Source organism: Salvelinus fontinalis, chromosome 13 (genome assembly GCF_029448725.1).
Source record: "Salvelinus fontinalis isolate EN_2023a chromosome 13, ASM2944872v1, whole genome shotgun sequence".
NCBI classification, from domain to species: domain Eukaryota; kingdom Metazoa; phylum Chordata; class Actinopteri; order Salmoniformes; family Salmonidae; genus Salvelinus; species Salvelinus fontinalis.
In genome coordinates, this window is record NC_074677.1 from 41,652,651 (window position 1) to 41,796,829 (window position 144,179).

Here is a 144,179-nt window from a genome sequence, read left to right on the forward strand (position 1 = left end):
CTCATGGCTATAACCCATTTTAGCATGGACATTGGGCTTGTTTGACATTGCAGCCACCGGAGAGCAACCTCTGTCAGGTAAAGTCCACAAAGCATATTGAATGTAACAAACAGTTACATGACCTACAGCATGGTCAATCAAGTTAATGTTTCTGACATTTTCTGACTACTAAATAACTATTGATTAGAACCAGGAGAGTTACCGCAAGTCACAAAGAAAACAGGAGCTGCATGCTCTATTCCAGCACTATTTCACCAGCCTAATACAATGACAACAAAATATATCAAAAACAATTTAGTCCAAACAATGTAAGCGAAATATGATGTGGCTGTCCATGGTTCTGATTTCTGTGTGTGTGTGTGCGTGCAAGTAGAAAAAACATGTTGACTCACCCTATTGGGTAGAAACACCAATGCAATCACCAATGCAACACCTCTTCTTTTTTATGTTGAAGAAGCAGTCTAAGACTCTGTCATACAGTACACACTTTAATTTTTTGTTGTTCTAGGCTACCTGGCTAAAATGCTTGCTCGCTAGCCTAACTTCCTGTCATGGGTAACATTAGCTAGTTAACATTAGCCTTCTACATCTAACTACATATTGAACGTTCCTCCTTTCAGGCCAGGGGCACAGTGTATGCATTTATGTTCGGATCAGAATCGCCATTATAACCATTAGCCAGTACAGAGAATTAAGTAAAACCATTAGTCCAAATCCCATCTCTATCCATGGCTAATTTAGGAAAGGGACAATTTTGGCTAGGACAACAACACAACGAGATGCAACAATTCAAGTTGTTCCTATGCTCTCAATGTGATGTGATAGGAGTGAAGCCAAATCCAAACTGGCTTCCCTTGACACTTATTTTTGGTGCACCAGGACCATTCACAGTTGAGCTCACTCAGTTTAGCGCAACACTGATTGGCTATTATTTTTGACTTTTTTTTATCAAGGGAGGCCAAATGCTCACTGACTTCCCCTGCATTCAAAGCTATGGGCGGGAACAATGTCATACTCTTTTTAACCAGACAGCATCAGATAGACTACACTTACAGAGACAGAGGGGCGCTGTTTCGCACGCTCTGAAACTTTCTCCGGTGAGATACATTCAGCCTCTTGAGAATTGAAGGAAAATTATGAAAACACGGAGAGATGAAAGATAAATATATATTTTTTTCCTCCTCAACTATTTGGGGAAGCCTGGCTTCCCTTGGCATTCGTGAATAAACTCCACTGAAAAATAAGCAGGTTTCGACTCATACCCTGACCTTGAGAAGGGATTGCGTGATGCTGCATGCTGGGTGGGGCGTTGTACGTTCCTTCATTCATTGTCCAATGGAATTTCTTCTTCTTCTTATTGTGAATTTCCGCCAGACTAGACACTTTTTGGTGTATTACTGCCTTTCTCAGTTCGGAATGTGCATTCCACATTATGACAAAACCAAAAAATAAAGGGAAAAGGGAATGGGAAAAACCTAAATTGCACTAACCCTGCACCTATACACTATCCCCAAAAACCCACCACCCCATCCCACTACCTGGCCCTAAATTATCCTACACCAGACCGTCGACCTGGAAGGATGGAACCCCTTCTCTCAAAACTTCCTGTAGATCTTCTAGACTAGAATCTCTCACACACAAATGTTTCTCTGCTGCAGCAACTACCACATCTATCTTCTGTGATTTCCACTCTATCAGTGCAGTGCAGTTGATTACCATGGCTGTAAACGCAATAAATCCAACCTTACTAAAACGCATCCTCTCTAGCTCTCTCTCTTCAGGCCTACTCACTTGGGGGCTCCCAGTCGACTCACTCACCCTTGGCTCTCCTCTACTCTCTTCACTGCCTCAAAATAGGAAACTTTCTGCCCCTCTCGAACTCTGGCAATCTCAACCTGTCTCTCTCACACAGGGCACTTCGGATACCCAGCTTGTATGGGCACCCCCATCGTTGACACACAGTGCTTTCTCTATCCCAACTGTACACTCCCTCTGACTATTCCCCCCTACACATTTCTCACATGGTGGGATCTCCCTTCTACACACTGCTGCAACATGTCCGAATCCTTGGCACCTAAAGCACTGAAGCGGGTTCAGAACATAGGCCCTCACAGAATAGCAATTATAACCCAAACTTACCTTATTAGGAAGAAACTCTGTGTCAAAGCTCAACAAGACAGACAGGGTATTCTGTCTCGCCATTGTCTCATCAAACGGCAGGCGTCACAAACACTAGGAATTTTCCTTTAATTTGATCCACCTCTACACTCAACGCTACCCCCCTGATCACCACTTTTTGAGGCGCCCTGCTACAGAAAGCAAAGCACACCACAGGTTGAGCCCCAAGCTGCGTGATTCGAAGCGTCCACTTCCTCTGGGAGGCGGATACACAAAAAAAAATCGAAACAATTCCACTCCTAGAAACTTTCACAGATGTAATCATTCCAGGTTTGTCCTTTACCCAGCCCAACACAATATATGGGTCGGCCACAATGGAGGAATCCACTCTTTCCATCTCTGGTAGGATTCTCAGGGCAAACGTTGGAAGTCTCCATTACACGGAACCCAAACCGGCTGCGCGCGTGCGCCATCGTGCATAAATGTATTTTGTCCCCCTACACCAAACGCGATCACGACACGCAGGTTAAAATATCAAAACAAACTCTGAACCAATGACATTCATTTAGGGACAGGTCGAAAAGCATTAAACATGTATGGCAATTTAGCTAGTTAACTTGCACTTGCTAGCTAATTTGTCCTATTTAGCTAGCTTGCTGTTGCTAGCTAATTTGTCCTGGGATATAAACATTGAGTTGTTATTTTACCTGAGCTGCACAAGGTCCTCTACTCCGACAAATTAATCCACACATAAAACGGCCAACCGAATCGTTTCTAGTCATCTCTCCTCCTTCCAGGCTTTTTCATTGTTGAACTTATATGGTGATCGCATCTAAACTTTCCTAGTATTACCCCGACTACTGGCAAAACAGTTCGTCTTTCAATCACCCACATGGGTATAACCAATGAGGAGATGGCACGTGGGTACCTGCTTCTATAAACCAATGAGGAGATGGGAGAGGCAGGACTTTCAGCGTGATCTGTGTCAGAAATAGGAATGACTTCTATTTTAGCCCTTGGTATCGCAGACGCTCGTTGGCGGGCCCGCGAGCAGTGTGGGTGCAATAATTGAATAACATAGATTTCTAAATTTCTTTTGCGACGCTCGCGCACGCGACGTGTCCGGTCTGGTCAGCATGTAAGCGTCATCGCACCTCCTCCGTCCAAAAACTGCCAAGGTCGGAGTCATTGGGATTTTCTAAATGAGATTTTCTCAACTCCTGCATCATCTCTCCTCCACCCTCTCTTGCCTACTTTTGAAAAAGGGCAAAGGTAATGGAGGAGAGTTAACGTGGATGAAAATGCGCTTGCATGAAATTAGAAGCTCCTCACGTGTCTTCCACTCACGCGGCATCAAGCAAATTACTTTTACAGGGGGTAGATCCCAAAATAAATGTATAAAGTGATCAAAACAAATTAAGTTAGTTGCGCAATACATTTTATAGATAAAATGATAAGTAAATGTGTGCATGCTTTTCTCCTCCGACATGGGGTGCGGCAGATATAAAAAATATTCAGGTAGGATACGCATGTGTTTCCTCGCCAAAGGGAGGCTATTGAGGATGACTACTAACAAATTTACACAATTTAATAAAAATCCGAAATGGATGATGTTGGAAGATAGATGGGAAAGGTTGAGTGGAGCTGAAGGGTGGGACTAATAACAAGATAAACAATGTAGGGCATACGGGATCTGTGAAATGTGTATAGGTGCGGAGCTATTGTGAAATAGCACAGTTACAAGTGGAAATCAAACTGGATGGACAACAGAAATAGAGGAAGGACTAAGAACAAACAAGAGAGAACTATTATAAAGTAGACTGTGTCTGTAAAATGTGTATAAGATGTATAAATTGAAGGTAAAAACAGAAATGTTTATCAGTTTACTCCAATTGGGGGATCGGTGGTAGGGTTTGCGGGGAATAATAATAAAGGTATACTCTTTAAAAAAGTATGTATGTCTATGTAGGTATGTGTATGTATATATGTGTATATGTATGCATACGTGAATGGATATATATATTTACCCCAAAAAATATGGGGGATTGGAAATGATGCAGACAATTACATTGGAAGCAACATTCTTTCCGCAATATTAAGCTGATCCACCCCCCCCCCCCAAAAAAAATAATAAAATAATAAAAAATAAATAAATAAAATAAACTAACAAATTTACACACTTCTCAACTGCAAAAGGCTATAAGGGCACACCTGACACCCAAACCGATATTTAATTTCAGCATTTATAAACAATGTAGTTTCCGTTAGGCTTTTGTCCGATAGTTTTTTTTTGTTGAAAAGCAGATAAATAAATTTGGCCGGGGGAAATTTGCCAGAAGAAAAAATCCCATTGCGAAATAATGCTTTTTAGCCTATTCATTGATGGAAATACATTTGACTGGTCATGCTTATCGGTTAAATTGCATAATTTAGTCAAATTAAATTGCTTTATGTGTACAGTATATTCATTATGCATCTTATTTATCATAAGCATACAGAGCCCTTGAGGGGAAAATCTGACAGACAGAGCAAGTGTTGCTGCTACTACAGTTTCTTGTGGTGCTTTCAAGACAACTGGGAACGCGAAAATATATAGGTCAAATCATGACGTCAGTGATCTTCAGGTCGGAAAGTCGGAGCTCTAGAAAGAGGCTCGAGTTCCCGAGTTGTAATTCCGAGTTGGATGACGGTTCAAAACGAAGCCAGGCTGTTTCTTTCTCGACAAGTTGACCAATATAATAGGTAGCCTAAACTGTTATACTGTAGGGTGGGGCAGGGTAGCCTAGTGGTTAGAGCGTTGGACTAATATGTTATACTATAGGGTGCAAGTTCAAATCTGTTGTTCTTCCCCTGAACAGGCAGTTAACCCACTGTTCCTAGGCCGTCATTGAAAATAAGAATTTGTTCTTAATAACTGACTTGCCTAGTTAAATAAAGGTTACACACACTGACCAAAAAGTTATTGTGTTGGTATTTACGTATGTTCCCATTACCAGTAAAACATAATCAAAACCTATTTCTTTCACTAACTTGCTGTGCTGTTTCGTTGTTCATTTGTTCAGTCATTTCATTCTCAACCAGGATGTCTATGGAACACCGTTTGGGTCTTTGCGTGTCAAATAAGCTTGTTGACCAATCAGGACCTGAATATGACTACATGTCACAATAATTTAACACGTTCATACATTTTTTATGTAATTATTACACATTGATTACACTATCACTCATATTTCATATGTCACAACGATTCATCGATACGTATGCTATGATGCATAATAAATAGTAGATTGACATAGACTAGTGATTTTGCTGATTGTTACACGTCTTGTTGGCTGAGGAAAAGTAAAAGTCCACATCAGAATTCGGTAAGAAAGACCGCACGTCTTTGCATTCTCTACTTCTTCATCACTGGAACCACTCATCAAAGAAGCTAACACAGCCCTTGCACCCATGTCGAGCGGAAACATTTAAACATTTGTTTCACTACGGACAGTTTGATCGTCGCACAAGGAGGAAACGTGTATGGACGACATTGTAGACGTTTGTGAAGAGCAATCATGTATAGAATATTACTATTGTCAGTCTGTCCGGTTAGAAATCGTGCATTACATGTGTACATCCGTGAAGCATGTTTAAGGTCGTCGAAATGTGATATAGTTTCACTCCCCATTTGCAGGTAAGTTCTCATATCACCCTCTACAAGGTTGTCTGATGACAACTGCACAATCAAGTTACAGTAGCTAACGTTAGCTAACTAACCAACCTTAGAGAGCCATAAAGCTAACTAGGCTACACACTAGTGATGGGAAACTGAGGCTTTCTGAAGGCGTTGGCGCTTTTTTCCCCGGCAAATTGTGCCGAAAAACTGTTATTCGGACCTTCATTATCTGTTGACAATGGACATTATTGACATCTGCTGGTCAATAAATAGTAAGGCGTGATGAGATGGAGTCCCCCCCCCCCCCTCCACTGTTTTCGTCAAACGTTGATTTTGTTAACCTAACTATAATCCGTTGCAATACCAGGTTTGCATTTGTTAACCTCATGCTTCCCTTTTTTTGCCTTCAATTTGACTATTTTTCAAAAACGGAATCTATGGCATTATTTATGCTAAAGACAAGCTTGTACTATACAAAATAAAACGAATTATTTGAAAAACAGTGCAGAAAGTGTGGTTTCACAAAATAATTATCAAAATGCTGCGTCTTAAACGGGATTTGACCTCGTAGCCTCACATCCCTGAATGTGCCTTAGACTACCTGCTAAGCGACAGGTCAGGTGGAACTTGATGTACCAAACCCGAAACTGTATGGGTGGTGTCCAGTAGAGGTCGGTGTTTGAAAGCAGCTTGGAATCGAAGAAAGCACCCAAACCAGCAGTGCAATTTTACAAAATGCGAGATAAGTTTTGAAAAAGCTTGTGATCAAACAACGCTTCTGACATCACTGCTGACATTTCTGATAAAGTGAAACACACTGCTTTGAAGTTAGCTGCTTAGTGATGAATGAGCTCTGGTATCAAAGGTAACATCACTATAACAAACTATGCCTACTATGGCAATGACCAACACCGGCTGGTCCTGGTTGTTCTGCCGCCCTAGGCTAGACAAAAAATTGCCGTCCTACAAGAATAGACCCAGTAAGCAATATGATACCAAAAATATATCTTTTCCACATGTTGAAGTTAGGTTCAATTTAGGTTCTGAATGAAAGTTAAAAGATGTAATTAATAGACGTCTATGTTTGTGCCAAATCAAGGCTGGTCCAGACCGGACAAAGTCTGAACCAAAAACCAACGTCCGTGGATGTAGAAATCAAGGCTGGTCTGGACTGAAACAAAAAAGCATCAGTGGCAGTCCGTGCTTACTGAGTTATAGCCTACAGCAGGGATTCGCTAATTCAATTTCAGGCAACGCTGTAGGCCAGGGATGGGCAACTCCAGCCCTCAGGGACGGCGTGGTGTCACTTTTTCCCCATCCCTAGTCAACACAGCTGATGAAACTAATTGCATTCTAAACGGAAGTTTATGATTGGTTGATTATTGGAGTCAGATGCGTTAGCTGGGGCAAAAGTGCGACACCAATCAGGCCACAGAGGACTGGAGTTGCCCATCCCTGGCCTCCAGTGTCACCTGAAATGTAATTTTAGGAATGCCCATCTATGTGGTACACCTACCGTTTTGTAACCCCCCCTCCAAAAAAAAGACGGCTGATCCGGACAGGACCCAAAAAACGACGTTGGGTCAGTCTGTGTTTACTGGGATGTAGCTTGCCATGTCTGCTCGCAATGGGATTGTATGAATGACCATTGGCTTTATTAGTCCTGATTGCTGTGGCTATTTAAGCTCAGAATATCAGATACACAACTTTATCAGGAGGAGTTATCCTGAGCCTATTTGCTAAGTGTTTACACAGCGGGAAATGCAGAAGTGATCAGCATGTAAAACATGTACTGATAGAAACTTGAAACCACTGATCATGACAATTTAGCCCACGGGATGGAACTCCTGGACATCAGTTGTGAGTAGCCTGATTGTCCATTCCATATTGTATATTTTACTTTGACCTGTCCTGTTTTTAGGATGTTTGTTAACATGTCAGCACATTTTGTATTTGATTGAGTGCCAATCAAATAAAAAATGCGCTAATTTGAGAAACCTGCATGATGTATAAAGTTTCTGTCTCGTTACATTGTCATACATTTGATCTCCAGTCTATAGGCTGCCGAAAAGGCCATATACTTTTCTACCATTTGCTAGATCTGCTACAGGACGTATGTAAAATGTTTTGCCGGAATGTTGGAGCACAGCAGCGATGCGTCTTGCCAGCAGCACCCCGGAGAAGCGCTGGGAATGGACATGATCAATATTTTGCGTCCCTACCTTTGACAAAGTGGGCACTGCTATGGTTGCGAGAAATTGTAATTGTTTTTGGGAAGAATTCGGTGAGATTTTATGTGTTGTTGGTGGCCTTGGCCAGTTTACCTCTGAAAATGACGCAGTCGCAAATCTGCCGCATAAGCCTGCCTAATGAGCCCTGGAACAACATCTTATCTTTATCTACAATAAAGATCTAATCCATTCTCACTTTGCAGCCATGTCGCAAACTATCGTAAGTCTACATGGTTTCAGTACTAGTGCAGCACAATGTCTCTGAGGGCCACTGTGTCTTGCAAGTTAGAGTATTTAGCTTTGAATGTTTCTTGTGCTTACCACGGTCTCTCTCCCTCACCCAGAGCTACGAATGGAGGGGTCTTCAATGCGTTTGGCACAAGCTCTGTCATCTACTGTGAAAAGAAAGAGGGGCCACTCCCTCCCAAGGAAGAAAATAGTGCATTGAAGGATGGTGAGCAGAAGGGAGCAGTAAAGATGGTTGGAGAGAAGGTCATAGAGCTACAGGATTATGTAAAGATGGTAGCAGAACAGAGTGAGCAGAGAGTAGGGGTGAAGATGGAGGGAGTAACAGAGAGGGTCAAAATGGAAGAAATTCGTACACAAACAGAAGAGGTTGAGAAAAAACTAGAATCAAAGGTGGAGGCAGCAAAGGCGAGTGAGAAAATGGACGAAATAATCCAGATTAAAACAGAGGTGGAGCCAATTCTCGAGGTAAGGATGGAGGCTGTAAAGGAGAGCAAAATAGAGGAAATTCCAGTTAAGATGGATAGCGAGAAAATGGAAGAAATCCAGACTAAAACCGAACTTTTTCCCATTCCAGAAGTAAAGATGGAGGATGTAAAGGAGAGTGAGGAAATGAAAGAAATCACGTTGGCCAGTAAAACAGAGGTTAAACAAAAGCTAGGAGTAACAATGGAGGTAGTGAAGGAGGGTGAAACAATCGTTGAGAGCCAGGTTAAAACAGAAGGGGTTGTAGACGTAAAGAAAGAGGGAGACAAAGTTGTAGAGGAGCAGATGTTAGAGGCCAATAAGGAGGAACAACAGTCAGAAGCCCCCCCCAAGGAGGAAATCCAGCCCGTGAAGAGTGGGAAGGAGAGTCTGCTGGACCTCCTAGGGGCCATGAAGGTAGAGGTGACCAACAAAAGGAAGTTTAAGGCCTTAAAGGTGCAGAGGACCTCTCAGACTGCTGCCAGGCCCATGCCAGCATCTATGGAGAGCACCACCAGTATGTTCCAGGAGGCCACTGGCATGGCTGACGTACCAGCACCTGCCCCAAGGTGAGGAGACTTGTGCCGTGGTCGACTCGTACTTTAGTTTTTTCTATCTTCTGCTGAGATCCAACTGCTTCTATTGATACATCTGTTTTCACAATAGGTGGCCATATATCTAGTCTCACCCTTCTACCAAATTCACCCTTTTGTGTGTGCAGTGAGACACTGAGCCCTGAGCTGGTTGCTGCTGTCTCTGCTGCCGCAGCTACTTTACCTAACCAAAGCCAGGCTGAGTCAGAGCTGCTGAAGAAGCTGAGGCAACATGAAGCTATCGGAGAGGCACAGAAGAACGGGGACGTCAACAACATTGGGCAAGTGTCTTCTCATTTACTCTTACTCGTACTGATTTGGCACCTGGCAGCTATTTTTGAAGGTTTTAACTTGCAGTGATTATGTGGTTGTTTTACTTACTTTAGTTGAATGCACTGATTGCAGGTTGCTTTAGAAGTAAAGTTTAAATGTACTTTGAGTCTTACTCCCTGGCTGTAGCGGTCCATAGTGTAATCTAACAGCTGTGAAACAAGCAGATATGCAATCTAATGAAGATGGCATTGTTTCAGGGTTATCATTGCTGACATGAAGGTGGGGAAGAAGCCCAACGGCAGACAGACCGCACGGCCGGCCAATCAGATCCGCTTTGATGAAGATGGGAGGGGCTACACCCATGACAGAGGCATCACTGCAGAGCTGGATGGTGGATTACGGAGGAGGTACGGATAATGCCCTGGACATAGCGAGGACTAAAGTACTGAAGTAAAAATGTCCTGTCTTCAGTCATAATTAAATGTCTTCAATAAAGAACAAGGAGCACTCTGTTTCTGCATATAGATTATTATTTATTGATGAGACATTGATGAGGCAGGCTTATGTTTCGGCGTAATCGCCTTCATCAGAGCCTTGTGTAATGCTTGCATGTGTTATCCTATGGCTTCTGCATTTTTAAAATTGTACAATAACCCCAAATAAATAAAAATCAGTCAAACTATTCCAATAATATTCTGGCACATCCAGGAAGTCTTTTAGTGTGGGTGGTCTTTGTCTAGACTTTTTTTAATAGTGCTTGATTGAACTTGACCCTTGTCCTTTGACCCTGTGGTTGTCAGGAGAAGTCTATTTTCAGGGAAAAGGCTGAACATCTTCACCCCGAGCACTGAACCGGAGGCAGACACAGACATAGCTGCTCCGACCCTATGGGACATGGAGTTAGCCAATCAAGTGGCCCTGTCAACCAATCAAATGCCTCGTAATGGCTTTGAGGAGATGATCCAGTGGACCAAAGAGGGCAGGCTGTGGCAGTATCCAATTAACAATGAGGCTGGTGAGTTCCTAATGAGAGTTTTTCCTCGCCACTGTACTTTTGCTCGCTCTTTGGAGTCTAGGCTGGGTTACTGGCCGGTGAAGGGCGTCATTGTAAATAAGAATTTGTTCTTAACTGACTTGCCTAGTTAAATAAATGTTAAGTTTATAAGAAATTATTTTTAAAAAATACTGTAAAGCACAGATGACTGTTGATATAAAGAAAGACTTTATGAATGTGATCGATTTGACTGAGAAAAAGACAGTTGGGGCATGATTCGACAAGTGTTTTGTTTTTCTCCTCTGATCGCAAACCACTTTTCTCCCACCTGTGTCTCAGGTCTTGAGGCGGAGGCCCAGGTGCCCTTCCACGAGCACGTGTTCCTGGAGAACCACCTGGAGGAAGGCTTCCCACGCCAGGGACCTGTCAGACACTTCATGGAGCTGGTGGTCTCGGGCCTGGCTAAAAATCCCTACTACACAGTACAGCAGAAGAGAGAACACATAGCCTGGTTCAGGGACTACTTTCAGCAGAAAGAGGAGGTCCTCAAGGAGGCAGAGGTTTACCTCAACTGAACTGTGATGTCAAAATTTAAGAGAAACACAATCTTTGTAAGTAATTTATGATCACACAAATGCTAACATGGGATTTAAGGGTTGTAGACTCCTATGGCGAGACAGCCTCGTCTCAGGGCTAGGCTGATCAGTATACTAAAACAATAATGACAGACACACCCTCCTGAAAACTGTCACTCAGAGATTGGATGGTATTTTCCCATGAGAGAACCAATGGAGATGGTTAACAGAGAACCTAGTATAGCCCTTAATCGGATACACTATGTATTGCTTTGGTTGTTCAGAGACTCTTAACTATACACACCGTGCCGTTTCTCTACCTTGACAATTCCACTGTTGGTGTCTGATCAAGGAGAAGTGTATAGCAAACATGTTGTGTGCTTCAGATGGATCTGTCCTCGTGCTGTGCAATTTTAAAGAGTAACTATTACCTACATTTAATTGACACATTGAACTCGGCACTGCAAGATTTAGCTTCAAAATAGCTATCGTTATTGAGATGTTATTGAAATAAACACTGTTTTCAAAGTCTTGTTTGCTGCTAGGATTTCTTTAAGACAGGTGAGACTCTTAAGTGTTTTTGTGATCCTGTGAAATTCTCAGGAAACATTATTGCCCGGTCAATAAGAAATTATTAAAAAAGGGCTTGATCGGTTTTGGCCTTAGTAACGTCACTGTAAGCCAAACAGGATAGAGGGAGAGTGTTTTGTAGAATGTTTTTAATAGAAAGGTCTTAAGGTTAAGAGAATAAAAACATTCTCCTTACAATTGTTGTGAAATGTTCCTATAAACAATTTCACAGCGTTAGTTTCCTATCCTGGGATCATGATGGATGTTGTTTTTCCACAGGTCAGCAGTGAAATCAGTGTTCATGTGTCCCAAATGGCAACCGTTTCCCTATATGGTGCACTACATTTGACCAGGGCCTCTATGGGCTATGGTAAAAAATAGTACACTATATATGAAATATTTGAGACGCATCCTAAATTTACACAGGACTTCTAAGTTTCCCGATGCCAAATTGCTTTTAGTCGTATACATTTACTCAGTCATTGCGACATTACGTTCACCCGTAAAAAGTTTTTACAGGAAAGGGGGGTTAGGAGGGTGAAAAAACAATGAAAGCAAATACCTACTAATTACGGTCTTGTTCTGAAAACACTTAGCAGTTCCATTGTGTGACACGATTGGAAGAATGATAGCACTTGGCACATGATTCAATGAAAGGGAGTTGCTTTGCGTTCTAAAGTAAGTTCATCCCCCAATGTTACTCATACCACACTTGCTTGTTAAGGGTGAAACAACATATTATAATACCTTAGGAGGCTGAATAATTTGTAAGATGTCTATTTGACTTCTAAAAGACTGCAAACAAATGTCGCATCGCTTGTCTTAGGGAGTAATGTTATTTACCATGGTTGGGGTCAATTCCATGTCAATTCAGAATGTAAACTTACTTCAAATTGGGTAAATTCATTAGAATTGAATCACTTTTTGACAGCATCACTTTTGATTTAAATAAAACTTCACGTAGATGTTTTCCTATGGAAGAAGTGGTCAAAAAGTGGCTTTTTGGATTGAATGCCAAAACATTCAGGACATAAAAGTGCTTGTCTTCATTACTGGAAAATATAAAAGGTTGAGTTTGATATAATTTATAAGCTTATCAAGTGTTGTCAAATGATTTATGTATTGAAGACATTGTCTTATTTTTATAAAATGTCTAAAATGTAAACTTTTTAATGTCAATTAACTAAAAATGCATACTCAAGATTTGTTTTCTTCTCATATTCGCATATGTTGTAGCTTAGAACCTATTTCACATCTGAAGTTTTTGCGTTGTGCCCACCATTGGTTGAGTCAACTTGTTCTTGAATACAGGGTGTCATTTAACTCATAGAAATATAATTAATAGAAGGGACCTATCCTTTCAGATCAGGTACACCCGCTAAATTCTTTGTGGTAGTAATTAGTAACTTCTAATTACTACCACAAAGATTATCACGCACTGTTGAATGTCAACTTAAATGGTCATGTTTATTCTGTTATCTATATTTCAATAGGTTTCCTAGGGAGGATTGTCAGTATAATTTTAAACAAATATTCCCATTCAAGTCAACATTCTCTGTGTGAACCTAAAACCAGCTTTGTGGTACCATTTGAAAGTTTACATTTGAATTGTATTCCCGTTTTAGTACATCGAATCAGCCAAAACATGACACCCACCCTGTATTCAAGAGCATGTTGTCTCAACACAATCTTAGATGTAAAATAGGGTCTAAGTAACAACCTACGTGAATATCATAAAAAAAAAAAAAGTTAAATATGAATTGACTTGGCTCATCGCGCTCTAGTGACTCCTTGTGCCGTGCCGGGCGCCTGCAGGCTGACTTCAGTCGTCAGTTGAACGATGTTTACTCCCACACACTGGTGCAGTTGGCTTCCGGGGTAAGCGGGCAGGTGTTAAGAAGCGTGGCTTGGCGGGTCATGTTTTGAAGGATGCATATTTTGACCTTCGCCTCTCCCGAGCCTGTTGGGGAGTTGGGAGAAAAAGGGTTTGAAAATTACTCAGAGATAGAGGTAGAGACACCATATTTTATGACTAACAGCTTATATATGTCCTCTACCATTACCAACTGTAATTTCAGGGTTAAGGGAAATGAGTTGAAATTAAATAGACCAACAACATAACTACCGCAACATTACTTTTGTACCTGCCGGCAGGGTGGGAGTAACACAGCCTGGGGACAGAAGTAACAGCTGGTGAGAAGTGCACAATGTCTCATCTTAGTCTTTCCGGTATGTATTGCTTGTTCTTTTAAACAAATGCTGCACCATTAGCCATCATTTCATGTTTGTTTCCATTTGAATAATTCACGCTATAGGTTAAACATTTTAATAAAATGAGCTGTGTCAACATCACAATGTGGCGAAACCACAATATTTTGCCTACAATATTAACCGGACTAAAATGTATCACATAGCTATATTAAACCATTTTCTCCTCACTTTAATGGGAATGTAGTAGCTGTTTTTCACTATTTTTAATTACTATTCATGCTTAGCCCTACCAATCAGGTGCGCTCTAGCGGTCCTTGTCATGTGCGCTCCTCGCGTCTTGATAGAATAAACGTCTTTATTCTCTTCACAAATGGCAAACCCATCATGCTTATCACATGTCCATGGCTTGACATAAGCTAACTGACCCTCAAAATCATGAAGATATATTTTTTTAACCACTAACCTGTCGATTTAAAACGTATGTTGGAAGCTGATCCATTAAGTCAATTAAGGCATAATTCATGTCATTTTCAAACAGTCACTTGTTGATATTTTGCTAAGTAAAATTATAAAAGCCACATGAACTAGAGACACAATGGCCTCTGCTTAAACTTGTATTCCATTTTACATTGTTACTTTCGTACCACTCGTCTCTCCTGTAACTTCTCCCAGGCTAGCACCCAATACTAGCTAGCATGATACTTGAAACCTGTGCTGTCATTTAGTCACTAGATGGGTTAAGAAAATAAACTAAACTCAACTCTACAACTGAAAAACACTTCTGGGGGTGTTTTTTTACTTACATTGATCAAAACCACTTTCTGTTTACTCGATGAAACATGGTCAGACTTGGCAGTGTTTTTGCAGTGAGGTCGTCTTCCACATTAGGAACGTTAACACAAGATAGAATGATGTAGTGAAGTTATGAGAAAATGGGCTTCTTTCTTTTGCCCCGTGTTACTTTTGTCCTGGCTCTGCGGAGAAACATTTCAAGTTTTGAAGTTAATTTCCTGTAATTCTACACATACTTCCATGAGGTGTTAGAATTTTTGTTTGCTGTTTTAAACAAATTTTTCTCGAATTCTACAAATTTTCCCATGGGGCGGAGAGAAAGTGTTGCAATTTTAGAGCGAATTTCCTTAAATTCTCCACATTTTGCCATGATTTATTCCATGTTAATATAATATCTGAGTTAGTGACTAACAAAATCAATGGGGGCCCCCTCGAGGTCAGGGCACCTGGGCATGTGCCCTTCCTTCCCCGTCGGTAATTCGGCCATGATTACGACAAGTTTAAATAGCTGGCTAGACTAATTACCTATCTAAAACATGTTAGCTGATATGGGCTAAATGAGTGACCCTTAGTGACTGACATAAGTGAAAAACTTGCGCAAACCAGATGGGATGGCGTATCGCTGCAGAATGCTGTGCTATTGTAACAGTATAACTTTAAACCGTCCCCAAATGTACTATTCTAACTCTCAAAAGTAACTGCAGGTTATGAGTCAACCACCACTACATAGTAGGTTCAAAAATGTAATGTGGGAAATTCCCACAAGGTGGCACTATTGTGACTTGAAGTGACTGGTCTGCCTTCTGTCACCTGCTGCGCAATCACTAGAGCACATGTTCCAGCTTATTCTTGTGCTTGATTGAAGATGACAAATACTGTGTGCACAAGTTTAAGGACCAGACACAAATACAGGTACAGATGTCAAGCACAGGGTTACTATTTTAGCCAATGGTGTAATTGCCTGTGTGAGGGCAGTAGAGGTGACGGGGATAGACAGGTACCACTTGAAGGTAGTTTGAGTCCCAAAATGACTGATACGTATTCCCTACATAGTGCCCCACTTTTGACGAGAGCTCTATGAGCCCTGGTCAAAAGTAGTGCAGTAAATGGGGAATAGGGTGCCATTTGGGATGAAGACTGAGTCTAGGCAGGGTTATGTGGTCAGACAGTGTGCTCAGGTAAGTGGTAATGCAGTGGTAATGTCAGGCCCTAATGAAAGATGTTATACTTCTGAATTCTCTGAGTCAGTCACTTGCATTCTAGCCTGTGGCAGTCTGTTTATGCTATCATGCAAACTCATTGTCATGCCAAACCATTGAGCTCTTGCCAACTCCATTGCTTAAAAACAGATCTGGGACCAGGCTACCTGTATTCCTATCATTTAGTGTTTTTACTCACCTGTCCTCCCTCTTGCTGTCTTGCAGAAGACACCTTGCCACCAGACTACTATGAAAGGAATAATCACTGACCTATGTTCTTTGGCGACAGGTGTGACAGTAGGTGGGGGCTCATGCATGTGATGCGATGTGAATATGCAAAACCGCACCATTAACTTAAACACAACTATTTTAGAGATTTGCGTGCGGAGCAACTAACAAGGTGGTTTTCGGTCATTAGTATAATATTAATATCAGTGTCTAGTGCAATCACATCTAAGTGCAATATTTTGCAACAAATACAATTTCAACCAATGTTTTAACTGTTTATTACATCTAACATTTTAACATATTTTTTACATTTGTAAAGGATACACAAACAAAGTAACAATGAATAGTATTTAGGGTGGCTTGGGGTTACTTAAGTTTGAGGATCCCCATTACTTACTGCACATGCAGCAGCTACTTTTCCTGGGGTCCACATAAAATGTACAGAACAGTAATAGACAAGAACAACATAAGATATTACATTCAATTCAAAGGAAAGACACCAAGAGACAAAATATTTACACACTTCCTATATGTGACTAATTTCAGGAAACTAGGCGTATGTCGCGGTCAGGTCATCTGATGCAGCCCTCCATCACTCTTACACAGCCTGGAGGTGTGTTAGGTCATTGTCCTGTTGTATAACAAATGATAGTGCCGCTAAGCCCAAACCAGATGCGATGGCGTATCGCTGCAGAATGCTGTGCTATGCTGGTTAAGTGTGCCTTGAATTCTAATTAAATCACAAGTGTCATCAGTAATGAACCCCCACATTATCACACCTCCTCCGTTCACCTACTCTGCGTCTCACAAAGACACGGCGGTTGGAACCAAAAATCTCAAATTCGGACTCATCAGACCAAAAGACAGATTTCTACCGGTCTAATGTCCATTGCTGGTGTTTCTTTGCCCAAGGAAGTCTCTTCTTATTGGTGTCCTTTAGTAGTGGTTTCTTTGCAGCAATTTGACCATGAAGGCCTGATTCATGCAGTCTCCTCTGAATAGTTGATATTGATGTGTCTGTCACTTTTATTTGGGCTGCAATTGCTGAGGCTGGTAGCTCTAAGGAACTTATCCTCTGCAGCAGAGGTAATTTTGCGACAGCACTTGAAGAAACTTTCAAAGTTCTTCATTTTCTGGATTGACTGCTGTTTCTCTTAACTTATTTGAGCTGTTCTTGCCAAAATATGGACTTGGTCTTTTACCAAATAGGGCTATCTTCTGAATACCACCATTACCTTGTTACAACACAACTGATGGCTCAAATGCTTTAAGAAGGAAAGACATTCCACAAATGTAGTTTAACAAGGCACACCTGTTAATTTAAACGCATTCCAGGTGACTACCTCATGAAGCTGGTTGAGAGAATGCCAAGAGTGTGCAAAGAGTGGCTACTTTGAAGAATCTCAAATATAAGATATTTTGATTTGTCATACACTTTTGGTTACTACATGATTCCATAAGTGTTATTTCATAGTTTTGTCATCTTCACTATTATTCTACAATGTAGAAAATACTAAAAATAAAGAAACCCTTGAATGAGTGGGTGAGTCCAAACTTTTGACTGGTACTGTATGTCTGTTTGAAGTGTATGCAATATATTATACAAGTGGTTAGGCATTTAAAAAGATGAGGAAAAATGTACTACTTCTCTTCTAAACCATGAAAGACTATCATGCATGCTGTTGATGTTAGTTCTTTGTGTGCAGTTAAGAGCAAGGTGTGCTACTTTGTGTTGAGCCAGCTGCAGCTTTGCTAGGTATTTCTTTGCTGCACCTGACCATATTACCAGACAGTAATCAAGATGGGACAAGACCAGAGCCTGAACAACTAGTACAGTTGATCTTTGTGTCAAAAATGCACAACATTTTTTTATAAGACATACCTCTCCCGATCTTCACTAACTTTTTCAATATGATTTTGACTATGATAATTGACCATCTAGTATATAACTATGAGTTTAGCTTCCTCAACTTGTTCAATGGTCACACCTTATATGCACAACTCCAGTTGAGGTTTAGGTCTAAGGGAATACTTTGAACAAAATACAGTGCTTTTGGTTTTAGATGTATTTAAGACCAGTTTATTTTTAATTACCCATTCTGACACTGACTTAATCATTTTTATGTCTTGGTGAGCTCACTGGCTGTAGGTGCTGATGTATAGAGTGCGCAATCATCAGCATACATCGTCATTTGAGCTTCTTGTAAGACAAGTGGCAAATAATTTGTAAAAATAAAGAGTAATGTCCCAAGACAACTTCCCTGAGGGATACCGCACTGTACATATCTGTTATAAGCTTCCATTGAAGAATACTCTATTCTATTTGATAAGTAATTATCCAACCATGTGATGGCTAACAGTCACAGTAAAGCCATAACAAGTTAGTTTTTTTCAAATAACAAATTATCAATAAAAAGGTTGCACTGAAATCTAACAATACAGATCCAACTATCTTATCCATTTATTTGAGTCAATCATCAGTTATCTGTGTCTGTTTAGTACAAGTTAAGTGCCCTTCCCTATATGCATGCTGAAAGTCTAGTTAACTTGTTCCTTAAAAAACAGCATTGTATTTGTTCAAACACAATTATCTCCTTCAGTTTACTAAGAACAGGCAGTAAACTGATTGGGTAGCTGTTAGAGCCAGCAAAGAGTGCTTTATTATTTTTAGGTAGTGGAATTGGTTTACCTTCCTTCAACACCTGTGGACACATTCTTTTAGGTTTTGGTTAAAGCTATTGCAAATAGGGGTGGCAATACAGGCTGCTACCATTCTCAATAGTTTCCCATATAGGTTGTCTATACTTGGTGGCTTACCATTATTGATGGATAACAACTTTTTCCACCCATTTCGCACAAACTTGACCAAATTCAAAATGGCGATCCTTCCTCTTTCATTATTAGATCTTCAATACATAAATATGATGGTTCACTGTTCAATGTTGTCATTTCACTTGTCAGTTTGTCCACTTCACCAGTGAAATGGTCATTGAAATGATAAGCTATATCAAAAGGTTTTGTTATAAATGACCCATGAACTTCAATAAACAATAGAGATTAATAGTTTTTTTTGCCCATAATATAACTCACAGTGTTAAAGTCTTCTCCCATAGTTTTTTATGTAATTTATCTTGTTTTGGTAATAAAAAAATTTTTTTGTTAGGTTATGTCACAACATTTCTTTATTAAAAGTACGTCAACCAATCAGCTGAGCAGCCTGACTTGTTTGACACTTTTTTTCTGTCGCATCATTTCTTTGAACAAAACACTTTTTTTATTCATCATCGACACAGGGGGCTCTAACAGTTTGCACAGTTAGTGAGGTGCATGTTTGTCAACAATGGGCAAGAATAATTTTACAAATACTCCCAAGTGTTGCATCTGTATTCTCCTCATACAAATCAGACCAACATACTTTATTTTTTTACATCTTCAACAAAAGAGTCATGAGAGAACATTTTGTATGATCTCTTATAAATAGCTTTAGGCCCTGCCTTTGGTTTTCCTTGTTATGGTCACTACAGCCAATGGGAACTGATATTGCTATGGTGCAAAGTTCTGCAGTATTGGTGAATATATGATCCATACAAGTGGATGTCACCGCTCCAACACTATTGGTATACACTAGTTGGTTGAGTGGGTCATGTTACAGGCATTAGTCACAGTAAGAAGCTTCCTCTTGAGAGGACTAGATGATAACCAGTCATTGTTCAGGTCACCAAGAAAATGTCTCTGTTAGCATTAGAGACCTTATCTAACATCACACACACATTCTCCAGATACTGACAGTTTGCACTTGCTGGCCTATAGCAGCACCCTAAAAGAAGAGTGATTAAATGCCATCCTCCTGTAATTCTCACAAAGTTATTTCTGTCACTTTTTTAAAACTTTCCCTGGATACCAATAGTCTTGCTCAATTAAAAATGGCATCGGTCTCATCTCAACTTTATAAGTTACTCCAACAAACCATTTGAGGTACATTGATCTAATATTTTGTCATTTAGAAAAAGTTTTATAATCTAATGAAGTTAGATTCTTAAACTTTGTTTACATACCATTAGGGGCCCTAAAGAGAAATAATCCACTTGGTTAGAGAGAGACATTTGAATCAGTTTTTAATGAAATAGTAACATTTTAAAGTGAGCATGTTTGGGGGAAAAATGTCTGGCCTTCAGTGGGGCAAAATACCCCAAGGCAATCCAAAGCAAGTCAAAGGTACCTATATTAGCATTTTCCAAAATCATATCTACATCATCTATAAGTAACTTCATTGAATTACACAATCAATTTTGAGATACTTTAGGGTGATTTGGGTAGGGAGTGCGAAACTAAAAAGGGGATATTAATAGTGTGCAATAGTATATAGTGCAATACCATTTTGTTTTGATATTTTATTTATTTAATTAAAATAAGATACCTATACTTTAGGTTTTAAGAGTCAAGTACTCAAAATGTATCAAATGGTTTTTAACATACTAATCTTCAGGGGGCACCCTTTATAAAGTTTCTGTTTTTATTGAATAACAACCCAAAAATATAAATTCTGCCCACTTATTTCCCTTCAAAAATGTGTTTGCTTAGCTTTTTTTCTGTCAGAAAATACTACACTTTCCCTTAGACTTTGTATATACTTTATAAGTCCAAGACTTGTCCAACATTTTATAAAGTAGTCCAATACTTAATAACATTGACACCCCAGACAACGTTCCCTTAAGACATGGGCTAAAAAATAGACATAACTCAAAAACACATTGTTCTAACCGCTTGCACTTCCTTCAATATTTTCCATGTTTAAACTCACTGCCCTGGCCCCTGTTTTCAGAGTGGGAAATATTGTTCTCGATAGAATAAGATCAGAAACAAGCATTAGGCAATGTAAAAGCCATGTCCTGTTTACTTTAGAGACACAGGCCTAAGGGTTATCATTGGTGGCCACTCACTGTCACTCAAGGACCTAGTGGGTGTTACCCAATGTCTGTTACCAGTTTACTTCGTAGGATTTACAAAGGTAATTTAGTATAACCGTGATTGACACTGACAGTAGACATCGACAAGCGTGATATACATGCTACGAACAGAACACGGATACACTTTAACTGTAACCGCGCAGTTTTAGATAAAGGAGCTAAAAAAAAATAGAAATTGTATTACTTCATCGTAAACCACCGGCCGTTATCAACCAGTGCCTTCTATCAGGGAGTTCGTGAAGAAGTGACGACGGTTTCTACACTTTTACATTTGGTGCCTGGACTGGTCGAGTCATTGAGTGTCTTTATGTGACAGTTGCGCTATTTGCCCGTTTGCTTTCGAGATGGCAGAATTACCACCGACGCAACAGTTGGTTGATATTGACCCGGATTTCGAGCCGCTCTCCCGCCCCCGGTCATGCACCTGGCCTCTGCCTCGACCGGAGTTCATCGAAGCCGCCAGCTCGAACACATCTTCACCGGCGCCTTCAGTCAAGCAGGAGCCTGTCGAATACATTAGTAACCTCAGTTTGTTAGAGGAGTCAGAGGACTACCCGGAGGATGAGAAACGGCTCGTTTTGTGCAATGATTTTCAATGCCAGGAGAAATGCATACACCAGCAACAGCAGCAACAACATCATCCACAGCAGTTACAGAAACACCCGGGTACTCTGCTGCCACACCAGCAACAGGTGCCCCCGCTCTCGTCCCCCGTCGGGTCGAATTCGGTGGCGGCTGCCGCTGCTGCGCAGAGGAAAAGCAGCTCGTCGCGTCGGAACGCGTGGGGGAATATGTCCTACGCGGACCTCATCACCAAGGCGATAGAGAGCGCACCCGAGAAGCGACTCACCTTGTCTCAGATCTATGACTGGATGGTGAAGAGCGTGCCATATTTTAAGGATAAAGGAGACAGTAATAGCTCTGCAGGTTGGAAGGTAAGCAAGCAATAAGCATCCATTCGCGCTTAATATCTAATAGGACATTACGTAGGCCTAGTTTACAACCATCACGTTATGAATTATCCCCTGAATTATAGGCTACCCTGTGTCAAGTCAATTAAATTGTGGCCCACGTCATTAATTCACTATGTGCCACAATGTCCCGCAGTGCAGAATCACGGATAGGTGGGGTTATTTGGAAATCACGGGGAAGTGATTTAAAAATGTGTATCTTAGATCGATTGTCTGGGGCCAACTTTACTTTCCCTCATGTAACAAAGATGCTCATTTTATAGGCCTACTTGACCAATTCCAGTCCACTTGCTTAGTGGGTCCGTGGTCCTCTCTGTATTATCAGATTTGCTATTAGCAATAAGCATTATCATCTGTAGCCCAATTGATGCATTTACCCTATTGGACGCAACATCCTGATTGTTATTACATCGTTATTTTTTTTATTATAAATACATCATTATTAATTATTATTCACTCAAAATATATATTTTGGGTTTCTATTGCAAAGTACACCGAGTATACAAAACATAAAGAAAACCATTTTCCAGGACATACGCTGCCCAGGTGAAAGCTATGACCCATTATTGATGTCACTTGTTAAATCCACATAAATCAGTGTAGATGAGGGGGCGGGGGAGAGACAGGTTAAGTATTTTTAAGCCTTGAGACAATTGAGACAGACATTGATTGTGTACGTGTCTCATTCAAGTGAATGGCCAAGACAAAAGATTTAAGTGCCTCTGAACGGGTTTGGCAGTCGGTGCCAGTGGCACCAGTTTGTGTCAAGAACTGCAACACTGCTGGGTTTTTCACTCTCAACAGTTTCCCGTGTGTATCAAGAATGGTCCACCACCCAAAGGACATCCACCCAACTTGACACAACTGTGCGACGCATTGGAGTCAACATCCCTGTAGAATGCTATCGACACCATGTGAAGCCCATGCCCTAATGAAGTGAGGCTGTTCTGAGAGAAAAAGGGGGTCCCTGATTTGATTGATGCAAATCAGGGAGCCAGATTATGTGATTTGGTTCCCGACGTTCACCAAAAAGTACACTATGCTTGAAACTCTGGTTTAAATAAAGTGGTAGCAATGGAAAACTTGGATCCCCCTCTTTTTTGTTTAACCAAAAGCCAAAACTGTTTTCAAAATACATTAGCCAAAACTGATTTGAAGTGTTTTCCCGGTGATTGCATTAAGAATTGCGCATTGACTGCTTGTCATGTTGCCCTACCTATGGCTCTCGCAACTTGAATGCACCTCGAGGAATGCTTCTCTCACATTGAACACACAACAAGCCGACTAGGTAAATAAGTAAACTACTCTACTATGGGGTTGTCTGATTTTGTTTTAATAACAACCTTACATGGCAAAAATATTAGCACTGGAAAGTTGCACCTGAGTGATATAGGCTTTGAATTACTTTGCCAGCAGCTACAGTAGGCTACACACCTCTGTCTGAGTTGAGCGCTGCTGTGGTGCGCATTATAGACCATTTCCCTTTGTCTGAACATTGGAGTGTTAGCAACAATCATACAAACTTGTTCTCAACTGGCCTACCTGGTCGATTTTAAATGCAGATCTACACTGACCTCAAAAACGACATCTCCATAATCCATATGATGGAAATCCGTTGCAGTGACGGAGGGCATTAATCCCTCTGACAACTTCAGAGAAGTTGACTTGTTTCTCAAAGCTGGAGTGTTAATTCTGTCTACACAGAGTGATGACCTTTTCCAGTGAAGAGCACATCTCTCAATTAAAAGGTGGACAATCTTGCTTATCATAAATGCTTTCTAGAGCATTCATAAACTATTCATAAGTACTACACAGATGCTTCACAAATCATCTAAAAAGACTTAAGCTATGGTAATACAATTTAAAATAAGGCATTTATAAATGTTTTTTTTTAATGTTGCATCTAAGGACACGAATAGGGGCCTTCTCACAGGCACAGATAACTGTGTAATTGTAACTGCCTTTATAACCGCGTTGCTTAGGGATGCACGATATATCGGTGAACATATTGGAATCGGACAATATTAGCTAAAAATGCCAACATCGGTATCGGACGATGTCTAGTTTAACGCCGATGTGCAAAACCAATGCCAAAGCTGACGTGCATACCTATATAACGTAGGTACATGACGTAATGACGGCACGTAAGATTTTGCCCTACACGTGCAACACAGCATTCCTAACCTAGACCACAATGTCTGTTGTGTGGATCGAGCAGTCAACAAGTCCAGCAGTCATTTGAAAGAGTAAGAACATTTCAGCGAGACAACTCAAAGGTGAAAGCCATTAAAGCCAAGATAATGGAATTCATTGCCCTTGACAATCAACTGTTCTGTCTTGGGTGATGTTGGCTTTCGCCGACTGGTCGAGCACCGGTACACACTACCAAGTGCGATATTTTTCAGATGTTGCCCTACCGGAGTTACACAGTGATAGCGTCACTGCAATTAGCTTCACGACATAGATACTATGCAACACCATTTGGGTCTTTGTGTGTCAAAAAAGATACCGTGGCACTGTCAAAGCCGTACAAAAAAGTCTGCAAACAAGCAAACACCGGCCACGAACGATGTTTTTACAATACCGCGTTGGTAATAAAGCAATTTGTTCGACCGCAACTTCTGGGGTAGCTAACTTTAGCTTGGTACCTAGCTAGCACCAATACAACCAACCTGAAAACATTGACCAGTAGAAACTGCAGTCATTTTCATTATTCTTAGCAATGATTTAGGAATCCTTGTGAGTAAGTATTAGCTAGGTTGCCACTTGTTGTTCGCCTGAACTTCAGTTCATGAAAATAAATAACTAGCCAGCTACTTAACCCTGTTGCCCAAAGCTAACCTTATAATCAGCCAGCTAGCGTCATCTGGCTAGTGATGCTCGACCGGACCGGGTTTTGTGTTGTGAAGCTAGCCACAATAAGGATTAGGCACAATAGTGGAATTTGCACTTTGCCTTCAAAATAAAAGTATGTTATTGACAGTGATGCAAATGAATACAAATAGTAGAATTATGCCCTACTTTTATTTTGAAGGCTAACCACAAAGTCCACTATTGTGGCTAATCCTTATTGTGGCTAGCTTCACATAGATGGGTCCGACCACCATTAATCAAATAAGAACTGTCTTATAAATTAGGGTTATTTTAGAAGACACCTAGCTATATAGGTAGCTAGCTAACTATAGCTACTGAAACAGATTGGCGTTTTGCTATGTTTTTGGGGAACATTGTTTGCATCCATGAGCTAGCTAGCTTTTTTTTATGACCAGAACTGTAGGAGACAACTTTACCAGCATCATAGCATACGTATCGATGAATCGTTGTGACATATGAAATACGAGTGATAGTGTAATCAATGTGTAATAACTACGTAAAAAATGTATGAACGCGTTAAATTATTGTGACATGTAGTCATATTCAGGTCCTGATTGGTCAACAAGCTTATTTGACACGCAAAGACCCAAACGGTGTTCCATAGACATCCTGGTTGAGAATGAAATGACTGAACAAATGAACAACGAAACAGCACAGCAAGTTAGTGAAAGAAATAGGTTTTGATGATGTTTTACTGGTAATGGGAACATACGTAAATGCCAACACAATAACTTTTTGGTCAGTGTGTGTGTGTAACTTTTATTTAACTAGGCAAGTCAGTTAAGAACAAATTCTTATTTACAATGACGGCCTACCCCGGATGACGCCGGGATTGTGCGCCGCCCTATGGGACTCCCAATCAGGGCCGGATGTGATACAGTCTGGATTCGAACCAGGGACTGTAGTGACGCCTCTTGCACTGAGATGCAGTGCCTTAGACCGCTGCGTCTGTGTGTGTGTTAACTATTTAACTGTACTAGAATGCTTAAAAGGCCGCTAAAATGTTAAATATCGGTTATCGGTATCGTTTTTTTTGGCAAGGAAAATATTGGGTATCGGCCAAAAATGTCATATCGGTGCATCACTAGTGTCGCTTATTCAACCCACTATATAGCTGAAGTTTTAGCATAGCAGTCTTGCGATTGTTATGTTACTCTAATGGACGTCAGGGGCCCCTCCATTCTTCAGGATAAAAATAGATGTGGAGAGTTACCTGTATTTAGCTACTCCAGAGGTGTGTTCCAAGACGTAACAGTCATGGTCTGCCTATGCGTGCCGCAACAAAACGTCTGCCCTCATTCCCCTTGAGACAGCGCCTTGTCAACATTCCATGAGGATGTTTCTGTGGATCCACTTTTAAGCTGTAGCTATGGGCATATGTATCAGAGATCAAATTTGATTTGTCACACGCGCTCGAATATACTCTACTGCGAAATGCTTGCTCACAAGCCCTTCCCAATGAAGCAGCGAGACAAAGAGAGAAAGCGAGCGAGAGAAGGAATAAAGAGCAAGACAGACAGAGAGAAAGAGAAGGAATAGAGAGAGACAGAGAGAGTAGAATTGTTATTGATTCAGGAAAGCTAACCTGCTGCTCACACAGTTCGTGCTACTGCTGTTGTGGTTCACTTTGAAGTTCCCCTCTAGTATAGGAAGACTATAGTATTATAGTCTTCTTTTCAGGCCAGCGTACAGTTATGATGGGCTCAGCCCAGCAAAGCTTTGGCGGTCTGTCTCCACTCCCGGGTGTAAATCATTGACTGTGAAACAGTTAAGTGTCTCTCAGCAGGCCCCTGGGAAAGAAAGAAAGGAGGAGAGAAAGGGAAGAAGGAGAGCAGCAGGTTCCAGAGATCAGGTACAAAAAAACACCTAGGGGCAGTGTGATTTAAATCTCTGTATCAAAGTCAAGTCATCATTTATTTGATTTAACCTTTATTTAACTAGGCAAGTCAGTTAAGAACAAATTCTTATTTTACAATAACGGCCTACACCGGCCAAACCCTCCCCTAACCCGGACGACGCTGGGCTAATTGTGTGCCGTCCTATGGGACATTTGATCACGGCCGGTTGTGATACAGCCCGGGATTGAACCAGGGTCTGTAGTGACGCCTCTATGACTGAGATGCAGTGCTTTAGACCACGCGCCACTCAGGAGCCCCATGCTGTGCTGGTTCATTGGTTTTAGATTACGTTTTAGATTTATATATTGACAAATAACTGAATGTGTAACAACTTCCGTTCCACCTGAATTGTGTGTATGTGTCTGTCTGTGTGTGTGTCTGTCACTGTAGTTTAAGGAATGCGACTGGCAAACCCCCTGTCCATATCATCTTATCCATTGTGATCTTAAAGGTAAACCTATCCTAAATCAGCACTCTGAGACGCTTGATAGGCTACATACAGCCCCTGACTAGGGTGAGTGACGGCTCTAAGTGCGAGGTTGGTAGAGGAGAGGGGGAGAGAGAGAGAGTCTGTCACTGGAGTGTAAGGAATGTGACTGGCAAACCCGCTCAGTGACTTTATAGGCACAGTGCCCATTTGGGGTGGCACCGCACTCCTATTGGCCGTACCCCACCCCATTAGAATTAATGCTGGTCGTGTTTAGTTTCTGTACAAGACGTGTTGGCAAAGAACGAAAGCTAGGAGGAGTGGGCAGACAGGCCTGTAAGGAGAACAGTGAGGGAGAAATATATCTGTTATATCAGAGTATCTGTAGCTACACTATACCAGTATTAAAGGACTGAAGAATGGTTTGTCTTCCATCATATAGACTTGCTAAAGAAATGTCCCCAAAAATAATTTACACTGCCTATAATGATCATTTCAGCACATTGTATTTACTGTCCTTCTAAACCAGGTTAAATGCAATGTTTTCTTACAGATTCCTTTTTGACCCAGTTTAACTAGACCTATAGGCAGTGTCCATGATGCTATGGTCTGTTTGTGTCAATCTTGAACATTTTGTTCCTTTGAAACTCTTAACACACACACCCTTGTTTATATAAGTAGCGGAGTACTCTGTGTCCTTGTCCATATTCTTCAACAGCACTGTGTATGTAGCAAAGGACCCTGCTGCTGGTGGCTGTGCAAATGTTTATCAGTCAGCCTTGATATGGCTGGTCGCTGGATGAACCTAGGTACCCCAGTAACCTTTGAAGTCCAGAGGAGTGAGGGGAGAGATTCTCCCCTCTCCAGTGATGCACCACGTGCTTTGTCCTCCCTTCTGTCACTCATTTGACGGACTTCTTCTCTCGAAAACAAACAAGTTATAGGACATCTGTTGGAATACTGGAGAGAGAGAGCCCCGTTGCAGGCTTATCTAAAACAAAACAGAAACACACTATCCGTCGGTGCGCATTATGATATTCTAGGACAAGAGCACAACAAACAGGGAGTGTGTTCAGAGTTGGTCATGGAAAGATTTGGCAGACAGGTTATTGGCACCCAAACGCACTGTTGTCAATTCTACCAGGCTTTTGAGTTTGTTGTGGTGCCTTACAGACAGACAGTCAATCAGAGAAATCTTTACTCAGCTCTATTCCTCCACCGGCTGATTTGGTGAGCAGCAGACGCTGCACTAGACGAGACAGTTGTAGAAACACCTTAAGAAACATAAGCCTCTGTGGAGGTGGTCTGGCACTAGGCCAGTTCAATAAGAGCTATCATAACGCTGGCACGGGAAGTTCTCTCGTTTACTCCAGCACGGTGAGCTTCGAGCAGGCTGGGGTGTATCACAAGCATTTCAGGGTAGGACTTGGGAGTGCTGATCTATAATCCTTAACAGCTTGTTTGTGCTTGTTAAATAAAAAAGGCCCACATACTGTATTTTGTCACTCAAAACATTCCTCAGTGCGAAAGGAATGAAACAAAAATATATACATATTCTGTACGGAAGGTGATATTCTTTATCAGTCGAAACACTTATTTTTTCCCCCCCCGACGACGCTATCTTTTGCAGCACCGACCGAGGCACCACCGTGGGTAGGCTAAGTGTGAGTATGGATGTGTGAGTTCAGATGGGGTGACTCGTCTTATAAGAGACATTACGCAAACAAAACCATTTACTGGAATTGGAATGCCCCGGGCCAAAGTCTGCTGCCGTGCGTAGGTAGTTAGTCAGCTCAGCGGTGATGATAGGATAGGGAGAGCCGGGGAGAACCGTCTGGTGAGGCGAAGAGGATCACATGAGAGTGAGCCACACTACTACTTAGACCAGATACAGATGGAATTACAAGCAGAAGAGGAGATGCAGACATTTAGACAGACAGAATGACAGGTTGCTCCAGACTGACACACACAACTAGACAGACAAACATAAAACATGGACTCAGAAATGAAGGCTAACTCATCTCCCACAGCATTTTGTGCTTTACTATTCTGTGTTCAATCTGCTTTTTTGCAGTATATGCCTAGCAGCCTAAGTGTTTAGGAGTTTAATAGTGAGTCAGGAAATGCCTGCAGAGCTATGTGTGACTGAAGGGGCTGAACAAAATCAGTTTCCATTGTGTGAAACAAAACAACTTGGTCACTGCATGGCCGCTTTATGAATTACTGCCCTAACTACAAGACAGCCTTTTCCTCCTTTTCATTCTAAACCTGTCTGAAATTATTCATCTATAGCCTTTCTTCTTTTTGAACACGGGGGTGAGTCGTGGGTTAGGGGCGCTTGGCGCTGCTAGTAGCAACAGAGCTTATTTTGACTCAATTAAATGTTCTTCTTTTTCTTAGTCCTCAGTCTTAACAATAACAGGAGGCAACACAAACACCTCAATCAATGTAGGGGGGAGGGGGCATCAAACATCCTTGAATTCCAGAGTTGTGTGCTCATATCCCTGCGTCGTCCATGTCCTCTCGTTTCCTGTGCGGACTCAGCTTGGCCTTTCAGGTCTGTGTCCCAAATGGCTAGTGCTGAGCGATTTAACTGACATCGGTTCAATTATTTGAATACCATTTGGTTCAGGGGGTTTTCTGTGAGGGCAATGCGCAGTTTCTCTAAAGATAAATCAGATCAAGCCCGAGCTATGTGATTTGTAGTAGGGAGTTGTATTTTCCAACAGGCCAATATTCTATATAGTTTAGCGCAGAAAACGTGTTAATTAACTATAATGGCCATAATCCATTGCGCGCCTACTTGTCTGGTCTGAGACGGAGAGAAGAGAAGAGACAGAAGAACGTGCGATCGAGAGGTATAGAGAGCGGTTGCTTCGTGAGGTATCGATACTCGATCTAAGATTGATAGTTGGGTTTCAGCAGTCGTAAAAGTATGCCTTATTTACTTTGAAGACCTACTAAAATAGTGATTTTTTTGTCAGGCAGCAGCTCTATATAGAGGATATGTTGACTTGGAATGAATTAATAAAGTCATCAAATAGGCCTAAAATAAATGTAATATGCTGTGCCTTCAGAAAGTATTCACACCCCTTGACTAATGTGAAAGTGGAATGATGTTTACAAATGAATTAAAATTGAAAAGCTGAAATGAGTAAGTGTTCAACCCCTTTTGTTATGGCAAGCCTAAATATATTCAGGAGTAAAAATGTGCTTAACAAGTCACATAAGTAGCATGGACTGACTGTGTGCAATAATAGTGTTTAACGTGATTTTTTAATGACTACCTCATCTCTGTACCCCACACATACAATTATCTGTAAGGTCCCTCAGTCGAGCAGTGAATTTCAAACAGAGATTCAACCACAAAGACCAGGGAGGTTTTCCAAATGACTCGCAAAGAAGGGTTTCTATTGGCAGAAGGGATGAAGGACCAAAAAAATGAAGAAAAAAAAGACACTGAATATCCCGTTCAGCATGTTGAAGTTATTCATTACACTTTGTAGTGATTGTATGGTGTATCAATACACCCAAAGATACGGGCGTCCTTCTTCACTCAGCCGAGGAGAGGAAGGAAATCACAGGGGTTTCACCATGAGGGCAATGGCGAATTTAAAACAGTTACCGAGTGCAATGCCTTTGATAGGGGAAAGCTAAGGATGGATAAACAACATTGTAGTTACTCCACAATTCTAACCTAATTGAGAGAGTGAAAAGAAGGAAGCCTGTACAGAATGAAAATATTACAAAACATGCATCCTGTTTGCAGCAAGGCACTACAGTAATACTGCAAAAAATGTGGCGAAGCAATTAACCTTTTTCCCCCGAATACAAAATGTTCTGTTTGGGGCAAATCCAATACACACATTACTGAGTACCACTATCAATATTTTCAAGCATAGTGGTGACTGTATCATGTTATGGGTAAAAACAAAACACAAAAACGGAATGAAGCTAAGCACATGGTTGTCTGATTTCCAACAGACACTGGGAGATATATTCACTTTTCAGCAGGACAATAACCTAAAACACAAGGCCAAATCTACACTGGAGTTGCTTACCAAGGAGACAGTGAATGTTCCTGAGTGGCCGAGGTACAGTTTTGACTTAAATCTACTTGAAAATCTACGGCAAGGCATGAAAATGGTTGTTTTTTTAAACAATTAATCTATTTTGAATTCAGGCTGTAACACAATAAGTAAAGGGTCGGAATACATTTGGAAGGCACTGTATATAAGCACATCATGCCTGTATGTCTATGAATGCGTCCACCTGTCTGTGTAGTGTGTAAGCTGCTATTGACCAAAAGTCAGTACAAGCCATTGCATCATGTGACTCAGTTTAGCCGTGGAACATTCGTGGGTGGCGGGGTGACGTAGTGTTTGTGCGTGCATGCGTGTTGTTGGCCATGGCGTGACGGAGTTGGAGTGTGAAGGGTCGGGTCGTGCGACATTGCATGTAGTCACCATGAACTCTAAGGATTGGAATCAAGCGCCTTAATAACCGTTCATGACCACAGTCTCCTGTTCGAGCCCTGTCCTGCAGTAAAGGCCCACTCATTGGAGACACAGGGAGAGCTGCAGCCTGGACGTTTGTGTGGGTAAGTCAGTCTGCTGAGAAGTCCTTGGCATGAACTGAGGTCATGTCTTTGGTACTACAATGTTGTCAACCAACAATAAAACACAAGAATACTGTTATGACAAAACCGCATAGGCATGGCATAGTGGTTGAAAATGATATTTCAGGTGATTATAACCTGTTAATAACAAAATAACTACAGTACTTTGACCAAAGATCCGGGAACACAACCTCAAAGAGCATCCTTGCTTGTTGTGTGCAAATTGCTGTTTTCCTTTTATCTAAAAACAAACAAACAAACATAACAGGAGTTTTTCATGTTATGCCGGCCCAACCCCCGGCCCCGGCCCTAAGTCCCGGATGGTGGAACCTTTGTCGATTGGTTATTTTTACCCCTTCCTGTAAAAACAGGAGCAGCTTGGTCGGTGCCTTGGTTCGTCCCCCACAATGAACTATGATGCACATCCTGCTGACTGGCTGGAAAATAGCACCGGCCTGCCGTGTGTTCGTATCTCCTCCGCCCTGAAAAACATAAGGGCCAGGCAGGGTGGGAGGGAAGAGGGACGGGTAGGGAGGTAGGGGTAGCAAGAGGAGGGAGGGAGATAGGGAGTAGGTAGGGAGGCAGAAGGGAAGGAAGAGTTAAGGAGAGAGGGAGGCAGGGAGGGAGAGAGGAGTTAAGTCGCTAGAAGGCAGTGTGGGGTGGCCCATTTATTTTCAATGAAGCCTAGGTGAGGGGGCAAAATTCTATCCAGGCGGCGCTGTCAGCGGTGCTCATGCCTGTGATATAGAAATCTATTCTATTTCTGAAGCGGTGCTGCCGTTGTTGACCAATAACAGAAAACGTACATCCAACAGAAGGACCAGCTAACATGCCCACTCTAGCTAGCTGGCTAAAACCTTTCAGTTTACGGAGTCATGTTTAGCAATAAAAATCATTGTTTTCTAATCGTTTTTTGGGGGGGTTAATAATTTCTGTTGCATGTAAATACATTTTTATGCGTGCTTATGGTGTTATAGAAATTCACTTTTGGCATGTCAATAATGTGTGCTTATTTCGTGCTATGGTCGCCCAGTGTGTGAAGGCACTAGACGCTATTTTTCAGTGAGAATCGCTATTGGCTCCTTGATTTGTTCTAGAAGTTGCTAGATAACATCTTGCCATTGCCACGGCGATGTCACAGCACCAATTTGCCTTGCTGCGGCACAGCTGCGGTCCCCAATGTAGCATTTTCGCCCCCTCTCCCACCACAGCTTTCGCCCCCTCTCCCGGAGCACCAGACAGGATAGTTCCTGGCTCAGGGTAATAGTGTGTGTGTGTGTGTGTGTGTGTGTGTGTGTGTGTGTGTGTGTGTGTGTGTGTGTGTGTGTGTGTGTAAAGTGAGGTGTTTTCTCTATTCTCCACAACTGTCCCTCCCTGTGCTCTCCCTATGCTGTCTGTCACCTTATCAAGTTGTTCTCACTGCACTAGGAGTGATCATATCTATAAAAAGGTCCCAGATCAGATCTATATATTTGGTATGTACAGTATTCACACTACCATAATACGGAAACAATATAGGGTGGGGTAAATGATTCCCAAATGCCACCCCCAGTGATGCTGATAGTAATAATAATGATGATAATGGTGATAGTAGATCACCAGGGAGGAGGGTGTTATTTTACTCTTTGTGATAACACCACTCCCCACCACTCTAGTGGGTAGGGGGTATTTTCTGAACTCCACCCTATCGGAGGTGGAAGGTGTTAGAGGTGGATGCTGCTCTCCACTCTGTGTGTGTGTGGTTGGGGGGAGGGCGGAGGTTACTAGAGGTGGGTGGAGCTTCCTGTGTTCCCCACGCTATGCTTATTTATTGCCCATCAGTGTTTGTGTGTCTGTGTGTGCCAGCTGGGCGTTCCAGCCGTTTGCCCTGCCAGAGCAGCCAGCCCTGTCTCGCCGCTTGCCTACCCGCCAGCCTGCCCGCCGGGGCCTCTCTCTCTCCCCTGGGGTAGCCTGGAGGCTGGGGCTAGGCGCCAAAGGGAGGGAGGGGGAGGGAGAGAGAGTGCACCACGCCATGAACGGCATCTTCCTGGAACTCAGTGTTTTTCTCAATGAGCTGTGATCTGAGCCGTCGCCAGCCACACGTGTAGCAGCTCTGTAACGGTGTGTGTGTGAGACTAACTTCCTGTTAATGTTTATTTTGTATTTTTTGGGGGGCGGGGTTTGGGTTCCTAAGAGATCCCTGAAGACCATGTCTGAAATTAGTTTTTGATACATGTACGAAAATGTATGCACTCACTACTGTAAGTCACTCTGGACAAGAGTGTCTGCTAAATTACTCAAATGTAAACATTACAACGCCACAGGGGTATACTACAAAGCAGGATCAATGAGTTAGCCAGCTAACTTCAAGTTTTAATGTCACGTGCACAAGTATAGTGAAATGCCATAATTGCAAGCTCTAAACCCAACAAGGTAGTAAACAATATCAATGTAGTACTAAAAACAATGTAAGGTAGAATAAAAACAATAAAATAAGAACATGAGAAAGTAAGAAGCTATATACAGGGTTGGCTTGGGTGGTATACCGTATACCGGAGTATTTGGAAATAGCCACGGGATGGTTTTTCAATACCGTCAATACTGTTAACTATTTCTTTGAAGTTTTCTAATACATTTTTATATTTGTGGCAATTTTTTTAATTAAGTAAACACCTGCAGTTGACTGGTGCAATGCGTTAGGACAGTGGTTCTCAAACCTGGTCCTGGGGACCCAAAGGGGTGCACGTTTTTGTTTTTTCCCTAGCACTACACACCTGATTCAAATCATCAAAGCCATTTTGATTTGCTGTGTAGTGCTAGGGCAAAAACAAAAATGTGCACCCCTTTGGGTCCCCAGGACCAGGATTGAGAACCAGTGCATTAGGAGATAAAGCAGATCACGTTCTTATTTCACCGGTCACATTATTTTACATTGTGAAGCTTACTTAGTTCCCCAGAACAGTGTGGCCAGTCATGTGTTTGTTTGTAAATAGCACAACAGGAGAAAGTGGGAGCAGGTGGTCCCAGCTGTGTATTGACAGTTTTTTTTTGCTTCAATAGAGTGATCAGGGACGTGCAACTATAGTTTTTCTTCACAGAAAATACATTAGTGCAACACATTCAACATAAAATAGATTAATTTATCATCAGATAACAATTTGGCTGGCAGCCACAGAAGTAAATGAGATTACAATATAAAAGCAAGGTCTTTTTTTTGCAAAAACGATGCATGGCCATCATATGTATAAGGTTTAGGCCTGTCATAGAAATAATGTAGCCAGCTACATGTCCTAATGTTTCTTAAAGTTAATCTTGCATTTTACCTGAGAAAAATAGGTCAACCGAGAAAGTATCTGAGAAAAGAAGCTACATATCAGTCGGAGCGCTGTCTGCTGACAGAAAGCCCAGTCGTGAATTCTCTTCCGAGTTTAGGAGTGCAACTGAAGCACAACATTGGTCTGATGCTGAGCAGAAATGACAATAAGAAGCATTTTAGATCTCGGTTTACAAAACCACAAAGCGTTGATCTTTTTTCCTGCGTGAAAAACATGCATTTTGTGTTAGCAAGTTACTCTAGGGGTCGTGTTATCTAAGTAAGTGGCTGAATTAATAAGGTGACGGGGGCATCATAGTGTGTTGGCTTACTGCCGTGTTTGAGAAGGCAAAGCCCTTTGGATGAGTTATTTGTACAGCTGCCACTGTTATCTCGATTTCCTTGCGTTTTTTCTCCTCTCCGTTCTCACCCCCTCTGCTCCTCCCCCCTCTTCTCTGAGCAGAGCAGGCGGGCCTGTTGCCCTAGCGACTCCAGACTCCACACAGACACAGCATGTAGACATGCTGCTGGAGAGACAGTACTGCATGCGTCAAAACTTTGTTAATTTGCACGTCTCTCATTCACATTCGCATGTAAAATGTCCAAACTCATCAAAAATGACATTCGGTAGCTCCTACTTATATATGTATAACTTTATGAGCTGGATTGCCTGTCTTTGCAATTTGTTTATTTTCATTTGCGCTCATTAGCATATTTAGCTAGCAGCCTATTTGCAAATTCGCTATTACTTGTGCAAATGTTGTTATCATTCTGGTAATAAATGCCCAATGGGCTTTTTTTGTGTTTTTTTTTGGCAGCCACTTGTGTACAAAACCGGTATTAACATAAATCCTGGGGTGAGAGAAGGATGGGATGATGATATGAAATTCTGGATACCACCCAACCCTAATACAGGGTCAGTTCCAATACCATATTTACAATGTGCAGGGATACAGGAGTGATTGCGGTATAGGGGTAAGGTGAATAGCTATCAGGATGTATGATATACAGCATCAATTAAAATTGTACTGTATGTGTGTGTGTGTGTGTGTGTGTGTATAGAGTCAGTGCCTCTGGAAACTATTCAGACCCCTTAACTTTTTCCACATTTTGTTAGGCTGTTTCCCTCATCAATATACACACAATACCCCATAATGACAAAGCAAAAACAGGTTTTTAGAAATAACTGAAATATTACATTTAGATAAGTATTCAGACCCTATTTTGTACATTGTAGAATAATAGTGAAGACATCAACACTATGAAATAACCCATATGGAATCATGTAGTAAAAAAAGTGTTAAACAAATCAAACTATATATTATATTTGAGATTCTTCAAAGTAGCCACACTTTGCCTTGATGACAGCTTTGCACAGTCTTGGCATTCTCTCAACCAGCTTCATGAGGTAGTCACCTGGAATACATTTCAATTAACAGGTGTGCCTTTGTAATGGATGTGAAATGGCTAGCTAGTTAGCGGGTACGCGCTAGTAGCATTTCAATCAGTTACGTCACTTGCTGAGACTTAAGTAGGGTTGCCCCTTGCTCTGCAAGGGCCGAGGCTTTTGTGGCGCGATGGGTAATGACGCTTCGTGGGTGACTGTTGTTGATGTGTGCAGAGGGTCCCTGGTTCGCGCCCGTTTCGGGGCGAGGGGACGGTTTAAAGTTATACTGTTACATTGATGCTGTTGACCCGGATCACTGGTTGCTGCGGAAAAGGAGGAGGTTGAAAGGGGGGTGAGTGTAACGGATGTGAAATGGCTAGCTAGTTAGTGGGTACGCGCTAGTAGCATTTCAATCAGTTACGTCACTTGCTCTGAGACTTAAGTATGGTTGCCCCTTGCTCTGCAAGGGCCGCGGCTTTTGTGGAGCGATGGGTAACGACGCTTTGTGGGTGTCAGTTGTTGATGTGTGCAGAGGGTCCCTGGTTCGCGCCCGTGTCGGGGCGAGGGGACGCCGTAAAGTTACATCTGTTACACCTTGTTAAAAGTTAATTTGTGGAATTTCTGTCCTCCCTTATGCGTTTGAGCCAATCAGTTGTTGTGACAAGGTAGGCGTGGTTTACAGAAGATAGCCCTGTTTGGTAAAAAAAACAAGTCTATATTATGGCAAGAACAGATCAAATAAGCAAAGAAAAACCAAAGTCCATCATTACTTTTATAAGGCATGAAGATCAGTCAATCCGGAAAATGTCAAGAACTTTGAAAGTTTCTTCAAGTGCAGTTGCAAAAACCATCAAGCACTATGATGAAACTAGCTCTCACGAGGACCGCCACAGGAAAGGAAGACCCAGAGTTACCTCTGCTGCAAAGGGTAAGTTCATTAGAGTTACCAGCCTCAGAAATCGGCAATTAACTGCACCTCAAATTGCACCTCAGAGAGTTCAAGTAACAGACACATCTCAACATCAACTGTTCAGAGGAGACTGTGAATCAGGCCTTCATGGTCGAATTGAAGAAAAACGCTATTAGAAACCACTACTAAAGGCAAATAAGATACGTGCTTGGGCCAAGAAACACGAGCAATGGACATTAGACCAGTGGGAATCTGTGGTCTGTTGAGTCCAAATTTGAGATTGCTGGTTCCAACCGCCGTGCTTTTGTGAGACTCAGAGTAGGTGATCGTACAATCTCGGCATGTGTGGTTCCCACCGTGAACCATTGAGGAGGAGGTGTGATGGTGCTTTGCTGGTGACACTGTCAGTGATTTATTTAGAATACAAGGCACACTTAACCAGCATGGCTACCACAGCATTCTGCAGCGATACACCATCTCATCTGGTTTGTGCTTAGTGGGACTATCATTTGTTTTTCAAAAGGACAATGACCCAACACACCTCCAGGCTGTTTAAGGGCTATTTGACCAAGAAGGAGAGTGATGGAGGGCTGCATCAGGTGACCTGGCCTCCACAATCACCCGACCTCAACCCAATTGAGATGGTTTGGGATGAGTTGGACCGCAGAGTGAAGGAAAAGCAGCCAACAAGTGCTCAGCATATGTGGGAACTCCTTCAAGACTGTTGGAAAATAATTCCAACTGAAGCTGGTTGAGAGAATGCCAAGAGTGTGCAAAGCTTTCATCAAGGCAAAGGATGGCTACTTTGAAGAATCTAAAATCTAAAATATATTTTGATTTGTTAAACACTTTTTTGGTTACTACATGATTCCATATGGTGTTATTTAATAGTTTTGATGTCTTCACTATTATTCTACAATGTAGAAAATATATATATTTTTTTTACTGGAATTGGTAGGCGTGTCCAAACTTTTGACTGGTTCTGTAGATATAGAGAAACAACAAAAACAATAGTTGTATCCAACTAGTTAATCCGTCCTACTACTCAGTCAAGACCCCCATCATAATGTCTGCTATAGAAACCACCCCATGTTGCTCCAGTCTGTCTGCCCTCTCACAGCCCACTGAAACACAGAAACCCCAGCCAGATTAATGGACTGAGCTGTGGGCCCCCAGCCAGCCCGATGAATCCCTGTTCCTCATAATTACTTGCAGTGCTGCGATGTGTGTTGTATTGTTAGTGGTGGCCTAGAGGCCCCCTAGGGCCCCGAATATATGGGGTTGATAGGGAGGTGATTATCCTGTCGCTTGCTGGCTGGAACTGGAGGACAATGCAGCGGCCCCGCGTTCCACACATTCCACAGCCTCACACAGCCTGCCTCATAGACCATAGACGCTGCACTGTATTACTGCTGTACAGCCTCTTTCAGACATCAGCCTCACACACATAGATACAGGCAGGAATGCAAGCAGGCAGACTAACACACACACACTCACTCACTCACAGGCGTTTACATGCCTTTACCCTCCACTACATCACTGCTGTCCATATAGAAAGTAGTGTTGCACGGTATACCAAAACTTCTGTACTTTTTCAATACAAACAAAATTACGTTTCAGTACTAGAATTTTTGTTACGTTCGGTACTTCTGTCAAATGTGTCTCATTTGATTGAGAGGATCAAGTCTGTCTATCGGCGCAGCCCCTTTGTAGCGCGAAGAGCAAAGTGCCTGCTGCACTTCCTCATTCATTGCTAGAGCTTTCTGGGCTGCATTGTTAGCTACCCACTCAGGCTGCATTGAAATGAACACACTTGAATAATGGAACACGGCATGTAGACATTTTTTAACTGTTCATTACTGTTCGCAAAACAATGTCTAGCTTACAGCTGAAGCAACATCAATTCACTAACCTAGCATATAACAAAATATGCTGATTTCAAAGCTGATTGTCACCAAAAACTTGATTTCACTTCTTCGTCTCTTCCTCATTCACCTGTCTCGTGAATCAATGTATGCTACATTTTGATTTACCCAGTTTATCACAGCTCAATGCTATATATAGATGTCAACACCGTTGACCACAACAGTCCTAGATAGAAACCACCTAGTACACAAGGTCATTATTATCTCTGTACTATATTTTATGGACCCTATTCTCAGGGTTTCCAGGAGATTAAAACATCCTTATTTGTTGCTCTAGTCTAGAAGGAAGCACGTTTGGATTCATGTGCTCAACAAACCAATTCACGAGTGTATATATTTATACTCAAAATGCATGTTGAATGGTGTTTTGGTCTGTTCTCTTAGTGGAATATACAGAGGACTATACTACAAAGCAGGATCAATGATTTAGCTAGCTAATTATTGATAAGCAACCAGAAATAAACTAGAGATTTTCTGGTTCATTAAAAATAGCTAAACTTTGATATGTTTTTTCGTTTGTTGAATCAATTAGACCATGCCCAGAAAAACAGGGCTGCAGTGGAGCAGGTCGAGAGCTTTAAGTTCCTCAAGATCCAAATCACTAAGGACTTCAAATGGTCCACACACACACTTATAAAGAAGGCGCAACAGTGACTCTTCCCCCTCAGGAGGTTGAAAAAGTCCCGGTGCATCAAGTCGGCTTGCTAGAGACGTCACTACTGACCCGGGTTCGATCCCAGGCTGTGTCGTATCCGGCAGCGACCGGGAGACCCATGAGGCGGCGCACAATTGGCCCAGTGTCGTTTCGGTTAGAGTAGGGTTTGGCCGGCCGGCATGTCCATGTCCCATTGTGCTCTAGCGACTCCTTGTGGCAGGCCGGGCGCATGCATGCTGACATCAGTCGCCAGCTGTATGGTGTTTCCTCTGACACATTGGTGTGGCTGGCTTCCGGGTTAAGCAAGCAGTGTCTCAAGAAGCAGTGTGGTTTGGCGGGGTCGTGTTTCGGGGGAAGACGTATGGCTCTTGACCGTCGCCTCTCCCGAGTCCGTATGGGAGTTGCAGAGATGGGACAAGACTAACTACCACTTGGATATCACAAAATTAGGGGAAAAAGAGGTAAAAAAATATAAAAACTAAAATGCTGGCACCAACAGGCTCCTGAACAGCTTATATCCCCAATAAACAAGCCTGCTAAATAATTAACAAAATGGCCTTTGTATTTACTTTTATTTTTGCACTGTCTGTATGCACGATCACAGAGTTGTACACACCCACACACACACTGATACTCCAAAACACACACAACATGCACATACAGTAACAGTCACAAGTTTAAAGAGTTGTGGGAATTTGAACTGAGAACATTGAAGATTGCCAATCCTTCTCACCCAGCAGGAAAACTGAGAACTTCCCTGCATTTTTATTTCCGCTTGCCTTTGTTTCACCTCAAATGCACCCGGCAGACAGGCACACTGACTGAGTTCAATGTGAGTTTCTAAAGTGTGTTTTTGCCTTGTCTAAAACAATGTCTAACTCCAACATATTGCTACCAACACATGCAGTACCAGTCAAAAGTTTGGACACACCTATTCATTCAAGGGATTTTCTTAAATTTGAACTATTTTCTACATTGTAGAATAATAGTGAAGACATCAAAACTATGAAGTAACACATATGGAATCATGTAGTCACCAAAGAAGTGTTAAACAAATCAAAATGTATTTTGTATTTGAGTTTCTTCAAAGTAGCCACCCTTAGCCTTGATGACAGCTCTGCATTCTCTCAACCAGCTTCACCTGAAATGCTTTTCCAACAGTCTTGAAGGCGTTCCCATATATGCTGAGCACTTGTAGGCTGCTTTTCCTTCACTCTGCAGTCCAACTCATCCCAAACCATCTCAATTGGGTTAACCTCACTAGGGTATGTGGAACGGTAGCGTCCCACCTCGTCAACAGCCAGTGAAACTGCAGGGCGCAAAATTCAAAACAGAAATACCATAATTAAAATTCCTCAAACATACAAGTATTTTACACCATCTTAAAGATACACTTCTTGTTAATCTCACCACAGTGTCCGATTTCAAAAAGGCTTTACAGCGAAAGCAAACCAAACGATTGTTAGGTCAGAGCCAAGTCACAGAAAAACACAGCCATTTTTCCAGCCAAAGAGAGGAGTCACAAAAAGCAGAAATATAGATCAAATTAATCACTAACCTTTGATGATCTTCATCAGATGACACTCATAGGACTTCATGTTACACAATACATGTATGTTTTGTTCGATAAAGTTCATATTTATATAAAAAAATCTCAGTTTACATTGGCGCGTTACGTTCCGTAGTTCCAAAACATCCGGTGATTTTGCAGAGAGCCACATCAATTTACAGAAATACTCATAATAAACATTACTAAAAGATACAACTTATGCATTGAATATTAGATCCACTTCTCCTTAATGCAACCGCTGTGTCAGATTTTTTTTTAAATGTACGGAAAAAGAAAACCATGCAATAATCTGAGTACGGTTCTCAGACCACAAATCAAGCCAAAGAGATATCCGCCATGTTGGAGTCAACAGAAGTCAGAAATAGCATTATAAATATTCACTTACCTTTGAAGATCTTCATCAGAATGCACTCCCAGTTCCACAATAAATGTTTGTTTTGTTCGGTAATGTCCTTCATTTATGTCCAAATACCTCCTTGTTGTTCGCGCGGTCAGTAAACAATCCAAACTCACGACGTGCAAGTCCAGCGGAAAGTACGGATGGAAAGTCCAAAAAGTTATATTACAGTCCGTAGAAACATGTCAAACGAAGTATAGAATCAATCTTTAGGATGTTTTTAACATAAATCTTCAATAATGTTCCAACCGGAGAATTCCTTTGTCTGTAGAATTGCAATGGAACAGAGCTCGCTCTCACGTGAACGCGCGAGACTGAGCTCGTGGCTCTCTGGCAGACCTCTGACTCCCCTCTCATTCGCCCCCACTTCACAGTAGAAGCATCAAACAAGGTTCTAAAGACTGTTGACATCTAGTGGAAGCCGTAGGAAGTGCAATATGACCCCATAGACACTGTGTATTCGATAGGCCAAGAGTTGAAAAACTACAAACCTCAGATTTCCCACTTCCTGATTGGATTATTTCTCAGGTTTTCACCTGCCATATGAGTTCTGTTATACTCACAGACATCATTCAAACAGTTTTAGAAACGTCAGAGTGTTTTCTATCCAAATCTACTAATTAGATACATAATTCTAATTTATGGCTGAGTAGCAGGCAGTTTAATTTGGGCATGCTTTTCATGCAAAATTCCCAATGCTGCCCCCTACCCTAGTGAAGTTAAGGTCAGGTGATTGTGTAGGCCAGGTCATCTGATACAGTACTCAATCCCTCTCCTTCTTAATCAAATAGCCCTTACACAGGCTGGAGGTGAGTTTTGGGTTAGTGTCCTGTTGAAAAACAAATAGTATTCCCACGAAGCTCAATGCTGTGGCAAAATGCTGTGGTGTCCATGCTGGTTAAGTGTACCTTGAATTCTAAATAAATAACTGACAGTGTCACCAGCAAAGCACCCCCACACCATCACACCTCTTCCTTCATGCTTCACGGTGGGAACCACACATGCGTAGATCGTCCGTTCAGCTACTCTGCATCTCACAAACACACAGCGGTTGGAACCAAAAATATCAAATTTGGACTCATCAGACCAAAGGACAGAGTTCCACCGGTCTAATGTCCATTGCTCATGTTTCTTGGCCCAAGCAAGTCTCTTCTTCTTATTGGTGTCCTTTAGTAGTGGTTGCTTTGCAGCAATTTGACCATGAAGGCCTGATTCACGCAGGCTCATCTGAACAGTTGATGTTGAGATGTGTCTGTTACTTGAACTCTGTGAAGCATTTATTTATGCTGCAATTTCTGAGGCTGGTAACTCTAATGAACTTATTCTCTGCAGAAGAGTTAACTCTGGATCTTCCTTTCCTGTGGTGATCCTCATGAGAGCCAGTTTTATCATAGTGCTTGATGGTTTTTGCGACTCCACTTGAAGAACCTTTCAAAGTTCTTGAAGTGCTCTGCGTTGACCAACCTTCATGTCTTAAAGTAATGATGGACTGTGGTTTCTCTTATCTTAGTTGATCTGTTCTTGCCATAATATTGACTTGTTCATTTACCAAATAGGGCTATCTTCTGTATACCACCCCTTCCTTGTCACAACACAACTGATTGGCTCAAACACATTAAAAAGGAAAGAAATTCCACAAATTAACAAGGCAAAGCTGTCGTCAAGGCTAAGGGTGGCTACTTTGAAAAAACTCAAATACAAAATACATTTTGATTTGTTTAACAAAAACACATGACTACATGATTCCAAATGTGTTATTTCATAGTTTTGATGTCTTCACTATTATTCTACAATGTAGAAAATAGTTCAAATTAAGAAAAACCCTTGAATGAATAGGTGTGTCCAAACTTTTGACTGGTACTGCATGTGTTGGTACTTGGTAGCAATATGTTGAAGTTAGACATTGTTTTAGACAAGGCAAAAACACACTATAGAAACTCACATTGAACTCAGTCAGTGTGCCTGTCTGCCCGGGTGCATTTGAGGTGAAACGAAGGCAAGCGGAAATAAAAATGCAGGGAAGTTCTGAGTTTTCCTGCTTCCTACCTCTCCCTCTGCCAACCCTCCTCACACATTCTTCACTGTTCTCAGCTCAAATTCCCACAGCTCTTCAAACTTGAAGTGGGCATCAGCACTGCCAACTGAGATGTGTCATAATAATAAGATGTTGGACATCATATAGACATCTGCAGATGTTGAGATGGCCATTTGCACGTTTCTCTCTGGAGAGGTTTGGTTTTAAGAGCCTGTGTTGGATGTAGACCCAGGCATTCTCTAAGACCATTAAATATGGCTGCCATCTTTAAAGGTCAGTAGAGGTCCCTTCTTCCTGACTCAGACTTTTAGACGTTTCCCTCTAACTTCACTGGTACACACAACGCACACACGCGAGCGCGCAAGTGTGCGCCGCCCAGTCTGTCCATTGTGCCCTTTAGGGGGCCACTGTCTCCTGTGTTTGGCAGTCAGAAGGGCCATATCAGCACCTACCAGCACTTCCTGAGCGGATATGATGGAGAAGGGAGTGCAGTGCCCTGACTGACCTGCCCACTAACAAGCCCAATGGGAAGCTAAAGTCTCTCGCTCTCTCTCTTTGGCTCTCTCTCTCTCTCTTTTTTTCTTTTTCTGGCATAACACTGCTCTGGCACACAGAGTATTGCAGGCTATCACAGCACACACACACTTAGTCATGTACCCATGTCCAACACACGCACACACAAAATCTGGTCTTCTAAAGTCTATTATATAAACCACAAAGAAAGAGGGAGAGAGAAAAAGAAAGAAATGGTAAGAGAGTGAAAGAGAGAGAGAGAAAGGGAGGGAGAACGATAGACAGAAAAAGAGAAAGAGAGGCAGGGAATGGTGACAAAGAGTATGACGTGGTGTGAAGAAAAAAAACAAATAATCAAAAGTGACTGAGATTAGAGCTCAATCCTGTTAAAACTATTTGGCCTTTTTACTCTGGAAGTAGACACACGAATGTGAGTCATTCATTTTCTAAATTATGCCCAGTCAGAGATTACAGATCGGAATATCTCTGCCTAGAAGTTATGCCTTAGCTTCAGACTAGAACTTTTACAAGTCTGACTATCTCTGTCTAGGCCTTAGCTTCCGCCTGTGGAGCTAAGGCTGAAGTCTTATTATCGTGCAAATAGACCTAATAATAATATAATAAGATATGCCATTTAGCAGTCGCTTTTATCCAAAGTGATTTTCAGTCATGCGTGCATACATTTTACGTACGGGTGGTCCCGGAAATTTAACCCACTACGGGGGGTTGCTGAGGATTATTTCTGTCTGTAATAAAGAACTTTTGTGAGGGGAAACTAATTCTGATTGGATGGGCCTGGCTCCCCAGTGTGTGGGCCTATGCCCCCCCAGGCCCACCCATGGCTGTGCCCCTGCCCAGTCATGTGAAATCTATAGATTCGGGCCCAATTTATTTATTTCAAATGATTGATTTCCTTATATGATCTGTAACTCTGTAAAATATTTGAAATTGTTGCATGTTGCGTTTTATATTTTTGTTCAGTATCGATATGAGCAGCAGCATTTACTCTTAAAGGGTATTTATACCCTAAGGAGATGGAAGATTCAGAGTGTAGTGCAGTGTTGCAATGTCGTTTCTTGTACTACGCGCCAACATTCGACGTACTCCTATCCCACATAAAAATTGGCATGCGCCGTATCATCCCTTGCGCAGCCGTGGGGGCAGTGTTGTGTAGGCAATGAAGCTGTATTTCACTACCAACTCGCTTGGTTCCTTGATCTGATCTATATAGGCTATGCATCAAAGTAGCCTATTTTGCATCGATAACCAAATATAATTTCGGCGACTGTTCAAACAGGGCCCTATAAAATCTGTGATGTGGAGAACGGCGACGGAATCACGGAAACCAGACATTAAAACGGAATTCGACAATAATCAGAAATGTATTGACATTTCCCGGGTCTTGTCAATGAATTTTTCGGGAAATATGAATAAAGTTCCCGGGAAGTCCCGGAATCCTGGTTATCCATGTTAATCTCTAGTCTACACTTTGTGTAGCCGTTAACAATGATGCTAATGATAACCTTCTTCTGTTAGAAATGAAGGCTTATTTGCATAATTTCAGTGTCCATTTGTTTTGCAAACTCTGAAATCACATGAGCGCCACAGAAACAGCTTCAACCAAACAATTGACTTGCATTAAAAGGTAACTACACCCAAAAATCCAGATTTCTTACATTTTTCCCCAGACGTCAAAAGTGGTCACCTGATGTGGTTTAAGCATTGTTGTGGACTTAGAACATCCAATTTTGTTGTTTTTTCATTTAAAAAGTGTGTATTTGAGAGCAAAAAACAAAAGAATGGGAAAAACAGACTTGGAAAAACTAAATGGAGAAAGAAAACAAAACGGAATCTGGTACAAAAATCAAACAGGTTTCATTTGGGCCCTAATTGTAGCCTTATTAGAATCCCCCCAAAAGGTATTTGTTTAGAAGTGATTACTATGTGATTCTAGGGTACTTTAAAAATGTCAAAACAGCTGTAGCCATGTTTTAAAAAAAAATCGGTAACAAAAAATTATGATATTCTATTTTTAGCTGATGGGAGCGAATACGTTAAAGCAGCATATGAAATTGGGATAATGTAGGTTACAATGGCAAGTATAAGAATATTAGCCAGGGCATATTATATTTAACTATAAATTGGATTATTTCACATGGATATGTGGGAAGCTAAAAATGCTAGCTAGATTGCTATGCTTTTAGCCACGCTAAAGCCAGCTAGCTACTACTAGCAAGGGAAGCTGACTCTTCCTTGCTTTCACCACACAAAAAAAACAAAAAAACTATTGTATCGCCCCCTTGTGAATGGGAGTCAATGAAACACGGATTGGTGAGGGTATCATGTTAAAAGGTGTCTGCTGCTCAAAAAAATAAAATAAAAATAGGACTCCACCCCATGCTCACGCCCGTGCATAGATCAACGGAGTAAAGCTTGTATCAGCCTTTAGACTCTCTAGGCTTGTAAAACGAGACTTTAGGTTCATTATGGGAAGTGACCGTACTAATGGTGCCCGATAAAGCCTTGCTGTTTTCAATCTGACTATGCTCTCTCTCTATGAGACTATGATTCTCCTCCCTGGCTGTTTTCACCAAGCCAATTTGCAGGCCTTGCAGAAATAGGTCACTCATCATGTTGCTTAGTGTTCACTGAGGAGAGGAGGCATCCCAAATGGCACTGACCCTATTCACTACTCAGTGCACTAGTTGTGCACTGTATAGGGAATAGGGTGCCATGTGGGACAAGGCCATCATGTTGCTTAGTGTTCACAGAGGAGAGGAGCAGGCTGCATTATACTAGGACCATTAGAGTTTGCGTCCCAAATGGCACCCTATTCCCTTTGTAGTGCACTACTTTTCACCAGGGCCGGTAGGGCTCTGTTTAAAAGTAGTGCACTATATAGGGAATAGGGTGCCATTTGGGACTATCAGAGGTGACATTCAGCTCTTTCTCTCTCCAGATTGTGCAAGAGTGCTTTTCATCAGCACCCACCGTGCACACGCCTCACTGCTGGCCTCTTTGCAGCCCCTTAACACAAACCAAGCCCGCCCTCTCTTTCTCTGTTTCTCTTTCTCTCTGCTCAACTCTCTGTTTCAGTCATTTTCAGCTTGCTCCTGGGTTATCTAATGTGTGCATAGAGAGAGAAAAAAGAGGGGGGAGAAACAGAGAGCAAGACAAAGCGAAATAGAGAAAAGAGAGGTACGTACAGGAATAGCACATCAGGATGTGGTTAGCCCATTCAGCCTGTCATTGTGAACTTATCTATGTGAGCTCTGACTGCGTCCTCTCTTTCTCGCTCTCCATTTGTTCTCTTATCTCCACAAGACTCCAGTCCTCTAACCTCTTAACCCAAATCTCAGCCATGTGAACCCCATTCCAATCCCCCGGGTAGAGAGGGATATCATCAGGGCCTCAGAAATTTCAGCAAAGATTGTGGAGACAGATAAGAAAACTAGAGTCCACCATTAGACTGCATCCCTATCTGAACCTGTTGTTTCCACAAAGCCTACAGTACACACATCTTTGCAAACCCCATTTTCAGAAGTCAATTAGTGATTTATTACATTTTAGCATTTTTACTTGTATTTATTGAATCTTTATTTAAATCAGGAAAGTCCCATTGGGGGAGGCATCAGTTGGCATGGCATCAAGCATGCTGTTTCTATAATCTCCCTAAAACAACCTGATCTTGCAAGCTCACAAACTGTTTCACTGCAAGTGAAGTGAAGTGAAACCAGTGTGAGCACATTGGTCAATCTGGTTTCACAAGTCTATTCTATTCAACATTAATGTGGAGTATAATCTTTCATATTTGCATCAGGTTTGGACATACTGACCCATCTGCTTGTGGGATGCCTTCCTCAGGATCTCAGTCTGTCTGACAGCCAGACCTCTCACACGACCCAGCTCCTCTGTCAGCTCAGTGTAGGCCAACGCCAGGTTCATCCTTCACAGGAGGAACAATAGTTTATCATCTTTTAATGCTGCGTTCCAAATAGTACCCTATTCCCTAGACGGTTGTCAGTGTAGACATATTTGAAAGTTACCTTTACTGGTGGCTATGTCCGCAATGGTTCACACTACCAGGACTGCCACAACCGAAAACAATTTCGGTCCCCTACGATGCATAACCGCTTCCCCTCACGTTCAGCTGCTACACAAACAAACTATGTCCTATTGTCCTTTCTATCATTCCTGTAACAAAGCCAACAATTTCTAGAGTAGACCTCCAGTACATTGAAGTTTCACTCTTTCTGCTCTATTAGCCAAATGTTAGCGTGGTCTTCCATCAGATTGTGCCATATATCCAACTCCTATGTATATCCAACTCCTATGTATATCCAACTCCTATGTATATCCAACTCCTATGTATATCCAACTCCTATGTATATCCAACTCCTATGTATATCCAACTCCTATGTATATCCAACTCCTATGGTAACATGGCATGACAACAATCATAGAACAGCATAAACAGATTCTCTACCAGTCAATGTTCACCTGCCTGTCCTGTGTGTTAGTGTGTGTCCTGTTACCCTGGCTTATCGTATTGTGCTCACCTAGGCTGGGAGGGTGTGATTGTCCATCAGCCCTTTTTGCATGTTGTCCAGTCTCTCCAGTCCCTGCCTTTCCTGCTCTCAGACCTCACGAGGGTCTGAGAGCCGACCACACTGTCCTACAGAGAGAGAGGGAGAATATTTGAGAAAATAAAGACCTAATATATATATTTATATATAGGCCTAATAGTGCATAGTAATAATAATAATAAAATGCTTTGGAAAATCAGCCAATGCCTTCATGGTCCTCTTCCTCAACATCCTAATCTGCTATGAGCCTGACCTCATCAGAGCAGTCAGCGGCCTCCTCTTCTGTAGGGACTGCAGTAGGCAATAGTTACCTGCCTATTACTCCTTCCATCTCTACCTGTACAAAATGTGTCACGTGCCTTGTCTCATAAATCCATAACACATACTATTAAAACTTTGAGTCACTAAAGGGCTGTAGACTAACAAGAATGACGTTATCTGACTTCCACACATTCACACTTTGCTTGTGTCTCGATAGAATCATCCATCATATGGATGTGTGGTGGATGATCATGATCTGAATAAGGCATCAGCTGATCAGGGACAGTGATAGTAGACCAAACACAAAATATGACATCCTATCTAGCTAAATGAAATTTGAGCCATTTTTGGAATCTAGCCAGCTAACTACCTTGGGGTACAGTAACAGTACAATAGTAGAAATAGATATGACAGGCATGAAAACCATGTCAGAAAACCTGATACATGGTAGCTATATTCCGAGATAATTTTTCTACAATATTCACAATACATTGACACAATCTTTACAGAATAAAAATCTAATTTCATCAATTATGTGGAAAAACTAAGGTTACTATATAACTACAGTTATGTGAGCTATTGGATCGCTCCAATATGGTATCCTTCCGCACGACAGGATACATTCTGAGTAATTTACATTCTGACAAATTTTCAGATTAGTCCCGTGTATCGGGTAGTGCTTCGGCTGCGGCTGACCCCCTTAAATAGCTGCCACCGCACTACTTCCACCGCGTGTCACACCGAGAAAGAGGATTGGAGTGATTCAATAGCTCACATAACGGTTGTTACATACGTAACCGTCATTATGAATCACTATTGGATCACTCCAATATGCTATCACAATACCAGATAAAATCAGTGAACTCGGTCTGGGCCAGACAGAGAGTAAAGTCCCGTAGGATTGAGTTTAAGGCCGTCACAGTTGCTGTGTCCCTCCGTCCCAACTCAGGGAAGCAGAGGCAACACCCAGCAAAGCTATACCGACTTCATTGGCGGGGTCAACATTGACTCGATAGTACCTAGATCATGCTCAATTGGCCGAGGCGCAAATGTCATTGAGGGGAACTCCTCGGAGCAGGGCCCACGATTTAGCTACTCCCCTAGTAGAATGCGCCATTACAGCAGATGACAGAGGCCGTCTGGCCAGCTGATTTCCTGTCGTAATAGTGTCCACAATCCAATGTGAGAGTCTTTGTATCGATAGGCTCTGGCCCAGAACTCTCTCACCATAGCAAACAAAATTTCCGATCAGACGGTCGTATTGCCTGTGTCTGCGTAACGTAAGTGTACAAGGCTCTGACTGGTCACAGCACACTTGAAGAAAAACAACCAGTTCACCGGCAGCCGTGGGAGGGGCGTATGAGGGCAAATGTAAGGGCCCGTTCACGTCTGTCAGACAGGACCGTCGGCAAGAATGAGGGTTTAACACAGAGGGTGACACTCCTCTTGTCTGGACACATTCGGAAACATTCACTGGTCACTGAAAAAAACGTGAAGTTCACTCACATTCTTAGTGGAGGTACAGTAATAGCCAACTCTAGGGGCTCGAGGGTGGCTTTTCAAGCGCTGACAGCACTACGTCAAGGTTCCAGCTTGGCACCGATCGGGCCATTGCCTTCATAAACTTGTAGAGCAATGGGTTGCCACCCATGGGTCCTTCCTGGCCTTCCTCATTGCATGCAGAGATAGCAGCTAGATACACTCTCAATGTGGATGCCACTCGGCCCGCATCGTGCAGTGACAGTGAAAACCGCCAAACTGTTTCCAAATATGATTGTCAGAATATGCCCCACCGCATTTGCTATGACGCGTTGGTGAAGGAAGCCCTGGCACACCGCAACGTGTTCACCACATTGTCTTGAAGGCCTAGACTGGTCCACTAACGCCTCTCAGAGGCCAAACCCAAAGCTGGAGGCGGTGCGGATCTGGATGACATAGTGTCGAGCCTGAGAGAGCAGGTCAGGCCTCAGTGGCAGCAGCAATGGGGTTCCCAAGAGGAGAGACAACAGGAGGCCATGGTGGTCTTGGTCAGTATGGAGCTATCAAGAGCAGCTGGTGGCCCATCAAGCTGACCCCGTCTAAAGTAGCTGTGATGAGGGAAGGAAAATGGTGGGAATGCAGAAAGCGTTGTTGCCGGTCAATCGTGAGCGAGAGCATCGAGATCCAGCTTGGACAATGAGTGTTTTCCTGAGACGCAAACAGGTCCACCTACGCTCTCCCAAAGCTGTAGTACCACCTGAGGGTGTAGACTCTTGTCCCCCTCCGGCGGGCTGTCTCTCAAGAGCATGTCCGCTGCATTGTTCAGGACCCCGGGGATATGTGCTGGTCGCAGCGATGCCAAGCGGGTCTGAGCCCACGGAAAGAGCTTCCGCGCTGCGATCGCAGTCCTCCCTGGTGATTGACCTACGTCACCACTGTGGTGCTTTCCGATCGGGCCAGGACATGCTGTCCTACCAGGTAGGGCTGGGACTGTTGGGAGTGCTAGGCGAACCGCATTGAGCTCTAGGACATTGATGTGTTGACCACTCCATGGGGGGCTCTAGCGGTCACTGGCCTCCATGCCTCTGAACACTTCACCCCAACCTGTCAGAGAGGAGTCGGTGCCCACCAGCTCTCTGCATTGGACTCTGCTTACGCTCACTCCCTTTAACAGGAAGGAGTGCCATAGCCACTTCGATATGGTCCGAAAATGCACTCGTCACCAACAGCTGACAGTGTCTGTGTTGTTTTGGCTGGGAGTTGAACCATGGCCTTAGGCGGAGAATGCCCAGCGGAATCAGCAGCGAAGCCACCGTCAGTAGCTGTTGGCACTCTAACACTGACACGGCTCGTCTGAGACGGATTATGTTGAGGTAGGATAGAATTTGTATTACTCTCACCTGAGGGAGATGTGCCCTCATGAGAGTCGAGTCTATTGACATCCAAGATAAATCACTCACTGTGAAGGGGTCAGTTGACTCTTCTCCTTTTTCAGGGTGAGGCCCAGACTTTAAATGTGGTTTGAGAGGGTCCTGAGGCGCAGACTAGCCAATCGTCCAGGTAAGGCAGTTACTCCTCCAGTAGAATGTGTCACCACAGCAAAAAGGCAAAGGTCGGCCGTCCAGCCGAAATGCTGCAGTTAGTGTCCACCTTGCAATGTGAGAGTCTGTTCGGATAGGTTCTGGTCCAGAACTCTCTCACCATAGTAAAATTAAAACTGATAAAGCTTTCATATTGCCTGTGTCTGTGAAAAGTAAGTGTCCATTGCCCTAGCTGGGCACAACACACTGGGGGAAGCCCCTAGTTCACCTGTAACAATGGGAGGGGTGTATGTGGACTGTAATGGCTGGTTAACATGTCTGTCAGACAGAACCGTTGGCCAGAATGAGGGGTTAGGATGGAGGACAACACTCCTTTCATCTGAACTCATTAGGAAACATTCAATCAACCAGGACACTAGAAGACCCTGAGACATTAGAGGCGCCAGAACTATAGTGGTGGCCGGCATCAGAATTGGAGTTCGGAGCCTTCCATCACTGTATTTAGTACCCATGGGGACCACACTTGCCTCTGAGTTTGGCCTCTGGGCCTGTGAGAAGCTGCCAATGCCAGCGCCAAGCAAATCAGGATGACTGCTGCGACCCTTCTTAAAACGCAGTCCGCTGCCTGTGGGCAGGGACACCTTGCATTTCTCAAGGCGAAACAATACTGGATATGGTAGTTTCTTTCTGTGGAAAGAAGAGAAGGGTAGTGTATATCCTGCAGTGTAACAGAAAAAAACAGCAAACCCCAGCTACACTGTGTAAGACCAGCAGTGTAATCGAGCTGTTATGGGAGTTTTTGAAGGGAAACTAGGATAGTTAGTGTCTGTACTGTAAAGGAGTATAACAGAAAACGATCACAACCCAGCTACCCACTGTGAAAAAGTGTAATTTCACTATGGTGGGGCTAGCATATACCCAGCCTAATACTGGAAAATGAAGCCGACAGTGTAATATGACGGTGTCTATAGTATACACTGCACAATACTGTATGATAAAGATCACTACGGACTTACACTATTAGCCTTTGTGTCATACACTATCTGAAGGAGAGGAGATGTGAAAGGCTGTATCTTTTCCTTGTGGAAAAAAAATATTTATTGGAATATACTTGTGGGTCGGCTGTAACTCACGCCACGTTTACAGCTTATTTTCCTGCTTTATACGTTGGGGTTCAGGTTGGCTGGACTTAAGGGAAAGTGTGCTTATAACTTTGTGCTTAGTCCTGCAATGGTCACCTCTCGTTGAACTAGCTTAAACCAGGAGGGTTACGGTGGACAGTGTTGATAATTCGTTTTACTGGAGACAGGAGAACAAGAGGAGACATATGACAAGGTGTATAATTTTAGAATAAGGCAGATTTATTCAAGTGTAAAAATATTAGGCAAAGCGTGCGGCACGGCTCTTTCTGTCTGATTCGTATGAAATCGTCCGGAAAGAGGTAGTTTCAACAGTTGTACAGTTTTATATAGACAACAAGCAAAGTAGGTTGATCTGGAAGTCTGGCCTTCCGATTGGTCGATCTGGGTCTTGGGTAGTCCTGAACAGGCCTGGTGTCAACGTTCCATTGGTTCCTGAGATAGTTCTTTGTCTTGAGCTCCAACCTTGAGTTGTGTGTGTCTGTGGTTATCATGGGGGAGGGGAATTGTGTGTGTCTGTAGTTGGTGTCTTAATAAGTCCAGCATATGTCCAAGAGAAATGAGGAGTATGTGTATTTTGTATAAAAGATGGCTTATGTTGAAATGTTGTTATTACTAGTTTCCCGTCTCTATTACAATTTCTTACAACAGACAAGTTACACAGACAACTAGGATAACCCCTCAGCGCCGCAATACTGGTCGACCAAACCGAGACCCGCCCAGGTTGGTGAACTGTCACAAGTAATTAAAATAAAGAGAAACACCAAATGAGATGGCACAAGCCAAGCTATTGAATAGCAGCGGGTATAATTCTGCGTTCATACACGCTAACATAGAGCTCTTACCAAGCGAATCTTCTTTGGAATGAGCCGAGAAAAGGAAGAAGTAGAAGTAGTGCAGCGGCAGCTATTTAAGGAGGTCAGCCGCAGCACTACCCGGTACAAGGTACACGGAACTAATCTGAAAATCCTTACTCGGAATGTATCCTGCCGCACAGAAGGATACCATATTGGAGTGATCCAACAAAGTGCTACATAACGTATTTGAGGGAACATTAGCAAGCTAGCAGCAAATTAAAAAGGAAAGGAATTCTCTCCTCTCCTTCCCTCTCCCTTGTTTTTGCTTGCAACTATCACTGTCTAGCTGGCTAGGTTTATGGTATTTACTACGACAAACGTAGTTATGTTATCGACATATGGCAGGACACAAAGAAAATGTAGCACGCTTATTTTGCCAGCTGGAAAGAAATAAGCACAAATTATTTCAGAAACGGGGGGAGAGGATAGCTAACGCAGGCTTCTGCCTCTTTTAGTAGCGTTGCAACCAACATTATTCAGCGCTGCAAATACAGACTTTTTAACAAAATCCTTTTGTCTTTCAAGTGACATTATTGATACATAGCCAATGTCAATTTAACAACGTTCTTACCTCAACTGATCCACCTGGTTTCCATTTTGAATCTCTTGACAGTCATCTAGGACAGGGGTGTCACTCAATCAGCGCAAGTGCCACATTGAAAAAACAACGAATTTGTGGGCCAGACATAGCCTATTATGTTTGTTTGTACCAAAAGTCGTGCATACAACTGCGACCCAAACTGGCCATTGTTTTATTAGAAAAAATATGGCCCTTTATAATGTCCACTTATGTACATAGGATGCTGTATATAGCGTTTTAACATACTAAAACAAAAGAGGTAACGTTAAATAATATTTGTCTAGCCTTTGGTGCTATGCATGTAAATGTGCCTAATCCAAAAATATTTAATAACTCTAAATATCAAAAACGCAGCTAGGTTGTAACATTTAAACTTAAAACACGTTTTTCATTTTTTTGCACTGCATGGATCACCGGTGCGGTTGAATACAGCATTGCTGTATGGTGCACTCAAAGACATAGACATTTAGCCTACAACACCTTTAAACTTTCGGTCCGGTAGAAGATTCAGTCAGCGTCATTAGTGATGATATGATACAGCACACTGGCTGGCTCGAGTATGGGTGTGTGTGTGTGTGCTGTGTGGCAATGCACTGCTGTTTTGCGTGCAGCACATTGGTAGTGCTTGCTGTGACTTGTAGGGCAGCACATGGCGGGCTGTATGGAAGCGGGCCAAAGGGAACTGACAACCCAAATCATTGAGCGGGCCGGATAGAAATGTGTCACAGGCCTGATTCGTCCCGCGAGCCTTGTGTTTGACACGTGATCTAGGAGGATTTGCTTCGTTACTGTTCATTGAAGTAAAAAATAAGTTACTGCCCATGAAACCCTAAACCAATATGTATCTACAGTACCAGTCAAAAGTTTGGACACACCTACTCATTCCAGAGTTTTATTTTATTTTTACTATTTTCTGCATTGTAGAATAATAGTGAAGACATCCAAAACTATGAAATAACACATATGGAATCATGTAGTAACCAAAAAAGTGTTAAACAAATCAAAATATATTTTATATTTGAGATTCTTCAAAGGAGCCACCGTTTTCCTTGATGACAGTTTTGCACACTCTTGGCATTCTCTCAACCAGCTTTATGGAATGCATTTAAATTAATAGGTGTGACTTGTTAAACGTTCATTTGTGGAATTATTATCTTAATGTGTTTGAGCCAATCTGTTGTGACAAGGTAGGGGTGGTATATATGCTTGCTGTTTGGGGTTTTAGGCTGGGTTTCTGTATAGCACTTTGTGACATCAGCTGATGTAAAAAGGGATTTATACATACATTTGATTGGTTGATTCATTGATTGTATACAGAAGAATGCCCTATTTGGTAAAAGAACAAGTCAATATTATGGCAAGAACAAATCAAATAAGCAAAGAGAAACGACAGTCCATCATTACTTTAAGACATGAAGGTCAGTCAATCTGGAAAATGTAAAGAACTTTGAAAGTTTCTTCAAGTGGAGTCGCAAAAACCATCAAGAGCTATGATGAAACTGGCTCTCATGAGAACCACTACAGGAAAGGAAGACCCAGAGTTCTCTGCTGAAGAGGATACATTCATTAGAGTTAACTGCACCTCAGATTGCAGCCCAAATAAATGCTTCACAGAGTTCAAGTAACAGACATCTCAACATCAACTGTTCAGATGAGACTGTGTGAATCAGGCCTTCATGGTTGAATTGCTGCAAAGAAACCACTACTAAAGGACACCAATAAGAAGAGACTTGCTTTGGCCAAGAAACATGAGAAATGGACAATAGACTGTTGGAAATCTGTCCTTTGGTCTGGAGTCCAAATGTGAGATTTTTGGTTCCAACCGGCGTATCTTTATGATACGCAGAGTAGGTGAACGGATGATCTCCACATTTGTGTTTCCCACCATGAAGCATGGAGGAGGAGGTGTGATTGTGTGGGGGTGCTTTGCTGGTGACACTGTCTGTGATTTATTTAGAATTCCAGGCACACTTAACCAGCATGGCTACCACAGCAATCTGCAGCAATACACCATCCAATTTGGTTTGTGCTTAGTGATACTATAATTTGTTTTTCAATAGGATAATAACCCAACACACCTCCAGGCTGTGCAAGAGCTATTTGACCAAGAAGGAGAGTGACGGAGTGCTACATCAGATGACCTGGCCTCCACAATCACCCGACCTCAACCCAATTATTACTTTTAATTTTTTTATTTAACCTTTGTTTAAGTAAGCAAGTCAGTTAAGAACAAATTCTTATTTACAATGACTGCCTACCCCCGACCAAACCTAATGGACTCCCAATCACAGCCGGATGTGATGCAGCCTGGATTCGAACCAGCGACTGTAGTGACACCTCTTGCACTGAGATGCAGTGCCTTAGACCGCTGCACCACTCTGGAGCCCAATTGAGATGGTTTGGGATGAGTTGGACCACAGAGTGGAGGAAAAGCAGCCAACAAGTGCTCAGCATATGTGGGAACTCCTTCAAGACTGTTTGAAAAGCATTCCAGGTGAAGTTGGTTGAGAGAATGCCAAGGCTGTGCAAAGCTATCATCAAGGCAAAGGGTGGCTACTTTGAAGAATCTCAAATTGAAATATATTTTGATTTGTTTAACACTTGTTCTGGTTACTAGATGATTCCATATGTGTTATTTAAGAGTTTTGATGTCTTCACTATTATTGTTTGATGTAGAAAATAGTTCATATTAAGAAAAACCCTGAATGAGTAGATGTGTCCAAACCTTGGACTGGTACTGTATTTTTAGCTCATATTGTCATGTGTAAATAGCAATTTCCAGAAATGAAATTGGTGATTGGACGGCAGTGTTATTTAGGCTTTTAACCATCATAACTATTATTTGAAATTAGAACGCTCCTGCTGGAAAGGGTTAAATAGCAGAAATGGTCCCAGATTTATTTGTTCTGTTTTGCCAACACTCTTATGGTTGTTGGGCCATGCTAAATCTTATAGTCAATGTGACAATATAATGTGATGTTTGTTGATGTGTTGGTTTGTCTCCTTGAATGACTGAATCTCCTGGGGATGCTTTGGCAGTTGCAGTTAGTGTGGTTGTGATGCATCTTTCAGTTAGTATTCTCTCCGTGGACTGGCTGTCAGTCAATTCAGTCTCTGTGGATTGGTTGTTCTCTCATCCAGGGTGCACCTGGCAGTCTCTGGGTCTTGTTTTTTGTTGACTTGACCTGTGACCGTTACTGTGATCCTCCTCACGCCTCACTAATCTTACTGCAGCCAGCCTCAACAGCTGGGACCATCAACTTGTTTTTCAGTTTAGTAAGATATCCCCAGTGAGCAAAATTGGTTGAAAGCCGAACTTTCAACATCTTTTTAACGTCTTTGCAACCAGGAAGACATATTTTCAATGTCTTGTGCTCATAGATATGATGCTATTGTTGTTGGAGAACAGTTCAGTTCATGAAGACTTCAATCTGTTGGACCACCTTCGGAGCATGATCTTTTTTGTCCCGAAATAAAAGAAAATGGCCTGTAACACCATGTGCCTAAAAGGTGACTGAAAATGATGTTGTATGATGCAAGGAACCACCTCACAAAACAACATTCATTATTATCACTGGTATTGACAATGGAAGGCTGCTGGTCCCTGGTACCATGTATTATATCTCCTGCCGTTGTGGCCTTGAGCAAGGCACTTAACCCCCTACAAAGTAAAATACTGCACTGATAGGCTACTGTATAAAACACATGTCCGTCAACCCTCTATCTGGAGAGCTTCTGGGTGTGCAGGCTTTTGGTCCAACCCTGCTCAAACACATCAGAGTCAGCTTATTAAGGTCCTGTTTAGCAGCCGATTTTTTACAATGTGGTGTGTTTGAGCAGGGCTGAAGAAAAAGTCTGCACACCCCGTAGCTCTCCTGGAGGATGGTTGGCTAACCCGCAACATTACAATTGCCCCCCCCCCCTCAAAAAAAACTCTTTCAATGAACCAGGGATCAAATGGTTAAGGTGGGCTGGGGTAGCTAACTAAGGCTAAAATATTCAGTGTACAGGGGAGATCTTGACAACAGAGGAGTTACTTGTCAATTAGGTTATTCTAAGAATATATTTTTACTTTGTCAGAATTGCATGACCAGTATTGAATAGAGGAGAATCCTAGCCAATTTTGAGTGCTTGAGAGACAGTTTTACAACCAGAGTATGCAGACAGTAGCGGTGTGTGTTGTGATGGCGACCGATGGTTAGGGCTGCCGTCTTATTGGCCCTCAACCAATCATGCTATTTTGTTTGTTTTTTCGCGTTGTTCGTAACATGTTTTGTACATAATGTTGCTGCTTCCGTCTCTTATGACCGAAAATAGCTTCTAAACATCAGAACTGGGATTGCTCACCTCAAACTGGACGAAGAGTTGTTCTTCAATGAGTCGGACGCGAGGGATATACTGTTGACACCCGACCAGGCCCCGATCCCCGTGATTCGCTGGAGAAGGAAACAGAGATTTTAAGGCAAATGATCAGGGTGCCTTGTGAGGACCAGGCGACGAGTTGCTAATCTGCCCTTGCCCTCCGTTCTGCTAGCTAACGTTCAATCGCTAGAAAATAAATGGGACAAACTGAAAGCACATATATCCTACCAACGGGACATTTAAAAACTGTAATATTTTATGCTTCACCGAGTCGTGGCTGAACGACGACATTAAGAACATAGAGCTGGCGGGTTACACACTCTATCGGCAAGACAGAAAAGCAGCCTCTGGTAAGACACGGGGCGGGGGCCTATGCATTTATGTAAACAACAGCTGGTGCACAATATCTAAGGACGTCTCAAAGTTTTGCTCGCCTGAGGTTGAGTATCTTATGATAAGCTGTAGACCACACTATTTACCCAGAGAGTTTTCATCTGTATTGTTCGTAGCTGTCTACATACCACCACAGAGCAGGGTTGGAACTAAAACCGCACTAAATGAGCTCTATTCCGCCATAAGCAAACAGGAAAACGCTCATCCAGAGGCGTGTACTGTAAAATACACTGCTAGTTCACTCATACTCCCTGCTATTCTCCTACTCTCTGCTCAATAAAATCACAGAAAGTACTTACTTGAAAGACAGAAATCATGGCAAAGATATCAACTATATTAGTACATGTAAAATGATTAAGGGAATTTTTAACTTGAGGTTAACACTTATGCTCAGGCAGTATTTAAAATACATTTTAAAAAGACAATAAAAAGCTTATTCAGATTCAGGTTTAAAAAAAAATATATACATTTAAACTTTATTTAACTAGGTTCTATGTAGAACCCTTCTTGACTTTCAAAGAATACTTCTTGCCTTCCAAAGAATCATCAAAGAACCCTTTCTTCCAAAAACGGTTCTTAGGATGTTAAAGGTTTGCCTTACAAAGAACGCTCATCTTCTAAAAAGAGTTCCTCAGATGAAAATGTTTTTTTATTTTTTTATTTTTTTATTCGCCTCTGTGGAAGGACAAATAAGTCATTTTTTTTTACAGCTCTTTTGCTACATATACATACATTTTACATATACATTTTAAATACATGGTCCTTTTATATAAAGCAGTCACATAATAATACATTACCAAACATAAACTCTTTAATCCCAACCCTCAGTAAATTTGGATTGAGCAGATATTCCCATATATTTTCGATAACTGTAAATGTGACATAACTCCTCCATTTCTATTCATAATATCATTAATAAATATATATATTTTTTAAATTCTCCGATAAATAATATTTTTCTATTGATCAGTATATTTGAGTATATTTGAGTAACCATAACATTTGTTGTAATATTTGCTCTATCTTTTCTGGAGGATAAAACACATTTTTAACCAGCTTTGTATGGCTTGTTTAAGAAAGGGCGATACTTTAAACAACATTTCATATTCAATTAGTTGAAAATTAGAAATTGTAATCTGTATGAAGGCAAAAAGCATTTTTTTTTGTTTCCCATGCTTGTTCAATGAACCATAAACAATTAATGAACATGCACCCGTGGAATGGTTGTTAAGACACTAACAGCTTACAGACGGTAGGAAATTAAGGTCACAGTTATGAAAACTTAGGACACTAAAGAGGCCTTTCTACTGACTCTGAAAAACACAAAAAGAAAGATGCCCTGCTCACCTGCGTGAACATGCCTTAGGCATGCTGTAAGGAGGCATGAGGACTGCAGATGTGGCCAGGGCAATAAATTGCAATGTCCATACTGTGAAACGCCTAAGACAGCGCTACAGGGAGACAGGATGGACAGCTGATCGTCCTCGCAATGGCAGACCACGTGTAACAAAACCTGCACAGGATCGGTACATCCGGACATTACACCTGTGGGACAGGTACAGGATGGCAACAACAACTGCACGAGTTATACCAGGAACGCACAATCCCTCCATCAGTGCTCAGACTGTCCAACATAGGCTGAGAGAGGCTGGACTGAGGGCTTGTAGGCCTGTTGTAAGGCAGGTCCTCACCAGACATCACCGGCAACAACGTCGCCTAAGGGCACAAACCCACCGTCAACTGTACACTACCGGTCAAAGGTTTTAGAACACCTACTCATTCAAGTGTTTTTCTTTATTTTTACTACTTTCTACATTGTAGAATAATAGTGAAGACATCAAAACTATGAAAGAACACATATGGAATCATGAAGTAACAGAAAAAGTGTTAAACAGATTATTCAAATAGCCACCTTTTGCCTTGATGACAGCTTGGCACAGTCTTGGCATTCTCTCAACCAGCTTCACCTGGAATGCTTTTCCAACAGTTTTGAAGTATTTCCCACATATGCTGAGCACTTGTTGGCTGCTTTTGGTTCCAACCGGCGTATCTTTATGAGACGCAGAGTAGGTGAACGGATGATCTCCACATTTGTGTTTCATCCCAAACCATCTCAATTTGATTGAGGTTGGGAGATTGTGGAGGCCAGGTCATCTGATGCATCACTCTCCTTCTTGGTAAAATAGCCCTTACACAGCCTGGATGTGTGTTGGGTTATTGTCCTGTTGAAAACAAATGATAGTCCCACTAAGCCCAAACCAGATGAGATGGCGTATCGCTGCAGAATGCTGTGGTAGCCATGCTGGTTAAGTGTGCCTTGAATTCTAAATAAATCACAGACAGTGTCACCAGCAAAGCACCCCCACACCATAACACCACCTCCTACATGCTTTACGGTGGGAAATACACATGTGGAGATCATCCCTTCACCCAGACTGTATCACATAGACACGGCGGTTTGAACCAAAAATCTCCAGTTTGGACTCATCAGACCAAAGGACAAATTTCCACCGGTCTAATGTCCATTTCTCATGTTTCTTGGCCCAAGCAAGTCTCTTCTTCTTATTGGTGTCCTTTAAGAGTGGTTTCTTTGCAGCAATTTGACCATGAAGGCCTGATTCACACAATCTCCTCTGAACAGTTGATGTTGAGATGTGTCTGTTACTTGAACTCTGTGAAGCATTCAGTTGGGCTGCAATTTCTAAGGCTGGTAACTCTAATGAACATCCTCTGCAGCAGAGGTAACTCTGGGTCTTCCTTTCCTGTGGCGGTCCTCATGAAAGCCAGTTTCATCATAGCGCTTGATGGTTTTTGCGACTGCACTTGAAGAAACTTTGAAAGTTCTTGAAATGTTCCATATTGACTGACTTTCATGTCTTAAAGTAATGATGGACTGTCATTTCTCTTTGCTTATTTGAGCTGTTCTTGCCATAATATGGACTTTGTCTTTTACCAAATAGGGCTATCTTCTGTATACCCCCTACCTTGTCACAACACAACTGATTGGCTCAAACGCATTAAGAAGGAAAGAAATTCCACAAATTAATTTAAACAAGGCACACCTGTTAATTGAAATGCATTCCAGGTGACTACCTCATGAAGCTGGTTGAGAGATTGCAAAGAGTGTGCAAAGCTGTCATCAAGGCAAACGGTGGCTATTTGAAGAATCTCAAATATAGCATTTATTTAGATTTTTTTACACTTTTTTTGCTTACTACATGATTCCATATGTGTTATTTCATAGTTTTGATGTCTTCACTATTATTCTACAATGTAGAAAATAATAAAAATAAAGAAAAACCCTTGAATATGTAGGTGTTTTAAAACCTTTGACCGGTAGTGTATGTTGTACAAAAAAAAGTACATTATTAATTATTTGTCTTAGTTAAGAACAAATTGTCATCCAATAGGCTTTGATTACATTTCCAATATCCCCGTCCATGTGGAAATTGTGTAAGAGTTATATGGAGGCCAATTAGATGGTGGTCCGATCGCATTCAGTCTCCTAATAATACTTTTTAAAACTTTTGATGCCGGCAAGAATGAGACTAGGAAACAATCAAGACGGCTAGCATGATTAAGCCTCCTCCATGTATATCTCACTAGGTCAGGGTTTTCAACCCCCATATATCCACTTGTTCTAATATATCCATGATCTGTGCGATCTCCTTAAGTGCTTGAGGTTAGGTTAGTTTATTTAAAATAATCCAACTTCCTTGCGAATCTGTTTCCACAATCAGATCAAAATTTGTATTAATTAGTAGAATCACCCCTTTTGAGTTTCTTTGCCCATGACAAAAATATATTTCTCCCTCCCAGTCCTTTTCCCACCCAACCTCATCTATACAGTGAGGCAAAAAAGTATTTAGTCAGCCACCAATTGTGCAAGTTCCCCCACTTAAAAAGATGAGAGAGGCCTGTAATTTCCATCCTAGGTACACTTCAACTATGACAGACAAAATGAGAAAAAAAAATCCAGAAAATCACATTGTAGGATTTTTAATGAACTTATTTGCAAATTATGGTGGAAAATAAGTATTCGGTCACCTACAAACAAGCAAGATTTCTGGCTCTCACAGACCTCTAACTTCTTCTTTAAGAGGCTCCTCTGTCCTCCACTCGTAAATTCATAACACAACAAAATGTGGAAAAAGTAAAGAGTGTGAATACTTGTTGAAGGCCCTGTAGATACAGAAGAACAGATCCTCTCATACCCAGAAAACACCAGAAGGTTCTGTCCGTAGGTGAAAACAGATCTAAAGGATTGGAGTTCACGCTATCATTTATCTAATCTCCCATATCTACCTCTCAGCCCTGTGACGTTGGCTCTAGTTTTGTTTTGAACATAGGTTGCCTCAAATGACTCACAGGGTATTTTTTGGGGGAGGGTTGACATTTCAGGGTATTGTGTCTGAAGAGGACGGGACAACCCCAGCCCAGAGTCAATGATGTAGTGAAGGCCTCCTCTGCTATGTCCTGTGGAGTGAGGCGAGACCTGTCTCAGTTTAGGGGTTAGCCCCCAAGAGGAATGGCCATCACTCCTTGGATCCCCCATGGCTGCCACATTCACCATGGACCCTTTAATGCTAAGGGCATTCATACTTAGTCATACACACACACACACACACACACACACACACACACACACACACACACACACACACACACACACACACACACACACACACACACACACACACACACACACACACACACACACACACACACACACGCACGCACGCAATAAGTAACGCACGCACACACCTGCACAATGTAGCACACATGCTTTCATGCACGCAGGCAAAGACCGGATAACATTGTGTTTGGGTTTTTCTCTGTGATTTGGATGATTAGAAGATATAACTGCCAACTCTTTCTCTCAATTCTCAGGCCTTTTCAAATGACTCACGTCCTGTGTTTCATGTTTTACTGTGTGTATGAGTGAAAGAGGGAGAGAAAGAGAGAGATAGAGAGAGAGGAAGGAAGAGAGAGTGGAAGAGATACAGTACTCACTTGGTAGGCACCAGGCCAGGGTGTTGAAGGAAGTTCTAGCACAAGTAAACACAGACACAGTCGGTGTGACAAGACCCTCATCTATACAGTATAATGTAGTAACAATAATACACTAGTATTACACTAGTCGTAGTGTTTCTTGTTGTGCAGTTTCATCCTGTTTGTTTACTACAAACCCTACTCCTGTGGTCCTCTCTCATTCTTTCTCTTATCTTACTTTCTCCCCCCCCCCCCCCCCTCTCTCTCTCTCACACTCTCTCTTTTTCTCTCGTGTTGTGGTGCTGACTGGGCCGGGCAGGCTGCCCAGCACTACAGTAGGCCTGCTTGGACGTGCTTCAGCTCTGGGAGTCTTTTCTTAATGGAGCCCCAGCCCACAGCTAGCCGTGGAGCATAGCAGAGCACACGCACACACACACAAGTAGGAATCAGGCTCAGAAAGGGGGTTAAGTTTTAGTGTTTCAGTGAGTCACGCAGACGCCAGACGGCCCGAGCCAGTCGAACTAGCAAGTCATGTCTGAGGCCTCCCCTCACCGCTCCTCCCATCCCCCGCTCTCCTCCTTCTCCTGTTCCAGCCTGTTTGTTGTCTGTCAGCGCCCGCCGAGGAGCTCTGCTCTGCTCTGTTCTCAGCTCACTCTGAACTCATGGACCCCGGCCCTCTCACCGGCAAACCATTCCCCTCCGCCTCTCTCCCTCCCCGTCCGTGCCTCGAACCCTGCAACATCCCTCTCCCTCTCCCTTACACACTGTCTCTCTAACACACACACGCCCCCAGCCCCCTGTCTTCATCCTAGATCCGGGCTTTTCTACCTACGGTGCCTCTCGAAAGTATTCATACCCCTTGAATTATTCCAAATGTTGTTGTGACAACCTGAATTCAAAATCAATTCAATAGTTTTTCTCACCCATCTACAAACAATACCTCATAATGACGAAGTGAAAACATTTTAGGAGGTATTTTTGCAAATTTATTGAAAATTAAATACAGAAATATCTAAGTTACTTAGGTGTTCATACCCCTGAGTCAATACTTTGTATTAGCACATTTGGGGGCGATTACAGCTTTGAGTATGGTTATGTCTGTATGAATCAGTCAATCAAATGTATTTATAAAGCCTTTTTTACATCAGCCGATGTCACAAAGTGCTATATAGAAACCCAAACTAAAACCCCAGACAGCAAGCAATGTAGATGCACTGCAGAAGCACGGTGGCTAGGAAAAAATAACTAGAAAGGAAGGAACCTAGGAAGAAACCTAGATCGAAACCGGGCTCTGAGGGGTGGCCAGTCCTTTTCTGGCTGTGCCGGGTTGAGACTACAGACAGTACATGGCAAAGATGTTCAAACGTTCATAGATGACCAGCAGGGTCAAATAATAATAATAATCCCAGTGGTTGTAGAGGGTGCAACAGGTCAGCAGCTCAGGAGTAAATGTCAGTTTTCATAGCCGAGCATTCCGAGGTAGAGACAGCAGGTGCGGTAGAGAGAGAGCGAGTCGAAAACAGCAGATCCGGGACAAGGTAGCACGTCCGGTGAACATGTTAGGGTTCCATAGCCGCAGGCAGAACAGCTGAAACTGGAGCAGCAGCACGACCAGGTGGACTGGGGACAGCAAGGAGTCATCAGGCCAGGTAGTCCTGAGGCAAGGTCCCAGGGCTCAGGTTCTCCGGGAGGGGAGTGGAGGGAGAGGGAGAGAGAGAAAGAGAGAGAATTAGAGAGAGCATACTTAAATTCACACAGGACAGCGGATAAGACAGGAGAAATACAGCAGAGATAACAGACTGACCCTAGCCCTCCAACACATAAACTATTTCAGCGTCTGGATTTGGGGATGTTCTTCCATTACTCAAGCTATGTTAAGTTAGATGGGGAGTGGCAATGAACAGCAATCTTCAAGTCTTTCCGAAGATTTTCAATGGGATTCTATTTTGGGTTTTGGCTGGGCTACTCAAGGACTTTCACATTCTTGTTCTGAAGCCATTCCAGCGTTGTTTTGTCTATGTTTGGGGTCATTGTCCTGTTGGACTGTAAATCTTCGCCCCAGTCTAAGGTAATTTGCACTCTGAAGCAGGTTCTCATCAAGGATTTGTTTGTATTTGGCTCCATTCATTGTTACCTCTATCCTTACCAGTCTCCCAGTCCCTGCCGCTGAAAATCATCCCCATATTATGATGCTGCCACCCCCATTCTTCACGATAGGGATGGTGTTATACGGGTGATGAGCTGTGCCTTGTTTTCTTTGCATTCAGGCCAAAGAGTTACATTTTTGCTTCATCAGACCACAGAAACATTTGTCTTATGCGCTCAAAGTCTTTCACGTGCCTTTTTGCAAACTCCAGGGGTGCTGTCATGTGTCTTTTTCTCAGGAGTGGCTTCCATCTTGCCACTCTCCCATAAAGCCCAGATTGGTGAAATGCTGTAAAGACTGTTATCCTTCTGGCAGGTTCTCCCATCTCAGCCAAGGAACTCTGTAGTTCTGTCAGAGTGGTCATTGGATTCTTGGTCACCTCCCTGACCAAGGTCCTTTTTGTCTGGTTGCTATGTTTGGTTGGACGGACAGCTCTAGGTAGTTTTTTCCATTTCCAAATGATGGAGACCACTGTGCTCTTGGAAACTTTCAACACTCTATAAATTGTTTTATACCTTTCCCCAGATATATGCCTCATCACAATGCTATCTCAGAGACCTATTGACAGTTCCTTGGACGTCATGGTATAGTTTCTGCTCTGACATGCACTGTCAACTGTTGGACCTTATCTCCCACTCATAGGGGTGGCAGGTAGCCTAGTGGTTAGCGCGTTGGACCAGTAATCGAGAAGTTGCTAGATCGAATCCCCGAGCAGACAAGGTAAAAATCTGTTGTTCTACCCCTGAACAAGGCAGTTAACCCACTGTTCTGAGGCCTTCATTGTAAATAAGAATTTGTTCTTAACTGACTTGCCTAGTTAAATATAAAATATATACAGTTGAAGTCGGAAGTTTACATACACTTAGGTTGGAGTCATTAAAACTCATTTTTCAACCACTCCACAAATTTCTTGTTAACAAACTATAGTTTTGGCAAGTCGGTTAGGACATCTACTTTGTGCATGACAGAAGTAATTTTTCCAACAATTGTTTGCAGACAGATTATATCACTGTATCACAATTCCAGTGGGTCAGAAGTTTACATACACTAAGATGACTGTGCCTTTAAACAGCTTGGAAATTCCAGAAAATTATGTCATGGCTTTAGAAGCTTCTGATAGGCTAATTGACATCATTTGAGGAAATTGGAGGGGTCCCTGTGGATGTATTTCAAGGCCTACCTTCAAAATCAGTGCCTCTTTGCTTGACATCATGGGAAAATCAAAAGAAATCAGCCAAGACCTCAGACAAAAATTGTAGACCTCAACAAGTCTGGTTCATCCTTGGGAGCAATTTCCAAACGCCTGAAGGTACCACGTTCATCTGTACAAACAATAGTACGCAAGTATAAACACCATGGGACAACGCAGCTGTCATACCGCTCAGGAAGGAGGCGCATTCTGTCTCCTAGAGATGAACGTACTTTGGTGCGAATGTGCAAATCAATCCCAGAACAACAGCAAAGGACCTTGTGAAGATGCTGGAGGAAACAGGTACAAAAGTATCTATATCCACAGTAACCTGATAGGCCGCTCAGCAGGAAGAAGCCACTGCTCCAAAACCGCCATAAAAAGCCAGACTACGGTTTGCTACTGCACATGGGGACAAAGATCATACTTTTTGGAGAAATGTCCTCTGGTCGGATGAAACAAAAATATAACTTTTTGGCATAATGACCATCGTCATCTTTGGAGGAAAAAGAGGGAGGCTTGCAAGCCGAAGAACACCATCCCAACCGTGAAGCACGGGTTTAGCAGCATCATGTTGTGGGGGTGGTGCACTTCACAAAATGGAAGGCTTCACGAGGAAGGAAAATTATGTGGATGTATTGAAGAAACATCTCAAGACATCAGTCAGGAAGTTAAAGCTTGGTCGCAAATGGGTCTTCCAAATGGACAATGACCCCAAGCATACTTCCAAAGTTGTGGCAAAATGGCTTAAGGACAACAAAGTCAAGGTATTGGAGTGGCCATCACAAAGCCCTGACCTCAATCCTATCAAATTTGTGGGTAGAACTGAAAAAGCGTGTGCGAGCAAGGAGGTCTACAAACCTGACTCAGTTACACCAGCTCTGTCAGGAGGAATGGGCCAAAATTCACCCAACTGCTTGTGGAATGCTACCCGAAACGTTTGACCCAAGTTAAACAATTTAAAGGCAATGCTACCAAATACTAATTGAGTGTATGTACACTTCTGACCCACTGGGAATGTGATGAAAGATATAAAAGCTGAAATAAATCATTCTCTCTACTATTATTCTGACATTTCACATTCTTAAAATAAAGTGCTGATCCTAACTGACCTAAAACAGGGAATTTTTCCTTGGATTAAATGTCAGGAATTGTGGAAAAACTGAGTTTAAATTTATTTGGCTAAGGTGAATGTAAACTTCTGACTTCAACTGTATATATTGACAGGTGTGTTTCTTTCTAAATCATGCCCGAACAATTGGCCATTGGTGGCCTGCAATCAACATGTAGTGGCATCTCAAGGATGATCCAAATCATTTGGATGCTCCTGGGGGGGTGCAACTCAATATTAGGAAGGTGTTCCTAATTATTTGTCCTTTCAGTGAATAGTGTAGAGAATTATTGTACCATCCTAAACCGCTGTGAAATATATTTTCCATAACCAAAAATATTGTTTTTCCAGCTGTTTGAAGCTGGTGTACCTTAAGTAAAAGACGCAAAAACTTAAGATCGGGAAGCATAGATATAGCTCAAAAATAACATATCCCCAGTTTTTTAGACTTGCTTTCATTGAGAATTACAGATCTATAACTTACATTTCTATGTGCATTTGGTATGATTGCCTGAAAAGTTGCATATTACAGCTTTAAAGGAAAGAATTCAACAACCATGTTTTTGTCGCTAACAAATACAGTCGTGGGTGTTAACTCTACAATTTACTCCAAAAGAAAAGGAACACCGAGAAATATGCAAGTTATACTTTACACCAAACAACACCCAAAAATTATTTACTGTAAAACTACAGGTTTTCATTTATTAGGCTGACAAGTGTAACAGAGTCAGTACGAAGCAAAGTGAGTCCAGTTTACTCTAAATCAAGTGTTATGTTTTAGACTGTAGGTGTTGCGTATTACTTTACAGTAGAGCTTTGCAAACACCACGATCGAGGTTCTTTGAACACTGTAAGATTACAATGGGGAACACTGCAACAGAGTTAAATATTGAACAATTTCGAAAGTGTTATTTTAACACCAGTACAGTGGGACTCATATGTTCACAGAAAATAGTATACATTTTACTTTCAGAGTTAAATATACACTATTGATTTAGCTGTGTGTGAATACCTCCTTTGCTGTGTGAATGTGTCTTAGGGGGCAGCAGTCTTTACAGTCATGACCCTGCTGGCTTCTCTCCTTGTTCCACTTCTTTCCCTTTCTCCTCCCTTATCCCTTTGCTTTCCCCTCCTCCACCCTCAACCCTTTGACAAGCCTTCCTGCCTGAAGTGGCACACATGAAAGTTAGGGGCTAACTTCCTGTCTGACTGGATGGGATGTTACAAGGACAATCACAGAGGAGCTTCTTTGGTTGGTTAAAACTTCTCTAGGATAGGGGGCAGCATTTTCACTTTTGGATAAATAGTGTGCCCAATTTCAACTTCCTTCTACTCATCCCCAGAATATAAAATATGCATATTATTAGTAGATTTGGATAGAAAACACTCTGAAGTTTCTAAAACTGTTTGAATCATGTCTGTGAGTATAACAGAACTTATGTAGCTGGCAAAACCCTGAGGACTAACATTCAGATTTTTATTTTTTGAGGTCACTGTCTGTTCAATGAGTTTTCATTGGGATACTAGATTTCTAAGGGACTTGTTTGCAGTTCCTACCGCTTCCACTGGATGTCACCAGTCTTTGGATATTAGTTGAGGTTATTCCTTTGTGCAATGAAGAAGTACGAGCTTGAATCAGTGTAACGTTATGTGTACTGTTTGAGAGTTGCGCAAGACTAGAAAAGTAGCGTTAGTTTGTTGTCCTCCTGTATTGAAAACAGATAGACCCGTCTTCAATTTGATCGATTATTAACGTTTAAAAATACCTAAAGTTGTATTACAAAAGTAGTTTGAAATGTTTTGGCAAAGTCTAAATTTAACTTTTGAGATATTTTGTAGTGACGTTGTGCAAATCGGAAGCTGTTTTTTTCTGGATCAAACGCGCCAAATAAATGGACATTTTTGATATATATGGACGGAATTAATTGAACAAAAGGACCATTTGTGATGTTTATGGGACATATTGGAGTGCCAACAAAAGAAGCTCGTCAAAGTTAAGGCATGATTTATATTTTATTTCTGCGTTTTGTGTTGCGCCTGCAGGGTTGAAATATGCTACACTCTTTGTTTACTGTTGTGCTATCATCAGATAATAGCATTTTATGCTTTCGCCGAAAAGCCTTTTTGAAATCTGACATGTTGGCTGGATTCACAACGAGTGTAGCTTTAATTTGGTATCTTACATGTGTGATTTAAGGAAAGTATCTTACATGTGTGATTTTTATATAATTTTATTTTGAATTTGGCGCTCTGCATTTTCCCTGGCTTTTGGCCAAGTGGGACGCAAGTGTCCCCCCTATCCCAGAGAGGTTTTAAAGAGTAATATATCTTCTTTGTTCAACTTGATTGTTGCTAATATTAGATGTAGTTTAGATGCTGTGATTTCATTTTCAAGCACGGCGTGCAATAATGTTGTTGCAAAGATGTTTTGAGAATATAAAGCTCGCAAGCAAGTTATGTTAAGTTTATGCATTCATTTTTTATTGTTATTTATTTGTTATTTTTTTCAATTCAGAGGATTTATACAATATATTTATAGATATATTAAAAAAAAATATATATATATATATGATAAAAGCAAATAAATTAAGATTACATAGTAAATCTACTGAACAATACATCATAAAGGCTCAGAAATAGTTACAAATTATTAATACACATTCATGGATGTAAAGGCCCGCTGGTTAAGAGTTCAGAAATGTCCGCTGCTGCTTTTTTCCATGTGTCCAGAGTGAACACCTTGGCCCTGTGTATCCTGGCCGTGGAGAGTTAAATGTGAGCAGCCATTATTGCAATGGTAACTGATGAGGTGGAATCCACCTTTACACAATCATTTTCTTAGCAGCTGTGGATCCTGCCAACCACACTCTCTGTTGGCGCTCTGACAAGTGCAAATCAGAGTCGTCACAAAGCAACCTCACTATTGGATCTAATGACATTATTTTATCTATAACTACAGTACAACTCCTTTTGAGGGGCGTCTGTCTGTTAGAAGTTTGACCAATGGGTGTACTGCTAATTCTGCTCCCGTGTGGATAGGCGGAGGTGAAGGTAAAGACTAAATGATGAACCTGGGACATTAAAACAGTGGCAGATTTACTGGAAACTGAGGAGTCCATTCACATTGAATATGTCTTTGAAAGTACAGATACCCTTCTTAGACTACGAATCTGATATAAATGGTTTTCTTACACGCTAAGAAACACTTCTTTATTACGCCATATTGGAGAGTACGAATGCCTTTTAAGATTAGATCTCATATACTTCTCTGTAGCTTTCCACACATGTTTTAACTAGTTGACATGACCACCATTGTCATTTAATAATTGTCACCATGGATGTAGCTCCAAATATAAACATACACTCTATCTGCAAAAGTATGTGTACAGTGGACACCCCTTCATATTAGTGGATTCGGATATTTCAGCCACACCTGTTGCTGAATCGAGCACACAGCCATGTAATCTCCATAGACAAACATTGGCAGTAGAATGGTCTTACTGAAGAGCTCAGTGACTTTCAACGTAGCACTGTCATAGGATGCCACCTTTCCAACAAGTCAGTTCGTAGAATTTCTGCCCTGCTAGAGCTGCCCTGATCAACTATATAAGGGCTGTAAGTGGAAATGTATAGGAGCAACAACGGCTCAGCCGCAAAGTGGTAGGCCGCACAAGCTCACAAAACGGGACTGCCGAGTGCTGAAGCGCGTAGTGCGTAACAATTGTCTGTCCTTGGTTGCAACACTCACTACCAAGTTCCAAACTGCCTCTGGGCGCAACATCAGCACAATAAGTGTTCTTCGGGAGCTTCATGAAATTGGTTTCCATGGCCAAGCAGCCGCACACAAGCCTAAGATCACCATGTGTAATGCCAAGCGTCAGCTGGAGTGGTGTACCGCCATTGGACTCTGGAGAAGTGGAAATGCGTTCTTTGGCGTGATCACGCTTCCCCATCTGGCAGTCCGACGGACGAATCTGGGTTTGGCAGATGCCAGGAGAACTCTACCTGCCCCAATGCATAGGGGCAACTGTAAAGTTTTGTGGAGGAGGAATAATGGTCAGGGGCTGTTTTTCATGGTTCGGGCTAGGCCCTTTAGTTCCAGTGAAGGGAAACGCTTAAGCATACAATGGCATTCTAGATAATTCGTATTTGTAGTCAACTCCCCCCACTCTTGAGCACATCTTCATGCGTGTGACACGATTGAACATGGGTCAAAAGGCAAACAAAAGTATTATCTTAGTTTTTTCACTGGTAGACAGTGTCCTTTGCCGGTAGACAGTGTCCTGAACACCTTTAATAGAACTGCAGGAAAACAGTGCCCGACAGGCGGGGGTGAAGGACACTGTGTACCGGTGTACGGCTAGCTAGCTAGCTGATCATTTAAAGAGCTGATCATATCTGGCCCTGTGCCCTCTCTGAATCGTGGCATTGAACGCTTTAGCAGGATTCCTTCTCTTCACAACTGGCTACATGATTATTGCAGCTCAATGGGTGTATCTTTTGTTGACAATTTCGATATCTTTTGGAAACAAAACCCATTTTATAAGGAGGATGGGATCCACCCAAATCATTTGTGTTCCTGGACCCTTACACAGCATTATAAGGCTGCGTTGAGGCAATGACTTATCAATGACCCAAGCCCAGCTCAGTTAGTCCCTACCATTGTGTCACTGAGTTGTCATAATGCTTTAGCAAATGTACATTATACCAGGAGCGTTGGTAGACACAATGTAAGTAACCTAATTTATGTCCCTCTAACTGCCATGAATGCCTCTGCTGATCGTACAGCTATTGTATGCAGCAGTCATGTGCCTATTGACCAGATTTATGCTGTTCGCACTGAGGCGGTGTGCCCTAGTAGGAAATCCCCTGCTTGCAGCTCACCCTGCACTAACATAAATAACATGAGAATATCTACTTGATAACAAGAAATCATCCCAGAAAAGTGCTCAAAATAGCCCACGTTAACATGTAGCTTCAGAAACGAGGTTAATGAAATGAATACCTTGCTAGTAACAGATGACTTTGATATTTTGACTCTCTGCTGCTGTTCACCACCAAGTGCTAACAGTCAGTATCTGGATAACATGTGAAATGCTTGATAATGTATGTGATATCAACAGAGAGGTATATTTTCAGGGTGACTTAAATATTGACGGGCTTTCGTCAAGCTGCCCACTCAAAAAACAGCTTCAGGATCTGGTCATCAGTCACTCTACCAAGTTAGTTACAAACTGCACAGGAATGAAGTCATCAACATGTATTGATCACATTTTCATGAATGCTGCAGAAATGTGCTTGAAGACAGTATCCAGATCCATCAGATCATACAATACGTTTTGTAGTAAATCCTATGTTACTAATTTGTAAATAAAGCCAGTTTGTTATTTAGAATGATTTATTTCTGTTTTTAGAGGGAGAGAAACCAAAAACCTACAGTCATCTCATGGGTCTCCCAGTCTACGCCGGCACGGGTATTGAACCGGCATCTTTAGCAACACATTACATTTACATTTTTACATTTTAGTCATTTAGCAGACGCTCTTATCCAGAGCGACTTACAGTAGAGTGCATACATTTTATTACATTTTTTACATACTGAGACAAGGATATCCCTACCGGCCAAACCCTCCCTAACCCGGACGACGCTATGCCAATTGTGCGTCGCCCCACGGACCTCCCGGTTGCGGCCGGCTGCGACAGAGCCTGGGCGCGAACCCAGCCCAGCCTGGGCGCGAACCCAGAGACTCTGGTGGCGCAGCTAGCACTGCGATGCAGTGCCCTAGACCACTGCGCCACCCGGGAGGCACAGCTTGACTGCTATGCATTGTCTTAGACCGTTGCTAGTGGCCCTGTACAATGTGACCGGTCAGGAGTGGGCTACAGTACTACAGTAAGAACAAAAATAATCCTAACAAAATAAAATAATAAAAACCTTAGTGTAACAACAGTTTTAGTAAGTAATATTGAAGTCGTACACAATTATCAGTTTCTATTTAGGTTTACGTCGCCCATTCATTGTCAGTTAGAGACACAGTAGGACCCAAAGCATAATTAGTGCTCTAACTCCCCCTTGTGCTGGTCTCGAGCAATGAAGTAGTGACGCAGGGTACCGTACTAAACCACAAATGACCTCTTAAGTCCCGCAGCATAATCGCAAAACTTTTAGTGGAGCAACCACTGTAGGCACTTTCAATGTAACATACTGAAACAAAATGAACTATGCAAAGCTAAGAGATTTTCTTGCAGGCAGAGTGCGTTGGAGTACGATTCTATTGCATTGACATGCACGACTCAAAGCCAATTTATGCTTGGTCCGAAAATGTGGTCGGAGGCGCCGTATGAATGGTGTGACACAATTGCAAAGCCGCTCTGCGAAGCGCAAGAAGTATGAATGCCCTGACTTCTGCAGAAGCCATATCACCGTAAATGCTGTACGGCCAATGCAGACGTCAGATTGACCATGCAGCGCCTGTCAGGCCCGTACTCTACACAGACCGGTGCACCCTAACCAATCAGAGCTGCAGTAGGCCTAAATGCAAATATCCATTGCCATATATGGATCTGTGCCATTCACTTTGAACTGGACAGCATGAGCTGTCGTGAGTAGATGCGCTTGTTTTGAGATCAAAGCGAGAGCTGCATGTAGCCACCTTTTAGTTTAGTTTAGTTTAGTTTATTACTTTGACCATTTTGAAAAACAAGCACACATAAAACTTAAAAGCCATACATGCACATGAATAAAATCATTGAGGATAACACACAATAAAGTCTGGAACTTATTTCCATTGTGGTCCTCTTGAGACAAGATGGCTATACAAGATCGAACACAGTATGGCAGTGGAATAATAAAACAAAAACATAAAAGAAGAACATCTATCTCATCATTCCAGTTACATCATAGGGGTTATTCATATGGGCACAGAGGACATCAAACATATTTTTACTTTATTTTTTAAAGCTGTCCAGAGAGGACATTGTTTTTATAGGCAGAGGCAACTCATTCCATTCTGAGGCTCCAGTATACAAGAAGGTACCTTTCCCAGCATTACTCCTGAACCTGTATAAGCACACATCAGCAACACCTGATCTGGTGCTGTGATTGTGTGCATCCCTAACACGAGGAAAGTAATCACTTAGATATCTGGGCGCAGGACCATAAATACTCCTGTAAACCAAACCTAGTCTAATCTGGGACACCCTAGCCTCAACAGGCAGCCAGTTTAGTTCCTGAAAGCAGCTCCTGCCTATGTGAGTACGTGGACTCACCTTCAAAACTACCCTGATCAACTTATTCTGGGCTATCTGGAGCTTCCCCTTCATAAGTTTAGATAAGCCCCCAAACCAGGAAGTACTAGCATAGTCAAAATGGCATTGAATGAGGGCAGTAGCTAGCACTTTCATGGAGTCCTTATCAAGCAGCTTGGACTTTCTAGACAAAAACTTAATCCTGGCATTAACCTTCCCTAGCACCTTATTGGCCATGCTCACACCTCCCAAGCTTCCATCAAGGATACATCCCAAGTAGCTAACAGAGGTTTTAGTAGTCAGCACCTCACCCCCTAACTCCACTCTGATTTCAGACAACCTACACAATTTAGGTCTGGATCCCTCACAAAAATAATTGCTTCAGTTTTCCCTAAGTGCAGAGATAGCTTATTATCTCCAAGCCATTTGCTAATGTTAGTAAGCTCTGTGCTAAGTATGCTCTCCAACATAGTTTTACTTTTGTGAGACACCAGAAGTGTAGAATCATCCGCATAAAGAAAAAGACGGCAAGAACAAGCATCTTTCATATCATTAATATACAATAAAAACAGCAGAGGCCCAAGCATGCTCCCCTGCGGAACGCCACAACTCATTAGTTTTGCCTGAGACAGTGAACCATTAACCTCTACTACTTGCTCCCTTCCTGATAAATAGGACTTTACCCAGCCTAGAGGGGTACTGCTTAACCCCAGTGCCTCCAGTTTGGAGATTAGGAGACAGTGGTTAACTGTATCAAAGGCCTTCTGTAGGTCAGGCAGTACCATTCCACACAGATTTCCCTCATCAATCTCTTTCCTGATGAAGTCAGTCAAGTAAAGTAGACATGAATCAGTGGAGTATGTTTTTCTAAAACCCAACTGAAAATTATACATTAGACCCTGTTTGTAAACATATTCATAAATTTGCTCATGTACAATTCTCTCCAGGATCTTTGATGTTACACAGAGGATAGATACAGGCCTATAATTCCCAGGGTCAGACTTTATCCCCTTCTTATACAGAGGTATAACTTTAACCTATAACCTGTGCACATTTGATCATATTCTTTGCCAGTTAGTGAGTTATTAGCCCAGTTCTAGCTAATTTCTAGTCAACAATGGGGAAGGGGTTGCTTCCTACAAGTGCACAGAATGTGTGCATTTCTAGTAATTTTGAAAAGCAAGTCCGGTAAAGAGCTTAAAGGGGCAGTGTTGTATTTTGCAACAAGTCTTGAATAAGCTAAGTAGCCAATAGGCATGAGGGTAGCATAATTTTTCTTATTCTTTGTAATAATGGTATGGGAATAAAAAATAATTATACATGTTTTTTTTGCATCAAACAACACAACATTTTCAATCACCTCCTTGTTTGAAGGCCAAGTGGATAAACAGGTTAATGTCAAGCCCTGCATGTTTTTTTCTCTCGAAAGTCTCATGGAATGTAGGCCTACATTGAACACCACACATTTGCTGCTAATGTAGGCTGAATGAGAGAACAGCTATTTCCATGTTAAAATGTCATGGGATGCATTTTTCTCGGTTGTTTTTGATGTTAGGCCAATCTGGTAGGCCTACATTATAATCAAATAGCCACAGTAGCCTCAGTGTTCACAGTAAACGCGCGCCGGAAGTTTCACAGAATTTTCACAATGTTCAAATTAGCACTCAGCAGACATGAAATTTGCTATGCCCAAAACATTTTCAGGGAGTATTAGTGCCAGCCGCATGAGGCATGCTCTCTGTTTTACAGTTGATGCGTTTTCTTGAAAAAGTGGTATGACTAAACAGATAGTTCCTCTGTTTTCCAGGGTGCTATGCTCCTGAAAATGTCAGGTCCTCTAGCCTCTTTCTCGGGCCTGCCAAGGCCTCGACAGTAATACAGTTTATCCCAAACTAGTTTTTTTTTTCTGCGGGATAATTACACAAATGTTTATGCAAAAGACACACCAGAATGGCTTTCCAAGAGTTGTTGAGTGTTCCTGAGTGGTCTAGTCTTAGTCTTGACTTAAATCTGCTAACAAAATCTGAGACAAGGTTTAAATATCATTGTCCATGACATTTTCCACATTTTGTTATGTTACAGCCTTATTCTAAAATTGTTTAAGTATTTTTTTCCCCTCATCAATCTAAACACAATACTCCTAAATGACAAAGCAAAAAAAGTTTTAGACATTTTTGTTAAAAAAAAATACAAAAAATAAACTGAAATACCTAATTTACACAAGTATTAAGCCCCTTTGCTATGAGACTCGAAATTGAGCACAGGTTCATCCTGTTTTCATTGATCATCCTTGAGATGTTTCTACACCTTGATTGGAGTCCACCTGTTGTAAATCCAATTGATTGGAATGATTTGGAAAGGCACATACCTGTCTATATAAGGGGGCTCCCGAGTGGCGCAGTGGTCTAAGGAACTGCATCTCAGTGCTAGAGGCGTCACTACAGATCCTGATTCGATTCCAGGCTGCAAAATCCAAGCCATGAGGTTGAAGGAATTGTCCGTAGAGCTCTGAGACAGGATTGGGTTGAGGCAGAGATCTGCGGAAGGGTACCAAAACATGTATGCAGCATTGAAGGTCGCCAAGAACACATTGGCCTCAATCATTCTTTAATGGAAGAAGTTTGGAACCAACAAGACTCTTCCTAGAGCTGGACACCCGGCCAAACTGAGCAATCAGGGGAGAAGGGCCTTGGTCAAGATGGTGACTAAAAACCTGATGGTCACTCTGACAGAACTCCCGAGTTCCTCTGTGGAGATGGGAGAACCTTCTATAAGGACAACCATCTCTGCAGCAATCCACCAATCAGGCCTTTATGGTAGAGTGGCCAGAAGGATGCCACTCCTCAGTAAAAGGCACATGACAGCCCGCTTGGATGTTGCCAAACGGCACCTAAAGACTCTCAGACCATGAGAAACAAGATTCTGTGGTTCTTTTGAAACCACGGTTGAACTCTTTGGCCTGAATACCAAGCGTCACATCACACCTGGCACCATCCCTATGGTGAAGCATGGTGGTGGCAGCATCATTCTGTGGGGATGTTTTTCATCAGCAGGGACTGGGAGACTAGTCAGGATCGAGGCAAAGATGAACGGAGAAAAGTACAGAGAGATCCTTGATGAGAACCTGCCCCAGAGCGCTCAGGACCTCCGACCGGAGTGAAGGTTCACCTTCCAACAGGACAACGACCCTAAGCACACAGCCAAGACAACGCAGGAGTGGCTTCGGGACAAGTCTCTGAATGTCCTTGAGTAGCCCAGCCAGAGCCCGGACTTGAACCCGATCAAACATCTCTGGAGAGACCTGAAAATAGCTGTGCTGTAACGCTCCCCATCCAACCTGAGAGCTTGAGAAGATCTGCAGAGAAGAATGGGAGAAACTCCCCAAATACAGGTGTGCAAGCTTGTAGCATCATACTCAAAGAAGACTCGATGCTGTAATCACTGCCATTAGTGCTTTATCAAAGTACTGAGTAAAGGGTCTGAATAGTTATGTAAATGTGATATTTCAGTTTTTATTTGTAATAAATGATAAAAAATTCGAAATAGCTGTTTTTGCTTTGTGATTATGAGGTATTGTGTGTAGATTGACGAGGGGGAAAAACGATTTAATACATTTTCGAATAAGGCTGCAATGTAACAAAATGTGGAAAATGTCAATGGGTCTGAATACTTTCCGAAGGTACTGTAGGTCCCTGAAAAACTGTCCATAATGAAAAAACAGCACACGGTAGGAATTTCAGGTTTTGCTCATCATTCAACAGACATAAAATTATAAAATGAGACAATACATTTTTAGGACCTCAATAAATACATTATAACTACCCAAATGTTAATTTTGGTGAACTTACCCTTTTAAGGGTTTCTTTAAGGTTTAAAACAAAACAAAAAAAAAAAATGTGTGCCTAGCACTGGGATTTGAGCCGTAGTTCCATACATCCATGGAACGTTGCAATAAAAAGGGGGAGAATGGAGAAGAAAGGTTGTGTAGTATAGATCGAACTGAATGTGAGCAATTCAGGAGACACCCAGGTCATTGTTGTATTATGAATCATGTTGTGAGTGAGTAAACATGGAAAAATGTCACTGTTGTAAATCCTAAACCAAAATGGATATTCTTGTGCCTCATTTGGATAATCATTCTATTGTTGTTCATTCCAAGAGTCAGTATCTGTGTGTGTGTATCCATGCAGAATCCTGTGGTCTGGTACATCTGGGTTGATGTACAGAGGGGTGTCTCAGCCTAGCTCAGCCTCAGTCCACATGGTTGTTTTGGGAAATTCCCTGGTTGGTTGTTGGGTGGGTGTTTTGTTTTCTGTCGCCTGTCTTGTTTTGGTCTTTCTCTCTGTTCCCTGTGTCCTGCTGCATCACAACAGTAAGTTGATACTATAGCGTGCTGGGAAGATTTTGGCTAGACAGACTGTGCGTGTGCGTGTGTGTGTGTGTGTGTGTGTGTGTGTGTGTGTGTGTGTGTGTGTGTGTGTGTGTGTGTGTGTGTGTGTGTGTGTGTGTGTGTGTGTGTGTGTGTGTGTGTGTGTGTGTGTGTGTGTGTGTGTGTGTGTGTGTGTGTGCGTGCGTGCGTGCGTGCGTGCGTGTGCGTGTGAGTGTCAGAGACAGACAGACTGTGTGTCTAATCTGTCTGTCTGTCAGTCCTTGTAATTTGACCTTGTTGTCTTCTGTAATGGTACAGGCTGTGTGTTTAGGTAGGAGAGGGACAGACTGACTAGAGAGGGACAGAAAGAGTAGCCTGGTTCCTATAGGAGTCGGCAAGACAAGACGAGCACAAACAGAAGTGGGTTCAGGCTACAAAGCGAGGCGTTGTGCCATTCTGCCCATGTCTTTCCCACTGGGCACAGACTGATTGAATCCACGTTGTTTCCATGTCATTTCAACAACAAAAAACGTCATCAACGTAAAGGAATTATTCGGAATGTTTGTCTTTTTTTCACCCAACTTTTAAACTAATCCAATGAGTTTTTATTGATTTACACGTTAGTTGACAACTCAATCGAACGCAAATCAAAAGTAGACGTTTGTGTCCAGTGGGTTGCCAAAATAGAGCTAATTGATCAGGGACTTTATTTTATTTTGCTGTTATATTCCTTAGCTTCTGTCCTCTTTATACCCATATGTCTCTCTATGTTGTCTGTTTTTACCTTTATTTAACTAGGCACGTTTGTAATATTATTTTAGAATATGTCATGTAAAAAAATATTTCATGACATTGGCAATGTACCAACTTAACATGATGAACACGAATGACATTTACTCTCACGGGTGGGGAAAAATAACCTATGGATTACATTAAAAAAGACCCAGCTGCTGGGTCAACCTAGCATGAAAGTGTATATAACCCAATTAATGGTTAAATTAACCCATGTTTGGGTAATCTCAACAGCCAAACATGTTGGGTTATTCACCCAACCCAACTGCCCGGGTCAAAATAACCCAGCATGTGTTCTGTCTAATATTTAGCCAGCGCTGGTTTACTAAATAAGACAAATTACGTTGATTTTAAGCCAGCATTTTTTTCTGCTGTTTACTAAAACAAAACAAAAAGTAAGGTGGTCACATAGTGTGTATTTGGTTTTACTCTCCTTGTGGGGACCAGAAGTCCTCACAAGGATAGTAAAAAGGAATATTCAAACAAGTGGGGACATTTTACCGGTCCCCACAAGAAAAAAAGACTATTTTAGGCGTAGGGGTTAGGTTTAGGGTTACAATCAGGGTTACAGTTAGGGTTAGGAGTTAGGGTCAGTGATTTGGGGTTAAGGTTAGCGTTAAGGTTCGTTTTTTTTTTTTTTTAAGGATTTTGAATGGGAATCAATTGTTTGGTCCCCACAAGGATAGTAAAACAAATGTGTTTCTGTGTGTGTGTACATTTAAGCCTCCTGGTAAACGCCTCCCCCATAAGACACATAGGTTTCAACAGGTGAGGATCTTCATGGCTTAGTTACCATGGTTCCCATTCTCTACAACCACTGTATTGATCATGATTCAAGCTCTTACTCCAATACTTACTTTCATCAACACAACCCACACACACACACACACACGCACGCACGCACGCACGCACGCACACACACACACACACTAAACCTGACCCCTGAGCTTAAAATAGCCTTTGTACTCACTAGGGAGAATTTTCCTTGTTTTACTATCCTTGTGGGGACATTTGGGGATTTCAAGTACCTACAAGGATAGAAGAACAAGTACACACACGACAGTACAGGGACAAAGTGGAGTCACAATTCAATGGCTCAGACACATATGTGGCAGGGAAAATCACAGATTATAAAGGAAAAACCAGCCACGTTGCGAACACCGACACCTCACTCCTAGACGAGCTTAACATCTTCTTTGCCTGCTTCGAGGAAAACAACATTGAGCTGCCAATGAACTCCTCCCTGTGCAACTGGGTCCTGGACTTCCTTACGGGCCGACCCCACGTGGTGAAGGTAGGCAACAATACCTCCGCCACGCTGATCCTCAACACGGGGGCCCCACAGGGGTGCGTTCTCAGCCCCCTCCTGTACTCCCTGTTCACCCATGACTGCTTGGCCATGCACGTCTCCAACTCAGTCATCATGTTTGCTGATGACACAACAGTGGTAGGCCTGATTACCGACAATGATGAGACGGCCTACAGGGAGGAGGTGAAAACCCATGGCAAAGTGGTGCCAGGAAAATAACCTCTCCCTCAACATTAACAAAACGAAGGAGTTGATTGTGGACTACAGGAGACAGCAGAGAGATCACACCCCTATCCACATCGATGGGGCCGCAGTGGAGATGGTCAGAAACTCTCCGGCGTGCACATCACTGACAACATGAAATGGTCCCTTCACACAGACAGCATGGTGAAGAAGGCGCAACAGCGCCTCTTCAACCTCAGGAGGCTGAAGAAATGTGGCTTTGCCCCTAAGACCCTCACAAACGTCAACAGATGCACCATTTAGAGCATCCTGTCAGGCTGTGTCACCGCCAGGCCATCAGACAGTTAAACAGCTAACTGGCCTCCACCAAGTACCCTGCTCTGAACTTTAGCCACTGTTACTAGCCGGCTACCACCTGATACTCAACCCTGCACTTAGAGACTGCTGCCCTATGTACATAGTCATTGAACACTGGCCACTTTAATAATGTTTACATACTGTTTCACCCACTTACACTGTAAATATATACTGTATTATAGTAATGGCTCAACCTATATATATCTTTTTTGTGGGGGGGATTGTGTGTGTATTGTTTATTTTTATTTGTTATTGCTAGGTATTACTGTGCTTTGAGCTAGACATATAATCATTATAGCAATAACATCTGCAAATCTGTGTACGCGACCAATACACTTTGATTTGATTTGACCCACACACTCACACACACACACACACAAAGTGGAAGTGAGTCATGAAGAGAAAGTGTTACTCAAACCCCCTTCGAGTAGATCCAGGCTAATCAGATCCTGCCTCACAAAACCCACTGGTCTAGCCAAGTTGGGTCTCTTGTGACTGGAAGACATGCACCGCGAGATTTGGTTCTGGGTGGTGAGATTATACAGTACATATAGCTATGTGGTTGTGAATTATAACTTATCTGACTGTCAAATAATCAAATCAAATTGTGTTTGTCACATGCGCCAAATACATTATTTGTAGACCTTACAGTGAAATGCTTACTTACAAGAGCAGCAGTAAATAACAATAGGGGGTACCGGTACAGAGTCAATGTGCAGGGGCACCGGTGTCGAGGTAATTGAGGTAATATGCAGCTACAGTAGTTCAATTATTTGTCAGTTATATTCTTCATTGCTGTTTCCTTGAAAGAGGAATGGTTTGGGTGGGGAACTATTTCAATTTACTGAGCTCTTGAACCTATTTCCCTGGGTCTCTTTTGTAACACAGCCCGGCCCTCCTTTAAAAACGAAAGAAAACCTTTTAAAAACCTTTTTTCCCTACCTTTGTACTTTATCTCTCGCTCATATTTTCTCTCTGTTTGATGGTGTATGTGGTTAGGGTGTGTGTGTGTGTGTGTGTTTGTAGGTGGGTGTGTGTTTATGTGTGTGTGTGCGTGCCCGTGTGTGTGAGGGGGAGTTGATAGATGGACGGTAAAAGGATTGTACAGGTGGAACAGGGTGGAGCACTACAGGAAACGTGTTATTAAGAGCTATTGTGAAGAGGATTACAACCATTGGTTGTTTGTGTGCGCCGTGTGTTGCGACTGAAATGTTGAAGAAAACACTCCTGTCTATTTAGTTTCTTTTTAAATCACACTGCAACGCTAGCACTAGCACCTTCATCTCTGGCTCAGAGTGCACACCTCAAAGACCTGCACATCTTTGTAGATTGTAAACAAGGTTATAGTCAGGGTGGAGGGCTACAGGGATCCTTTACTTTTGGTATCAAAACATCTCAGGTCCCAAACCATACTTAAAGTGTATTAAAGGCCCACTGCGCAGAGCTCTGTCCTGTAACCCCAGAGCTAGAGGGACATATGTTTTAAGGTTTAAGGCTTGGTATTTGACATGATAGACCCCCCCCCCCCCCCCCCCCCCCCCACAGGGGTCCCAAGGACCAAGTTTGGGAAACGCTGTAGTAGACCCTGAATACTAGGAGTAATGGTGCTGGGCATTCATTAAGTACAGTAAAGCTAGGTGGAGCTTTAGTGACAAAAACGTACGTCTCGGAAATTATGATCTGTGCTTTTATTGTGTTTAGGTGTAAGGGAAGGTTTAAGGCATGGTATTTGACTTGTTAGACCCTGAATCGCCGTACTGTCCACTTGTTAGTTTTGATTTAACACTCAGTGTTAATTATTATTATTTTTGAACACTGGAGAATTTTTTGTGTTAACAGTATGTTTGTGTGCAGGAGGCCAAATATTTACAGAAATGTTTGAATGATACCACCACATAGTGATCCTTCTGCCCACATGCCCCTCGCTCCCCTCTTTCTCTCTCTCCTTCCCTCCCCCACCAGAGAGGGGGCCCTGCCAACAGAGGTCTTGTCTGGGTGTGAGTGGAAAAAGCTGGCTAGTCAAAATATCATTAGGGAGGATGTGTGTGTGTGTGTGTGTGTGTGTGTGTGTGTGTGTGTGTGTGTGTGTGTGTGTGTGTGTGTGTGTGTGTGTGTGTGTGTGTGTGTGTGTGTGTGTGTGTGTGTGTGTGTGTGTGTGTGTGTGTGTGTGTGTGTGTGTGTGTGTGTGTGTGTGTGTACACACAGTGCAGAGCAGGGTACTGTTCGTCTATCTTTCTGGTCTGTTTACTTTGATTTCACTCTGCACCTCCTCCTCCTCCTCGTATGAAAAAATGACAAATGAGTTTCCCCCTTTCAAGCCCAGTAGGTAATGTCTCCTCTTTGTAGCTCCTATTGAGCAGCTGGGACTGTGGTGTCTCTGGTTGAAGTGCGTCCTCAAACACACTGACACATCACACCGTCAACTGTCTTATGGGGAGATTAGGTCAGGTCGATGTGGATTCTGTAATGGAAGAATACTGTGGAGGAAAACAAATTTGCACCATCGTTGGAAATCAGAGGTCGGACATTATTTGAGCGATCCCTTGAAGCAATTTACAGCATATCCTAAAACGTTTAAAGACACAGAAAAGCCCGAATGGCGTTCTTTCAAATGTCTATTATGATGTTCAATCAAAACTCTCTCCTTCCCCCTCTCTCCTCCAGAACTCCATCCGCCACAACCTGTCCCTCCACAGTCGTTTTGTTCGTGTGCAGAACGAGGGGACGGGGAAGAGCTCCTGGTGGATGCTGAACCCCGAGGGAGGGAAGAGCGGGAAGTCCCCCCGACGTAGAGCTGCCTCCATGGACAACAACAGCAAATTCACCAAGAGCAGAGGACGGGCTGCCAAGAAGAAGGTAGGAAGGAGTAGAATGGAGACGGTCTATTATTAGCTTCATTTTAGAACCTCTACAGTGTTTGTTTGTCAATATGGAAGAGTGAATAACATAGACCACACAACAACAAAAAATCCTGGGTTATATGGATAACCCAACTGCTGGGTTGCAGGCATTGGGTCACTTAGATGGGTTGTTTTCTTTAAAAAGAGCAAGGTTGGGTTATTGATGCTGGGTTATTGAGATATGACCCAGCGGGTCAGATCAGTAGATTGGAGGCGCGGCTAAGTAAGGGTGTGGCTTTCAGATAGTTATTTTTGGCCACATGTGAGAGTTAATGTCATTCCGGTTCATCTCCACTGTTGTATTGTTATGACATGTTAAGCTTGAACACTGACAGTTTTGTAGCTTTAATGAGGCATACACAACTGTATGAGTTCCTTGAAGCCTATGCATATTCAAATATTGGGATGTTTAGAACTTTTATTTAATTTAACCTTTATTTTTATTGATTCCATTTCACCTTTATTTAACCAGGCAAGTCAAGAATAAATCGTTATTTACAGTGATGTCTTGGCAAGAGACAAAAGGCCTCCTGTGGAGATGTGGGCTGGGACAAAACAACAAAAAGAACAAACAAATATAAGACAAAACGGACAACACAGACAGAAGACACTGGCAACAGCACAAACAAGCAGTAAACAAACTGTGTGTGTGTGTGTGTGTGTGTGTGTGTGTGTGTGTGTGTGTGTGTGTGCGTATGCGTGCGCGCGTGCAGGCATGTGTGTGAAGTAAAACAACACGCTTCTTTACATAAGGCAATGCAAACTACTGACATCAGGTGACAACTAGGAAAAAAACGACATTTCTCAACAACCTGTTAATCCATTTATCCGTTGAAGTCCTCCCGTGACACTAGGTCCTGGAGTTTTAGGTTGGCTTGAATGGAATTCCAAGACTGAGGGCTGAGTAATGAAAGGACCTTATTCCATGCTTTGCTCTAAATGTTCGCGACTCTTAGCATGAAACAAGGTTGAGAGCTGAGGTTGTATGTGTTTTCATTTTGAGCTAGAAGAGAGTATATCTGTAGATAAAATGGCAGTTTTCCTAAAATGGCCTTATAAATAAGAATGTACCAGAGTTTGAGCCTGCATGTTGCTAGTGATGTCCACCTGACAGCACTGTAGCGATCACAATGGTGAGTTAGACACCTCTGACTGGTGACAAAACAAAGTACTGCATGATACACAGAGTCAAGAGCCTTCAGTGTAGAGCGTGAGGCTTGCACATAAATAGTATCACCGTAGTCCAACACACAGAGAGAGAAGTGCAACGAATAAACCATTTTCTAGCGGAGAAGAAAAACAAGCTTTGTGCCAGTAATAAAAACCAATACAGCTTTGGTTTCCTAACAAGGTTCTCTACATGGGTGGTGAAGCTCAATTTCTCATCCACCCAAACTCCCACATATTTGTGAGTTTTGACTTGCAATATAGAATGTCCTTCCAAGGTAGTAATTACATGGTTTTCAGAGTGTTTAGTGTTGGAAAATACCATGTATTTTATATACACAGTACCAGTCAAAAGTTTGGGCACACCTACTCATTCAAGGGGTTATCTTAATTTTTACTATGTTCTACATTGTAGAATAATAGTGAAGACATCTAAACTAGGAAATAACACATATGGAATCATGTAGTAACCAAAAAAGTGTTCAACAAATCAAAATGTATTTTATATTTGAGATTCTTCAAAGTAGCCACCCTTTGCATTGATGACAACTTTGCACAATCTTGGAATTCTCTCAACCAGCTTCATGAGGTAGTCACCTGGAATGCATTTCAATTAACAGGTGTGCCTTGTTAAAAGTTAATTTGTGGAATTTCTTTCCTTCTTAATGCATTTGAGCCAATCAGTTGTGTTGTGACAAGGTAGGGATCGTATACAGAAGATAGCCCTATTTGGTGGAAGACCAAGTCCCATATTATGGCAAGAACAGCTCAAATAAGCAAAGAGAAACGACAGTCCATCATTACTTTAAGACATGAAGGTCAATCATTTTGCAAAATTTCAAGAACTTTCAAAGTTTCTTCAAGTGCAAAAACCATCAAGTGCTATGATGAAACTGGCTCTCATGAGGACCGCCACAGGAAAGGAAGACCCAGAGTTACTTCTTCTGCAGAGGATAAGTTCATTAGAGTTACCAGCCTCAGAAATTGCAGCCCAAATAAGTGATTCGCGGAGTTAAAGTAACAGAAACATCTCAACATCAACTGTTCAGAGGAGACTCCGTGAATCAGGCCTTCATGGTCAAATTGCTGCAAAGAAACCAATAATAAGAAGAGACTTGCTTAGGCCAAGAAACACAAGCAAGGGACATTAGATTGATGGAAATCTGTCCTTTAGTCTTACATTTCAGATTTTTGTTTCCAACCGCTGTCTTTATGAGACGCAGAGTAGGTGAACGGATGATCTCGGCATGTGTGGTTCCATGTGAAGCATGGAGGAGGAGGTGTGATGGTGTGGGGGTGCTTTGCTGGTGACACTGTCTGTGATTTATTTAGAATTCAAGGCACACTTAACCAGCATGGACATCACAGCGTTCTGAAGCGATACGCCATCTCATCTGGTTTGGGCTTAGTGGGACTATCATTTGTTTTTCAACAGGACAATGACCCAACACACCTCCAGGCTATGTAAGGGCTATTTGACCGAGGAGAGTGTTGGGTCAGGTGACCTGGCACACACAATCACCCGACCTCAACCCAGTTGAGATGGTTTGGGATTAGTTGGTCTGCCGAGTGAAGGAAAAGCAGCCAACAAGTGCTCAGCATATGTGGGAACTCCTTCATGACTGTTGGAAAAGCATTCCAGGTGAAGCTGGTTGAGAGAATGCCAAGAGTGTACAAAGCTGTCATCGAGTCAAAGGGTGGCTACTTTGAATAATCTCAAATGTATATATAGTGGGGAGAACAAGTATTTGATACACTGCCGATTTTGCAGGTTTTCCTACTTACAAAGCATGTAGAGGTCTGTAATTTTTATCATAGGTACACTTCAATTGTGAGAGACGGAATCTAAAACAAAAATCCAGAAAATCACATTGTATGATTTTTAAGTAAATAATTTGCATTTTATTGCATGACATAAGTATTTGCTCACCTACCAACCAGATATCCTACCTACCACCTACCAACCAGAATCGTACAGATTCTGTTGAATGATGTTAAAAGCCGTTTGAACTTTTTCAAAAGTTAAACTGCTGCCAATTGAATAGAGCACAGTGTCATCCACATAAAAAATGTGCATCAGCTGTCTCAATATGTCTCCCAATGTTGTTGATCTATATTATAAACAACAGGGGACCTAAAGGTGATCTTTGAGGCACATCCGATCACAACTCTGTGATGGTGTCCGAGTTACAATCATCTGCCTTAACACACTGGGTTCGATTTCACAAACCACTACAGAGCATGACCAGTAATCCCAATACACTTCAATTTCTGCACCAGGACAGTATGATCCACAGTTTCAAATGTCTTTAACGGGTCTATGAATACAGATACACAATGCTGCTTCCTATCCTTGGCACAGTGAACATCATTCAAAACCTTCAAAGTTTCTGTGACAGTGCTGTGGCTAGACCTGAAATCGGATTGCATACCAATCAAAATATTGTTTTCCTGGAGGTAGGCCTTAAGCATGTGACCATGCAAACCAAGAGCTTGTCTTTTATGTATATAGCGACACCAGCACCCCTTAGATTTACAATATGTAAATACTTATGCTATTAATATTATATTTGAATATGCCATGTGCAAACATATTTCATGAAAAAAAAAAAATTGCAGTGTACCAACTTAAAATGATGAACACAAATTACATTAACTCAGGTGGGGCGAAAATAACTATCTGAAAGCCACTACCTTAATAAGCCACACCTCCTGAAAATAACCTATGGATTACATTACAAAATACCCATCTGCCTGATCAACCCAGCATCAAAGTGAATATAACCCAATTGATGGTTAAATGAACCCATGTTTTGGTCTCAACAACCCAACATGACCCAGCGTGTGTTCTATCCAATATTTACCCAGCACTGAGTTACCAAATAACCAAAATTGGGTTGGTTCTAACCCAGCATTTTTTTGGTGCGTTATGCACTGAGTATACAAAGCAATATGAACACCTGCGCTTTCCATGATAGACTGACCAGGTGAATCCAGGTGAAAGCTATGATCCCTTATTGATGTCACGTGTTAAATCAATTTCAATCAGTGTAGATGAAGGGAAGGAGACAGGTTAAAGAAGAATTTTTAAGCCTTGAGACAATTGAGACATGGATGGAGGGGGGGGGGGGGGGCAACTTAATATTAGGAAGGTGTTCCTAATGTTCGTTATACTCAGTGTAGGTTAATCTGTTTAATCTGAGGGTGCTGGGTCTAAAGCATTCTCTACCTAATGTGCAGAGTTTTTCTTTTAGCCTTGTGTCAGGGGCCTGTCCACCTGTGTACCTTTGTCTACCTGAGCTCACCTCTGTGCTTCTCCTCTCGCCAGGTGGCTCTCCAGGTGGATGGGGGTGCAGACAGCCCGGGAGGCTTCCAGTACTCCAAGTGGCTCGGAAGCCCCAACTCCCATAGCCACAGCAACGACGACTTCGAGGCCTGGACCACCTTCCGGACGCGCACCAGCTCCGACGCCTCCACCCTCTCTGGCCGTCGCTCTCCCTTCCTGGAACAGGAGGTCGACCTATCAGAGGCTGACGTCCACATGGGCTACCCCGGAGGGGTGGGGCCTAAAATGACCTCCATGGCCACCCTGCCTAGCCTATCAGAGGTGGGCCTGGCCGACTCCATGGGTGGTCATCACCACGGCCACCACGGAACAGAGAACGTGATGGATAGCCTCCTTGACAACCTCAACCTGCTGTCCCCCAAGAATCAAACCCAGCTGGGGGTAGGCGGTGGTCCTGGGTCTGGGCCTGACTCCTCCCGGTCCTCTCCCTCCTCCAAGCTGCAGAACAGCCCTTATAGCTCCCCCTCCATGACCCCTCACCCCCAGCCCCAACAGCAGGACTATAGGAAGTGCCACTACGGCCAGGCCGGGCCAGGGATGAATAGCCCACATCTCTCTCCCATCCCCATGCAGACGCTGCAAGAGAGCAAGTCGCCAGGGTCCTTCGCACCCTTCCTGAGCCATTACAACTGCCCTGCTGGGCTACTCAAGGAGCTGTTGACCTCTGACGTAGCCGACCCTCATTGTGGTGGGGAGGCCATGCCCTCCATGGAGACTGTAGTGTCCCAGTCTGGGAGAGGAGGAGGAGGGCGGATGCTTCCCAACTACAGCAGCCAGGTGCAGGTAGGACAGGTAGGGGGGCACGGGGGCGTGAAGATAATGAGTCCCCCACCTCAGCAACACCCACAGCACCCTCAGTCACATCCTCACCCTCACCCGCGGCCCCTCCACAGCCAGGGCCCTCCCCTCTCTGGGCCCTCCATGAACAGCTGTGGCCTGATTCCCCTGACCAGCCTGAACCACGCCGGAGGCCCAGCCCGTCTTGCCAGCCTCAGGACACACATCCACCAGCTACAGCAGCAGCCACGCGGTGGTGGTGGGGGTCACCCAGCCTCAGGCCACCAAAACCACAGTCCCCACCACAGCGGAGCTCCTCCACCCAGCTACGGCAGCAGTGCTAATGGTTATGTGAGGCCGGGTCTAGGCCACGGCCACAGCTCTGCTCATCCCCAGGCTCACCATCACCACCAATATCACAACCATCATCAGGAGAGGCTGCCTAGTGATCTAGACGACATGTCCATCGAGAGGTTTGAGTGTGACATGGAGTCTGTTCTTCATGACACGCTGATGGACGGAGACTCGCTGGACTTCAACTTTGACCCCATGGTAACCTCTCAGGGGTTCAGTCAGGGGGTTGGGGTGAAGACCACCACACACAGCTGGGTGTCTGGCTAGGACACACCCCTCTCAGACAGGTGAGTGGAAAGAGATACAACATCATTTGACAGTGTAAATATAATATAGTATTCTGTGGGTGAGTGTCTCAAACCATGTGTGGTAAATGTTTTGAACTCCTAAAACCCATGTATAATGCAGTTATTAATGGTTTTACATGCGTGGTTTTTCAGATTTTTCACCATTCACCACTGGCCTTTCACCCTTCGCCACTGGCTTTCATTGAGAGAATGGAAAGGTCTAAAGAAACCATTGCCCCTCTCCACAGGACTATCATCAGCCCGTCCCAATTCTCTCACTATCCATTGCAGATCTGTAAGGTGGAAGAAATAATCAATTTTGTGAAGATCGAAGGGTAAGGGCCAAGGGGAAGGGCTAGAGAGTGAACCGGGGCTGGCTGAGACTGCTTGTTTGGAGGGAACGTCTCGTCTGAAGTTGGCTTTCTTTGTAAATACAGCAGCGATCGACTCGGCCCAATATCATTCACTTCAACAGAACCTGGAAGAAGCTGGAGCCTGATTTACAAAAAGCTATGTTTTGTTGTGAAATATATTTTCATTTTTATTATGTTATTTTCGTTTTTGGGATCTCACATTATGTTTTTGCAAGTGTGTTTCTTTTTTATGTTCAGTGACAAAATCACACAAGATCAGGGCTAGTTTTAGCTCTTCAAAAACAACTGGAATGGAGTCTGTTCTACTCTACATTCAAGTGGGGTCAGTCCCACCCCATCAGGGTGCTTTTCAACAAGGTTGTCAAAAAAGCATTTGGCATATTATGTATGAATAAAATAGTAGGGATGTAAAATATGCTACAATACTTCAAACATATGTAATGTATACTGTGTGTATATTTGTGATGAGGAATATTCTTACATTTTTATCATATTTCCTTTCTCTGTGTGCATTTAAAATTCCTTTTTCATTGCCTCTCATTGCCTTTCAAATGACCAATATGCTATGTTGAACCATCTACCCAGGAACCAATCCAGCATAGGGATAGCCAAAGTCACAGTGATTCAGTGATAGGACAAATCAGACTAGTTCAGTGATAATAGATATATGTATTTTAGTGATAGGACAAATCAGACTAGTTCAGTGATAATAGATATATGTATTTTAGTGATAGGACGAATCAGAGAAGTGCAGCAAGTGGTTACTAACATCTCAGTCTATTCTTACCTCAGCTGTTCATCACTCTTCCCTTCTCTTGCCCTTCAAGTCGCTTTCGAGTTACGATTCCTAATTCCATCTACTTTTCTCTAATCATCATCTATCTAATTGTGACAATCACACTCTCCCAGGCCTTCATTCAGCTCGCGTCCCTGACTCCGTTTTCTCACTCCCACCATTTCCCTCCCACTCTCCTACCCTTTTCTAACTCACCTCTCTTTGTGCCTTATTACGCTCACTCTCTCTCTTTCTCTCTCTCTCTCTCTCGCCCCCTCTTCCTCTCTTTCTCGGTCTGTGGGTGTGAGGGCGCTGTATGCATTAGGAGGGCAGTGATAATTTGAGAGGCTGATAATGGACTTTAGTTTCTCACATAACAGTGCTCAACAGCAGAACACCGGATTTGAGCTTTTCTCCTCCCTAGCAACCCTCCCTCTCTCCCTCCTTTTTTTTTGTAACACACCAAAACGTGTAACCTAAATCACCTGATGTGTTAGAGTCGGTGTGCTGATTCACTGCACCTTTTATAGTCTCGGATTTGTGTGAGTAAGTTTGGGAAAGTCAAGGCTTTATTTGTTACTAGGACTTTGCATTGTAGTTTAGAATAATTCCCTGCGTGACCTGTGAGAATCTGTGTAGTGCTGGAGTAGCCTGGTCGAGTCTGCACCTATAGGTTGCCATTTGGGACTTGACCTAAATCAGCCATCTCAAACTCCAGGCACGGGAGCGACTGTATATCAGTCCCACAAGATGCTTTCTTGTGTTCCCCAGATTAAAATCGAATTTGAGTTTGAGGTCTAAATGGGGTCTAAATTGAGGTCTAAATTCCCCTCTTTACCAGCCTCTCCCCCACGTGGCTGTTTACTAAACATGTTTAATGAATGCAATTTAAGATGAATTTAACGCACACTCACACACTCATACCTCAACTTATTTGTACCTCTCACCGTTCTGTCACAGTACGTGGGGATTGGGTATGTAAAATGTGATCCGTAACTTTTTGCTTGATATACAGTATGGATGGACATGTTATTGGTGTTACAATGGACCGTTCACAAAGCTTACCAGCTATATGTGTACTGGGTGATGTAATATCTTTCTTCTTTCACTTTTTGTTGATTCCATTTTTTTTTTCTCAAAACAAAATCCCTAACCTACTTTCAGCATGTGACCTCACTGTAAATAATAAGAAATTAATATGTAGATTATTTGAAATGAATGAAACATTTAAGATAGGGTAGGCAGCACCAAAAGAGACCCTATTGTGAGAGACTGCCTGTATTCAAAATGGTCCTGTATTCCCTATATAGTGCACATGGGGTTCTGTTCAAAAGTAGTACACTACATAGGGAATATGGTGCCATTTGAGACCGACACACTATGTTAGTTCCGGTTTTCAGATCATCATTATTGAGAAAATGATATCGTATAAAATCTTCTTCTTATTATCTGAACTTTTTGTCACTATTTTATTTGATCATAGATACTCAACAAAAAATGAAGTATTCAGCTAATATATTATGCAATGATTTAAGTGCTCTTTTTGTTTCTGGAAACTGACATTGTTACTTAGCTGCTGTTTATATATAAAAAAACAAATAACTGAAAGTAGACATTTTGAAATTGACTTCGTAAACAACGTATACACAAAAGATAACGTGAATAAAAGTCGGACCAATTTACGTTTACAATGTTGCACTTCTAAAGTTTTGTAGTTGCTCAAGTGTTTTGTATAATTCGTTTTGACTGTAAAGATTTGACAGAAAACTGCTTATCCTCAAACATAAACAAGTGTTTGGGCCTGTTACATTTCTTAATTTATGTACAGAAAGTAAAATGTATTTTGATATTTGTCTGAGATTTGCCATAAAAGTACAATGAGATTTGTTTATGAATTACAAATGATCTACAGTGGGGTCCGGAATTATTGGATCTCTTAATAAAGATATGTTTCTTTGAATAAAGTATGCTCAATGAAGTATGCTCCAATTTTGTTTTTATGGATGAGGTATTTTCTGCATATGCATTGTTCTTTTGAAGGCCAAACACAATGCTCGTGTGGGTGGCCAAAGATCTCTATTTTCGTGTCATATGACCATAGCACCGGTTCCAATCCAAGTACCAATGCCGTTTAGCAAACCCCAGGCGGTGCTATGGTCAGATGACATGAAAATAGAGCTCTTTGGCCACGCACCAATGGTGGGTTTGGCCTTCGATTGAACAATACATATGCAGAAAATACCTTGACTCAACTGTAGAATATAGTGATGGATCTTTGATGTTGTCAGACTATTTTCCTTCCTCTGGTCCTGTGGCCCTTGTAAAGGTCAACGGCATCAGAACTTTACCAAGTACAAGGACAAATACCTTGTTGCCTCTCCTAAGAAGCTGAAATTTCTTTGCAAGTGGATCATCTAGCAAGACAATAACACCAAGCACACATCAAAATCCACAAAGAAATGGTTAATGGGCCACAAAATTAACATTTTGCAATGGCCATCTCAGTCTCTGGACTTGAGAACCCAATTGAAAACCTGTAGTTTGAATTGAAGAGGGCAGTCCATAAGCGCAGACAAAGGATATCTAAGATCTGGAAAGATTTTGTATGGCGGAATGGTCTTAGGTCCTTCCCAATGTGTTCTCCAATCTCATTATATAACTATTTTTTTAAAGGCTCAGTGTCATTATCCTTGCAAGGGGACGGTGCTGGAGTATTGAAAGCATGGGATCCAATCATTTTGACCTCTTTCTTTTACATAACATTTTTTATTATACACTATAGCTCCGTATTTGTACTATTTATTTTATACAGTCTTTTTTGTGCATCTTTATCAAGGGATCCAATAATTCCGAACCCCAGAATATATATTGTAAAATAGCTCTTGTTTGTTTGAAGTATAGAGACTTGACCTGATTGGAAACTATATCTATAATTGTTAACTGTTTATATGATTATACAGGGCATTCGGAAAGTATTCAGACCACTTGACTTTTCCCACATTTTGTTATGTTACTGCCTTATTCAAAAATGGATTAAATTACTTTTTTCCCTCATCAATCTACACCCCGCAATGATAAAGCGATTTTTAGAAATTGTTGCAAATGTATTACAAATAAAAAACAGAAATACCTTATTTACATCTGTATTCAGACCATTTGCTACGAGACTCGAAATTGAGCTCAGGTGCATCCTGTTTCCATCGGCCATCCTTGAGATGTTTCTACAACTTAATTGGTGCCCACCTGTGGTAAATTCAATTGATTGGACATGATTTGGCCCAAACCTGTCTATATAAGGTCCCACAGTTGACAGTGCATGTCAGAGCAAAAACCAAGCCATGATGTCGAAGGAATTGTCCGTAGAGCTCCGAGACAGGATTGTGTCGAGGCGCAGATCTGGGGAAGGGTACCAAAACATTTCTGCAGCATTGAAGGACCCCAAGAACACAGTGGCCTCCATCATTCTTAAATGGAAGAAGTTTGGAACCACCAAGACTCTTACTAGATCTGGCCGCCCGTCCAAACTGAGCAATCAGGGGAGGAGGGCCTTGGTCAGGGAGGTGACCAAGAACTCGATGGTCACTCTGACAGAGCTCCAAAGTTCCTCTGTGGAGATGGGACAACCTTCCAGAAGGACAACCATCTCTGCAGCACTCCACCAATCAGGCCTTTGTGGTAGAATGGCCAGACGGAAGCCACTTCTCAGTAAAAGGCACATGACAGCCCACTTGGAGTTTGTTAAAAGGCACCTAAAGGACTCTCAGACCATGAGAAGCAAGATTCTCTGGTCTGAAGAAACCTGGATTGAACTCTTTGGCCTGAATGCCAAGTGTCACGTCTGGAGGAAACCTAGCACCATCCCTAAGGTGACGGATGGTGGTGGCAGCATCGTGCTGTGGGGATGTTTTTCAGAGGCAGGGACTGGGAGACTAGTCAGGATCGAGGGAAAGATGAACGGAGCAAAGCTTGTAGCGTCCTACCCAGGACTCTAGGCTGTAATTGCTGCCAAATGTGCTTCAACCAAATACTGAGTAAAGGGTCTGAATACTTGTGTAAATATGATATTTCCATATAAAAAAAAAAAAAAAAAAACGTTTTTGCTATGTAGTTATGGGGTATTGTGTATAGATTGATGAGGGGGGGGGGGGGGGGGGGATAATAATCCATTTTAGAATAAGGCTGTAACGTAAACAAAATGTGGAAAAAGTGTAGGGGTCTGAATACTTTCCGAATGCCCTGTATTTTGACACAGGCAAATCTTAAAGTCAATGGTTATTGTGCAATGTTGATGCTGACCTTAAAATCAATGTTGATGAGTTGGTGTTGACTGTAGTTGTTTCTGGTGAGTGTTCATTACATTTTAATTGTTATTGGTTAATGTTTATCCTGACATGTATGTAAATGTTGCCTGCTATTCTTTTGCCTTGGTGTTAAAAAAACATCCAACCACCCTCCCCTTTAATAAGTAGTCATATCTTAAAGGGGAGAAGTGACAACTCAGTCCAGCCAGCTACACCATGGTGCTTTCTTGGAACCTCGAGGAGCAAGTGCCTGACACTATTCAATTTGCGCCATATTTACAAAAAAATGCAACAAGCAAGATTTTGTGAAAGAAATCTTTTTGCAGATGTTGGTTGAAGCCGTATGTATATATAAATGATCTCACTGAAAATATTTGTGGCTGTCTATTCATTGTATAATTAATTGGTGGACACTATCTTTGTAACCCCTATAGCAAGCTGCTTTTTCCTACTCACTGTACTTTGCACCTTTTCACCAGACACCCCTTCACCTCCCTAATCTACAGTACACTACATTCTTCTCCAGTTATTGGCACAATGTTATACACACATAATGTAGTTATAATGGTGCTAGATCCATTTAGATTCTACAAGCTCTTGTTGTAAATCCATGGAGAATGTGTTCTCAGAACTAAACCTCAGCGGACCTGGGTTCAAATACGATTTGAAATCTTTCGATCTTTCAAATACTTTGAGTGTTTTCTTTAGCCTGCCTGGAATGCAGACTAAAGATGGTTTTACACTTTTGGGACACTATAATTCTTTTGAGTCCATTTAGTCAGGCAAGCTCAATCAAACACAGCTATAAAGTATTTGAAATGATTTCCAATGGTATTTGAAACCAGGTCTGCACTGCAGTGACCTTCTCATGACTCTCTTCAGTCTTGGGTTAATCATCAGATCAGGATGTGGAGAGAAGATATTTAATTCCTCAGCCAAACTCAAACCCAAAGCCAAAGTAACACCCCAAATTGGACTACATGAAACGTTGTTGGTAAGCCCATATCAATCTCTGACCGTCTTCAACCTTTATAAGACTATTTAATATATCTTTAATATTACAGGAATCACCTGTGTGGGGTCCTCCTAGTGCCATTCACTCAGTAGGAAGAGCCTGCAAGTATAATGCTCTATCATTTGTTATAAACATATGAGCATTTATAATGTCTTATAAGGCTTATAATAAGTCATGTACAGAAGTTTGGGGTCACTTAGAAATGGACTTGTTTTTGAAAGAAAAGCAAAAATCTTTGTCCATTAAAATAACATCAAATTGATCCGAAATACAGTGTAGACATTGTTAATGTTGTAAATGACTATTGTAGCTGGAAATGGCAGATTTTTTAATGGAATATCTACATAGGCGAACAGAGGCCCATTATCAGCAACCATCAGGTTAATTGATCATTAGAAAACCCTTTTGCAATTATGTTAGCACAGCTGAAAACTGTCGTCCTGATTAAAGAAGCAATAAAACTGGCCTTCTTTAGACTAGTTGAGTATCTGGAGCATCAGCATTTGTGGGTTCGATTACAGGCTCAAAATGGCCAGAAACAAATAACTTTCTTCTGAAACTCGTCAGTTTATTATTGTTCTGAGAAATGAAGGCTATTCCATTCGAGAAATTGCCAAGAAACTGAAGATCTCGTACAACGCTGTGTACTACTGCCATCACAGAACAGCGCAAACGGGCTCTAGCCAGAATAGAAAGAGGAGTGGGAGGCTCCGGTGCACAACTGAGCAAGAGGACAAGTACATTAGAGTGTCTAGTTTGAGAAACAGATGCCTCACAAGTCCTCAACTGGCAGCTTCATTAAATGGTACCCGTAAAACGCCAGTCTCAACGTCAACAGTGAAGAGGCGACTCCGGGATGCTGGCCTTCTAGGCAGAGTTACTCTGTCCAGTGTCTGTGTTCTTTTGCCCATCTTAATCTTTTCTTTTTATTGGCCAGTCTGAGACATGGCTTTTTTCCCCCCAACTCTGCCTAGAAGGCCAGCATCCCGGAGTCGCCTCTTCACTGTTGACGTTGAGACTGGTGTTTTGTGGCTACTATTTAACGAGCTGCCAGTTGAGGACTTGTGATACGTCTGTTTCTCAACTAAAATCAAATTTTATTTGTCACATAGGCTGAATACAACAGGTGTAGTGAGGGAAAGGAGAGGCCCCGTGTGGCTCAGTTGGTAGAGCATGGCGCTTGCAACGCCAGGGTTGTGGGTTCGATTCCCACGGGGGGCCAGTACAAAAAAAGTATGAATGTATGTACTTGTAAGTCGCTCTGGATAAGAGCGTCTGCTAAATGACTTAAATGTAATGTAAATGTGTAGTAGACCTTAATGTGAAATGCTTACTTACAACCCCTTAACCAAAGATGCAGCTCAAGAAAGAGTTAATAAAATATTATATATATAAAATATATATAAAATAAACTAAAGCCCAAAAATCTAATGAATCAAAAAGTGACAATACATTTACATAACAATAACGAGGCTATATACAGGGGGTACCGGTATCGAGTGAATGTGCGGGGGTATAGGATAGTAAAGATCATTTGTAAAGTGACTATGCATAGATAATAAACAGAGTAGCAGCGGTGTAAATACAAGGGGGGGGGGGGTCAATGTAAATAGTCCAGGTGGCCATTGGATTATTTTAGTTGTTCAGCAGTCTTATTGCTTGGGGGTAGAAGCTGTTAAGGAGACTTTTGGTCCTAGACATGGCACTCGGCCTTCCTCTGACACCGCCTAGTATATCGGTCCTGGATGTCAAGAAGCTTGGCCCCAGTGATGTACTGGGCCATAAGAGACGGTAGCAGACGGTAGCAGCAACATTATGTACAAAATGAGTTACAAACAGTGCGAAAAAAACGAACAAAATAGCACCGTTGGTTATGAGCCTGTAAAACGGCAGACATCCTCTCCGGCGCCATTATAAATATTAGATATTTTGCTTTAGGTACTATATGTGGAGGGCTCTCAGGCCCCAGCCCCTGCCGCACCCCAGTCTCAGACAGACAAATTGACAGGGGCGTCAGAAGAGAATTGGCTCTAGAGGAATGTGACCTGCTCGTGCAGGATAGGCACGCATCACTAACAAGCACACATGCCGCCCATATGTTCTCCCCAGCGGGAGAGAAGAGGACAGGGCCAGAGAGCTAGCTCCATAGAGCACGTGAGGACACAGCACAGGGGAGATGGGTTCACTAGCTGGGGCAGTGTATCTGGAGAACAACCCCACCACCCCTCCTTTTCTCTATACCTTATTTTTCTTTCTTTTTTACTTTCTTTTTTTCTTTTCCTTTCTTCAAGTTCATTTTGAGGGCGTGGGTTAGGGCTGTTACGGGGAAAGTGTGTCAGTTTACACATTCCAGACCTGCATTGTGTGTTGAATTTACGGAATTATCACAATAAGGCACCAACGGTAATGTTGTTCTAATAGAATGCTGTATTTGAATTGATCAGTTCTTGCCAGGGGTGTTTCTAGGATTTGAAGACATTGGTAGCTTAGCCCGAAGGGGGGGTTCACAAAAAAAAATAAGGAATTTCAACAGCTAAATGCATGAATTTGGTGTACTTTGAGGTAACTTGCACCTTCCCACCTGCCACAGCAGACACTTCCAGTACTCAATTACAGTAAGTACTGTGGATCTCTCTACTCTGGAACACATATAGCCCGATGGGGGGTCTTGTGGTCCTCCCCCCAAAATGTATTGGGCATCTAAAGCGAATTTCCTGCATTTTCACAAAATCTAATATGCCGTCTCTATTTAGAACAAAATGTAAGCAAAAATGCCTGTGAGGGTCATCAAGCTAGGTAAGAGATCAATATTAAATATGTTTAAGTGATTAACAAGACTGACCTCGAACAAAGGTAATTCAATCATAAGTGTTTGTGTTGCAGCTTTAACCAATAGTCTAACAAACAACTTGAAAAAATACACTCTTTTGATTATCTTTATTAAGACATTCTCTATATCAAATTTCAGCCAGACCGACCAGCCAGGCGGCGCCGCCTGCACGCCCGACCCCCACCATTCTAGTCAATAACTCAACTCTCTCCCAACACAATTTCCTTCCCAGTTCCCACCTGTCATACACCTCAAAGAGTGTGCAAAGCTGTCATCAAGGCAAAGGGTGGCTACTTTGAAGAATCTCAAATATAAATATATTTTGATATGTTTGACACTTTTCTGGTGACTACATGATTCCATATGTGTTATTTCATAGTTTTGATGTCTTCACTATTATTCTGCAATGTAGAAAATAGTCAAGATAAAAACAGAAGACAGGAGACAAAGGGCTGTGAGACATGAAAGTGGGATGAATACGGAGCAACAGAAGATGAACAGCAGAGGGGCTAATGATCTTGGAGATGGAGAAAGGGCCGATAAAGCGGGGGGAAAGTTTGCGGGACTCCACCCGGAGGGGCAGCCATACCCTCTGCACGAGACGATACTGGGGAACCCGGCGTCCGGTGGCGGTCCACTTGTCATCGATACCTGGAGGTGGTCTTGAGAAGAGCCGATCGGGCTCTCTTCCAGGTACGGCGACAGCGGCGGACAAACAACTGGGCCGAGGGTATGCCGACCTCTTCCTTTTGCTCTGGGAAGAGCGGGGGCTGATACCACAGGGAACACTCGAAAGGTGAGAGCCCAGTGGCAGAGCAGGGGAGGGTGTTACAGGCGTATTCAACCCACACAAGTTGCTGGCTCCAGGTGATGGGGTTGGTGGAGACAAGGCAGCGAAGAGATGTCTCCAGGTCTTGGTTGGCTCCCTCCTACTGGCCGTTGGTGGAACCCAGAGGACAGGCTGGCTGACGGTCCAATGAACGTGCAAAACACGGCGAGGCAACTTCTGAGCCCCCAGGAAGACATCCCGGGGCAAGCTGCGCTGACTTTAGACAATGGGCGTGGCAGAACGGGCTCCAGCCCATAATGGCACCACCAGTCCAGTCTATGATGGGATTGTATCGATGGAGCCAAGAGAATCCCAATACCAGGGGAACCTGAAGAGACTTAATCCGCATAAATTGGACTGCCTCGCTGTGGTTCCCTGACACTCGTAGGTTGATGGGAGTGGTATTGTGAGTGACCCGGCCTATAGAGCGCCCGTCCAGCACTCTAACATCCAAGGGAATGGAAAGGGGCTGAGTGGGGATGCCCAGCTTGGACGTCAGGGTAGCGTCCAAAAAACTCTAATCTGCCCCAGAGTCGATGAGTACCCAGAGAGATTTCGACTGGTTCCCCCACAGCATGGCATGGAAAGGGATGCGAATAAGGGGAGAGGAAAAGTTGTCCGTATGGCCCACCAGAGTACTCGCCCCTTCTTGGTTTTTAATGGGCAGGTAGCTATGAAATGTCCCGTAGCTCCACAATATAGATGGCTCTGCGTGTGGAGTCTGCGTAAGCGCTCAGCCAGAGTCAATCTAGCCCTGCCCAGGTGTATGGACTCCGAAGAAGGCGAGTCGGCAGCCCTCAGTGATTCCCGAGAGATCTCGGATGACGTTGGATTCACTCGGACATGTGGACTTCGGGGGTCTCCGGGATTCTTCGGAGGCGAGGTGGGAATCGAGGGCGAACAAGAACGGCAGGGCACAGATTCCCTCTCCCTCCCATGTTCTTGAAGCCACCCATCGATCCGGATGGTCAGGGCAATGAGGGAGTCAAGGTACATGGGCAGCTCCCGGGCTGTGAGCTCATCTTTGATCACCTCCCATAATCCGTGAAGGAACATGACGAACAATGCTTCCGGGTTCCAGGCACTCTCATCCACCAACGTGCGAAAATCCACCATGTAGTCTGCCACACTATGAGAGTCTTGACGTAGCTGGAGCAGCTTACGAGCAGCCTCTCTCCCGGACAACGGAGAATCAAACACCTTCCGAACTTCCTCCACAAACTCCTCCAGACTGAGGCAGAGGGCGGACTGTTGCTCTCACACCGGCGTGGCCCAGGCGAGTGCCCTCCCGGACATCAGCGTTATGATGTATGCTTTCCTTGAACGGTCCGATGGGAACGAAGAAGGCTGCAGCTCGAAAATGAGGGAGCAATGGGAGAGAAAAGCTCGGCAGGTTCTGGAATCTCCAGCGTAGTGTTCTGGAGGAGGTAAGCGGGGCTCTCGGGACACTGGGGTAGGCTGGGAGATTACGGGGGTATCCCGCTGTGCAGTGGGGAATCCGCAGAATTGCTCCAGCAATGTATTGAATGCCTGGTCATGGCGTTCTGCCAGGGTGTGGAGTCCCTCCATAAGACATTGCAGTAACTCCTTGTGTCTTCCAATGGTGCCTCTTTGCAGGGAGACAGCATTGTGGTGCTGGTCTGAGTCTGCTGCATCAGTCATGGCCAGTTCATAATATCAGAACTCAAGATAAGACCCAGATGCAGACAGCTAGAGTCACAGATGTTTATTGATCCAAACAGGCGGCAGGCAAAAGACAGGTCAAAGGCAGGCAGAGGTCTGCAATCCAGGGCAGAGTCAATAAGGTACAAAACAGTAGTCAGGGTCAGGACAGGCAGAGGTTCGTAAACGGGTCAGAGTCAGGTAGGTACAGAATGGCAGGCAGGCTAGGGGTCAGGGCAGGCAGAATGGTCAGAACAGGGGAAACTAGGGAACAGAACTTGAGAAAGCAGGGAGATGGTAAAACACGCTGGTAAGACCTGACAAGACAAATTGGCAACAGACAAACAGAGAACACAGGTATAAATACACTGAGAATAATGAGGAAGATGGGCGACACCTGGAGGGTGGTGGAGACAAGCACAAAGACAGGTGAAACAAATCAGGGTGTGACACATTGGCCGAAGAGTACTGTAGAGCTATTTTTACTTGCACACAATATAGCTGGGTCATCCTGTCCTTAGGGTTCCACTACCCTGCAGCGCCCCAACCCAACACACCCCACTAAGCTTTAGGATCTTAGTGAAACATTCATTATTGATTTCAGGTGTGTTAGGCCAAGGCCAGAGTGACAACCCACAGTACGTCAGACCCCCGGGGCCAGGACTGAGCAACCCAGCAGCTAGGGATTGTCTAAAAGGTTATCTCCCCTGACTTGGGAAGGTTTTCAATACAGACACCTTTAGTCGTACTGTATTCCCTATAAGGCATCCAGACCTTATGAAAGTTGCCCAGTGTACCCTTAATCTTGTAATAAATCAAATCTAGTGATACATAACTTGACATTGTGGGAGGATAACCAACCATCCAATTAAGGGCAATGCATTTCTTAGCCACTATAAATGATTGGTTACACAGTTTCTTCAGATAACTGTCTCCAGTATCAACATTTCTAAGCAAAGAAAAACAAGGATATACTGTAGACATGCTGAGATAAAAGCACATACTCTTTCAGCCAGCCTTCAGCAAGCCTTCACAAGACCATAACAACTGCAAATATGTCCCCATTTGTGTTTTACACCTCCTGCAGAGGAATTACATTTCTGAGTGCATGTACACTGTTGTTCAGTTTCACTGGCATATAGTACATTCTATGGATGGTCTTAACTTCTTTGGGCTGCAAGCCCGAAGCCGGGCACAATATGACAACAGCCACTTCAAGTGCAGGGCGCGAAATTCAAAATATATTTTTTTAGGAATATTTAACTTTCACACATCAACAAATCCAATACAGCAAATGAAAGATAAACATCTTGTGAATCCAGCCAACATGTCCGATTTTTAAAATGTTTTACAGCGAAAAACCACGTATAATTATGTTAGCTCACCACCAAATACAAAAAAGGACAGACATTTTTCACAGCACAGGTAGCATGCACAAAACCAACCTAACTAACCAAGAACCAACCAAACTAACCAAGAAACAACTTCATCAGATGACAGTCTTATAACATGTTATACAATAAATCTATGTTTTGTTTAAAAAAAATTGCATATTTGAGGTATAAATCAGTTTTACATTGCAGCTACCATCACAGCTACTGTCACAAATAGCACCGAAGCAGCCAGAGTAATTACAGACACCAACGTGAAATACCTAAATACTCATCATAAAACATTTCTGAAAAATACATGATGTGCAGCAAATGAAAGACAAGCATCTTGTGAATCCAGCCAATATTTCCGATTTCTTAAGTGTTTTACAGCGAAAACACAATATAGCATTATATTAGCTTACCACAATAGCCAGAAACACAAGCCATTTACCAGCAGCAAAAGTTAGCGATCGTAACAAACCAGCAAAAGATATATAATTTTTGACTAACCTTGATAAGCTTCATCAGATGACAGTCCTATAACATCAGGTTATACATACACTTATGTTTTGTTCGAAAATGTGCATATTTAGAGCTGAAATCAGTGGTTATACATTGTGCTAACGTAGCATCTTTTTCCCAGAATGTCCGGATATTTTTATGACACTCAACTATTCTGACCAAATAACTATTCATAAACGTTACTAAAAAATACATGTTGTATAGGAAATGATAGATACACTAGTTCTTAATGCAATCGCCGTGTTAGAATTCTAAAAATAACTTCATTACGACATCCAGCTTAGTTATAGCGAGAGAGTGCCCAAAATCTGGGCACACAAACTAATATTACACATGTTCGACAGATATATGAAATAGCATCAAAAAATGGGTCCTACTTTTGATGATCTTCCATCAGAATGTGGTACAAGGGGTCCTTTGTCGGGAACAATCGTTGTTTGGTTTTAGAATGTCCTCTTCTCCAGTCAATTAGCACGGAAAGCTAGCAAAGTGGCGCAAAGCTCTCCTTCGTGAAACAAACGCAGACAAAGCAACACGCCTAACGTCCCGAAAAAAATGCAATAATCTGATTAAACTATATTGAAAAAACATACTTTACGATGATATTGTCACATTTATCAAATAAAATCAAAGCCGGAGATATTAGTCGTCTACAACGACAGCTTTTCAGAAGGCAATACCAGGTCCCTTCTTGCGCGTTCCAGAAAACAGGAAATTGGTGTCACGTCATGCCAAGAGCTTTTATTCGACCTCAGATCATGTTATACACTCCATTTCTTCTCTCACTGCCTGTTGACATCTAGTGGAAGGCGTATGAAGTGCATGTATACTAATAAATATCAAGCACATTTATAGGCAGGCCCTAGAACAGAGCATCGATTTCAGATTTTCCACTTCCTGTCAGGAAGTTTGCTGCAAAATGAGTTCTGTTTTACTCACAGATATAATTCAAACGGTTTTAGAAACTAGAGAGTGTTTTCTATCCAATAGTAATAATAATATGCATATTGTACGAGCAAGAATTGAGTACGAGGCCGTTTGAAATGGGCACCTTTCATCCAGGCTACTCAATACTGCCCCTGCAGCCCAAACAGGTTAAACTGCAGTAATTTATGTCTGAGATTATATGAACATGACTGGTCATTCAAACATACCTGTATCCATTTATCATCATCAAGAGCTTCTACCAGATCTTCCTCACATTTTTGTTTTGCACGTTTTGTGTCATTGGGAAAAGCCTATCAACCCTTGATACAGTTTGGAAATCAAATCTGGAGGTTTGTCAGACTACCTTAAAATAGCATCTGACTTATCCAGTGTTTGCTGCACTGTCCAGTGTTTGCTGCACAACTCTGTCACAGACTGGCCTTCCCTGGCTGCCTGACCCTGCTGAGACCCCTGTCACCATGTGATGCTCCTAAGATGAGGCATGACAAAGAATGACCTTGGTGTACATTTATACATTATATTAACCAAGATTAGAATCAATGGTTCAATAATTGAAATGACCATTATTCCCAGATCCCAGACTGTAACCTTAAGATGCTGCCCTGTAGCTACTGTAGATCTACCCATCAATTCATGATGGAACCTTTCATCGTTCACTGATATTGTTAATATACTGTCAAATTCACCTAAGCTCCGTAGACTGGTCTTCTCTGGCGGTATGACCATGCTGGGACACCCGTCACCATCTGATCCTGCTACGACATGATGAGCGTAGTGTTGTGTACTGACTGCACTGTTGCATTCCCTGCTGTATTTTCATTCAGCGGGCCGGAGCGGGCGGTGAGACAGACGACCTGAAAATATTGATGAAAATATTTTTGTTGTTCCACAGATGATTTGGAAACGGTCCTCTTTCTGCTCTGTATGCGTTAGTCTACCTATTGTATTAAACTTTTTTTTCTCGCATTATATTCACACACTCAGAATTCGCTGCTTCAAATTCAGTAGCCTACCTCGTCTAGTCGGGCGTGAGAGTTCAAGTGTGCCTAGTATGTGTGGTCTCATTGAAACAGAGTTGGCTGCCCACGTGGGCGGATAAACACATGGCAGTTAACTTAAATATGAAATTAACTTAAATATGATTAGACTGTAGTTTACTAGTGTCTGTAAATAAATATTGATAATAGAAGGAAGTGGAGGGCGCTCAACCATCGTGAGTCGAAGTGCAATTAAAAAATAGAATCAACATTGAAAAGGCACAACTATGCACATAGGTTAGGCTACTATGGTAGGCGAGTGTTTGCCTCTTTTAATTTTCAATAAGTGTTGATTACCCTTTTATTTGTCTCTGTGCCACGAATCCCGCTTCCTGAGTTTGTTTTTGCCTGTGTTCTGTCCTGGAGTGTTTTTTCCGGTGTCCTGGAACGCACCCTGTATCTCTGAGTACCTGCACCTGTATCCCATCAGCTATCTGCACACCTGGTCCTGATCATCACCCCTCCACTTCATAAGCGCTGACCTGACATCCATTCTCTGCCGGATCGTTAGCCATGAACAGTATGTTGTGCCAGTGTATCAGCCTCCAGTTTGATAGAGTTTGTTTTGTTGTTTTGTACGTCTTGCTTGCCTTGAACTCACCTCTGTTTTTTTTCTGTCTACAGTCATTCACCCGGAACACTCATCTCATCCCTACCTGGTCGTCGGTGACTTCAGTTACTTCATTGGATCTGCCTATTCAATCCCATCAACTCACCTCCGCTGCCCGCTCCGCCACTTGGATTTTTCTATCACTACATTCAAACTTGTAAATAAATACTCACCTTTGTCTTACTCTCCTTGTCCTGGTCTGCTTCTGGGTTCAACTTTAGAAGAAGCGTGACACTCTGCCTACATATCGTCCTCCTAAAAAGGTAGGCTACATCCTATAGGCCTATGCAAAACGTTGCAAGTGGCACTGTCATAATTCTTGCTGCTCATTAGCCATACTTACTAAATAACTTACACCTAAAATAACACTGCGGTTTAGTTTGGGAACATTTTTTGCCGTAGTGGGTGGGAGTCTGACAGAAAGCCAGTGGGTGCTGGCGGGGTGTGGTATGAAAAGCTGCAGGTGTGGGCAGGAGCGGTATGAAGAAATCAGTCCCGCGCAGACCTCTACTGTGCACCATAATAGTGAAGCTTGTAACGTTAGAGCTGTTTATTACCGTGTCCATGTAAAAATGTGCGATTTAGCTCGGACAACTGACAGTTCAGTAACGTTACATGCCATACTGACTAATAAAAACGTCTGAATATTGGTCTTTAATCTTTTGTCCAATGTTTTCATTTTTTTGATTCAGGTCTAGTGTGGTTGAGGCAAAAAGAATAGCTAACGTTAGCCAACTTTTGGCCAGCTCTCTCTAATGGTACATCAACTGGCAAAAGCTAACGAAGTTAATTTACTTCTGTTGAAACGGGACAGGACACAAAACATTTCCATATAAACAACAGCTGTTAGATAGTAATAATAGCCACCTCATATCTGAAAGTTAGCTAGCTAGAGGCTAGATATGACCTGGCTGTGGTAATAGCTAGCATAGCTAATTCATTCACCTCAGTGGAGAGGGGAGGACACATTAGTTAATGTTACTGTACATGTCAGTTACAATAGTAGTTCAGGACTGTGAATAAACAACAGTTTCATTTTTTCCCCTGTTAAGTTAAACAGTTACCTTGCCATATACATCCGTAAACTAAGAGTAGCCAGTTTCTGCTCTGCTTGCTTTTACAACTCAGTGGAAGAGCGAAACACATACAGACTGAACTATTCACAACTCTCCTGTGCTGGTCCAGCCAACCTTTCAGAAGCTTTTCCTTCACACAGCCCGCTCTGTGGTGTCCATGCAGTCCTAAAGCACACCGTTGATGCATTTTGTATCACATTGCAATGATAAAACTGGGGGGACAAAAATGCAAATTCACAATGTGGGGTGGACATGACCCACCCATCCCGAGTGAAAGCTGTGCCCGTCTACAGTGTATTGCCAAAAACCTCCACCACTCAAAACCTCCAAACCACAACTTCAAAAATTGACTCTGACCTGTCCATGAGCCAAACTGATTAAAAAAATAGAGTACCCAAACATCCTCTCTCTCTTTATCACATACACACACTGTGCAGTGATTAGAATCCATAGAGCAGCTTAAGCGATACAGTCTACTGTGTGCTCAACCCTGCTCTGCCTCTCTCCATCGTTTTCTCTGTGTGGTCTATTGCTGTCTCTCGTCTGCCCTCATCTGTTGCTGTCTCAGTCTTTTCTGTTGCTGTCTCTTGTCTACCCTTCTCTCTCATCCTGTCCTGGTTGTAAAAATTGTAATGGTAAACATTTGTTTAAATAGTGATTTCACATGAATATCACTTCACCTGCAAATTCTTTGTAAACCATGTTTTACTTTTTCACTGTCTTTATTTCACCTAATTTATGTAAATACATTTAACAAATTCTAATTTCTAGAGCAGTTTAATGTGATAGTCTATTGTGTGCTGAACTCACCTCTGTTCTCTCTCCATCTGCCCTCTTCTCTCACTTTCTCTGTCTGTTGCTGTCTTTTTCTTGTCTGTTGCTTGGTTAGGTTCTTGTTTGTTACTGTCTCCTCTCTGTTTATCCTCTTCTGTCATGGCCTGTTCTGTTCTTCAACAGCTGGACAATTTTCTCAAGGCTTCTGGAAAGAAATACTGTCGGCATGCTCAACTGGTGTCGCTCATTCAGCCGAAAGAAACTTTCAACCGGTTCTCCCCATTAACTTCTCTGGGATATGTGGGACGCTAACATCCCACTTGGCCAAAAGCCAGTAAAAATGCAGATCGCCAAATTCAAATAAATTACTATAAAAATCTAACTTTCATTAAATCACACATGAAAGATACCAAATTAAAGCGACACTTGTTGTGAATCCAGCCAACATGTCAGAATTCAAATAGGCTTTTCGGCGAAAGCAAACAATGCTATTATGAGGATAGGAACAGAGTAAACAAAGAGAGAGAAGCATATTTCAACCCTGCAGGCGCGACACAAAACACAGAAATAAAAATATAATTCATGCCTTACCTTTGAAGAGCTTCTGTTGTTGGCACTCCAATATGTCCCATAAACATCACAAATGGTCCTTTTGCTCGATTAATTCCGTCGATATATATCCAAAATGTCCATTTATTTGGTGCGTTTGATCCAGAAAAACACTGGTTCCAACTTGTGCAACTTTACAACAAAATATCTCAAAAGTTACCTGTAAACTTTGCCAAAACATTTCAAACTACTTTTGCAATACAACTTTAGGTATTTTTTGACGTAAATAATTGATAAATTGAAGACGGGATGATCTGTGTTCAATACAGGATTAAAACAAACTGTAGCTAGCTTTCTGGTCACGCGCCTCTAACAAACAGTTTAAGTGACCCTCGTTCTGGATGGCCGTACTTCTTCATTATACAAAGGAAAAAACCTCAACCAATTTCTAAAGACTGTTGACATCCAGTGGAAGCGGTAGGAACTGCAAGAAGGTCAATTAGAAATCTGGATCCCCAGTGAAAATTAATTGAAAAGAGAGTGAACTAAAAAAAAATGAAAATCTGAATGGTTTGTCCTCGGGGTTTCGCCTGCTAAATAAGTTCTGTTATACTCACAGACATGACTCAAACAGTTTTAGAAACTTCAGAGTGTTTTCTATCCAAATCTACTAATAATATCCATATCTTATCTTCTGGGGATGAGTAGCTGGCAGTTGAATTGGTGTATGCTTTTCATCCAAACGTGAAAATGCTGGCCCCTATCCTAGAGAAGTTTTAAGCAACAAGTCAGAGTCAGAGGCCAAACCTTCTCAGGTCTCTCCTTCACCCATTACGGGATCTGAGCTGCCGAAGCCTCCCACTCCCTCTGACAAATTGAAAACCCTAGTCATTGGTGACTCCATTACCTGCAATATTAGACTTAAAAATAATCATCCAGCACTGTTTACCAGCCAGCAGGGCTACCGACGTAAAGGCTAATATGAAGACGGTGCTTTCTAAGACTAAAACTGGCTAGTGTAGAGAGTATATGGATATTGTTATGTTAGGACGAAACAGTCAGAGATCACCAAGCTCAACATAGCTTCAGCGTGTAAATCAGCTAGAAAGATGTCGGCATTGAGTAATTGTCTCTGGCCCCCTCCCAGTTAGGGGGAGTGATGAGCTATACAGCAGAGTCCTATGAACATAATAAATCGCTCCTTATCCAACAGATGTGTTTACCAAACTCACTAAAAGTGGCAGTAATAACGCCTCTCTTGAAAAGCTAAACCTTGACCCGGAAAATGTGAAAAACTATCGGCCAATATCGAATGACCCATTCCTTTCAAAAATGTTAGAAAAAGCTAAAGGCAACTCACTGCCTTCCTGGAGACAAATAATATATACAAAATGCTTCAGTCTGGTTTTAGACCCCATCACAGCACTGAGACTGCACTCGTGAAGGTGGTAAATTACCTTTTAATTGCGTCAGACCAAGGCTCTGCATCTGTCCTCATGCTAGACCTTAGTGCTGCTTTTGACACAATCGATCACCACATTATTTTGGAGAGATTGGATCTTATCTGTTGGAAAGATATCAGTTTGTCTCTGTGGATGGTTTGTCCTATATCCCTATACTTTGTCCTGGTTTGTCCTGTTGATGGTTTCAGCGTTCCTCAAGGTTGCGTTTTAGGACCCCTATTGTTTTCACTATATATTCTACCTTTTGGTGATGTCATTTGGAAACACAATGTCTGTACGGATCTGGGTGTAGCTGGTGCAGAGGAGTCAGGCGCAGGACAGCAGAGATGAGAAACACAAGGAACTTTACTCCAAACTTCAAAATACATTAAGTAACACCAAGCCCACAAACATCAGACCAAACTTACAATAAACAAATACGCACAAAAACCACGGGGAAAACAGAGGATTAAATAATGAACATATAATTGGGGAATTGAAACCAGGTGTGTAAAACAAAGACAAAACAAATGGAAAATGAAAAGGGGATCGATGATGGCTAGAAGGCCGGTGACGTCGACCTCCAAACGCCGCCCAATGAGGAGAGGGACCGACTTCGGCGGAAGTCGGCGGAAGACAATGTCTACTTTCACTGCTATGCGGAAAACACACAGCTGTACATTTCGATGAAACATGAACAATTAATAATATCGCCACCAGACAATTTACATTGACCCCCCTCCCCCTCCCTTTTGTACACTGCTGCTACTCACTGTTTATTATCTATGCACAATCACTTCACCCCCACCTACATGTACAAATTACCTCAACTAACCTGTACCCCCGCACACGGACTCGGTACCGGTGCCCCCTGTATATAGCCTCCTTATTGTTATTCATATTGTGTTACTTTTTATTATTACTTTTTATTTTAGTCTAGTTGGTAAATATTTTCTTAACTCTTCTTGAACTGCACTGTTGGTTTAGGGCTTGTAAGTAAGCATTTCACGGTAAAGTCTGCACTTGTTTTATTCGGCGCATGTGACAAATAAAGTTTTATTTTATTTTATTTGAATATGTACATGGATGAGTGATGGCCGTGCGGCATAGGCAAGATGCAGTAGATGCTATAGAGTACAGTATATACATATGAGATGAGTAATGTAGGGTATGTAAACATTATATAAAGTGGCATTGTTTAGTGACCAGTGATACATTTATTACATCCAATTTTTAATTATTAAAGTGGCTAAAGATTGAGTCAGTATATTGGCAGCAGCCACTCAATGTTAGTGATGGCTGTTTAACAGTCTGATGGCCTTTAGATAGAAGCTGTTTTTCAGTCTCTCGTTCCCAGCTTTAATGCACCTGTACTGACCTCACCTTCTGAATGATAACGGGGTGAACAGGCAGTGGCTTGGGTGGTTGTTGTCCTTGATGATCTTTCTGGTCTTCCTGTGACAGCGGGTGGTGTAGGTGTCCTCTGGAGGGCAGGTAGTTTGCCCCCGGTGATACGGTGTGCAGACCTCACTACCCTCTGGAGAGCCTTACGGTTGTGGGCTGAGCAGTTTCCGTACCAGGCGGTGATTCAGCCCGACAACATGCTCTCGATTGTGCATCTGTAAAAGTTTGTGAGTGTTTCCGGTGATAAGCCAAATTTCTTCAGCCTCCTGAGGTTGAAGAGGCACTGTTGCGACTTCTTCACCATGCTGTCTGTGTTGGTGGACCATTTCAGTTTGTCCGTGATGTGTAAGCTGAGGAACTTAAAACTTTCCACCTTCTCCACTACTGTCCTGTCGATGTGGATAGGGTGGTACTCCCTCTGCTGTTTCCTGAAGTCCACAATCATCTCCTTTGTTTTGTTGACGTTGAATGTGAGGTTATTTTCCTGACACCACACTCCGAGGGCCCTCACCTCCTCCCTGTAGGCCGTCTCGTCGTTGTTGGTAATCAAGCCTACCACTGTAGTGTTATCTGCCAACTTGATGATTGAGTTGGAGGCGTGCATGGCCACGCAGTCATGGGTGAACAGGGAGTACAGGAGAGGGCTGAGAACGCACCCTTGTGGGACCCCAGTGTTGAGGATCAGCGGGGTGGCGATGTTGTTTCCTACCCTCACCACCTGGGGGCGGACCGTCAGAAAATCCAGGACCCAGTTGCACAGGGCAGGGTCGAGACCCAGGGTCTCGAGCTTAATGATGAGTTTGGAGGGTACTATGGTGGTAAATGCTGAGCTGTAATCGATGAACAGCATTCTTTCATAGGTATTACTCTTGTCCAGATGGGTTAGGGCAGTGTGCAGTGTGATTGCGATTGCAACGTCTGTGGATCTATTGGGGCGGTAAGCAAATTGGAGTGGGTCTAGGGTGTCAGGTAGGGTGGTGATATGATCCTTGACTAGTCTCTCAAACCCCTTCATGATGACGGAAGTTAGTGCTACAGGGCGATAGTCATTTAGCTCAGTTACCTTAGCTTTCTTGGGAACAGGAACAATGGTGGCCCTCTTGAAGCATGTGGGAACAGCAGACTGGGATAGGGATTGATTGAATATGTCCGCAAACACACCAGCCAGCTGGTCTGCGCATGCTCTGAGGACGTGGCTGGGGATGCCGTCTGGGCCGGCAGCCTGGCGAGGGTTGGCCGCGGTGAAGGAGAGCGCGCAGGTTTTGTTAGCGGTTGCCTTGCCATGATTAAAAGCAGTGGTTCACGCTTTCAGTTTTATGCAAATGCTGCCATCAATCCACGGTTTCTAGTTGGGGAAGGTTTTAACCTGTCTAGGATCAGTGTGCCGCGGCACACCCCCCCCCCCCCCCCCACTGAAAAACCAGTGCCGCGAAATTCAAAAAAAATTTTTTTTTAAAATATTTTACTTTCACACATTAAAGTCCAATACAGCTAATGAAAGACACAGATCTTGTGAATCCAGTCAACATGTCCGATTTTTAAAATGTTTTACAGGGAAGACACAATATGTAAAGATGTACATCTATTACCTAAAAACACATTAGCATAATCCACCATCTTTTATTTGTCCACCAACACCAGTAGCCATCACCAATTCGGCTAAACTAAGATATTTATAGCCCCTAACCAACAAAAAAACTCATCAGATGACAGTCTGATAACATATTTATGGTATGGGATAGGTTTTGTTAGAAAAAAGTGCATATTTCAGGTAGATAGCATAGGTTACAATTGCACCCACCGTCACAAATGGACTAGAAAAACTACATTGAGCAACGTGTTTACCTACTTACTAATCATCAAACATTTCGTAAAAATACACAGCATACACGAATCGAAAGACACAGATCCTGTGAATACAGACAATATTTCAGATTTTCTAAGTGTCTTACAGCGAAAACACAATAAATCGTTATATTAGCATAGCACATAGCACATAGCAGCCCAGCATTGATTCTAGCCAAAGTGGGCGATAACGTCAACATCGCCAAAGATATATTAATTTTTTCACTAACCTTCTCAGAATTCTTCAGATGACACTCCTGTAACATCATATTACACAATCCATATAGAGTTTGATCGAAAATGTTTATATTTAGCCACCAAAATCATGGTTAGCCTGTTGAGGATGGGGGCGCTGTTGAGACTATTTATGCTAATTGGGTAATTTTTGAAATGGCTTCCCACAAAATCCTTGATCGTACAATATGCATATTATTATTATTATTGGATAGAAAACAGTCTATAGTTTCTATAGGAGTTGAAATTTTGTCTCTAAGTGGAACAGAGCCCATTCTACAGCAATTTCCCTGACAGCTGGTCAGAAAATGTCCTTACGCCACTTAGACAGTGATCTACTCTTATACATAAATACTCATAAACGTGACTAAAAAATATAGGGTGGACAGGGATTGATAGACAATTTAATTCTTAATACAATTGCGGAATTACATTTTTTAATTTATCTTTACTTTTCAATACAGTTTGCGCCAAGCGAAGCTACGTCAAAAAACATGGCGTCCTAAGCCACTAAAATGTTTCGACAGAAACACGATTTATCATAATAAAAATGTCCTACTTTGAGCTGTTCTTCCATCAGTATCTTGGGCAAAGGATCCTTTCTTGGGAGTAATCGTCTTTTGGTGGAAAGCTGTCCTCTTGCCATGTGGAAATGCCAACTGCGTTCGGGATGAACTGAAAAGCGTGCCCAGCTATTCACATCGTTTCAAAAATAAATGTCCCAAAATCGCACTAAACGGATATAAATTGCTATAAAACGCTTTAAATTAACTACCTTATGATGTTTTTAACTCCCATAACGAGTAGAAACATGACCCGAGTAATATTACCCCCTTCACTAATGCTTGGAACAGGTGCGGGCCGGTGTCCTCTAGGCGCATGACGCAGCTCCAAAAGAATGACTAGCCTCAGGGTTTTTTCATTTGTAGTGCCTGTGAACGCGCAATCGACCCCATTGAAATCGTCATCACGTAAAGGCATCCAGGGGAAGACGTAAGCAGTGTCTGTATAGTCATAGCAATAACAGTGCCCTTTTAACTGACTTCAGAACAGTGGCCAACATTTCTGAAATCTGACTCCATGTCAGGGAAATTGCTGTAGAATGGGCTCTGTTCCACTTAGAGACAAAATTTCAACTCCTATAGAAACTATAGACTGTTTTCTATCCAATAATAATAATAATATGCATATTGTACGATCAAGGATTTTGTGGGAAGCCGTTTCAAAAATTACCCAATTAGCATAAATAGTCTCAACAGCGCCCCCATCCTCAACAGGTTTTAATAGTCACCGTGGGTACAACATCACCAATGCACTTGCTAATAAACTCGCTCACCGAATCAGCGTATACATCTGTGTTGTTGTCTGAGGCTATCTGGAACATATTCCAGTCCACGTGATCGAAGCAATCTTGAAGTGTGGCATCCGATTGGTCAGACCAGCGTTGAACAGACCTGAGCATGGGCGTTTCCTGTTTTAGTTTCTGTCTATAGGCTGGGAGCAACAAAATGGAGTTGTGGTCAGATTTGCCGAAAGGAGGGCGATGGAGGGCTTTGTATGCGTCTCGGAAGTTAGAGTAGCAATGATCCAGAATGCTGCCAGCCCGGGTCGCGCATTCGATATGCTGATAAAATTTAGCAAGCCTTGTTTTCAGATTAGTTTTGCTAAAATCCCCAGCTACAATAAATGCAGCCTCAGGATATATGGTTTCCAGTTTACATAGAGTTCTTTCAGGGCCGTCGAGGTGTCTGCTTGGTGGGGGATATACACGGCTGTGATTATAATCTAAGAGAATTCTCTTGGTAGATAATGCGGTCGGCATTCATTGTAAGGAATTCTAGGTCAGGTGAACAAAAGGACTTGTGTCACGACTTCTGCTGAAGTCGGTCCCTCTCCTTGTTCGGGCGGCGTTCGGCGGTCGACGTCACCCGGCCTTCTAGCCATCGCCGATCCACTTTTCATTTTCCATTTGTTTTGTCTTTGTCTAACACACCTGGTTTCAATTCCCCAATTACTTGTTCATTATTTAACCCTCTGTTCCCCCATGTCTGTTTGTGACTAATTGTTTGTATGTAGTATGGTCCGTTTATGTGGGCTCTCTTTTTTTTGTATTACATTTGTATATGTTGAGTAAAGTACGTTTATTTACTTATATCTGCTGTCCTGCGCCTGACTCCTCTACACCAGCTACACACAGACCTCATTACAACTTGAGTTCCTGTATGTTGTTATGATCACACCACGACTCGTTAATCATGAGGCATACACCCCCGCCCTTCTTATTACCAGAGAGATGTTTGTTTCTGTAGGCTCGATATATGAAGATCCCGGGTGGCTGTACCGACTCTGATAACATATCCCGATTGAGCCATGTTTCCGTGAAACAGAGAATGTTACCATCTTTGATGTCTCTCTGGAAGGCAACCCTTGATTGAATTTCGTCTACCTTGTCAAGAGACTGACATTGGCGAGTAGTATACTCGGGAGCGGTGAGCGATGTGCCGGTCTATGGAGCCTGACCAGAAGACAGCTCTGTCTTCCCCTTCTGCTGCACCATTGTTTTGGGTCGCCTACTGGGATCCGATCCATTGTCCTGGGTGGTGGTCCAAACAGAGGATCCGCATCGGGAAATTCGTATTCCTGGTCGTAATGTAAATACTGCAAAGTTTCCTAAGAACGCGAAGCGAGGCGACCATCTCTGTCGGCGCCATCATACATACACGTAAGTACAGTTTAATTAGTGTTTTGACGCATCCACTGTGGCGGCCTATTACATCAATATTTGCGCATTAAAGACATTTGCTCCATGTCGAACAAACAAATGATCTCTCAGCATTTATAAAATTACATCGAAACTTCCTGTTTCCATCACAGTTGTTCGTGATTACATTTGTTTATACGATATGACTTTACTCTGCATAAAAACTGGATAGAAAAGTCGTTTGTGAGACTCTTAAATGGGAAAATTGGGATGGGGGCCATGTACTTTTTCAAGACACTGTATAAGGCCAATGTAGTAACTTGACAAGGAATGCACATACACATTTTAATATTACTTTCCTTTCCTTTCAACAAAATAAATAGAAAGTGTACAGCCATGTACAAACGGTACAAACACAGCCAAACGATACAGCCCACTCAACATGTGGTAGATTCGCATTGTACAGATCCAACTCGGGGTGATGATATCATCCAAGGAGAAAAGTCACGGTCAATGCCAATAATAACCAAGCACACACGAATAGCGATCATACTATACTGCAAGCAAGTACAATACATATTCAATGTAATTATTTATGTAGTGTCCACACTATAACAGCCAGCATTTCATAAACTTCACTGTGGAAAAGGTGATATGTTGATATGCTTCAGTTTGCTACCCTATGACTGGTTTCCCATTTACAGCTGAAGTCAGAAGTTTACATACACTTAGGTTGGAGTCATTAAAACTCGTTTTTCAACCACTCCCAAAAAATGTCTTGTTAACAAACTATGGTTTTGGCAAGTCGGTTGGGACATCTACTTTGTGCATGACACAAGTCCTTTTTCCAACAATTGTTTACTGTATCACAATTCCAGTGGGTCAGAGGTTTACTAACACTAAGTTGACTGTGCCTTTAAACAGCTTGGAAAATTCCAGAAAATGATGTCATGGCTTTAGAAGCTTCTGATAGGCTAGTTAACATCATTTGAGTCAATTGGAGGTGTAACTGTGGATGTATTTCAAGGCCTACCATCAAACTCAGTGCCTCTTTGCTTGACATTATGGGAAAATCTAAAGAAATCAGTCAAGACCTCAGAAAAAAATTGTAGACCTCCACAAGTCTGGTTCATCCTTGGGAGCAGTTTCCAAATGCCTGAAGGTAGAACGTTCATCTGTACAAAAAATAGTACGCAAGAATAAACACCATGGGACCACGCAGCCGTCATACCGCCCAGGAAGGAGACGCGTTCTGTCTCCTGGAGATGAACGTACTTTGGTGCAAAAAGTGCAAATCAATCCCAGAACAACAGCAAAAGACCGTATGAAGATGCTGGAGGAAACAGGTACAAAAGTATCTATATCCACAGCAAAACAAGTCCTATATCGACATAACCTGAAAGGCTGCTCAGCAAGGAAGAAGCCACTGCTCCAAAACCGACATAAAAAAGCCAGACTACGGTTTCAAACTGCACATGGGGACAAATATAGTACTTTTTGGAGAAATGTCCTCTGGTCTGATGAAACAAAAATAGAACTGTTGTGTTTGGAGGAAAAAGGGGGAGGCTTGCAAGGCTTGCAAGCCAAAGAACACCATCCCAACCGTGAAGCACGGGGGTGGCAGCATCATGTTGTGGGGGTGCTTTGCTGCAGGAGGTACTGTTGCACTTCACAAAATAGATGGCATCATGAAGCAGAAAAATTATGTGGATATATTGAAGCAACATCTCAACACATCAGTCAGTAAGTTAAAGCTTGGTCGCAAATGGGTCTTCCAAATGGACAATGACCCCAAGCATACTTCCAAAGTTGTGGCAAAATGGCTTAAGGACAACAAAGTCAAGGTATTGGAGTGGCCATCACAAAGCCCTGACCTCAATCCTATCAAATTTGTGGGTAGAACTGAAAAAGCGTGTGTGAGCAAGGAAACCTGACTCAGTTACACCAGCTCTGTCAGGAAGAATGGGCCAGAATTCACCCAACTTATTGTGGGAAGCTTGTGGAAGGCTACCCGAAACGTTTGACCCAAGTTAAACAATTTAAAGGCAATGTTACCAAATACGAATTGAGTGTATGTAAACTTCTGACCCACTGGGAATGTGACAAAACAAATAAAAGCTGAAATGAATCATTCTCTCTACTATTATTCTGACATTTCACATTCTTAAAATAAAGTGTTGATCCTAACTGACCTAAGACAGGGAATTTTTACTAGGTTTAAATGTCAGGAATTGTGAAAAATTGAGTTTAAATGTATTTGGCTGAGGTGTGTGTAAACTTCCGACTTCAACTGTATCTCCAGCGATCGTAAGGTAAAATAGATGTAAAACAGTTGTCATTTATATTTACAATCCCTTTACCCAAATGGCTTACTAATTTACCTAGCTCGTATTAGTAGTTCTTATAAATTCGGGAAATTATTGTACATGGAGAACTGTGTTATTTCTATGAGAGAAATAAAGTACTGCTTTCAGAAAGTACTCACACCCACTTGACGTTTTCCACATTTTATTGTGTTCCAGTCTGAATTTAAAATGGATTCAATGTAGATTTGTTTGGCAGTGGCCTACACACAATACCCCATAATGTCAAAGTGGAATAATGTATTTTGATTAATTTAAAATTGAAAGCTGTAATGTCTTGCGTCAATATGCATTCAACCCCTTTGTTATGGCAAGCCTAAATAAGTTCAGGAGTAAAAATATGCTTAACAAGTTGCATGGACTCACTCTGTGTGCAATAATAGTGTTTAACAGGATTTTTGAATGACTACCTCATCTCTGTACCCCACACATACAATTATCTGTAAGGTCCCTCAGTCAAGCAGTGATTTTCAAACACAGATTCAACCACAAAGACCAGGGAAGTTTTCAGAATTTGGGATATATCTTGCCCATAAAAAAGTATCTTTATTTCAAACTATTTTGATGACTTATAATTACTTATTTCAAGCGCAGCATTGAAAGGACAGTATAGGGTGCTTTCATTTATACACACGCTGTGCTATGTAAAGAGACACACTGTATCTCACACTAGTAATTTGGCTAAACTGAACGAAGATAACATAAAGTTTCTATCACACAAAAGAGAAACCTTTCCTTCTAAATTTGGAAAAGCACAAAGATCTTGAAGGTAGGATGCATTGTACCATCCAATTACATACATCATTTAATAAGCCCTCTGTGCAATTTACTTTAAAACACTAATGGACTCAAGAGGTGAGCAAATAACAAGAAAGATTGATCTATCCATCTCCAACAATGAAAGAAAAAGAAATGATCAAACAATAGATCATTTCTGTGTTTTTAAAGAGTAAAAATGAGAAAGCCTTGGTATTAAAACTACACTCTACTCTCCATTACTTACCATCCTATCACCTCCTTTCCTCCACTCTATCTCTCATCTCCCCATCAGCCCCTTCCCTCCCCTTCCTTCACTCTCTATTTCTCTCCCTCTTTCTCTCTACCTCCCTCTCTCACTTCCCCACTCTCTTTCTCTCCATCCCTCTCTGATCGTCAGATTACCAGATGCTGCCCGTTTCACACTCAATTAATTCCGGTGAGATTGGTCAGTCAAGTGTACTGAGAGCCATTTAGCAGCGGGGAGGCGGATGACAATAAAACACCTTAATTGGTTGTTGTTCACAGAGACGGGTGTGCCGCAGAGTGGATCCAGACCTTTGATTGGTTGATGGGGGAGAGGTGGCCACCTGCGGTAGGGGAGAGTGTGGCGTGGGAGTAGAGGTTGGTCACGCATGGATTCTCTCTCTCTCTCTCTCTCTCTCTCTCTCTCTCTCTCTCTCTCTCTCTCCTCTCTCTCTCTCTCCTCTCTCTCTCTCTCTCTCCTCTCTCTCTCTCTCTCTCTCTCTCTCTCCTCCTCTCTCTCTCTCTCTCTCTCTCTCTCTCTCTCTCTCTCTCTCTCTCTCTCTCTCTCTCTCTCTCTCTCTCTCTCTCTCTCTCTCTCTCTCTCTCTCTCTCTCTCTCTCTCTCTCTCTCTCTCTCTCTCTCTCTCTCTCTTGTGCACCACCACCACTTCAATTTGTTGTGGAGATGGAGGTGGTCACATTTACCATTCATGCAACCTAACCATAACCTTTTGAGTAAGTGGAGAGTCTGGTTGGCCATAGTTTTAATGTTTTATGTACATCCAGTCAGTCACTCTGGTTACAGACCTTTTCCCTCCGCATAGTGGAAAGAGGGAGTCCTGACTATATTCTAGCTACACTCTTCTATTAGTCTGGATTTGTGAAAGGCAGTGACAAAAGCAGTCACAGCAGGAGACAGATCAGACGAGCGTCGCTGCTTGCTGCTCAGCCATTATCTCTGATGAAGGTTAAATATGTTATTGACAGACAGACAGACAGACAGACTAGACCTCCCTGCTGTACTCCTCTCTCCCTTCCTCCTCCTCCTCTCTTCCATGTTATTTCTACACCCCCTCCTGCTCCTACCACCCTCTTCCTGCATCCTCTTCCCCCTGTGCCTCATCTCCTCCTCTCTTCTCGTCTCTCCCTGTTCCTCCTACCCCCTCCTGTGCCTCCTCTCCCCCCTGTGTCTCCTCTCTGTCCTCCTCTCTCTCCTGCTCCTCCTAATTGAGTGAAAGGGGTCATAACAAACCCTCTCTTTACATTTCCAGCCAGCTGACCGACCGTCACCATCCAGGGCTCTGGTTAAAGCTACAATCTAGGATCTGGTCATCTGTGTAATGGTCAAGTGGCGACGCCGGGCTGCCGTTTTGTTGTATTTTGAATCCCAGATTTGAGCTTTAATGCACCCCAGAGTTGATTGTTGACGGAGATAAGGCTCCAGACATCAGGTTTAGATCGTAAGGACAGACAACTAACTGTCTGTCCTCCCCAGGAGGAGGTGCCCCGTGGGGCCTGGCAGCAGGCTACAGGGGGCTGGGGAGGGAGTCTCACAGCGGGATGGGAGCCACGGCTAATATCCTTGTGTGGCCCCAGCACAGGGCCAGGGAATTAGGCCATGGCTGCTGGAGCTAGACTTTAATGGGGAGAGCAGTGTGCACAGGCATGGCCACAGCCCAGACCCATCCTCAACCCACCACTGGCCTCCAGCTTCAGCTATGCTCTTAGGATGACCAGGATAAGGTGGTTGATTTACACGCACATGTACACAGACGATTGATAGATATAAAGTCTATGAAGAAGAACACAAAATGTAAACAGTCTTTTGTATAACATTCTATTACAGTGTGTGGAGTCAGAATGATAATGCTGCAAGGGAGGTGTGGTCTTTGTTTTGTTTGGATTGTATATGAACTGTCATGATATGGTTGTTTGAGTCAGGTTGTAAACATTTGGACTCCACCCCACCTTAAGACGTCACTTGACTTGTGAATCAGCCAAAGCAGACTTCGTAAATCGTCTCGCGGAATCACATTCCAAAGGGGAGCCAACCAATGATTCAATGACAACAGAAAGAACGCTGTACATGTTTTAGGAATGTCTGTTCCATTGTCACGGTAACCCGGCGCTGACAAAGGGAAGTTGACTTAAGGATGGGCTTGAGGAAACTCAATCAGTCAAGCAGACAGGATCCTTTTAAAGGAAGTTACACACTTAAAAGACTTGAGAGACTGTATTGTTGCTCATGTGAGGATAAAGAATACATAACCTGGTTACAGTGTTGTATTGTTGTATGTCAATCAAACATTTTTATTTATTCTATATTTATTTAACCTTTATTTAACTAGGCAACGAGTGTCCAGTAGGGATGGGCTTCGGCTCTTTGATCAAATTGTTCAGAAAAAAAATTACTCTGAGCTTCAATATGTATTCACAATACACATAAGTGACATCTGCTGGTCAGCAATAAATAACAGTGTGTGATTATAGATAATAACAGAGTAGCAGCAGCATGGGGGTGGGGGGCAATGCAAATAGTCTGGGTAGCCATTTGATTAGCAGTTCAGGAGTCTTATGGCTTTGGGGTAGAAGCTGTTTAGAAGCCTTTTGGACCTAGACTTGGCGCTCTGGTACCGCTTGCCATGCGGTAGCAGAGAGAACAATCTATGACTAGGTTGGCTGGAGTCTTTGACAAATTTTAGGGCCTTACTCTGACACCAGCAAACTTAATGATGGTGTTGGAGTCGTGCCTGGCCGTGCAGTCATGAGTGAACAGGGAGTACAAGAGGGGACTGAGCACGCACCCCTGAGGGGCCCCCGTGTTGAGGATCAGCGTCGCGGATGTGTTGTCACCTACCCTTTCCACCTGGGGGCGGCCCGTCAGGAAGTCCAAGATCCAGTTGCAGAGCGAGGTGTTAAGTCCCAGGGCCCTTCGCTTAGTAATGAGCTTTGAGGGCACTATGGTGTTGAATGCTGAGCTGTAATCAATGAATAGCATTCTCACATAGGTGGTCCTTTTGTCCAGGTGGGAAAGGGCAGTGTGGAGTTCAATAGAAATCATCTGTGGATCTGTTGGTGCGGTAATCAAATTGGAGTGGGCCATGACGAGCCTTCCAAAGCATTTCATGGCTACAAACGTGAGTGCTATGGGTCGGTAGTCATTTAGGCAGGTTACCTTAGTGTTCTTGGGCACAGGGACTATGGTGGTCTGCTTGAAACATGTTGGTATTACAGTCTCAGACAGGGAGAGGTTGAAAATGTAAGTGAAGACACTTGCCAGTTGGTCAGCGCATGCTCGGAGTACACGTCCTGGTAATCTGTCTGGCCCAGTGGCCTTGTGAATGTTGACCTATTTAAAGGTCTTACTCACATCAGCTCACATCGAGAGCGTGATCACACAGTTGTCCGGAACAGCTGATGCTCTCATGCATGCTTCAGTGTTACTTGCCTCGAAGCGAGCATAGAAGTTACTTAGCTCGTCTGGTAGGCTTGTGTCACTGGGCAGCTCTTGGCTGTGCTTCCCTTTGTAGTCTGTAATAGTTTGCAAGCCCTGCCACATCTGACGATGTAGTACGATTCGATCTTAGTCCTATTTTTATGCTTTGCCTGTTTGATGGTTCGTCGGAGGGCACAGGGGATTTCTTATAAGCTTCCGGGTTAGAGTCCCGCTCCTTGAAAGCGGCAGCTCTACCCTTTATCTCAGTGCGAATGTTGCCTGTAATCCATGGCTTCTGGTTGGGGTATGTACGTACAGTCACTGTGGGGACGACGTCCTCAATGCACTTATTGATTGTTTAGGTGTCAACGTAAACAAATATAAGCATTTGAAGATGTAACTTCTACTTGGATAGTTCCATTTGTACCACTGACTTCGTAGGCTTTAATTCCAGTTTGTGTCACGTTCCTGACCTGTTTTTCCTTTTTCTTGTATTTATTTAGTTGGTCAGGGCGTGAGTTGGGGTGGGTTGTCGATGTGTTATTTTTCTATGTTGGGTTGTTTGTGTTCGGCCGGGTATGATTCTCAATCAGAGACAGCTGCCAATCGTTGTACGCATGCTTAGCCCAGTGCGGGCTATTCCACCTCGCCGCACTGGTAGGGCTAGGTTGGGCATCGAGCCGGGTGCCATGAAGGCATACATGGCACCAGCCTTACAGATGGTGTCCTCGGTTCGCCAGCATAGCCCAGTGCGGGCTATTCCACCTCGCCGCACCAGGGCTACGGGGACCATTCAACCTGGTAGGGTTGGGGAGGCTCGGTGCTCAAGAGCGCGTGTCCTCCTTCACAGTCCGGTATACCCGGTGCCACCTCCACGTACCAGTCCACTGGTGGCAGCCCCCCGCACCAGGCTGTCTCTCCTGGTTCTCTCTCCAGCTGCTCCCACCTTCCCAGCGCTGTCTGAACTGCCTGCCTTCCCAGCGCTGTCTGAACTGCCTGCCTTCCCAGCGCTGTCTGAACTGTCTGCCTGCCCAGCGCTGTCCGTCTGTACTGAGCCTTCAGAGCCGTCCAGCCAGGACCAGCCAGAGCCGTCCAGCCAGGACCAGCCAGAGCCGTCCAGCCAGGACCAGCCAGAGCCGTCCAGCCAGGACCAGCCAGAGCAGTCCAGCCAGGACCAGCCAGAGCCGTCAGCCAGGAGCTGCCAGAGCCGTCCAGCCAGGAGCTGCCAGAGCCAGCCAGCCAGGAGCTGCCAGAGCCAGCCAGCCAGGAGCTGCCAGAGCCAGCCAGTCAGGAGCTGCCTGAGCCAGCCAGTCAGGAGCTGCCAGAGCCAGCCAGTCAGGAGCTGCCAGAGCCAGCCAGTCAGGAGCTGCCAGAGCCAGCCAGCCAGGATCCGCCAGAGCCAGCCAGCCAGGATCCGCCAGAGCCAGCCAGCCAGGATCCGCCAGAGCCAGCCAGCCAGGATCCGCCAGAGCCAGCCAGCCAGGATCCACCAGAGCCAGCTAGCCAGGATCCGCCAGAGCCAGCCAGCCAGGATCCGCCAGAGCCAGCCAGCCAGGATCCACCCCTCATTCCGGTGCTGCCCCTCATTCCGGTGTTGCCCCTCAGTCCGGTGCTGCCCCTTAATCCAGTGGGGTTAATTTGGAGGGTGGCCATTGGGAGAAGGCCAAGGAAGCGGGGTTTGACTATGGTGGGGTGGGGACCACGACCAGCGCCAGAGCCGCCACCGTGGACAGACGCCCACCCAGACCCTCCCCTAGACTTTATGCTGGTGCGCCCGGAGTTCGCACCTTAAGGGGGGGGTTATGTCACGTTCCTGACCTGTTTTTCCTTTTTCTTGTATTTATTTAGTTGGTCAGGGCGTGAGTTGGGGTGGGTTGTCGATGTGTTATTTTTCTATGTTGGGTTGTTTGTGTTCGGCCGGGTATGATTCTCAATCAGAGACAGCTGTCAATCGTTGTCCCTGATTGAGAATCATACTTAGGCAGCCTGTGATTCACGGGGTTTTTATGGGTGTTTGTATCTCGTGTCAGTGTTAGTACCACACGGGACTGTTTGCGGTTTTGTCACATTTGTTGTTTTGTATATTAAGTGTTCAGTCTGCGTGAATTAAAAGATGACCACTTTCCACTCTGCATATTGGTCTGATCCTTCTCGCCTCTCCTCCTCGTCCGAGGAGGAGGATTACGACAGCCATTACAGTTTGTCTACAAATTAATAATTGATATGTCGGATTCACGTCTCCATTTCAACCCAGAATGTAAGCTAAAGAATAGGAAGGACTAAATAAAATCAAACATTATTTAAAGTGATTTTAATGTTTGATTTGATTCTTTAACTTTTTATAGCTGCAATCCCGCTACCGGGATTGATATGACAACAGCCAGTGAAAGTGCAGGGCGCCAAATTCAAAAAGCAGAAATCTCATAATTAAAATTCCTCAAACATACATGTGTCATATCATTTTAAAGTTAATCTTGTTGTTAATCCCACCAAAGTGTCCGATTTCAAATATGCTTTTCAGCGAAAGCACTACAAACGATTATGTTAGGTCACCACCAAACCACAATAAGCACAGCCATTTTTCAAGCGAAAGATAGCTTTCACAAAAAGCAGAAATAGAGATAAAATGAATCACTAACCTTTGATGATCTTCATCAGATGACACTCATAAGACTTCATGTTACACAATACATGCATGTTTTGCTTGATACAGTTCATATTTATATAAAAAAATCTGAGTTTGGCGTGTTACATTCACTAGTTTCAAAAACATCAAGTGATTTTGCATAGCCACATCGTTTCAACAGAAATACTCAACATAAATGTAGATGATAATACAAGTTATACACATGGAATTATAGATATACCTCTCCTTAATGCAACCACTGTGTCAGATTTCAAAAAAACTTTACGGAAAAAACACACCATGCAATAATCTGAGACGGCGCTCAGAACAATAGCCAAATTAGCCGCCATGTTTGAGTCCACAGAAACCAGAAAATAAATGATAAATGTTTCCTTACCTTTGATGATATTCATCAGAATGTATTCCCAGGAATCCCAGGTCCATAATAAATGCTTGATTTGTTCGATAATGTCTGTTATTTATGTCCAATTAGCTACTTTGGTTAGCGCGTTTGGTAAACAATTCCAAAGTCACAAAGCGCGTCCACTATAACATGACGAAATGTCCAAAAGTTCCATAACAGTCAGTAGAAACATGTCAAACGATGTACTGAATCAATCTTTAGAATGTTGTTAACCTGTCTAGGATCAGCGTGGCGCTAGCGGCACACCCCCCCCCCCCCCACTGAAAAACCAGTGCCGCGAAATTCAAAAAAAATATTTTTTTAAAATATTTAACTTTCACACATTAAAGTCCAATACAGCTAATGAAAGACACAGATCTTGTGAATCCAGTCAACATTTCCGATTTTTAAAATGTTTTACAGGGAAGACACAATATGTAAAGATGTACATCTATTACCTAAAAACACATTAGCATAATCCACCATCTTTTATTTGTCCACCAACACCAGTAGCCATCACCAATTCGGCTAAACTAAGATATTTATAGCCCCTAACCAACAAAAAAACTCATTAGATGACAGTCTGATAACATATTTATGGTATGGGATAGGTTTTGTTAGAAAAAAGTGCATATTTCAGGTATATGGCATAGTTTACAATTGCACCCACCATCACAAATGGACTAGAATAATTACAATGAGCAACGTGTTTACCTAACTACTAATCATCAAACATTTCGTAAAAATACACAGCATACACGAATCGAAAGACACAGATCCTGTGAATACAGACAATATTTCAGATTTTCTAAGTGTCTTACAGCGAAAACACAATAAATCGTTATATTAGCATAGCACATAGCACATAGCAGCCCAGCATTGATTCTAGCCAAAGTGGGCGATAACGTCAACATCGCCAAAAATATATTAATTTTTTCACTAACCTTCTCAGAATTCTTCAGATGACACTCCTGTAACATCATATTACACAATCCATATAGAGTTTGATCGAAAATGTTTATATTTAGCCACCAAAATCATGGTTAGACAATGTGAAATGTAGCTCAGCTGGTCAGAAAATGTCCTTGCGCCACTTAGACAGTGATCTACTCTTATACATAAATACTCATAAACGTGACTAAAAAATATAGGGTGGACAGGGATTGATAGACAATTTAATTCTTAATACAATTGCGTTATTACATTTTTTAATTTATCCTTACTTTTCAATACAGTTTGCGCCAAGCGAAGCTACGTCAAAAAACATGGCGTCCTAAGCCACTAAAATGTTTCGACAGAAACACGATTTATCATAATAAAAATGTCCTACCTTGAGCTGTTCTTCCATCAGTATCTTGGGCAAAGGATCCTTTCTTGGGAGAAATCGTCTTTTGGTGGAAAGCTGTCCTCTTGCCATGTGGAAATGTCAACTACGTTCGGGATGAACTGAAAAGCGTGCCCAACTTTTCACATCGTTGCAAAAATAAATGTCCCAAAATCGCACTAAACGGATATAAATTGCTATAAAACGCTTTAAATTAACTACTTTGTGATGTTTGTAACTCCTATAACGAGTGAAAAGATGACCGGAGAAATATAACAGGCTAAACTAACGCTTGGAACAGGAGAGGGTCGGTGTCTTCCACGCGCGTTACGCAGCAAGAAAAGACTTGCTAGCTAAAGGTTTTTTTCATTTGTAGGGCCTGTGAACGAGCAATCGAGCCCGTTGGAATCGTCATCACGTAAAGGCATCCAGGGGAAGACGTAAGAAGTGTCCGTATAGTCATAGCAACGACAGTGCCCGTTTAAATGACTTCAGAAAAGTGGCCAACGTTTCTCAAATCTGACTCCATGTCAGGGAAATTGCTGTAGAATGGGCTCTGTTCCACTTAGAGACAAAATTTCAACTCCTATAGAAACTATAGACTGTTTTCTATCCAATAATAATAATAATATGCATATTGTACGATCAAGGATTTTGTGGGAAGCCGTTTAAAAAATTAGCCACATTAGCATAAATAGTCTAAACAGCGCCCCCATCCCCAACAGGTTAACATACATCTTGAATAACGTTCCAACCGGAGAATTACATCTTCAGTTGAGCATGGAACAGAGCTGCCTATCACGTGAACGAGCTTGGAAAAAGCATGGTCAGCTCGTGGCAGTGGTGACTAATTCCTGTCTCCTTCGGCCCCCCTTCACATTAGAGTCATCAGACAAAGTTCTATTGACTGTTGATATCTAGTGGAAGCCGTAGGAAGTGAAAACTCATCCATATCTCGCTGTAATTTCAATGAGAGCTTGGTTGAAAATCTGCCACCCTCAGAAAAATTCCAAACAGGAAGTGGAACTTCTCAGGTTTTTGCCTGCCATATGAGTTCTGTTATACTCACAGACACAATTCAAACAGTTTTAGAAACTTCAGAGTGTTTTCTATCCAATAATAATACTAATATGCATATATTAGCAACTATGACTGAGGAGCAGGTCGTTTACTCTGGGCACCTCTGTGCACCTTTCATCCAAGCTACTCAATACTGCCCCTGCAGCTAAGGCTTTTAGAGATACTTTTGTAACCCTTTCCAGCTTATGCAAGTCAACAATTCTTAATCGTAGGTCTTCTGAGATCTCTTTTGTCTGAGACATAGTTCACATCAGGCAATGCTTCTTGTGAATAGCAAACTCAAATTTTGTGAATATTTTTTATAGGGCAAGGCAGCTCCAACCAACATCTCCAATCTCGTCTCATTGATTGGACTCCAGGTTAGCTGACGCCTGACTCCAATTAGCTTTAGGAAAAGTCATTAGCCTAGGGGTTCACATACTTTTTCTAACCTACACAGTGAATGTTTAAATTATGTATTCAATATGACAAGAAAAATACAATAATTTGTGGATTATTAGTTTAAGCACACTGTGTTTGTCTATTGTTGTGAGTTAGATGAAGATCAGATCAAATTGTATGACTAATTTATGCAGAAATTCAGGTATTTCCAAATGGTTCACATACTTTTTTTTGCCACAGTAAGTCAGTGGCACAGATTGAACTTCATCTAGGATGAAGATACATCTCCTTCAAATTATGATATTTGATTGAGTTGGCAACCAAACACAACTCAATATAACTTTTTAAATACAACAAATAGCCTATGAACTTTTTCGACAAGTTAAAATGCCTATTTACTGTGTTCCATCTGACTGCACAATCCACACAATCAGTTTATGGATGTGTCACTGCAACCTTAAAGGTCCTAAAAGATGTCACCATTACCCTTGATTCAAATAGATTCTGCTATTTTTATTGATTGGCAAAGCTTTTGATACGGTAGACCATTCCATTCTTGTGGGCCGGCTAAGGAGTATTGGTGTCTCTGAGGGGTCTTTGGCCTAGTTTGCTAACTACCTCTCTCAAAGAGTGCAGTGTATAAAGAACATCTGCTGTCTCAGACACTGCCTGTCACCAAGAGAATACCCCAAGGCTCGATCCTAGGCCCCATGCTCTTCTCAATTTACATCAACAACATAGCTCAGGCAGTAGGAAGCTCTCTCATCTATTTATATGCAGATGTTATAGTCTTATACTCAGATAGCCTCTCCAAGGATTTTGTGTTAAACGATATACACAAAGCTTTCTTAGTATCCAACAAGCTTTCTCTGCCCTTAACCTTGTTCTTAACACCTCCAAAACAAAGGTAATATGGTTTCACCGGTGTGATTACTACCTGTGAGGGTCTGGAGTCACCTCATACAAGTACTTTGGAGTATGGCTAGACGGTACACTATCCTTCTCTCAGCACATATCAAAGCTGCAGGCTAAGGTTAAATCTAGACTTGGTTTCCTTTATCGTAATCGCTCCTCTTTCACCCCAGCTGCCAAACTAACCCTAATTCAGATGACCATTCTGCCCGTGCTAGATTACGGAGATGTAATTTATAGATTGGCAGGTAAGAGTACTCTCGACGGCTAGATGTTTTTTTACCATTCAACCATCAGATTTTCCACCAATGCTCCTTGTAGGACACATCACTGCACGTAATACTCCTCTGTAAACTGGTCATCTCTGTATAACCATCGCAAGACCCACTGGTTGATGCTTATTTATAAAACCCTCTTTGGCCTCAGTCCCCCCTATCTGAGATACCTACTTCATCCTCCACATACAACACCCGTTCTGCCAGTCACATTCTGTTAAAGGTCCACAAAGCACACACATCCCTGGTCACTCCTCTTTTAAGTTCGCTGCAGCTAGTGACTGGAACGAGCTGCAAAAAAACAATCAAACAGTTATTCTCTCTTCATTCAAAGACTCAATCATGGACACTCTTACTGACAGTTGTCGCTGCTTTGCATGATATATTGTTGTCTCTACCTTCTTGCCCTTGTGCTGTTGTCTGTGCCCAATAATGTTTGTACACGGTTTTGTGAGGCTACCATGTTGTGCTGCTGACATGTTGTGTTTCTACCATGTTGTTGTCATGTTGTGTTGCTACCATGCTGTGTCCCATAGTAATGAACGTGTTAGGAGTTAGGACAAGATAGATAGGCAGGCATCATTTCTCAGCCAGTCAAAATCATGAATCAGCTGGCATCATTTTTATGGATATATACAAAGAAATGTCAATTGAAAAAAGGTCAAACGAAACGAAGTGCAGCAAGTTTGCAATCTTTCCAGCTTCAGTTTGAAGTGATTGTGTTAGCTGTGTTGATGGCTAGCCTCTCTGAACAACAGTGTCCTGATGAGTGAGCACAGTTTCTATGCCAGGCGAAATTGCACCTCATTGTTATGGATGTAAATGCCACTAGAAAACAATTAAACAAATGCAAAAGCAGCTACTTTGCTGTTTTCTGGCTGCACTGTTTGACCTGACTGTAAGTTAGCCGTAGTTGGCTAGCTAGCAAGCAAGTGATAAGAACGTTGCCAGGCAGTAGAATGAACGACTGGGTCACGTCCGTAGATACAGAACAAAAAGACTGAACAACTGGGTCGCGTCTCTGGCAATCGAACCAATAGAACGAACTACCAGCCAGCTTGGGTAGCAACCCTAGATTTTTGATGGGACTATATCTTGTGGAAGGATGAAATGGTAGGAATAAATACAATTATCTTTTGAATGAAATGTCAATCATTATTTGAATATGTTGGTAACCCGTTGTGTAAAAGTGAAAATGCCCTCGAAGCTGATGTTTGGAGGATATATTGGCATGGTTTCGGGCCTAACAACACCTGTGCCAATATATCCTCGAAACAGCGGCTTCTCTGGCATTATCACTTACAGTGGCTTGAGAAAGTATTCACCCCTTGGCATTTTCCCTATTTTGTTGCCTTACAACCTGGAACTAAAATGGATTTTTGGGGAGTTTGTATCATTTGATTTACACAACATGCCTACCACTTTGTAGATGCAAAATATATATTTTTTGAAACAAACAAGAAATAAGACAAAAAAACTGAAAACTTGAGCGTGCATAACTATTCATCCCCCCAAAGTCAATATTTTGTAGAGCCACCTTTTGCAGCAATTACAGCTGCAAGTCTCTTGGGGTATGTCTCTATAAGCTTGGCACATCTAGCCACTGGGATTTTTGCCCATTCTTCAAGGCAAAACTGCTCCAGCTCCTTCAAGTTGGATGGATTACGCTGGTGTACAGCAATCTTTAAGTCATACCACAGATTCTCAATTGGATTGAAGTCTGGGCTTTGTCGAGTCCGTTCCAAGACATTTAAATGTTTCCCATTAAACCACTTGAGTGTTGCTTTAGCAGTATGCTAAGGGTCATTGTCCTGCCGGAAGGTGAACCTCCGTCCCAGTCTCAAATCTCTGGAAGACTGAAACAGGTTTCCCTCAAGAATTACCCTGTATTTAGCACCATCCATCATTCCTTCAATTCTGACCAGTTTCCCAGTCCCTGCCGATGAAAAACATCTGGATGGCGTTCTCGAGGTGATGAGAGGTGTTGGGTTTGCGCCAGACATAGCGTTTTCGTTGATGGCCAAAAAGCTCAAATTTAGTCTCATCTGACCAGAGTACCTTCTTCCATATGTTTTGGGAGTCTCCCACCTTTTGGCAAACACCAAACGTGTTTGCTTATTTTTTTTAACAAGTGCTGACCAAACTCCAAAACCCAAAATATACAAAAATAACAAAGTGGGTACAAAACCCGTCGCACACCAACACATACTAGCACAATCACATACAATAAAACAATCTCCGACAAGGACATGAGGGGAAACAGTGGGTTAAATACACAACATGTAATTGATGGGATTGGATACAGGTGTGAAGGAAGACAAGACAAAACCAATGGAAAATGAAAAATGGATCAGTGATGGCTAGAAGGTCGGTGATGTCGACCGCCGAACACCGCCCGAACAAGGAGAGGGACCGACTTTGGCGGAAGTCGTGACAGCAATGATCAAATGCTCAAATACATTTCGATAACTTCTGCTAATTTTCTTGCCTTAGTACCTGACTTACATATCTTTTACAAAACGTTAAATACAAATGGCATCAGTGTAAACAAAATTCACTGTTAAGTGTTGTGTTCACAGAATATTAACACTTTGTTTTCATCAGAAGAGAAATTGTGATCTCTGTTTCCGGAAATCCATTCTAGGCAATGGGGACTGTCTAATTGTTATCATGAGTTGGGTTGCTTCTAAGTCATCATCTTTGACAATGTGACCTTCCATTATAGAGCTTTGCTTTGGTGTAGTTTGAGGCCTATACATTCATATCAGTTGTGCACCTTCATTGTATTCACCTTATTTCGATTGTGTTTTTTTGTACCAATGGAAAGTCTACCAAACTATGAGCAAACCAGCCTTTGTATTGAATACATGGAATTAAATTGTGATGATACCATTGTATGAATCCGACACAAAATGTAATAAAAGATTATTGTATTTTTTATCAGGAATAATATTTGATTTGATGTGTATGAAATTGTTTGCTGAAATATGCATAACAGGAGAGTAATTGTCAATAATTCTGCAACTTTGGAGAGTAGTATTTACACTTTGATAATCATGATTTACTGACTGCAAAGAAAATGTATTGATCTACTTGTACTCAAGAGATATGGCTGCGTTAATCTTTTTGCAGGCAGTCGTGTTCTTTTGATTAATGTATTTGCTATTTTGACAGTATAGTTTTGATGAATGCATTTGTTTCGTGAAAGCAAATTCATTTTGAAAACACATGTACGGTTTTGCAAAAGGCCACGAGTTCTGTCTTAAATGTTTACATTTACATTTTAGTCGTAGCAGATGCTCTTATCCAGAGCGACTTACAGTAAGTGCATTCATCCTGAGAGCTAGGAGGGACAAGCATATATCTCAGCCATAGTAAGTATATTCTTCCTCAGTGAAGTAGCTATTAGCAAAGTCAGTGCTAGTAGGTGCTGAAAAAGTCAAGTGTTAACTTAATACATCTTCTTTGGGGGAGGTGAGGGTGGGGGAGGGGGGGTGCTGTGGGATTATTTAAGACACTCGTTGAAGAGGTAGTGTTTCAGATGTTTTTGGAAGATGGGCAGGGACTCTGCTGTCCTAGCTTCAGGCGGAAGCTGGTTCAACCATTGGGGTTCCAGGACAGACAAGAGCTTTGACTGGGTTTAGTGGGAGCTGGCGGGAGGGCCAAGGGACCAGAAGTGGCAGAACACAGTACTCAGGTTGGGGTGTAGGGTCTGAGCATATCCTGAAGGTAGGGAAGAGCAGTTTTTCTTGTTGCTCTGTAGGCAAGTACCATCTTGTGGATTCTGTTTTGAAAATCGACAACACTGTTTAAAAAAAAAAACGTTTTTACACAATTGAGAGAAACTGTAACGGAGCATGTATTAGTAGTCTGCTGATGTAAAGAAAAGCTAGAGGAAGGAGAGCAGAGCAGACAAAGACCTTGGTTAAATTATCCATCGTCAAGCTGTGAGCATCAGTGGCGACTCCCATGGTATCTAGCAAAGTGGGCTGGGAGTGTCAGAGCACCTGTGGGGTTCTTAAAAGGTAAGTCAATAAGAATAACAACATAATGATAATATTGATAACAATTATAATTGGGGGGAGGGTCAGTCAGTCAGTTAGTATGGCACTGGGGAAGTTGGCTACAGTACCGACATAGACACAGTACAGTAACTATGCAAGGCACACACACGTTGGGTCCCAAATGGCACCCTATTCCCTATATAGTGCTCTACTTTTGACCAGGGCCATATAGGGCCATATAGGTCCTGGTCCAAAGAAGTGCACTACAAAGGGAATAGTGTGCCATTTGGGATGCACACCCAGACTGGGGAGTTGGGGCTCTGGCACCAGCTGTGAGTCTTCAGTAAAGGTGTTTAAAGATGCTGTTCAAGTGTGGGTTGAAAAGCCCAGAGGAAGGTCTTTCATCACTGCTAAGGGGATCCATCCTCATCCAGACAAGCCCAGACAGGCTATGTGCTGCTACTGCTAAGGCCATGGGACTGGGAGCTGACAGCCTCACACACCCATATATCCCATGAGGGTGCTTGCGGTTGGCAGGGAAGGGGAGAGACTGGTTCGGCAGGCTGGTTCGGCAGGTCCCTGCATACCATGCACAGTATGATTTGAAGAGATCACTGATCCATGGATAAAGTGTAAAGTATAATGAACAAACTATAAATCGCAACATGTAAAGTGTTGTTCCCATTTTTCATGAGCTGAAATAAAAGATCCCAGAAATTTGACAAATGCAAAAAAAAAGCTCCTTTCTCTCAATTTTTGGGGCACAAATTTGCTTACTACATCCCTGTTAGTGAGCATTTCTCCTTTGCCAAGATAATCCATCCACCTGACAGGTGTGGCATATCAAGAAACTAATTAAACAGCCATATCATTACACAAGTGCATGTTGTGCTGGAGACAATAAAAGGCCTCTCTAAAATGTGCAGTTTTGTCACACAATACAATGCCACAGACGTCTCAAGTTTTGAGGGAGCGTGCAATTGGCATGTTGACTGCAGGAATGTCCAACAGAGCCGTTGCCAGATAATTAACTGTTCATTTCTCTACCATGAATCTTTCTGCGTAGCCCTGTCTCGCTCTGGCTGTAATTTAATATTTTCTGATTGTTTCCGAGAGGGGGAACAAAAGTCCCTTATCTGTTACTTGAAAAAACAATGTTAATGTATTTTAAGTTAGTTCATGGAAAATGTTTTTTTTATTTTCGTTTTAGAGAATTTGGCAGTAGAAATTTGGCAGTACTTCCAACCGGCCTTACAACCGCAGACCACGTGTAACCACGTCAGCCCAAGACCACTTCATCCGGCCTCTCAGCCTGTGGGATCGTCTTAGGGGGGGTGCTGAGTATTTCTGTCTTTAATAAATCCCTTTTGTGGGGAAAAACTTATTCTGATTGGCCCACCCATGGCTGTGCCCCTGCCCAGTCATGTGAAATCCATAGATTAGGGCATAATGGATTTATTTTAATTGACTGATTCCCTTATATGAACTGTAACTCAGTCAAATCTTTGAAATTGTTGCATGTTGCATTTATATTTTTTGTTCAGTGTATTTTATGATGTGTGAGATTCTTAGAATGGCCTTATTATTCATGCTTGGAAGAAGGGTTAACATGATTTGTAACATATGTTCAGGTCTGTGTCACAAGATCTTATCAGACCCCTCCTGAACATGTGACAGGAGAGCTGATGGAGTGTCTGGTAATTGGTGCTGGCTATTAAAGGCTCCAGGATGAGAAATGGAGGGGGAACGTAGAGGCCATTGTTGAGAGCAGGGAGGAGAAGAAAGGGAGTAACCACTGGTATTTTATGCAACAAAAGAGCTCTCATAGGTCTCAATTAGCTACCATTTTGGCGGACTAGCGGACTGGACTGTACTGCAGGTGTGTGTTCCAAATGTTACCCTATTCCCTATGTAGTGACCAGAACCCCATAGGGCTCTGGTCAAAAGTAGTGCACTGTGTAGGAAATACAGGTGTGCCATATGGGATGTAGCCAAGGCCTAAGTATTTTCTTTAAAGCTCAGAATGTGATTGTGTCTTTTCATATACAGTCAGGTCAATAGTTATTGGCACCCTTGATAAAGAAGAGCAAAAAAGACTGTATAAAATGAATAATACAAAAACTGAGCTATGTTGTATGCTCCTCCCAAAAATCTGGAAATGATATTATTTTACACTAATACAATTGCTCAGAGAAAGATATTTTGTTTAACAAGTACTTTTTTAAATCTCAGAAAGATAGGGATCAATATTATTGGCACCCCATGTTTCAATACTCTAGTACCCCCCCCCCCCCCCACCACCCTTGCGAGGATAATGACACTGAGTAAGACATTAAAAAAAAAATGAGACTGGAGAACACTTTGGGATGGATCTTAGACCATTCTTCCATATATAATCTTTACAGATCCTTGATATCCTTTGTCTGCTCTTGTGGACTGCCCTCTTCAGTTCAAACCACAGGTTTTCATTGGGGTTCAAGTAGGGAGACTGAGATGACTATTGCAAAACGTTGATGTTTTGGTCAATTAACCATTTCTTTGTGGATTTTGATTAGTGCTTGGGGTTATTGTCTTGCTGGAAAATCCATTTGTGGCCAAATTTCAGCCTCCTGGCAGAGGCAACCAGGTTTTTTTGGCTATAATGTCCTGGTACTTGGTGAAGGTCACATTGTTGAATTAACAAGGGGTCCAGGAACAGTGGTAGCAAAATAGCCCCATCACATCAAAGATCCACCACCATATTTGACCACAGGTATGAGGTACTTTTCTGCCTACTGTACGCTTCTGTTTTTCAACGCCAAACCCACCAGTGGTGTTCGTTACCAAAGAGCTCTATTTTCATGTCATCTGACCATAGCACCGGTTCCAATCCAAGTTGATCAAACTCCAGGTGGTGCTATAGTCAGATGACATGAAAATAGAGCTCTTTGGAAACGAACACCACTGCTGGGTGTCACGTTCCTGACCTGTTTTCTCTTGTTTTATATGTCTTTATTGGTCAGGGCGTGAGTGTTGGGTGGGCAGTCTATGTTTTCTATTTCTATGTGGGGTTTTGTGTTCGGCCTGGTATGATTCTCAATTAGAGACAGGTGTGTATCGTTTGTCTCTGATTGAGAGTCATACTAAGGCAGCCAGGGTTTCACTGGTGTTTTGTGGGTGTTTGTTTCCTGTGTTAGCGTTTGGGCCACACAGGACTGTTGCAGGTTAGTCACGTTTGTTGTTTTGTTAATTTGTAGTGTTTGTTGGTTTGCCATTAAAATCATGAATACCTCCTACTCCGCATCTTGGTCTGATCCATGCTCCTCCTCGTCTGAGGAGGAGAACGACATTGACAGCCGTTACAGAAACACCCACCAAACCAGGACCAAGCGGATTGGAGAAGGATGGCAAGAACCAAAGCAATGGAGAGAAGAGGAATGGACTTGGGAGGAGATCCTAGACGGTAAAGGACCCTGGGCACAGCCAGTGGAGTGTCGCCGCCCCAAAGCGGAGCTGGAGGCAGCAAAAGCGGAGAGGCGGCATTATGAGGCGCTTGCAAGGCAGAGTGGCTGGAAACCCGAGAGGCTCACCCAAAAATTTCTTGGGGGGGGGCTAAGGGGTAGTGTGGCGAAGCCGGGTTGGATACCTGAGCCAACTCCCCGGGCTTACCGTGGAGTGAGAGGGCATCGTACTGGTCAGACACCGTGTTATGCGGTAAAGCGCACGGTGTCCCCAGTACGCGTGCTTAGCCCAGTGCGGGCTATTCCACCTTGCCGCACTGGGAGGGCTAGGTTGGGCATCGAGCCGGATGTCATGAAGCCGGCCCAACGTATCTGGCCTCCAGTACGTCTCCTCGGGCCGGTGTACATGGCACCAGCCTTACAGGTGGTGTCCCCGGTTCGCCTGCATAGCCCAGTGCGGGCTATTCCACCTCGCCGCACTGGCAGGGCTACGGGGACCATTCAACCTGGTAAGGTTGGAGAGGCTCGGTGCTCAAGAGCGCGTGTCCTCCTTCACGGTCCGGTATATCCGGCGCCACCTTCCCACCCCAGCCCAGTACCACCAGTGCCTACACCACGCACCAGGCTTCCAGTGCATCACCAGAGCCCTGTTCCTCCTCCCTGCACTCGCCCTGAGGTGCGTGCCCTCAGCCCGGTACCTCCAGTTCCGGCACCACGCATCAGGCCTATAGTGCGTCTCAGCCGGCCAGAGTCTGCCGTCTGCCCAGCGGTGCCTGAACTGCCCGTCTGCCCAGCGGCGCCTGAACTGCCCGTCTGCCCAGCGGCGCCTGAACTGCCCGTCTGCCCAGCGCCGTCTGAGCCGTCCGTCTGCCCAGCGCCGTCTGAGCCATCCGTCTGCCCAGCGCCGTCTGAGCCATCCGTCTGCCCAGCGCCATCTGAGCCATCTGTCTGCCCAGCTCCATCTGAGTCATCCGTCTGCCACGAGCCATTAGAGCCGTCCGTCTGTCCCGAGCCAGTAGAGCCGTCCGTCAGTCAGGAGCCGCTAGAGCCGTCCGTCAGTCAGGAGCCGCCAGAGACGCCCGCCAGTCAGGTGCTGCCAGAGACGCCCGCCAGTCAGGTGCTGCCAGAGACGCCCGCCAGTCAGGAGCTGCCAGAGACGCCCGCCAGTCAGGAGCTGCCAGAGACGCCCGCCAGTTATGAGCTGCCCTACAGTCATGAGCTGCCCGCCAGTCATGAGCTGCCCTCCAGTCATGAGCTGCCCTCCAGTCATGAGCTGCCCTCCAGTCATGAGCTGCCCTCCAGTCATGAGCTGCCCTTCAGTCATGAGCTGCCCTTCAGTCATGAGCTGCCCTTCAGTCATGAGCTGCCCTCCAGTCATGAGCTGCCCTCCAGTCATGAGCTGCCCTCCAGTCATGAGCTGCCCTCCAGTCATGAGCTGCCCTTCAGTCATGAGCTGCCCTTCAGTCATGAGCTGCCCTTCAGTCATGAGCTGCCCTTCAGTCATGAGCTGCCCTTCAGTCATGAGCTGCCACTCAGTCATGAGCTGCCACTCAGTCCGGAGCTGCCACTCAGTCCGGAGCTGCCACTCAGTCCGGAGCTGCCACTCAGTCCGGAGCTGCTGCCCCTTATCCCGGAGCTGCTGCCCCTTATCCCGGAGCTGCTGCCCCTTATCCCGGAGCTGCTGCCCCTTATCCCGGAGCTGCTGCCCCTTATCCCGGAGCTGCTGCCCCTTATCCCGGAGCTGCTGCCCCTTATCCCGGAGCTGCTGTCCCTTATCCCGGAGCTGCTGTCCCTTATCCCGATGCTGCCCCTTCATTTAGGTGGGTTGAGTTGGAGGGTGGTCATTGGGAGGGGGATACGGAAGCGGGGAGTGACTATGGTGGGGTGGGGACCTCGCCCAGAGCCTGAGCCACCACCGTGGTCAGATGCCCACCCAGACCCTCCCCTAGACTTTGTGCTGGTGCGCCCGGAGTTCGCACCTTAAGGGGGGGGTTATGTCACGTTCCTGACCTGTTTTCTCTTGTTTTATATGTCTTTATTGGTCAGGGCGTGAGTGTTGGGTGGGCAGTCTATGTTTTCTATTTCTATGTGGGGTTTTGTGTTCGGCCTGGTATGATTCTCAATTAGAGACAGGTGTGTATCGTTTGTCTCTGATTGAGAGTCATACTAAGGCAGCCAGGGTTTCACTGGTGTTTTGTGGGTGTTTGTTTCCTGTGTTAGCGTTTGGGCCACACAGGACTGTTGCAGGTTAGTCACGTTTGTTGTTTTGTTAATTTGTAGTGTTTGTTGGTTTGCCATTAAAATCATGAATACCTCCTACTCCGCATCTTGGTCTGATCCATGCTCCTCCTCGTCTGAGGAGGAGAACGACATTGACAGCCGTTACACTGGGTTTGGAATCGGAAAACGGATTTGACTACAAAGCTTGTGTGTTAGGACATTTCATGGTACGTCTTTGGATATTTCAGTGTGTGCCTTGAAACACTAACGTAAACAACACTATGCCCTGATCGGAAGACAAGGAAGCATTTGTAGTGGCTTGAACAAAACACATCAGTAAGTTAAGTGAACGTCAAATGTTCTCCTTGAACTGTGTATTTAACTCACCATTTGAAAATAATAATTCCATGCCTAATTCAATTCCAATTCAACATCAAGAGTTATTAAGGCCTGTCTATGGACATCTTCCTTTTGATACCTCAAGATAGTTGGTAGAGCATCGTGCTTGCAATGTCAGGATTGTGGGTTCGATTCACGGCGCCACTCATATGAAAACAATTATGCACGCATGACAAGCGTCTGCTTATTTACATTTATTATTATGTTATGACTTTGTTTAGGATGAGATCTTCACAGTGATGGCCTGGTATGTATAGAATGCCTGGTTCTGTATCCTGTCCTGTACATATTAATAATATTCTACTTCTTATAGAGAGGAAGTTATCATTTCTAGGTACATTAGTGATCAGTCTTTACTCTAAGGCTCATCAGGCTACTCTCTATGCTTGTACTCGCAAGATATACTGATGGGTTCTTGCTAGGTCTTACCAGGACATGGAGCCAAGTCCATGACGCACTGGCAAATCCTTACACAATCCTCTTTATTTAATTACTGACCCGCCTAATCACATTGGGTCCAATGATTCTCCCTATCAAATCTCACTTATCAGATAATTTCTCTCTCTCTACAGTCAGCTCTGTCTCCGAGGGGTCATTGTGTGAGCAAAAAAACCATCCAAATAGATTTACCCTTTCTAGCCACAAATCACATGCCAAATATAGCACACACACACAACAACAAAGTGCATAGATGTGATATACACAGCTTAGAATTAATTAATGAGAGCAAATCAGTTCTAGTTAAGCTTTTAACAAGGATGAAAGATGATAACTGATTTACAACACCTGTTATAAATATGCATCAACTATTAACCTATTTTATGTTTTCCATTGAACCAAACATACACAGTACCAGTCAAAAGTTTGAACAGACCTACTCATTCAAGGGTTTTTCTTGATTTTGACTATTTTCTACATTCTAGAATAATAGTGAAGACATCACAACTATGAAATAACACATATGGAATCATGTAGTAAACAAAAAAGTGTTAAACAAATCAAAATATATTTTAGATTTTAGATTCTTCACACTCTTGGCATTCTCTCAACCAGCTTCACCTGGAATGCTTTTCCAACAGTCTTGAAGGAGTTTCCACATATGCTGAGCACTTGTTGGTTGCTTTTCCTTCACTCTGCGGTCCAACTCATCTCAAACCATCTCAATTGGGTTGAGGTCGGGGGATTGTTGAGGCCAGGTCATCTGATGCAGCACTCCATCACTCTCCTTCTTGGTCAAATAGCCTGGAGGTGTGTTGGGTTATTATCCTATTGAAAACAAATGATAGTATCACTAAGCACAAACCCGATGGGATGGTGTATTGCTGCGGAATGCTGTGGTAGCCATGCTGGTTAAGTGTGCCTTGAATTCTAAATAAATCCCTGACAGTGTCAGACGTCCTCCATGCTTCACGGTGGGAACCACACATGCGGAGATCATCCGTTCACCTACTCTGTGTCTCACAAAGACACAGAGGTTGGAACCAAAAATCTCAAATTTGGAATCATCAGACCAAAGGACTGATTTCCCCCAGTGTAATATTCATTGCACGTGTTTCTTGGCCCAAGCAAATGTCTTCTAGTAATTGGTGTCCTTTAGTATTGGTTTCTTTGCAGCAATTCGACCATGAATGTCACGATCGTCGTTAGGTGAAAGAGGACCAAGGCGCAGCGTGATATAAATACATGTTCCTTTTAAT

General features: G+C 42.8%; 2 protein-coding genes, 1 long non-coding RNA gene and 1 other non-coding gene across 4 annotated transcripts; 3 read left to right on the forward strand and 1 right to left on the reverse strand.

Annotated features, from left to right (window-relative positions):
* The first annotated feature begins 5,573 nt into the window (after positions 1-5,573).
* Positions 5,574-11,681, forward strand: mrps31 (mitochondrial ribosomal protein S31). Its single transcript, XM_055942902.1, has 6 exons — positions 5,574-5,794; positions 8,352-9,287; positions 9,440-9,592; positions 9,842-9,991; positions 10,385-10,599; positions 10,918-11,681. Exons 1-6 carry the CDS (start codon positions 5,676-5,678, stop codon positions 11,151-11,153), a joined length of 1,809 nt encoding a protein of 602 aa, XP_055798877.1. The 5' UTR covers positions 5,574-5,675; the 3' UTR covers positions 11,154-11,681.
* Positions 11,682-21,126: 9,445 nt separating this feature from the next.
* On the forward strand, positions 21,127-95,435 carry LOC129868713 (forkhead box protein O1-A-like). The gene is made up of 4 exons (XM_055942901.1): positions 21,127-22,055; positions 86,151-86,342; positions 90,882-92,317; positions 92,471-95,435. The coding sequence occupies exons 1-3, from the start codon at positions 21,465-21,467 to the stop codon at positions 92,295-92,297; spliced, it is 2,199 nt and encodes a 732-aa protein (XP_055798876.1). The 5' UTR covers positions 21,127-21,464; the 3' UTR covers positions 92,298-92,317; positions 92,471-95,435.
* Positions 22,054-55,192, reverse strand: LOC129868715 (uncharacterized). The gene is made up of 4 exons (XR_008761795.1): positions 55,027-55,192; positions 49,152-49,267; positions 48,429-48,538; positions 22,054-32,390 (listed from the first exon to the last, which is right to left on the reverse strand). It is a non-coding gene; the product is annotated as an uncharacterized LOC129868715 (long non-coding RNA).
* A 4,493-nt stretch (positions 95,436-99,928) lies between the features above and the next one.
* trnaa-ugc (transfer RNA alanine (anticodon UGC)) lies at positions 99,929-100,004 on the forward strand. The gene has a single exon. It is a non-coding gene; the product is annotated as a tRNA-Ala (tRNA).
* Positions 100,005-144,179: the final 44,175 nt, after the last annotated feature.

Coding starts and splice junctions, on each gene's coding strand:
- mrps31 (XM_055942902.1), top strand. CDS start 5,676: ATGTATAGAATATTACTATTGTCAGTCTGTCCGGTTAGAAATCGTGCA. Junction 9,593..9,841: donor GGGGACGTCAACAACATTGG/GCAAGTGTCTTC, acceptor GCATTGTTTCAG/GGTTATCATTGCTGACATGA. Junction 9,992..10,384: donor GATGGTGGATTACGGAGGAG/GTACGGATAATG, acceptor TGTGGTTGTCAG/GAGAAGTCTATTTTCAGGGA.
- LOC129868713 (XM_055942901.1), top strand. CDS start 21,465: ATGGCAGAATTACCACCGACGCAACAGTTGGTTGATATTGACCCGGAT. Junction 22,056..86,150: donor ATAGCTCTGCAGGTTGGAAG/GTAAGCAAGCAA, acceptor TCTCTCCTCCAG/AACTCCATCCGCCACAACCT. Junction 86,343..90,881: donor GACGGGCTGCCAAGAAGAAG/GTAGGAAGGAGT, acceptor TCCTCTCGCCAG/GTGGCTCTCCAGGTGGATGG.